This window comes from Vitis riparia, chromosome 16 (assembly GCF_004353265.1).
Source record: "Vitis riparia cultivar Riparia Gloire de Montpellier isolate 1030 chromosome 16, EGFV_Vit.rip_1.0, whole genome shotgun sequence".
Taxonomy (NCBI): Eukaryota; Viridiplantae; Streptophyta; class Magnoliopsida; order Vitales; family Vitaceae; genus Vitis; species Vitis riparia.
Genome location: NC_048446.1, coordinates 7,790,399 through 7,934,577, shown reverse-complemented (window position 1 = coordinate 7,934,577; position 144,179 = coordinate 7,790,399). Strand labels below are relative to the sequence as shown.

The 144,179-nt window shown below is 35.1% G+C and overlaps 2 protein-coding genes and 1 pseudogene across 2 annotated transcripts; all 3 read right to left on the bottom strand.

The window, feature by feature from the left end:
- Positions 1–10,045: 10,045 nt before the first annotated feature.
- LOC117933219 (rust resistance kinase Lr10-like) lies at positions 10,046–13,162 on the bottom strand. The gene is made up of 5 exons (XM_034854608.1): positions 12,418–13,162; positions 12,188–12,219; positions 12,020–12,053; positions 11,795–11,845; positions 10,046–11,187 (listed from the first exon to the last, which is right to left on the bottom strand). Exons 1-5 carry the CDS (start codon positions 13,160–13,162, stop codon positions 10,046–10,048), a joined length of 2,004 nt encoding a protein of 667 aa, XP_034710499.1.
- An 18,835-nt stretch (positions 13,163–31,997) lies between these two features.
- LOC117933218 (LEAF RUST 10 DISEASE-RESISTANCE LOCUS RECEPTOR-LIKE PROTEIN KINASE-like 2.4) lies at positions 31,998–64,776 on the bottom strand. Its single transcript, XM_034854607.1, has 6 exons — positions 64,632–64,776; positions 34,416–35,135; positions 34,170–34,217; positions 34,039–34,071; positions 33,742–33,792; positions 31,998–33,139 (listed from the first exon to the last, which is right to left on the bottom strand). Exons 1-6 carry the CDS (start codon positions 64,774–64,776, stop codon positions 31,998–32,000), a joined length of 2,139 nt encoding a protein of 712 aa, XP_034710498.1.
- A 5,822-nt stretch (positions 64,777–70,598) lies between these two features.
- On the bottom strand, positions 70,599–90,394 carry LOC117933217 (annotated as a pseudogene).
- Positions 90,395–144,179: the final 53,785 nt, after the last annotated feature.

Genomic DNA, 144,179 nt, shown 5'->3' with positions numbered 1-144,179 from the left:
AAAATGAAAAGTTGGGAATCTTAGGATAGAAAGGATCTAAGAGAACGAAATTAAGATTCATATAATATGTATTAATTCTCCAATTTTAATTATAACATTTTCAATTAAATATTATATGTTGCAATATGAAGATATCCCATAAAAAAATATGTTAGTTTCAAATACTTTACATTTTCCCTATTTTCTTTTTCTTTATAAGAGTTTCAATATCAAAAACATTCTCCCTTGTGCGTAGGCAAATATTATAATATTTTTGGCAAGAAAATAATTTTCCTCCAAACCAAACAACAACAAAAGAGAAAGATAATATACACCTTCCAACGACCTAAGTGACTACACCTTGTTCAATTGTTTCTCAAATAAAACAGACAGCTCAAATTACTTTTTGTCCATCCCTTGCACCATTCTCTTTAGCAACCCAGTCTATGATGTTGGTTCTTACCATAATCTTGACCGCTTGGACCTATCCTCTTGCCACAAGATTTACAACGTTACGCTCCCAGATGATATAGTTAATGGGGAAAATGATTTTTCCTTAACATGGTCAGAATTGATATGTGGAAACTGCGAAAGACAATGTAAGAAATGCAGACTGAAGAGCAATGTTGGCAAAGAACCTGAAACTGAATGTATTGATAAGCCAGAAAAAGGTATGGTAGGTCCCAGCACAGTTAATACAAGAATAAATAAATAGTTTCTCTTCGGGTAAGACAGTACCACAAGCTTTGAATAACAAATGACTTCTTGACCTCCCCTTAACAACTGATGGTTGCTTTAAATAAGCAAGGCCACGTACAAGCAAGCAAACCGAAATGAAAGGAAGCTAGAAACGAATAACTGGACACGTAAACAACACCTGCAAATACACGTAAAAACCAAACATAACTGCATGAAGAAAAGTGACGTAAAACTCGCAACCAATTGAGGACCCATTCATAACTGGAGACCCATTCACACGAAAAACTCTCAACTGCACGACCCAGTTCCTCCTTCATTATTCTTCATGTGCAAGACCCACAAGACCCACTGCCTACGTTGCATGCATGCTGCATGCAATGATCTCTTACGTACAAGCTCATCTCAAATACTTAGGATTCGGCTTATAGCTCCTTACAGAACGTCTTGGCCTATCAATACCTCCCCCATCAAGTGGATCCTTGTCCTCAAGGTCCAGATTTGGGAACATCTCTTGGAGCGTGTTTGTCGGTTCCCACGTTGCTTCCTCTGCTGGAAGATGCTTCCAGCGCACCAAGCCTTCTTCGACAAGCTGGGTTCCTTGCTTGATCCAGCGGTAGTCTAAAATAGCTTGAGGCTCCAAGAGAACCACTCCGTAGTCGGTGAAAGGTGGGATCTCGGCTGGCTGGGTCTCAGCAAGTCCCCCGTTGTCCTGGTATCGCTTAGGTAGTGACACGTGGAACACCGGGTGAACGCGTGCCTCTGCGGGGAGCTGTAATTTGTATGCGACCGGTCCGATCTTTTCTAAAATCTGGCAGGGTCCATAAAAACGGCTAGCTAGTTTCTGATGGACCCGTTTGAAGACCGTTTGCTGGCGGTATGGGTGTAACTTCAAAAGTACCTGTTCGCCGACCTCGAACGAAATGTCTCTTCTCTTCCTATCTGCCATCTGTTTCATTCTGTTCACCGATCGTTCTAAGTTGACCTTTAGTTACCGTAACAGTTCATTTCGATTTAGGAGTTGCTGATCCACTTCATGGACCGATGAAAGTCCGTCTTTGTACGACGGAATGGGGGGCGACAATCTTCCATACAGTGCCTGAAAATGGGTCATCCCTGTCGAAATATGGTAAGTCGTATTATACCAGTATTCCGCCCAAGGTAAATAGTCGTTCCATCTCTGTGGCCACTGATGAACAAAACTCCGAAGATATTGTTCGACGCAGCGATTGATGACTTCCGTCTGGCCATCCGTCTGCGGGTGGTATGCGAAGCTAAGCTGTAGTTTGGAGCCCGACATCGTGAAAAAATCCTTCCAAAAGTTACTGATGAAGATTGGGTCCCGATCACTAATAATTGATTTGGGCATGCCGTGAAGCTTGAAAACGCCTTCCACAAATTTTTCAGCTACAGTTTTTGCAGTAAAAGGATGACTTAAAGTAAGGAAATGAGCGAACTTACTAAGTTTGTCGACCACTACCATGATGGTGTCATTTCCTTGCGAAATCGGTAGGCCCTCAATAAAGTCTAAGGTGATGTCGTCCCATACTTGGCACGGGATTGGCAATGGTTGAAGAAGCCCAGCCGGAGCTAAAGTCTCGGCTTTTATTTTCTGGCAGACCGCACATCCCTTGACGTAGTCTTGCACTGATCTATGCATTCCAGGCTACTAGAACTGTTGCCCCAACTTCTTGAACGTACGTAGGACGATCGAATGACCCCCCACCTTGGTGTCATGCATTTCGTGTAACAGTTTGGCCCGTAAGGTGGCAATGTTTGGAACAATGACCCTTCCTTTGTATAGTAATAGCCCTTGGCGCCATGTATATGATCCTCCAGGTTGTTCCGTGGCCATACGGGCCTTCAACTGAATGTATTGGTCTTCATCTACAGCTTTTTTTATTTCCTCCCATAAGCTAACCTGCGGAAAGAAAATATTGTGGAGAATGGGACTGCCCTGTTTTCGAGAGAGAGCATCAGCTGCGGAGTTCTCACGGCCTAGTTTGTATTTAATCTCGTAATCATAGCCCAAAAGCTTAGCAACCCATTCTTGTTGCTCCGGAGTTGCTATTCGTTGCTCTAGAAGATATTTGAGGCTACGTTGATTAGTCTGAATATAGAATTTTTGGCCTAGAAGGTAAGGCCGCCAGGTGCGTATGGCTTCGACGATAGCCAGCATCTCTTTGGCGTACGTCGACCAAGATTTCTTGGTCACTCCGAGGGCTCGACTCATGTAGGCCACTGGTTTGCCTTGTTGAGACAGGACTGCTCCAATTCCTTCCCCAGATGCGTCTGTTTCAATAGTGAAAGCATCATTGAAGTTTGGCATGGCTAATATAGGAGTGGTCGTCATGGCCCGTTTGAGAGCAAGAAAGGTGGTTTCAGCTTCTCCGTGCCATCCGAATTGGCCTTTTTTGAGAAGATTGGTGAGAGGTCGAGCAATAATGCTGTAATCTTTGACGAACTTTCGGTAATACCCTGTTAAACCTAGAAACCCACGTAGTTCCGAAATGTTAGTAGGTCGAGGCCAAGCTACCATAGCAGCAATTTTATTTTCATTCACCTTCACGCCATTTTTAGTGATGATATGCCCCAAGTACTCCAATTCTTGCTGTCCAAATGCACACTTGCTAGCTTTAACAAAGAATCTGTGTTGCCTCAGTATCTCGAAGGTCTGCCTTACATGCACTAAATGTTGATCCCAATCCAGACTATAGACTAAAATATCATCAAAGAAAACTAATATGAATTTTCTAAGATGACGTCGAAAAATGGAGTTCATGATAGCTTGGAATGTGGAAGGTGCATTACATAAGCCGAATAGCATAACCAAGTATTCGTAATGTCCATTATGTGTTCGGAAAGCAGTTTTATGGATATCACTTGGTTTAACCTGTACCTGATGGTATCCCGCTCGTAGATCAAGCTTGGTAAAATAAGAAGCACCGTAGAGCTCATCCAACATATCATCCACGGTGGGAATCGGAAATCGATCTTTAATGGTTGCGGTGTTGAGTGCGCGATAATCTGTGCAAAAGCGCCAATTCCCGTCTTTCTTTTTTACCAATAATACAGGTGATGAGAAAGGGCTAGTGCTGGGTCGCACAAGCCCGGATTGCAACATATCTTGGACCTGCTTCTCGATCTCATTCTTTTGATAATGCGCATACCTGTAAGGCCGAACATTAATCAGTTCGGTGCCTTCCTTAAGGGCAATGCTATGGTCAACCTCCCGTGTTGGTGGTAAGCTCGAGGGCTCTGTGAACAAATCTGAGAATTCCTGCAATATCTCTCGCATGCTTGAATGAATATTTTGTTGTGGTTCCGTATGGGCAACTTGTAGGCATAGAGTAAATTGAGCATAGCTAGGACGAATTTCTTTAGTCAACTCTTCGATTGATGCCGCTTGGATATGTTGCCCGTCGATGCCTACCAATTTCTTGGTCTGGTTTTCCCACATGAATTCCATGGTTAACTCCCTCCAATCACACACCACAGAACCAAGTAGCTCAAGCCATTGAATTCCCAAAACTATATCCAACCTTGTGAGAGGTAAGGAATAAAGGGTTAAAGAAAAAATGGTGCCCTGCAAATTGATTTATACCTCTTCAAACCTCCCTTGGCATCTTAGATTTTCTCCATTAGCCACTCGGACCGTGAAACTTTCCGTAAGCACCACTGGTAAACGCAGTAGATTGGCCATACGCTCACTAATGAAGTTGTGAGTTGATCTGCTATCGATTAAAATGACGATGTCGTGGGCACCGATTCTAGCAGCGATCCGCATGGTTTTGGGCACAGTCCATCCCATTAGTGCATGTAGTGTAATTTCGGGTCCAGGAGATCCTTCATGATTCTGTCCAGTTGGCTGTTCTTTGGTGACCTCGTCACATAACAGGTCGTCGTTATCCTCGTAACCTTCCAACAGGAGTATCCGTGGTCCCAGACATTTGTGTCCTGCAGTAAAACGATCATTACAATTGAAACATAAGTTTTGGGCTCGTCTCCGCTGCATTTCTTCCCAAGAAAGTCACCGCACAGGAGCGGCAGGGGCTGGTGGTGTTGCTAGTTGAGTAGGGGGAAGAGTTAGAGGAGCTCGTGTTGGTGGTGCAAGCCTTCCAAACCTCCTTTGTCTAGCAAGTTGATCATCCTTCATTCTTGCTAAACTGATGGCTTTTTTTAATGTCTGGGGCTTAAACATCCGTATACCATCCGAGATGTCCGGCCTTAAGCCACCCATAAAAGTTCCTACAAGAGCTCTTTGCTTCCATCCCTGTACTCGATTGCCCAAGAGCTCGAATTCCCTTTGGTAATCACGCAAAGAACCCACCTGCCTTATCCGCGAAAGGGCTTCATCAAAATCTTCGCACTCCGAAGGCCCAAAACGAGCCCAGAGTTCATCTTCAAAATTCGTCCACTAGAGAACTCGTCCTTCTTCTTGGAACGTCCTGCGAATCCACTGCCACCATTGGTTGGCCTCTCCTTCCAAGTGATAAGAGGCTAAGGAGACTTTTTGGGCTTCGGGAGTATTTTGGAACTCAAAAAATTGGTTCACACGATTGAACCACTCTGTTGAATCATTTCTTGAAAATCGAGGAAATTCAAGCTTTGTTGTTTTGGAAGATACCACCAACCGTCCCCCACCATTGTCTTCTCGGTTGGTGATGCTGCCCAGGATGGGATTCTTCGAATTTGCTAGCAAGACATCGGAGAGGCGGTTGAGATTTTCTTCCACCTGACGAAGCCTATCGGCCATGCCGAGCTCCATCCTGTGTAGCCCATCTTCCAACTACTCAATACACTCTTTATTGGTTCCCATAAGCTAACCTGGCTCTAATACCAACGATAGGTCCCAGCACAGTTAATACAAGAATAAATAAATAGTTTCTCTTTGGGTGAGACAGTACCACAAGCTTTGAATAAAAAATGACTTCTTGACCTCCCCTTAACAACTGATGGCTGCTTTAAATAAGCAAGGTCACGTATAAGCAAGCAAACCGAAATGAAAGGAAGCTAGAAACGAATAACTGGACACGTAAACAACACTTGCAAATACACGTAAAAACCAAACATAACTGCATGAAGAAAAGTGACGTAAAACTCGCAACCAACTGAGGACCCATTCATAACTGGAGACCCATTCACACGAAAAACTCTCAACTGCACGACCCAGTTCCTCCTTCATTATTCTTCACGTGCAAGACCCACAAGACCCACTGCCTACGTTGCATGCATGCTGCATGCAATGATCTCTTAAGTACAAGCTCATCCCAAATACTTGGGATTCGACTTATAGCTCCTTACAGAATGCCTTGGCCTATCAAGGTACTATATGAATTCATTCCTCTATCATCAATCTGCTTTCTCTGTGTTATTTCCTTATCATACTACTTACTTTAGGGGGTTTCGTTTATTGTAGATAAATTATATGGGAATTGGATCTTGAAAATATCAAAGCAGAAGGAAAAATAATAACAGAAGAGGGAAGGAAAATATGATTATAAATAAAATATATATATATTTTTTTCTTTTCTTTGACTTTGCATTTTATGTTTGAAAAGGTGATCATTACTGAGGAAAACGTGAAGCAAGAATTTAAACTCTTATTTTTATTATTATTTTCCTAACTTAGGATTGAACCAGTGTGGCAGATCCATGGTATCACTGTGACACACATAGTAATGATGAGAGGGGCTTACCAAGCTTAACAATCTAATAATTGAATTATTTTCCTTACAGGTATATCAAAAAACAAACTGGTTACAGGTGACTTTCTACTCTCTCATACTTCCTTTTGATTAAGGATTAGGAAGAGAGAAAAGATTAGTATTTGACTCTTTCAGCATCTATTTAGAAAAACCTTTTCTTTCTTTTATTTATTTATTTATTTGTAGTCATCACACTCTAGCATGTGTATTGCTCAGACAAATTAGAAAGAGAGAATACAAAAAAGATAGAACAGTTTTTAGAAGATTACAAATCATTTCAAGGAAAAAGTGGGTCAAGGAGGTTATGGGACTGTGTATAAAGGAAAGGTTTTTAGTGATGTTCTTGTTGCAGTAAAGACCTTATACAATTCAAAAGAAAATGGAGAAGTGTTCATTAATGAAGTGGAAACAATGGCTAGGATCCATTATGTCAATGTGGTTCGCTTGGTTGGATTTTATGCCAATGGAGTTAATTGAGCTTTAATTTATGAGTTCTTACCAATGAGTCTTTGGAGAAGTATATATTTTCAAAATTTGTCAAGGATTGTTAACTTAGGTGGGAGAAGCTTCAAAATATTGCTTTAGACATAGCCAAAGGAATTGAGTATCTTCATCGAGGTTGTTATAAAAGAATTCTCCATTTTAATATCAAATCTCATAATATTTTGATTGATCAAAAGTTAAATCCAAAAATCTCTGATTTTGGTCTAGCCAAATTGTGTTCCAAGGAACAAAGTGCAGTTTCAATGACAACAACAAGAGGGACCATAGGCTATATTGCATCAAAAGTATTATCAAGGAACTTTGGAAATGTGTCAAGATATTTACAGTTTTGGAATGTTACTTCTGGAAATGGTAGGAGGAAGGAAGAATATTGATGTCACAATGGAGAAGACTAGCCAAGTATACTTCCTAGAATGGGTTTATAATTAGTTAGATAAGGGGGAAGAGGTGTGTATTCGAATTGAGGAAGAGGAAGACATTAAAATTGCAAAGAAGCTAACAATTGTGGGACTTTGGTGCATTCAATGGTATCCAATAGATCGCCCTTCCATAAAAGTAATGAGTCAAATGTTGGAAGGAGGAGACAACTTAACCATGCCACCCAACCCTTTTGCTTCCATAGATTCAATAAGAACAAACATCAAAAGGCGTAAAAGATCTCTTCAACAAAAGAGAAAGTTATTTCCTGATCATACTACTTACTTTAGGGGGGTTCGTTTGTTGTAGATAAATTATATAGGAATTGGATCTTGAAAATATCATAGCAGAAGGAAAAATATATATACTTTTTCTTTTCTTTGACTTTGCATTTTATGTTTGAAAAGGTGATCATTACTGAGGAAAACGTGAAGCCAGAATTCCCATTCTTAAACTCTTATTTTTATAATTATTTTCGTAACTTAGGATTGAACCAGTGTGGTAGATCCATGGAGATCACTATGACACACATAGTAGTGATGAGAGGGGCTTCCCATGCTTAACAATCAAATAATTATATTATTTTCCTTGTAGGTGTATCAAAAAACAAACTGGTTACAGGTGACTTTCTACTCACTCATACTTCCATTTTGATTAAGGATTAGGAAGAGAGAAAAGATTATTATTTGACTCTTTCTGCATTTATTTAGATTTTTTTTCCCCTGTGTTCACATGCAGCAGTAATCCTCAGTTTCTGTCTTCTGATGCTTGTAGTCATCACACTCTATTATGTGTATAGCTCAGGCAAATTAAAAAGAGTGAGTACAAAGAAGATAGAACAGTTTTTTAGAAGATTATAAAGCTCCCAAGCTCTCAAGATACTCCTATGTTGATATTAAGAAGATTACAAATCACTTCAAGGAAAAATTGGGTCAAGGCGGATATGGAAATTTGTATAAAGGAAAGCTTTCTAGTGACGTTCTTGCTGCAGTAAAGATCCTATGCAATTCAAAAGAAAATGGAGAAGAGTTCATTAATGAAGTGGCAACAGTGGGTAGGATCCATCATGTCAATGTGGTTCGCTTGATTAGGTTTTGTGCCGATGGAGTTAAACGAGCTTTAATTTATGAGTTCTTACCAAATGAGTCTTTGGAGAAGTATATATTTTCAAAATCTATCAAGGACTACTCACTTAGTTGGGAGAAGCGTCAAAATATTGCTTTAAGCATAGCTAAAGGAATTGTGTATCTTCGCCAAGGTTGTGATAAAAAGAATTCTCCATTTCAATATCAAACCTCATAATATTTTGCTTGATCGAAACTCTATTCCAAAAATCTATGATTCTGGTCTAGCCAAATTATGTTCCAAGAAAACAAAGTGCAGTTTCAATGACAACAGCAAGAGAGACCATGGGCTATATTGCATCAGAAGTATTGTCAAGGAACTTTGGAAATGTGTCCTATAAGTCAGATATTTATAGTTTTGGAATGTTGCTGCTGGAAATGGTAGGAGAAAGGAAGAATCTTGATGTCACAATAGAGAAGACTAGCCAAGCATACTTCCCATAATGGGTTTATAATCAGTTAGATAAGGGAGAAGAGGTGTGTATTCAAATTGAGGACGAGGAAGACACCTCAATTGCAAAGAAGTTAACAATTGTGGGACTTTGTTGCATTCAATGGCATCTAATAGATCGCCCTTTTATGACAGTTGTGATTCAAATGTTGGAAGGAGGGAGACAATTTAACCCTGCCATCCAACCGTTTTGCTTCTATAAATTCAACAAGAATAAACATCAGAAGGTGTAAAAGATCTCTTCAACAAGAGTTGGCAGTCATCTCAAAATTAATAGAGTGAAAGAAAAGTAATCTATCTTTTTTATTATTATGAGTGTGCAGCTTAGATATTGACCAATATTGTTTGTGCAAGAGATTTTTTCTAAACAAAAAATATAATAAATGGATAGGAGATTGTTATTCAAAGAGAGTAGGCTATAAAATTAATAAGTGGCTTTAAGAAAATTTATGGATTGGTTTGATCTCAAAGATACTTCATAGGAAAAATTATCATGATTTGTAGAGAAATAAATGACAATTGAAACTACTTCAAACTATATTGGTATGTTACTTTTTGTCAAGCCTTGCATGAGTTTTAAACTAAAACCTTCTATTTTTATTTTTACTCAATATAGCAGCCTTCCAACACGTACGTAATATTTTTTCTACCCCAGTACTAGATTTACCCATAATATTCCCCTATAAAAAGTAGTTTCTGCCTCCCCTGCATCTCACATGATTAAAGTAAGGAGCTGAAACTCTTTTTAAACTAGGTGTTGGATCATATAGTGAGACACCCCTTTGTTAGGGTACTTCATAATCATTTCATTAAAAAATAAAAATTAAATAAACAAACCCATTTAGAGATAGGAGTTACATCAATTTAGTACTGTGATTTTGATAATATAAGAATGCATGCCTATCAATCATCCTACATGTCAACTAAGAATAAAATGCTGAAAATTGGCCTATGAATAAATTGTGAGGGTTGCTGCTAACAGATGCATTACAAAATAAATTACTAAACCTCTCCAAGCTTTACAACTATACATATATAAGAATCTAAAAACAAAGGGAATGGGCTTACATTTTGTTTAGATAGCGCATTAATTTACATATAGAGGGAGAGAAAGGGAGGGAAAGAGAACGAGAGAGAGAACATTTGCAAGTAGATTCATTATTAAGTTACCTCCCATCTAAGCTAATTGTAATACTTGCATTATGTGAGGAAATTGGAACCCCAATTGGGTTGTTCTCCCGATCCAAAGCTGATATTTCATGAGAATATAAGGTAGGTTTAGGAGGTAGTTGCAATAGTTCAACATCACCTTCCAACATGTCGAGTGCTTTGCTCATAGAAGGATGGTCCATGGGCCTCATTTGCACACACCACAATGCAACTATAACCATCTTCCATATATATTTCTTTTCATCCTTTGTGACATCTCCCATTCCCATATCTTGTGTTTGTTCAATTCGATCATAAATCCATGATGGGAAGAATAATTCACTAAGATATTCCTCTTCATATCCACTAAAATGCCTTTGTTTTCCCACCATTTCCATCAACAACATTCCAAAGCTATAAACATCAGCCTTATAAGACACATGTACAATGTTTTTATAAAACAACTCTAGAGCAATGTATCCTAATGTTCCTCGGGCTGCAGTGAGAGATACAACACTTTCATTTGTTGAATACAATTTTGCAAGGCCAAAATCTGAAACTTTTGGTGTAAAGTCTTCATCCAAAAGAATATTGTGTGGTTTGATATCGAAATGTAGAATTTGCATGTCACACCCTTGATGTAAGTATTTAATCCCATGCCCTACTCCAAATGCAATTTTGTACAATCTGTCCCAACTTAAAGGAATGTTTTTTTCTCCTTTAAGGAAGATAAACTTATCAAGTGACCCATTTGGCATAAAGTCATATATAAGAGCCCATTTTGACCCTTCTACGCAAAATCCAACAAGTTGTACTATATTGACATGGTGAATCCTTCCAATTGTTGTGATTTCATTGATAAAATCTTGTCCATGAGCTTTTGACATGACCAATACTTTTACTGCTACAATGCGGCCACTCTGAAGTATTCCTTTGTACACAGAGCCAAAGCCTCCTTGGCCTAACTTATTCTTGAAATTATCGGTTACCTTCTTTAAATGTGAATATGAGTACCTGATGGGTTGGAGATTTTTGTGATTTTGAAGAAACTCTTCAATATCATCATCTAATGATAAATGTCTCCGTTGAAACTTGTAGATTAAATAGCCCAAAAGACAAGATGTCCCGAGTATGAAGCGTCCTCCGATGATTATCATGACTAATAGATCAACATGAAAAAAAAAAATGAATATTTTAGAGTTTATAATCGTAGGCATTTAGTTATCAAATCAAACAAATACATTTGTTTCAATGGGAGAGGAAATTAGATGCATTTGCTTGCAAAAAATTTCAATTTTTAGTATCTTGAATTCATTATATTCCATGGACTTGGATTAAATGAAATTCTTTCAAATTCAAAAAGATAATTCCATGGAAAAAGTAAAATTTTGAATCTCATAGAACTGAAATTTCAATTCAAATCCAACTTTGATAAACCGAACAAAGAGAAACCCTCTATTCAAGCAAAAGAATTTTGCAATCTGCAATCTTGGAAGCAAGAATTATTCAGATGATAAATAAAATACTGATCATGTTCATTCTACAACAAAGTAAGAATTGGAACTTGGAAGTATTACCAGTCTTTTCAAGAAACCAGGCACCTGATAAGAGAGAAAACATAAGCTAAATTAGAAATAAGGCAAATTAAAAAGGGATTGCTATTATTAGAGAAAAAGAAGAAACAACATTGAAAATAAGAAGAATGATGATGCAAAGTTCAATTTGTAAATCATGGAAGATAACGGAAGGAACTATCAAAGCCATACCAATTCCAACAGTCCCAGAATACCCAGAGCGTTCAATAGTATCTTTACGTCCTGAATGATTAAAACCAATAATTAGCAGTACTTTTAGCTATAGAGGATGGAAAGCATTATTACCAGAAAGGAAAAATAATTATGCAGTCTACATTTACAGACGAAGCCTAGTGTGAAACAACACTTCACTTACAGCAAAAAAGAAAGAAGATAATTGGAACTATTAAGGATTACCTTTGGGTTGTATAGGGACTTCTAATTGTATTAACTGTTAACAAGAGAAGATAAAAAATTCAAAATGGGAAAGATATAAGAAGAAAGAAATAAATGGAAGTTGTCAAAAGCTAAAAATGAAAGACGATAAAAGAAACTCCGAAAGGCCTTACTAAAAAACGCAATCACTGGCACCAGTACATTTTTCAACTTATTAAGCCCTGCATGATTAAATCAAGCAACTGAAATTAGTTATAGAAATTGAAGACCCTTAGCAAACATAAGATTGTGTTTAGTAATCCTAATTACTTATAATTGCAATGTATGGTTGGATTTCCAATTATTATTTTTTTCTTTTTTGTTTTAAAATTGATATTAGTGTTCATCAGCCATTTGATTTGAAAATTTTCAGCACTCACAGTTTCTTCCATCATGATCATGGCATTGTATAGTGTTGTTGCTGAAATTTGGCATACACCATCTGCCTTTCACTTTGCATTCATGGCAGCGGAAGCTCAAAAATGAAAGCTGGAGCCCCATAAGCAGTTTTTCTTGCAAATCTGAGCTTGAAAGATTGCTGGGCTCTGAAACAGCCTTCAAATTGCCAGTAACAACAGTCATGCCAATGGTGCACGAATACGGAAGATCTCTCACCTGCTTGGAGCCTCCAACTAGCGCATAAACATATGGTTGTGAGGAAGAGAAAGTAGCATTGGTGCGGTTGCAGGGAACAACAGGAATGTAGTTATGATCAAAGATTGGTCTTGCGCAGTTCATCAAAACTACAGTATCCAGTTCATCAGGATATTTATATCTATCTAGATGGCCTATTGTCAAGGAATAGAGAGGAAGGGAGAAACAGTTGCTCTTCTCTAGCCCAGCAACTACAACTCTGATGGTATAGTTATGGTAGTTGATCTCCGCAACATGGTATTTCCCATATAAGATTGTACAGTTGTTTTCACAAACCAATTCGTATGGAGGATCAGGATGACCACAGCCAAGCGGGTCACCTTTTAATCGAAATGGGTTGCTGATGTTTTGAATATCTCCACAAGAAGAGGGCCTGCAGGGCTGATTTTCACTAGCAGCGCAAAATGAAAGAAAACGGACATGGAGGAGTGTTATGAGGCCTACTCCCACAAGTTTTGCTTGTCTCAGCATCATAAATTCAGATGCAGAGAGAGAAGTTGCTTTGGTTTGGGGCATCCACAAGTTTCAGAAGACAAAATTAAACCCCAATGGGCTAAGCCAGCTTAGAGATCAACTTTCTTGCCATTTGACTTGTCTATGCATTGGTGTCACAATCAACGACCCAAAATCTTTGATTTTTTTTTTCCACTTCACATTTGGCCGGCCGGGTCACCATCAATGTAAAACCACAACAAAGCATATATATATATATATATTAGAAAACAAAAATGCTTTTAATTTCATAATAATAATAAAAATAACTAAATATAAAACTAATTATTTTCAATTAAAAAATTTCCCAAGTTAATTCATTAGGCTAACTCATGACCAAGTTAACGTTTGAATAGAACTAAACTTTATCCTGAACGAGAAAGGAATCTGATTGTAAGCCCAACTAGTTGGACTAAGGGGTCTATCATGATTTTTAAAAGTATTTCGAGTTTTTATCATGGTTTTAAAAATCAGACCGGATCGGCCGATCCGACCGTTGACCGGTCACGGTTTTGGTCCGACTGTCGACCGATCACAGTTCCGGTCCGGTCCGACCAATTAGACCGGAATGGTATTGAATCGGGGTCGGATTGCTTGAACCGGTGGTCCAACCGATAAACCGGACGAACCATCCGGTTCTATTCTAACCGGCCGGTTCGATTAAAATTAATTTTTCCTCCCATTGTTGTTGTCCTTCATCGGCAAAACCCCCATGCTGGAAAAGAAAAGCTTCCCTTTTTTTCCTATCAGAACCCACCCCTGAGCTGGAAACCCCATCCTTCCACGACCCGCTGGAACCCCCACCCCCACTCCCGCTGGAAAAGGTTCCATTTTTTGCCCGTTAGAACACCCTCACGTGACTCCTAGGAACCCTTGCCAACACCCCGCGCCCGAAATGCCAACCCCCCACCTCGTGCTGCTGCTGCTGGGGGAAACCCCCCCACCTTGTGCTGCTACTGCTGGGGGAAAAGCCCCACACCTCGTGCTTATTAATAAAAATAAAAACAAGAGTCAATAAAATATTTATTCTAAAAAAACAAAACTAAATTGAGAAATTGAAGCAAATGAACGATGAATGAATTAAGTTAATATATCTAAAAAGCAATGCAATGAACTTGAACACTCATTTATTGTAATGTTGATCTATTGATATAGAGTTCATGAGAGAAATTAATTGAAGCAAAAACAAATGCACTCAAATATGCCCTTAGTGGATTAACATGAATATCATTCAACTAGCAAACTTGCATGTTCCCAAAAAGCAATGTGAAAAGCACCAATTCCAAGAAATGTAATGATAATAGTTGTTTACTTTATAAGAAAGAAACACAGAGTTAATTATATCAATATTAAAAAATACAAATCTCAAAAGCTAATTAATGAAGCATAGGAGTTAGGGCAGCTTCTTATAGACTTTTAACAGTGAACTCTTCAAACATTATCAAATAAAAGAATAACATAAGACCTACAATGTATAATTCAAAAAAATACCAATTGGTTAAAATAAGATGAAAACCATCTTATTATCACTACGTTCACATTAATTTTTATTTTTAATGTCTTATATTTTTATTTTTTTAATTTACTTGATTAGTTTTTACTTTTATTCTAGTTCCTTTATTTTTTATTTTTCTCGAGTTCATAAGAAGAGATTGTTCAAAGTTTTTGAAAATATAAATTATTAGGTGAGATAAAAGGATAATCTTTTTTTCCTATATCAAAAATAGAAGACCACTTTGTCTAATCACTACATCTCATTGCACTAAACATTCATGAAGATATATAATTATAAAACATTGAAATTTGGATCTCTTGTTTTTTTTTTCTTAGAAATAAATATTTAAGTTGGATCTCTTGTCATTTATTATAAATAAATATTTTTCAAATATAAAAAAAAATAGAAACATGGTAAGGAGAGAAGGAGAACACAAATTTATGAACCTAACATAAAGAACAATGAAACTTTTAAAATTTTAAACTAGTATTGGTTGTGGTTAGTCAGCCATCTAGAGAACTTTTACCAATAAAATAATTTATATATTTAATATTTAAAGAGACCTGGAAAGACTTTAAATGAAGGCCCACTTAAAAAATAAAAATTAGAAATGATCTATCCTCTTTCTATTCTTTGTATTATGTATTTTTCATGAATAAAATATTCCTATTTTAAATCAAATAAAGAAAAAAGAAACAAAATATTTATGTTAGGAGCTCAAAATGTTTATTTCTACAAGCATCTGACTAACCTGGAGCTTTAGTGATGAAGTTCAATATTGGATTGATAAAATTGCCCAAATTATTTAATAACTAAGAATTTAGCTTTGATAAAATTGCCCAAATTGCCTAACTTAAAATTACTTCATCATCCAGTGAGGTAGTGTCTAGGCTCGTCAGTGTCATTTCCCGAATTCTTTGTGGAATCTGCTAGGAGTATAAATCCAAAACTCGAGTATTGAACAACATAGCAAACCTATCTCAGTTTTGAACAGGAATAGAACATATCCCCACTCTTATGATCTATCTTAGCTTCTATAAGCCATGGTCATTCCTCCATTAATCAATGGACCAAAAAATAGAACAGAAAGCATGAGAAGAAAACCCCCACTTTTCCATTTTTTCCAAAGTCAAAAATATCAAAATCCCACTTCACAAATCATAAGAAACAAGCATAAAGGAAGGATATATATATATATATATATATATACAGGAAAAATATGGAATAGAGACTCTTTTGTTTGTTTCTAAAATTGAAATAACAAAAAAGTAAGAACTAAAAAGAAAGAGGAGCCTAAATTGAATCTTAAGCATACTAATTTTAAGAAACAAAGAATAGCTAGTTTATATTATATCAGGATGTAATGGGAATCAAATTGGTATATGAAATTTTGCATTAGAAAAAGAACAAAATAAAATAAATTCAATGTTTGCATGTAGGTTAGCACTTACTTCCAGTTTAATCTTTTTTTCTTTTTTTTTTTTGCTTTGGTTAATGCATATAAACAATCTCGGGATCACCAAGTCTCCATCCAACCATGACCAAAGGAATTTTCTGGAATAAGAAAATAACAAAAAAAGGCAATCATCAAGATAATTAAGAAGAAAACCTTAGTGCCAATAAAATGGTATATATTTAGTAAAGAAATTGGCATAATTTTTTTCCTACAAGTCATGAGGTTCAGAAGATTGGTTAATAGTAATATGCTCGATTTTAAGAAATAGATATATATGATGATTCAAAATTGCAGAATTAGAATTTAGCTGCTTGTATTGGTATATGACATTTCTTAGGATAGGAATGGAGGTGGTACTTTACACCAGAAACTCATTTTACTTTGTGGCAAGTTTCCAACCTTCTTGGTAAAGCTCATTTGAATGAGCATACAAACTTTAGGATTGGGAAGAATTTGTACTCTACTCTTGATAGTCGAACTTCAAACATAGTATTTGGGGTTTTAAGGCCCAAACCCACATGCCACTCAAATTTGCCAAACCAAGTAGATCTCTAAGTGATTATAATAACTACATGTCTTATCTTTCAATCTGGGGTAGTCACTGGAATATTCCAAGCAATTACTCAAATGAAGAAAACAAAATTTTGAAAGATAATAAAATGCAAATACATTCAGTAATCCAGATAACCAAAAGAGACACTCAAATATGAAACTTTAAATATTTAATACCTTTCCAAATTCCTTGTCAAATGTTGCAACCATCTACAAAATTGAAGTTCTTTTCCCAATTCCCAACTTGTACACTTCACAACTTGCAGTAGGATATCTCATGAAATTAATATTGATAAGTTCTACTTCCCATTGACTTGAGTGATTTATGACAATGTTGTCCTTGGATTGCACCATAGTAGGTAATCTTTCTATTTTTTTTCCTTTTAATTTTTATGTTCTTATTTAAGTATCTTTTTCTATGCATAAAGCTGCTCCTCAACTCTTTCTACTCACTTCTTAACATTGAGGACAATCCTAATCTTTGGTGGGGGGTGGTGAAAGTTGAGCAACCCATTTATTTATTTATTTCTGTTTTCAAACTTTTTGAATCCTAGAATATGCCAAGAGAATGATTTAAGGGAAAATCAACTTTTCACCCTAGGATTCTATTGGTTAGTTGATAAACAATGTTGAATATAAAAAAGGGGAGTACTAGAGAAAATAGGGATCTTGATCTAGATTTTGGAGCTATCAATTTCTTATCTTTTTCATTCTTTCTTTTTGTTCCAACTTTACTTTCTAGTAGTGATTTTAGTCTTTCAGCATCATGACTTCAATTTTTTTCTATTGAAAATATTTATAATTCAAAATTTTCCTATATTTAAAATAGTAACACTAGTATCATTTGGAGATATTAGGAATGGCAATGGGGCGGGTTCAGGACGGGTCGCTCCCATCCCAACCCCACCCCGTTTATTCAAAACAATTCCCATCCCCGTCCCATTTAAAAAATTAAATAAGGCATGGCAGGGTGGGGTGGGTATGATAAATTCCCATACTTGTCCCACCCCGCCCCGTTTAACTTTTTTTTGAATTTTTTTTAAATTTTTAATTACATTAAAATAAAATATTTTATAAATAATTAAATTATTATATTTTTATAACTTATTCTATTAAAATATTTTTTTATTATCTATATATTAAAAATAGTAAAATAAAATTAAATTAAATTAAATTAAATTTTAAAATTAATTTTATATATAATTGAGGCGGGACGAGGCAATACCCGAATCCGTTCTGAACCCGCCTCGGGTTTTTTAAAAAAAAAATCCCAAACCCATCCTAAACCCGTTTATTAAAATTGAACCACGTCCATTAGGGGGGGGGGGGGGGGGGGGGCGGGTACCCGAAAAAACCCGCCCCATTGCCATCCCTAGGAGACATGATTAAAGTAATTATAAGGGAAAATATGAGTTAGGTCATTTAGTAGGATTAAGTACTTAGGATGAAAAAAGAAATAAGAGATCACATGGACATCTTACTCAACAAAGGACCAAGTAAATTTATTATTTTTTAAAATCAAATTACAGAAAAAAAAAAAAAAAACTATTTAGATGAAAAAAAAAACCTATTTATTGCATTCTCTTTGACTTTCCAAAAATAATCTACCCTATAATATGCCAATAACTCAACCAAATATGCTTGCTTTCTATCTTTTTGACCTGATAGCTATGAATTTAATAAAATAGTAATACATGTGTTCACAAACTAGCACAGAGGAATGAAAATGATAACTCTGTAGTTTTCTTCTCATATCTGTTTATAAATTTATTTTGTTTTTAAATAGTGAATAAAGGTTTCAAATTTTCAGATAATTTAATTTTTTATATGTTTCATTGCAAACCAAAAGTAATGGAATTTAAAATTGCTTACTCATGAAATTTTGATATCCTAATGGAATTGAACATGAATGACTCATGCCTCAATATCAATCTACAGGGTTACTCATTACCCAAATCATGACTTGGCATCTACTCTAATCTCTAAAAATAGTAATAATAATATTAAAAAGGAAACCCTAAAAATTCTTTCAAAATAGAATATAATGATAAAATCCCTTAAAAAAAAAATTAAACCATTACCAAATAAGTAGCATGCAATTTTCAACTCCAATACAATTCGTCATCAATCTAGTTTATTAAGAATTGAAATTAAAAGAAAAATGAAAGGCATAAACAAGAGAGAATTTAGATTAGCTCAAGCTCGCACCGATTAATTTATGAAGAATTGCAAAATTTCCCAACAACTTCCTTTATTACAGGCAAATCCACTACTCAAACAATTATACCAAATCTACAAACTCTAAACAAAATAAAAGAAAAAAAAAATCAAGTGCCTTGAGAGGGAAAGAATAACAAACCAGGAGAAATAGAAAAAAAAAAAAAAAAATCTTGTAGAAAACAAGATTGTTATCTTTAGTTTCAGCAAATCTGCAAACCTCAAACAAATAAAGAAAAAAAAAAAATCAAATGCCTTAAGAGAGCAAGATTTACAAACCAAGGGAAATAGAAAAAATTAAGATCTTATGGAAAACGAAATTGCTATCTTCAGTTTCAGCAAATCTACAAATTGCAAACAAATTATATAAAAAAAAAATCAAACGTCTTAAAGAGATAAAGATTAACGAACCAGAGGAAATAGAAAAAATCGAGATCTTACAGAAAACGAGATTGTTGATCTTCAGTTTCAATGTGAATCTAAATAGAAGAGAAAGCAAAAGGCACAGATCAGAAGAATAGGGCTAAAAAAAGAAGAAGAAAATATAGTGAAATAAAACACAAGGAATGGAAAAGAGGTGTAAAGTGTGAAATGACTAGAGTCAAATGATGTGTTAGAGAGTAGCATGACAGAGATCATTCATGGATTGTGATTACTACTCAAAAAGTGCTATTTGATAGCTTGTAATTAACTCTTTTAAACACTTTTGAGTAGTAGTTATCACCTTTTAACCCAATTAACATATTAAGGACCCTTGCAATCAATTCTAATCAAATTGTGTTAAGTTTTGGTGTTTTGATAGCTTTTTTTATCACCAAAGCAATTCGAGATTGAGGAGAGATTCTTTGGAATCCATGGCAAAAGATGTCCGGACAAGGCGTCCGGACACACCATTGGAGAGCGGCAGAACGTGGGCTGTAGTAAGGCTTGCTCACTGTAGTCAATGATCCGGACAACATATCCGGATAAGATATGCTATCATCAGGAGTGTGATGTTCACAAGTGTCGGATAGCATGGTGGTGCATGTCCTCTTGGGGAATTTGGATGAAGTTGCGCCGGATAGGAATGCGGCGCGTGTCCCCTGAGGGAATCTGGATGGAGTTGCGCCGGATAGCAATGCGCGCTCCGTGTCATCAGCCGGATGAGTCCCTACACCTTATACACGCAGATGGTCCCCCTTGCGACGTTTCATCTTCTCCGGATATCTCACATCCGGAATTTTATCCCGGTCAATATTCCACCTTCTCCGGATGTTTTACATCCGGCACCTGACGCCGGATGGGAGAGGAAGGCATTTCAACTTCCCCAGATAGACATGTCCAGATCATCTTATTGCGCTTACCCGGAGAGCATCCGCATCCGCAGCCGCAGCCGCCAATTCAGATTCTCCGGACAGCTTGGCTCGTTAGACACTTGCGATTCGTCGGATCCATTTCCGCCCGCAATCAAAAGCAAACTCTGATAACACTGACAACCAAGTCTCCATCATGCACAGCTGCAGTGTTCTCTTGAAGCTTCCCGATATTTTCGACCGACATTTTGAGATATGTTGGGATATTTTGCTTTAGATATTTGATGTCTAAATCCCCAAAGTCTCCTTGTAACCCACCTATCATAGGATTCCTTAGTCTTTAAGTAAGAACAGAGGGGTGAATAACCTCTTATATATAGTTTATAATTTCCTTTACGCAGGGGGGATGTACATTCTAGGGAGCTTGTTTTGAGAGACAACCTTTTGTATAAGTAATATATCTACAGAGCACTTGCTCTGCTTTTCATATATATTTTTTTGTTTCTTCATTCTTTTTATTTTCTAGCCAAACAAGCTCTGAGGAAGTTTCCTCAGAGAATGAGTGGCTAGACTTTTAGTTCCTTGGAGCTAAGGTTGCAGGGAAAGGTTCCAAGTGCAAGAATTTATAGCTTTGTGGTTTCAACCATTAATGAAGAGAAAGTATGATCCTTTAATGATTTCTATGTTTTTAGTTAACTTAAAACACCTTCAAGTCACTTGAGCCAACACTTGGTAAGGCAAGTGATCTCCATCCATTGAGATGCACTTGTTTATCTCTTGCGAGCTTTTGGGAAGTGACTTGAAGGTAGGATTTTCTAGAATTGCCAACACTTGGTAAGCTTTTGGACTCTAAGGAGACATCCATTAGTTATCTCTTGCGAGCTTGAGAAAGGAAGTCCAAAGTTAAAGATCATCTTGAATGGCAAATGCTAGGTGAGAGGTACGAGCCATTGCAAGTTGCATCAGTGAGAAGGAATTAGAGCTGAAATCCATTAAAGGGATGCATCTGTACAGCACTGGTTAGAGAATTGACTATATGTTAATTCTCTAATGCGAGGAAATGAATTAAATGAACGGAACTCTGTTTTTGCATGAGGAATCTCCCCTATGAACCCAAACCTCCAAGGAATGTTTTTCTTCATAAGTAATTTCCCTTACTTTATTTTTGGTTAGTTTAAAACCAAACCTTTTACACTCAAACATCTTTATGTTTTCTTAAGCTAACCTTGAAATGAAAAAGCACCAATTTAACTCTGAATTGGTATCAGTTGTGAGTTGAAAACCCTTCCCAGTGAACGACTCTAGAGCCACTATGCTATGCTAGCTAAGGCTATCCTAATGCATGGTGATATAGGTTATAAATTTTGTTGATCACTCCCTCAGTCAAGGAGCACCAGCTGGACATGAATCAGCTGAGACACCAATTGGGAACGAATCAGATTGCCATGAGTGTTGGTACTAGTGTGAAAAATATATTGTTGGTAGATCTTCAGTATCTCATCAATCTATATTGTCGGTAGATATTCAGTATCTCATCAATCTATTTGGTGGGTATGAAAAGGAGCTCGACCTATTTGGCGGTATAGATAAAATTTCATAAATGGGTATATACTATATATAGGGTGTTAGGAAATGACGCTTTACAAAGTGTCAAGGAAATGAAAACAAGAATTATTTAAGAACGCTTGTGGGAAGTGACAAGAATTTCTAAAGTAAGTGCCATAATATATCAGGTCTCTGCCAAGCGCCATTATGTGTTACAAATTATATTAAATATTGACTCTTTTTAAAAGTGCCAAGAAAGGGAACGTCATTATATACAATTTTTGTACTAGTAAATAAAATTATAACTTATATTTTTTATATAAAAAAAAACTATTTTAGTATATATTAAAGACATAAGGATATTAAAACATCTTCATAATTTTTTTTGGTTAAAAATTAATAATAATAATTTTTAATAATATTTTATTTAAAATGAATAGTGAATAAAGTTTAACTTTTTTATTATGCAAATGAGTAAGAGTTTTTTTATTTTATGTACACTTTTATTACTTAATTACAAACATAATATTTTACAATGTTTTGATTTAATATGCAATTAATTAGATCAGTTTTTTGAATTCAAAATTATTCTAAGTAATTAAAACCAAAAATAAAAATAAAAACGAAAAGTTGGAAATCTTAAGATAGAATGGATCTAAGAGAATGAAATTATGATTCATATAATATGTATTAATTCTCCAATTTTAATTATAACATTTTCAATTAAATATTATATGTTGCAATATGAATATATCCCATAAACAAATATGTTAGTTTCAAATACTTTACACTTTCCCTAATTTTTTTTATAAGAGTTTCAAAATCAAAAACATTCTCCATTGTGTGTAGGCAAATATTATTATATTTTTTTGTTGATGTCAGGTCAACAGGAAGTAATGCTTCTCCCTTTTGTCCTACAAAAGATGTCCGAACAGGTTGTCTAGATACACCATCTGAAGCTCAAGTCAGATGATTAAAGCCAATTTTAGAGGTGGCCCTTTTAGAAGCTAAGAAGGAGTCTCTCTCATGTGTGTGCGGTACCTTGGTTTTGAGCTGGAAGAGAACTTTATAGGGTCTGGAATAGTGTCACCTCTGTGTTAAAATGACTTCTTGACTTTCGTAGTCATGATGGTTCACCTGTCACCTCAGCTATCAAGCAGTATGGTGCAGCGTGTGGCAAGTCGCCTACGGAGACAGGGTGACATCCCATCGAGCGTGCTTCTGACGCAAGAAGAATGATTGCTCGTGGGAGTGGGTCAAGAAACCTACTCGGAATGCATTGCGTAGTTTTAGAGGAACTCCATGTAACTGGCCATTGGTATTTCTATTCCGAATTGGATATTTGGATCTGGTTATGTTCGTCCTAACAGAAATAGAAGGATGTCATGTGGGGCCAAGGTAGTTTGCCACGTGGTGACATGGGGAAGTCCCTACAATGCCCCTTTTTAACCTGATTGTTTTGTCCGGACAGAAAAGGCGGGTTAAAACATTTTTCAAACCTCTTCAATGACCGCATGACACGTGGCATCCGGGAGGGGCATTTATGGAGGGGTGTCATTATTGAAGTTTTGCTAGGCGGCATGTCACCTCGAGTGGTGCGTTTCTGGGCGCCATGTCGTTTGGGGTTCCTAGGGGTTTTGCCCCTATAAATAAGAAATTAATCCCTAGGAAGCACTCTTCTTTGTCGTTTCTCCCTTGAGTCTACTTTTTGTCTTCCATTTGCTCTGCACTTCCCATATCGAGGCAACGATTATTGCCCTCGTGTTGCAATACTTCTTTCCCAATGATTTTTCGATTGGTTTATCTCGGCACTCGTGGTTTGTCTTTGTAATTTGCTGAAAGTACTTGCCAGGTATGTTCTTCATTCTTCTCTGGTGCCCTCGATTTCCCATTTTTCCTTGGTTGTGATGTTGGTTTGTGATTGGGAACTGTTCTTATGCTTGAAAGTTCCAATCGACTAGAAAGTGGTTATTCCAAGGTCTATAGAAAAGGAGGCATAACTTTCCTGGGATAGTAGGTCTCGTCGGCGGTGCACCTAGCTAACCTCTGTTAGGGTTAGGTTTTTTTTTTTTGTGCTTTGAGGCTCTATTGAGTCTGCATGGCGTTTATCCTTCTTTTGTGTGTCTGGGTGTCATAGTGGGAAAATTCTTGATTAGGATTGGGGATTGACGAGCGGAGTTGCGTTCCTTGATTTGGGCAGTCCCTAAATCTAGCATGTTAGCCCGTTGGATGTCTTAGGGCACTGCCTTTTGGTAGTAGGGTCGGGTAGTTGCTTTCTAACTATCGGCATTATGTCATGCAGGTCCAACTCAGCCCATTGCTCCAAGATGCTTGCGAAAAAGGACACCGCCTCATCCAGTGCGGTTGGGCAAGACGAAAAGGGTAGTCGGACAGGTGTGATTTTTGGATGCCCTAGTTCCGGGAAGCCTACCGAGCCTCTTAATGAGTGGGAATTTCGTGAACGTTTCTTCATTCCTAATGGTGTCTCCGTTCAGTTGGTGGATGGAGATCCAACGTCCACCGAGAAGGCAGCTCATGGTGCCATCTTCTTTAGCAATGAGCAATTCAACGGGGGGCTCCATTTTCCTCTCTCGTCTCTCTTCAAGCAATTCTTGCATTACACCCAAATCCCTCCAACCTACATTCATCCTAACATTGTTCGGGTGCTAATGGGATGCAACATCTTGAACATGCTCTTCCATTTGGACCTCTCCCTGTTAGAGGTTCTCTTTGTCTATAGTATTAAGAAGGGCAAAAATGATATATTTAGCATGTTTGCCCATATCTCGTCCCTACAACTGGTGATGGGTCTTCCTTATTTGAATAGGGGGGTAGCCAAAGGACATGTACTGGTCCAAGGACCATGGGCTAGCTTAATAAAGCATTCGAAAAGGGATTTTCGCACTAAATTTTCACTGAAAATTCCTGGTAGGGATGGCTTTGAGTGCTCTTTCTCCTGGTTTTTTTTCTATTGAACCGATGCTAATTGAATGCTAACATTTTCTATTTTGGTTGGTGCAAGTAAGGATAGAAGAGGTCGTCTGGTGGAGTGGGTGGAGAAAGCTTCGTTCGTCCATTTGAACAAGTTGTTCAAAATCATTGCAAATAAAAGGAACCTTCAAACGTTTCTTACTGCTCGGAACTTGCTTGCGGTTATCTTGGAGCCCCAACCATATGTTATTCCCATCATTCCTAGACGACTCCCTAAGGTTGTGGTGATCAGGGAGCATTACGTCTTGAAGGATCTCCCATTCTACGAAATGGAGCGTGAAGTAGACACCAAAGCTCGCCAGGAACGCCTTGACTAGAGGGAGGAGAAGAGACAAGATAATGCTTGATTTCTTCAAATGCAGACTGACAATCTTTCGTCCATCCTGTCACGCTGGCACCCTTAAGCACTAGGAAGAAGGGCCTTAGTTTGTCTGTAAACCAGGCTATGAAGCACCCTAGTGCAACGAGTATGCCATTGAGGCGCTGTAGCTCTTTCTTACTACTAAGGGTGGATCTTTCCATGATAGCTTTGATTTGATCTGGGTTGACTTCTATCCCCCTTTAAGTGACCATAAACCCCAAGAACTTGCCTGCACTTACCCCAAAGATGCATTTAGACGAATTGAGCTTCATACCATACTTTCTCAATAAGTGAAAGACTTCTTCTAAGTGCTAGTCATGTTCGTCCCTGGTTTTTCTTTTAACCATGATGTCATCAATGTATACCTCCACCATGTGCCCGATTAGAGGCTTGAAGATTTTAGTCATCAACCTTTGGTAAATGGCTCTAGTGTTTTTGAGTCCAAACAGCATGACCTTGTGACAATAAAGTCTATATGGTGTTATGAAGACAATTTTTTTTTCATCTGTAGGGGACATGGGAATCTGATGGTACCCGAAAAAGGCATCTAGGAAAGAGAGCATTCCGTGCCCAACAGTGGAGTCCACTATTTGGTCTATCCATGGTAAGAGAAAGCTATCTTTGGGGCATGTGTCATTGAGGTTAGTGTAATCGACATAGACTCGCCATTTCCCCCATTTTTGGGGACTACCACCACGTTTGCCAACCGGTTTGGATACTCAACTTCCCTAATAAATCCGGCCACTAGTAACTTGTCTATATCGTCTTGAATGATTCTTTGCCTATCCGGGTGAAACCGTCGAACCTTCTAGCGAATAGGTCTTGATGATGGCAGGATGTTAAGTTGGTGGGAGGCAATCGACGAGTGAATCCCGGGCATGTCAGAGTGGGTCCATGCGAAAACATCTTTGTTTTGTTGAAGCATCCCTTTGAGGCATCGTGCCTTATTTGGTTCTAAAAGGGAACTGGACTAAGTAAAGTGACCATATTTCTTTGAGATCTAAATGGTTTGCAAGGGATCGACTATCGAGAGATCCTTAGTCGTTGGGTACTGTAATTGCTATTAACTGGGCAAGCTTGCTTGTTCAGGGGGAGGTTCATGATCACCATTGGGTTCGGCCTCCCATGCCACTTGGTAGCACTATCGGGTTACCAATTAGCTACCATAGAGATTGATCTGCCCGTCTTCAATGAGATAACTCACCATCTGATGATAAGTAGAAGGGATGGATTTCATGCCATGCAACCAGGCGCGCCCCAATATGGCATTGAATAGGGATAGGTTCGCTACCACTGAGAACTGCACGTTAAGGGTAACAGGGCCAGCTTGGACTAGTAACACGATGTCGCCCAAGGACATTGTAGAAGCCCCATTGAATCCTGACAATATCGTCCCAGGATTTTCCAGATTCAAGGGCATAAATCCCATTTGTTTGATCATAGATACCTGTAAGAGGTCTGGTGAGCTACCCAGATCGACCAAGATTTGCCTTACATCAAAGTCACTGATTCCCAACATTAGGATAAGGGCATCTCGGTGTGGTTGCAATATTCAGTTAGGATCTATTGGGGGAAAGGTGATTACCTCATCTATTGGGTGAGCGCTCCTGTTGGTCAATCTACGCCGGATGGAGCTAACCTGCTCCCGTACAGAGGCAGCTCAAAGCAGCCTTTGTCTCTTTCATTTGGAGTTGTATTCTTCATCGAGGGGTCCATCATGGATATAGTTGATCACGACCCTAAAAGCAACGGAAGCTGTGGGGGCCGTGGTAGCCGGACCCCGAGATGTCTCCCACTTTTAACTTTTGAGCGGACCTACTGTTTCAAGTGTCTAACTTTCATAAGTTTTTTCACGAAGTAGTGGAGACTCCTAAATTGCTCCATAGTATGCCCGTGTTTTTTATGGTAGGCACATTTTTTGTTGCGATCTCTCTTGGCTAGGTCCATTTTTAGGGGCTCTGGCCACCTAAAGTCGGATAGCTTGTGGATCATAGGGAGGAGTTTCTCATATGACACGTTGAGGGGGGTGAGATTGGACTGGTCCAGCTGACGCTGTTTGCCTTGCCCCCTGCTTGGTTGCCTTTGTTAGCTTGTGGTTTTGGGATTCGTAACCATGTTGTTCTTGGCCGATTGGCCAGTGACTAAGATCTGCTGTGTGGCTGCACAGACATCATCTTCAAGAATAGAATATTTGTTCACCCGTCTAAACAGATCATCCATAGTCATGGGGGGCTTTTTAGTAAGGGACTCGAAGAATGGTGTGCTCGGGCAGGTACTCTGCTTAAAGATTTGAAGGACATCATCCATGCTGTAGGATTCTACTTGGAGTACAGCTTGCTAGAATCATTTTACGAATTCTCTCAGCAATTCATTCTCTTGCATTTTTATGTTTTACAGGGTGTTGATATTTTGCTTATATCGCGTTGAGCACAAATACTGCCCCACGAAGGCCTCTGATAGATCCCAAAAATTATCGACAAAATTCATTGGGAGGCGGTGGAACCATAAAAGAGCTTCACCTTGGAGGTTGGCGGGAAATACTTTGCATAACAACGCATCATTCCCTATATCAAGGGTCATGAGTTGTCTGTAGTGCATGATATGATCAAACGGGTCACTGGATCCATCGTACATGGAGAATTTTGACACGATGAACCCTCTTGAGGGCTTGTAATTGATAATGCAAGAGCTGAAAGGTGTGGAGAGCATGTCATCCAACCGCCTGCTGATGGAGCTGGGGGGCCTCAATTTGCCACATCCCCTCCAATTTGTTGTAGTGGTGGGTGTGGAGGACAGTCCGGCATGATTGGTGTAGCTGAGGGGCCAGGATACGCCTCCTAGGCTGTAGTTGCACACGACTTCTCCATACTGGGTGTTTGTGGTCCTAACCTTACGCACATCACGTATAACTGGGACTTCCTGTCGTGTTGCCTCTTTGATGAGATACGAGTGGAGTCCGAGTTTTTATCCTGTGGTGCGTGATAGGCTGGCAAGGGTCTTTCATCAGGCTATACACCATGCATGTCAGAGAAGGGCTCTGTGTTTCTAGGGTATGTGGCCTCCTGGTTCTACCTGGAGTTCGTTCGTTGGCTCCTTAGTTGCCGATTGTGAGGAGGGCCTGATGAAGGCGCTTGAATCCTTAACACTTCATTCTCCTCCTTAAGCCTCCTTTTTTCTTGAAGCAAGGCTTGTACTTGTTGCTCGCTTTCTCGCTGGCGTCTTTCCATACTCTCACGCCAGTCGAAGTAACGTTCATCGCCTATGGTTGATGACCGACTCCTTGAGGGTGTGGACATCTTTGTTTTGTTCTTCCCACAATCGACGTTAATGTTGAAGCCAAGTCAATTGGAAGTAATGCTTCTCCTTTTTTTTCCTTCAAAAGATGTCTGAATAAGTTGTCTAGACACACCCTCCAAAGCTCAAGTTAGATGATTAAAGCCAATTCTAGAGGTTGCCCCCTTTTAGAAGCTAAGAAGGAGCCTCCCTCATGTGTGCGCGCACGCGCGTACCTTGGTTTCGAGCTGGAGGAGAGCTTTTATAGGGTTTGGAACAATGTCACCTCTGTGTTGAGATGACTTCTTGACTTTCGTAGTCATGATGACAACACAGTGGGTGATAGAGCAATCATCACCTTTAGGCGGCTGCTAGGGATCGCTAAAGGGGGCGACCTGATGGTTCACCTGTCACCTCAGCCAGTGGGTGGTATGGTGCAGCGTGTGGCAGGCCGCCTATGGATACAGGGTGACGTCCCATTAAGCGTGCTTCTAACACAAGCAGAATGATTGCTTAGGAGAGTGGGTCAGGAAACCTACTCGGAATGCATTGCGAAGTTTCAAAGGAACTCTGTGTAACAGGCCATTGGTACTTCTAATTGGGATTGGATATTCGGATCTGGTTCTGTTCGTCTGGACAGAAATAGAAGGATGCCACATGGAGCCAAGGTAGTCTGCCACGTGGTCACACGAGGAAGTCCTTACATTTTTGGTAAGAAAATAATTTTCCTCTAAGCCAAACAACACCAAAAGTGAAAGATAATAAGTAGTACCTCATATATTATTATGGAAGGCAATAGAAAATAACCCAGATTTTTGCCTTCAAAGATAGCTTCAAAACCTTACTTTGTCTGCTTCTCCCTTCCGGTTCAAACTTATACCTTCCAACAAGCTAAGTGACTATACCTTGTTCAATTGTTCCTCAAATAAAACAAACTACACCTTGTACCTCATATATATTTTTCTTTTATTTGACTTTTTGCATTTTATGTTTGAAAAGGTAATCATTACTGAGGAAAACGTGAAGCCAAAATTCCCATGCTTGAACTCTTATTTTTATTATTATTTTCTTAACTTAGGATTGAACCAATATGGTAGATCCATGGTGACCACTATGACACACATAGTAGTGATTAGAGGGGCTTACCAAGCTTAACAATCAAATAATTGTATTATTTTCCTTACAGGTGTCTTAAAAAACAAACTGGTTATAGGTATCTTTCTACTCACTCATACTTCCTTTTGATTAAGGATTAGGAAGAGTGACAAGATTAGTATTCGATTGACTCTTTTAACATCTATTTAGAAAAACCTTTTCTTTCTTTTATTTTATTTTTTTTTCTGATCACATGCAGCGGTAATCCGTAGTTTTCTGTCTTCTGATGCTTGTAGTCATCACATTATCATGTGTATAGCTCAAATAAATTAGAAAGAAAAGAATATAAAAAAGATAGAACAGGCTTTAGAAGACTATAAAGCTCTCAAGCCCTCAAGATACTCCTACGTTGATGTTAAGAAGATTACAAATCATTTAAAGGAAAAATAAGGTCAAGGAGGTTATGGAATTGGGTATAAAGGAAAACTTTCTAGTGATGTTCTTGTTGTAGTAAAGATCCTAAACAATTCAAAAGAAAATGGAGAAGAGTTCATTAATGAACTGGGAACAATGGGTAGGATCCATCATGTTAATGTGGTTCGCTTGGTTGGATTTTGTGCTGATGGAGTTAAACGAGCTTTAATTTATGAGTTCTTACCAAATGAATCTTTGGAGAAGTATATATTTTCAAAATTTGTGAAGGTTTGTTAACTTAGGTGGGAGAAGCTTCAAAATATTGCTTTAGGTATAGCCAAAGGAATTGAGTATATTCACCAAGGTTGTGATAAAAGAATTCTCCATTTGATATCAAACCTCATAATATTTTGCTTGATCAAAACTTCAATCTAAAAATCTTTGATTTTGGTCTAGCTAAATTGTGTTCCAGGGAACAAAGTGTTTCAATCATAACAACAAGAGGGACCATGGGCTATATTGCACCAAAAGTATTATCAAGGAACTTTGGAAATGTGTCCTCTAAGTCAAATATTTATAGATTTAGAATGTTGCTACTGGAAATGGTAGGAGGAAGGAAGAATATTGATGTCACAATGGAGAATAATAGCCAAATATACTTCCCAGAATGGGTTTATAATCAGTTAGATACGGGGGAAGAGGTGTGTATTCGAATTGAGGAAGATGAAGACATTAAAATTGTGAAGAAGCTAACAATTATGGGACTTTGGTGCATTCAATGGTATCTAATAGATCGCTCTTTTATAAAAGTTGAGTCAAATGTTGGAAGCAAGAGACAATTTAACCATGACACCCAACCCTTTTGCTTCCATAGATTCAACAAGAACAAACATCAGAAGGTGTAAAAGATCTCTTCAACAAGAGTTGGTAGTCATCTCAGAATTAATAGAGTGAAAACTAGTTTATCCTTTTTATTATTATGAGCGTGCAACCTAGATATGGACCATGTTGTACTCATTCATCAATGTTAGGTTATTATTGCTATTTAGATAATATTGTTTGTGAGAGAGATTTTTTAAAAAAAAATATATATATATAATAAATGGACCAGGAGAATTAATGAATGGCTTTAAAGGGAACTTATGGATTGTCTTGATATCAAAGATACTTCATAGGAAAAATTATCACAATTTGTAAAGAAATAAATGACAATTGGAGACTTAAATGGTGGATATGCAAGCATGATAACTTATATGTTATTCTATATCTCCATGAATCAAGGAACTTTTGCTTTCATTATATCATTTGGTCTACGTATCGAAATTGATAACATTGAGTATGTTACTTTTTGTCAAGCCTTGCATGAATTTCAAACTAAAACCGTATATTTTTATTTTTACTTGATTAGTCTTGTACACTTTTAAAAGTATTTGTTATTAACATAATATTTTTTCTAAGACAATTATGTCGGAAAGGAAAAGTGACATTTTTATTCTCTTTTCTTAACCTAAGCTTTTGCAATACACAAACATAAATCCTATCCTCTTGCTATTCCAGCACCACCATTCTCATTGACTAAGAGCAATATGGCAGCCTTCCAACACATAATATTTTTACTACCCCAGTGCCAGATTTACCCATAATATTCCCCTATAAAAAGTAGTTTCTGCCTTTCTTGCATCTCACATGGTTAAAAGATCTTAAACTCTTTTTAAACCCTTTGTCAGGGTATTTCATATTCATTTCATTCAAAAATAAAAATTCAATAAACAACCCCATTTCGAGGTAGAAGTTACATCAATTTAGCATTGTGATTTTCATCATATAAAAATGCATTCCTATCAATCATCCTACATATCAACTAAGAAGAAATGCTGAAAATTGGCCTATGAATTTTGAATTGTGAGGGTTGCTACTAATCGATGCATTACAAAATAAATTAGTCAAACCTCTCCAAGCTTTATAACTATATATACCTAAGAATTTAAAAACAAAGGGAATTGGCTTACATGTTGTTTGGATGGCACATTAATTTGCATATATATATATATATATATATATATAGAGAGAGAGAGAGAGAGAGAGAGAGAGAGAGAACATTTACAAGTAGATACATTGTTGAGTTATCTCCCATCTAAGCTAATTGTAATACTTGCATTATGTGAGGAAATTGGAACCCTCATTGGTTTGTTCTCCCGATCCAAAGCTGATATTTCATGAGAATATAAGGTAGGTTTAGGAGGTAGTTGCAATAGTTCAACATCACCTTCCAACATGTCGAGTGCTTTGCTCATAGAAGGACGGTCCATGGGCTTCATTTGCACACACCACAATGCAACTATGACCATCTTCCATATATATTTCTTTTCATCCTCTGTGACATCTCCCATTTCCATATCTTCTCCTTGTTCAATTCGGTCATAAATCCATGATGGGAAGAATAATTCACTTAGATCTTGCTCTTGATGTCTACTAAAATGTCTTTGTTTTCCCACCATTTCCATCAACAACATTCCAAAACTATAAACATCAGCCTTGTACGACACATGTCCAATGTTTTTATAAAACAACTCTGGAGCAATGTATCCTAATGTTCCTCGAGCTGCAGTGAGAGATACAACACTTTCATTTGTTGAATACAATTTTGCAAGGCCAAAATCCGAAACTTTTGGTGTAAAGTCTTCATCCAAAAGAATATTGTGTGGCTTAATATCAAAATGCAGAATTTGCATGTCACACCCTTGATGTAAGTATTCAATCCCATGCCCTACTCCAAGTGCAATTTTGTACAATCTGTCCCAACTTAAAGGAATGTGTTTTTCTCCTTTAAGGAAGATAAACTTATCAAGTGACCCATTTGGCATAAAGTCATATATAAGGGCCCATTTTGATCCTTGTACGCAAAATCCAACAAGTTGTACTATATTAACATGGTGAATCCTTCCAATCGTGGCGATTTCATTGATAAAATCTTGTCCATTGGCTTTTGACATGACCAATACTTTTACTGCTACAATGCGGCCACTCTGAAGTATTCCTTTGTACACAGAGCCAAAGCCTCCTTGGCCTAACTTATTCCTGAAATTGTTGGTTATTTTCTTTAAATGTGAATATGAGTACCTGATGGGTTGGAGATTCTTGTGATTTTGAAGAAACTCTTCAATATCATCATCTAATGATAAATGTCTCCGTCGAAACTTGTAGATTAAATAGCCAAAAAGACAAGATATCCCAAGTAGAAAGCGTCCTCCAATGATTGCTATGACTAATAGATCAACATGAAAAAATGAATATTTTAGAGTTTATAACCACAGGTATTTAGTTATCAAATCAAACAAATACATTTGTTTCAATGGGAGAGGAAACTAGACGCACTTGCTTGCACAAAATTTCAATTTTCAGTATTTTGAATTCATTATATTCCATGGACATGGATTAAATGAAATGATTTCAAATTCAAAAAGATAATTCCATGGAAAAAGTAAAAGTTTGAATTTCATAGAACTGAAATTTCAATTCAAATCCAATTTCGATCAACCGAACCAAGAGAAATCCTTTATTCAAGCAAAAGAATTTTGCAATCTGTAATCTTGAAAGCAAGAATTATTCCCAATGATAGACAAAAAACTGATCATGTTCATCCCACACCAAAGTAAGAATCGGAACTTTGAAGTCTTACCGGTCTTTTCAAGAAACCAGGCACCTAATAAGAGAGAACATAGACTAAATTAGAAATGAGGCACATAAAAGAGGGATTGTTATTATTAGAGAAAAAGTAAATACAACATTAGAAAATATGAAGCATGACGATGAAAGGTTCAATTTGTAAATCATGGAAAATGATGGAAGGAACTATCAAAGCCGTACCAATTGCAATGGTCCTAGAATACCCAGATTGGTAAAAAGCAACTTCACGTCCTGCATGATTAAAGCCAGTAATCAGCAGTACTATTAGCTATAGAAGATTGAAAGCCTTATTACCAGAAACGAAAAATAATTGTACAGTCTACATTTACATACAAAGCCAAGTGTTAAACAACACTTCATTTAAAACAAAAAAGAAAAAAGTTTGTCTTCCGAGAATATAATTGTTAAAATCATGGCAACAATTTCAAGATTTTTAAATAAAATGAGCTGTCAATAATTGGAACTATTAAGGATTACCTTGGGTTGTATAGGGACTTCTAAGTGTTTCAACTGTTAACAAGAGAAGATACAAAATTCAAAATGAGAAAGGCATATAGTTGGCAAAAGCTAAAAATGAAAGACGATAAAAGAAACTCCAAAGGCCTTACAAAAAAACCACCCCACTGACACCAGTACATCTTTCAACTTCTGAAGCCCTGCATGATTAAACCAAGCAACTAAAATTAGTAATAGAAATTAAAGACCCTTGCGAACATAAGATTGCATTTGGTTATCCTATTTACTTATAATTGCAATGTATAGTTGGATTTCCAATGATTTTTTTTTTTCTTTTTTGTTTTAAAATTGATATAAGTGTTCATCAGCCATTTGATTTGAAAATTTTCAGTACTTACAGTTTCTTCTAGTATTATCCAGGCATCGTATAGTGTTGTTGCTGAAATTTGTTTTGCACCAGCTGTCATTCGCTGGGCATTCAAGGCAGCGGGACCTCAAAAATGAAAGCTGGAGCCCCATAAGCAGCTTTTCTTGCAAATCTGAGCTTGAAAGATTGCAGGGCTCTGAAACAGCCATGAAACTGCGAGTAACAACAGTCGAGCCAATGGTGCACGAATATGGAAGATCTTTCACCTGCTTGTAGCCTCCAGCGAGCGCATAAGCATATGGTTGTGAGGAAGAGAAAGTAGCATCGGTGCGGTTGCAGGGAACAATAGGAATGTAGTATTGATCAAAGATTGGTCTTGCACAGTTCATCAAAAGTACAGTATCCAGTTCATCAAGATATTCATACTCATGTACATATAGATCATTCATTGTCAAGGAATAGAGAGGAAGGGAGAAACAGTTGCTCTTCTCTAGCCCAACAACTACAACTCTGATGGTATAGTTATCGTAGTTGATCTCCGCAACATGGTATTTCCCATATAAGATTGTACGGCTGTTTTCACAAGCCAATTCGTATGCAGGATCAGGATGACCACAGCCAAGCGGGTCACCTTTTAATCGAAATGGGTAGCTGATGTTTTGAATATCTCCGCAAGAAGAGGTCCTGCAGGGCTGGTTTTCACTAGCAGCGCAAAATGAAAGAAAACTAAAGTGGAGGAGTGTTATGAGGCCTACCCCCACAAGTTTTACTTCTCTCAGCATCATAAGTTCAGATGCAGAGAGAGACGCTTCTTTGGTTTGGGGTATCCCCAAGTTTCTGAAGATAAAATTACAACCCAAGGAGCAAAGCTGCTTAGAAATCAACTTTCTAGCCACTTGATTTGTCTATGCATTGGTGTCACAATCAACTACCCAAAATCTTCCCTTTTTTTTTTCCCCTTCATATTTGGCCGGCGGCTCATCATCAACGTAAAACCAAACTAAGTACATTGGAGTTATAAGGAAACCTTGTCTATCAAACCACAACTAAGTACATTGAAGTTATCAGAAAACCTTGTCTATCAAACCACAACTAAGTACATTGGAGTTATCAGGAAACCTTGTCTATCAAACCAAAACCAAGTACATTGGAGTTATCAGGAAACCCTGTCTGTATATATAATATATATATATACTTGGAAAACAAAAATGTTTTTAATTTCATAATAATAATTAAAATAACTAAATATAAAACTAATTATTTTCAATAAAAAAATTTCCTAATATCAATTTTTGAACTCAAGGTATGTGCAAAATGACGTGGTTTATAGTCAAAATGATTTTGTTTTGAAGTATTAAAACAAATGAAATCAATTAGTTAATCCGTCGGGCCAACCACTAGGTCGGCTAACTCATGACCAAGTCAACATTAGAATATAATTAAACTTTACTTTGAATAAGGATTGGAAGTCCAACCAATTGGATTTGGGGGTCTGGCCTAATTTTTAAAAGTATGTTGAGTTTTTATAGTCAAACTATATTATTTTGAAGTATTAAAAAAATGGAACTGGCCGATTAATTCATTGGACCAACCACCAAGTCAGCTAACTCATGATCAGTCAGCATTTGGATAGAACTAAACTATACTCTAAACAAGAAAGGAATTTGATTGGCGGGTCAACCGGTTGAACTAGGGTCTAGCACAATTTTTAAAAGTATGTCGAGTTTTTATAGTCACAATGATATTGCTTTGAATTCTTAAAAAAATGGACTCCACCAATTAATTCATTGTGCTAACCACAAGTCAGCTAACTCATGACCAAGTCACATTTGAATAGGACTAAACTTTATTCTGAACAAGAAAGGAATCTAATTAGCAATCCAGCTAGTTGGACTATTGGGTCTGGCCTGATTTTTAAAATTATGTCGACTTCCCATGGTTTGATTCTTTAATATATATATGTATATAAAAATAATAGAGGCCCTTAGATAGAAATCAAGAAATGCAATTCTTCATCTATAAAGAACTTGAAAAGGGTTTGATAGCACCACTTTTCCTCTTCTTAATAATGACGATGCACTATCCTTAAAGTAGATCCACCCTCCTTGAAGACAAGCTTGATGCACTAGGGAGCTAATGGTCTACTTCCAAGATTCAACAGACAATGGATCTCACCTTGGGTGCACTTTGCATATGAGAATTATACAGCCTGGGTTTTTAACAAATCCTCCAGATAGGTGCAGAAAATACAACAACCACAATGATAGTGAAGATGGATGCTGGATAGGATATGCAGCAGGTGCAGCAGCTACAGTAGTTAGTGCAGGCTTGGGGCTGTTGCAATGACGAATGCAGGGGTAATCAGTAGAGAACACAAAAAGGCTCTAGATGTAGAATAGAGAATAAGAGAACAGAGAAATGACTATGTTGAGAGCTGAGAGGGTGATCTTCTTTTATATGTGGGGTCCCAATAGGTTTCTCCCATAGAATCAGAACCACGGAGCCATTATCGTACAAAACCTGAGACTGGCCACTTCATTTCCCGGAAGAAACAACCCACTAGAAGACTCAGACAAATAAAAACTAACTTAAATGAGAAATAAAGAAATAATTTTTAAAAAAAAAAATTATTTTGAATTTTGTAAAAAGTAGCTGAACTCGTGAAGCCTACACCTCTCTACAAGCCTATTAAGCTAAGGAAAGTGGGTTAGTACATATACCTACTTAAGGTGTTGCTCTTTTTCCCATGTGGGATAAGCAAAAACACCAAAAGTGCACTCTCTTTTACTATACACTCTTCCTACAATCCCTCACAGAGTGTATAAGTGAAAAAAGGAAAGTATGGAGGGAAATAGAATCCAATGCATCAACACAAGTGCATTAATACTGATGCCCAAAGGCTATGAACTAGTTTTTAGATAAATAAGTATTGAACCACAAAAATATGGTGAAAAAAATTTCTATGAACCAATGTTTCTTGATGTAATTTAAGGGACCTTTTATCAACATTGGTTTCTCAACTACGAGTTATACAAATGGGTTGGCGCAAATAGGTCATGCGCCCTACTTGGATATTCATGAGAGTTCTAAAAAATCTGCCTAAGTTCTCACAATTAAGGAGCAGGCCCACCTCCACTCTCATATAAATGAATCCATGAAGTATGTTCTGCATTAAACATACCACCCATAAGGAATATGATATTCGTTAAGAGTAAACACTCAACCTAAATCAATGCAAAATACGCTCCATCTACACTATAGGATAGACTTCATACAAGTACTATAACTGATAAAGCCCCTCAAGCTAACAAGTGATTTGTTCTTACCCATATGAACCTACTTCATGGAATTTCCATTCTAACAGGTTAGGTTACTACCACTCTTGACTTCTATAATAGGCATAAGTCTCATCCCCCTCGATGTTTTTCTACTAGTTTCTTAGCTAGTGTTTGGTTAAAGGATCGACCAAATTCAACTCTAACCAAACAAATTCTAGGGATATAACAGGCATATATGCTGTTTTTCCCATTAAATATTTTACTCTTAGCCTTAGCAATCGAAGTTTGGCTATCACAATGCATGACACAGATAATGTTAGTCTTTGTCCATAAAAAGATATCTGCTAAGAGGTTTGTAAGGCACTCAGCCTTAGAACTTGCCTTTCTAAGGCAATAAACTCAGTCTCCATAGTAAATCGAGTAATGCAAGTTTGCTTGGCAGACTTCCAAGAAATTACACCTCCTCTAAGATAAAAATATACCCACTAGTGGATTTCATCCCATCTGAATCAAATATCCAATTTGTATCACTAAATCCTTCAAGGACACTTGAAATCCACTATAGTACAAACCATAGTTAATGATGCCTCTCAAATACTTAAGTACTCTACTAATAGCAATCCAATGGTCCTGATTAGGACTTTCGATGTACTGACTCAACCTACCTACTACATCAACAATGTCCAATATAGTTCATTAAGTACATTAGGCTCCCTATAACACAAGCATACTTAGTTTGGGCAACACTATGTTCTCTATTTTTCTTCAACTATGAGCTGGGATCATACGGAGTTGACACTGGTTTACAACCAAAGGGTTCAAACTTCCTTAAGATCTTTTCAACATAGTGCTCTTGAGAGAGTTTAAGCCCATTAGGCATTATAGTGATCTTGATTCCTAGAATCACTTCTACTTCTCCTATGTCTTATCTCACACACGACCTCTAGGTTAGTTCCAAAAATCAGCATGTCATCAACATAGTATCAATAAGAATTTTCAATGTGTGCTTTCTTGTTTATCCCTGCAACCCTTTACCTTTCTTCTTCTTAATTGTGGCTAATCCTGGTTTGAGATATCTTGCAAGGAAAAAGAAAAACCACCAAAAGAAAGGAAATAGAATCAAAATCAATAACATTTGAATTGCTAAATTTCTTCTCTAAGCACTCCATTAATCCAATGGTTCAATTATAGCTATTGGTTCACCTACAACTTGGTGGTCTTGCACATCGAACTCTTGTTCCAATGGGTCCATAAACATCTCTCTTTTTATGAGATTATGAAGAAGACAACAAGCAAGAATGAGTTTACATTGTATCTTCACTGGATAGAAACAAGCGCTCTTAAGTATAGCCCAACGTAGTCAAAACATCTCTCAATAACATTTCTTGTGACAAAATGTTTTATGTTGAAAAACTCCTCATGGGTTGTTGGCATGTGTTCCTCTCTCTATATGGGGCAAGAAATCTCTCTCCATTTGTATAGCTATCATCAATAAGATAGTAATAACCTAAAATGAATATTCCAAAATATATTTTAAAAAATAAATATATATTAAAAAAATTAATAATTTTATAAGAAACACATAGTTACCATGTGGCACTGTTAGTCCATTTCCCCTAGTAACTGCATCTTGAAGCACTTGGATCAAAGCTTGATCCCATCCAACCTAGTAATCTATAAATAAACTACATATCCTAAGAACAAATTCCTATGACATTTGTGCAATTTCATTCTTCCTTGTTCGATATTGGCTTGTCTCTATCAGGTACATTCACTTGAATGTATGTTCCATCTAAAACTCTTAGACAATTCTATACAAATAAAAGAATTAGTATTGCTATATTATGAATTAATTACATCTACATAAACTAAATTTATATTTTATATTCCTTAAACCATTTCTATCTCTCATATGTGGAGCTTTTAGAGACCGGTTCTTGAATTTTTAGTAATACTCCTTGTAGGGGAATAACCACATTCAATACTGCATTGAAATGCCTACTAATAGATTCTTGATCTAAACCTTAAGAATCAAAATTTTATTACTCGATTCTTTACATGATGTGCAAGAATATGTAAAAATAAGGCAACCATTTCTTCTACATCAACATATCTTCAATCCTTTAATTTACCAATAGTAGAAGGATAGAATATAACATGATGAAAATATATCTATCCATCCTAAGTTGCTTCATACATGCTATATCACTCCCATAAATTAATCGATTAAGATTTTCAACTCGCAAAAACACTTTATTTGCAGGTCTTTCCATTAGTGTCCATTTCTGATAACACTTCCTTGTAGTAGTACAAAGTTCAGTAAACATACTAAGTATATTCACTATGACATATTGAATCAGGGTAAGTTTTTTTCTCCTTTTCCATTTCAATAAGGTCCATAGCTATGCAAGAGTCTTAATCACAAGGTGAAAAAAAAAAAAAAAAAAAAACCATTTTATGTTTTTAATAATAATAATAATAAAATAATAAATTAAATATTGTCTATAATTTATTTGATAAATTATAAAGAAAAGGTGTTTTGCTACTATAGAAAAAACCATGATGCAAACAATTGTCGATCCATTTCATTAAGTTTTGTTTGAATTTAATAATCTTTATAGTTTATGACAATGACTAATCAACTTTAGAATGAAATTTTGTAATGGAGCTTAACACTTCCTTGAGAAGAGTGGTATACAGGAGAGGTTCCCATCCAAAATCAAAATAATAAATAAAAATATTAGAAAAATCAAAATCCTATTCTTGTGTCCCTTTCTTCGTAGTTTCATAAACCAAGGCAAAATCCTAGCCAGTTTGTATTGAAGATCAATAACACAAATGCAAATACAAATTGAAGGAAAGTTAAAAATGATGGACAAATTATCGTAATTCAACTAGAATTGGACCACAAGATAAATAGTGATTAAAATGGAAAATGAAAGTAAAATAATTGTATTTCTGAAGAGAAAATACAAGTAATAGTGAAGAAAAACTGAAAATCCAAGAAAGTACCAGCATTTACAAAAATGCAAAGAAAATTTGATGGAGAAATTTTTCAAAGCCTTGCAAAGTGCAAGCCTTTATGCTATGTTAGAAGGTAACAAAAATAAAACAAGGGTTCAACACTCTGTTATGATAGAAAGTGCTAAGAAAGTGAACTATTGGGGCTCAACCCCAAAATTCCACTCAATCAACAATGGTCAAAGTCATCATTAGACAATAAAATGTAGCCTGCAACTTTCTACCACAAAAGTAAATAAAAAATAAAGCAATACTCAAGTACCAACAATAAACTAAAAGGATCATGATATAGCAAACATTAAGCTAGGTTCTATGCTGAACGGAAGATATGCCCCGATGGGGCCAATCGACCTCCAAGGCCTCACAAGTTCCCCTTCCAGCTAGAATACCAACCTTATCATTATTGATAGAGATAATTCTGGTAATAGCAACAACAATATTTCCAGAAGATATTATTCTAATGCACCCAATAAAAGAGATTCCAAAGAAAATTATGGTAAAATAAGAATTCCTCAAATCAAGGCTTGATCATTGTATATATTCTTTGTAATTACTGTAGACTAGAATTTTCGATAGGAACATTTTTTAGTATTGCTATATACATCAAGTCAACACTCATGTATATTTAAACATAGTATCAATAAGAATTTTCAATGTGTGCTTTCTTGTTTATCCTTTCAACCCTCCGCCTTTCTTCTTCTTATGGTATCAGAGCCTTCTCGTAACACACCAAAAACCATGACTGGTTCGTCAGTTTCTTTTCCTATCAATTCAATAGCCTCTCTTCTCTTTGATTCTCAAAATCAAATCATCACCATTAATATTGCTTCTCAAACCCCCTTGAAACTTACATCCAACAACTATACTACTTGGAGAGCACAATTCAACTCGTTGGTTGTTGGTCTTAATCTCAAAGTTTATATTGATGGATCAACCCCTTGTCCATCAAAAACCATAACTGAGAATAATACTAAAATTCCTAACCCTGCTTACCTATTTTGGATTCGTCAAGACTAGCTCATTTTTAATGCAATTTTGGGTTTTGTTTCTGAATATATTTCTCCTTTCATTACACTGTTCATTACACTATTCATTACACTGTCTGAATCATCCCAAGCAGCCTGGAAAAAACTTGCCACTACATATGCCAAACCATCCCATACTCGGATCCATCATCTAAAGGAAAATCTTACTCATCTTTCACATGACACTCTCACTATTACTCGGTACATTCAATAATCAAAAGATTATGATGATGCTCTAGCACTTGTTGATGCCCCGATTGGTGAAACCTTTCTCATTATACACATTCTTGATGGTCTCAATAGTGAATTCAAGGAGATTGTTGTTGCTGTGAGAGCATGTGAGACCTTTATTACCTTTAAGGAACTTCATGACAAACTACTTGCTCATGCAGGTTATCTCAAAAGAGAAGGCTTGAAACAAAACAAAACAACATCACTACATATATAGCAACCAAATAGAATCCCAATAATTGAAGCAACTACAACCCCTATAAGTAAGGTAGATTTTACAACACTGGTGGTAATAGCAATACTAAATAAAGTCAGAATCCAAATAGAAACTTTAACCCAAAGCCTTATAAAGGGTATTGTCATCTATGTGATGAATAGGGTCATACAGCTAAGCATTGCCTGAGGTTTTGTGTCTTTCCATCGTCATTGTAGCCATAATTGCAATAATTTTTTCAACAGTTTTCATGACCTCCACTCAACTATCAACCATCTTTCTTTTCTTTCCAACTAAGAGCTCACTTTGTAGCATAATCAAATGGCTCTAATATAGGATGGTTGATGGATTCTGGTGCGTCTCATCGTGTCACTTCTGACTTGCAAAATATGTCTCTTCACTCAGAATATGATGGTAGTGACGACATAGTGATCGGTAATGGTACTAGTTTGCACATAACTCACACTGGTTTTACCACACTTTTTTCTCCCTATTCTAATTTCTCTCAACCTTTTACCCTTTCTAATGTCCTTTGTGTTCCATCAATGAAAAAGAATTTAGTATCTGTTTCTAAATTTTGTCAATCTAACCATATCTTAGTTGAGTTTCTACCTTTTTCTTTTGTGGTGAAAGATCTTCAAACGGGGCACCACTAGTGATAGGGCGTAATCGAGATGGAGTCTATGAATGACCATCACGTGTGACTTCATCGACAACTATCCTTGCGTTTTCCATCTTGAAACCTCTTTAAAGTAATGACACAATCGTCTTGGCCACCCCTTCATCAAAATTCTCCAACAAATTGTCTCATCTGATAAGTTACCTTTGTCTTCTTCCTTACGTGGTGAAGTTGCTTGTAATGCTTGCAAATGTAATAAGTTGCATAAAATTCCTTTTTATGTTTCTACTTTGACAAGTCATGTACCTCTTGAATTAATATGTTCAAATGTTTGGGGGTCATCTCCTATTCAATCATTTGATAGTTTTCGTTATTATGTTGTGTTCATTGACCATTTCACAAAATATTTGTGGTTGTTTCCAACTAAATTCAAATTAGATGTTCCCACTGTGTTCAAAAAGTTTAAATTAGTAGTTGAAAAATATTTTCAAAAACCAATCATTTCCTATGGTGGAGGTGAGTTTATTACTCTTAAAAAAAAAAAATTGAATCTCATGGTATAAGTCATTTTATCAGGCCTCCATATACACTTGAACATAATGGATTCTCTGAATGTCGTCATCACCACATTAGAGAAACTGGTCTCACACTCCTGACACAAGCCTCTCTCCTTTTTCAATTTTGGTCTTATGCCTTCATGACTATTGCATACCTTATCAACTGCATGCCCACTTTCACATTATCTTTTGACACTCCTTTTGCAAAATTGTTTGGTTGCTCCCCGAATTAGTCAAAGTTGAGGGTTTTTGAGTCCCTTTGTTATCCTTGGTTGAAGCCATACATTAAACATAAACTTGACCCAAGGTCGAAACCATGTGTTTTTCTTGGTTACTCAAAGAATCGAAGTGCCTATTGTTGCTTTGATCCTTCCACGAAACGTTTTTACATATCTCGACATGTTGATTTTCTTGAAAATATCTTTCCTTATTCTTTGTTTGACCAAAACTTGTCCAGATTAACACTGGACAATGTTCAGAATGGGTACCAACCAGTCAACCCCACACCTTTATTTTCCATTATGATTCTTAATCTCTCTCAACCCTTATCTTCTCAACCTCTCCTCATTGATTCTTCTTTTTCCCTTATTCACAAATCCCTTGGGTCATTCTCTCCATTGCCTATAGGCTCCCACATTCCCTCTTGCCCATCACTCTCTTTGTCATCTTTATCATTGTCAGATTCTACTCCTTCCCCTAGTGATGCTCTTGTTCATGAGAGCCCTTTTCCACTAAACCTCGCCCATCTCTCATTCATCAGAGTGTACCATAATAGATATGTTATTATCCTCCTACTCGTACTCACCCCATGGTTACATGTTCTTAAAATAATATTTTCAAACCTAAAACCCTTTTTATTTCTACCATTTCTGTACCCCATTCTCTTATCGAACCTACTTGTGTCTCAACATAACCTCATTGGTTGCAAGTGGGTTTTTCGAGTTAAGAAAAATCTTGATAGCTCAATTTCTAAATAAAATGCCCGTCTTATGGCCGAAGGCTTTCACCAACGACCTGGCCTTGACTACATCGACACTTTCAGTTCACTTATCAAGCCTACCATTGTTCGCCTTGTTCTTTGCCTTACACTTTCACAAAATTGGTCTATTTAGCAACTTGATGTGAATAATGCATTTCTTCATGGTTCTCTTTCAAAATATGTTTACATGAATCAACCACCTGGCTTTGTTCATCCAATTTTCCCTGATCATGTCTGCAAAATTATAGAAGGCTTTGTATGGACTCAAACAAGCTCCCCATGCAAGGTATAATGAGTTGAAATTTTTTTTCCTCTCTACTGGTTTCTCTAATGCTCGATCAGACACCTTCTTATTTATTTATGCTTATGATGGAATCATTGCTTATTTGCTTGTTTATGTGGATAATCTTATTCTCATTGATAATCACTACTTTTTTCTTACAAGTTTTGTCCAACAATTATCTACAAGGTTTCCCATTAAAGATCTTTGGGCACTTCATTACTTCTTAGGTGTTGAAGTTCTTACCACTACATATGGGTTGTTACTTACTCAAAGTAAGTACATTTAGGATGTTCTTTCTTGTACCAAAATGTCTGGTGCTAAGGAAGTTCACATTTCTCTTTCCACCAACTCCGTTTTATCTCTCCATGATAGTGCAAACCTTTCTGATGCTACTGAATATCGATAGGTTGTTGGTAGCTAATAGTACTTGTTTATTACACGTCCTAATATTTCTTTCACAATCAACAAACTCTCATAGTTCATGCATCAACCCACCACTGCCCACTGAGTTGCTATCAAACATCTTCTTTGTTACTTGAAATGTGCCATCTCACAGGGTCTCTTTTCACGCAAGAACTCCCCACTTCATCTCCATGCCTTCTTTGATGCTAATTGGGCTGTGAATAAAGATGATAGGACGTCAACCATTGCCTATATTGTCTTCTTTTACAACAATCCAATTTCATGGGCTTCTAAGAAGTAACACTTTGTGTCTCGTTCATCCATTGAAGTAGAGTACCAAGCAGTTGCTTTTATTGCTACTAAACTTTCATGGATTCGTTCTTTACTCATGGAACTCACTGTCTCTTTTCCACAACAACCCACTATATACTATGATAATGTGGGGACCACCTACTTATGTGTCAATCCTGTTTTCCATTCTCGTATGAAACATGTTTAGATCGATTTTCATTTTGTCCATGACCAAGTCAATAATGGCAATCTTAGTGTATCTCATGTCTCTTCCCAAGATCAACTTGTTGATGCCCTAACCAAGCCCCTATCACACCAACGGTTGCTCTTATTATGGTCCAGGATTGGTGTCCTCCCAGGATGCTCACTCTTGCAAGGGCATGATAGAGATAATTCTGGCAATAGCAACAACAACATTTCTAGAAGATATTATTTCAATGCACCCAATAAGGGAGATTCCAAAGAAAATTCTAATGCAATAAGAATTCCTCAAATCAAGGCTTGATCATTGTATATATTCTTTGTAATTACTATAGACTAGAATTTTCTATAGCAACATGTAGACCCTCAATTTTGTTCCTTTAGCACATGTTTTAAAGTCCATTACCAATACTTTACAATAATCTCTTGGTAGCCCATAGCTACTCACGCTACTTACCTTTCTTGAGCCACCTCGGAGACTTTAGTTGAGGGGTTTACCTGGTTCCACATTATGACCTTGGCTGCCCTTCAAGTTTAGATTTGGCTTTACTTAAGTGCACTTCAGGTTAGACTTAGTTAGGCCCACCTAGTCTCACCTTAGGCCCACTTAGGTACACCTAGCCCACTTAGGTCCACCTTGACCCACTTAGGTCCACCTTGACCAATTTAGGTCCACCTTGACCCACTTAGATTCACCTAAGCTCACTTAGGTCCACTTTAACCCACTTAGACTCACCTAAGCTCATTTAGGCACATCTAGGCCCACTTTGGTATGCTAGGTCCACTTAGGCATCCTAGCCCACCTATGTTACCTTTTAGATAACTTCTGTATGACTTGCATAGTTCGCATGATTTGTATTTCTTAACACTTGCATGAGCTTGATTTCTTATTCATTTATCTATTTATTTATTTAGTTATTTATTTATTATATTTGTTTAGCTATTTGTTTATTGTTATCTATTTATTTGTTTTTACAAGATTGCATGTGATCAATTATCTTATCTCTTTTCATGATTACTATTATTATTACTATTAAATGTTTTTACTAATATGTACGTTAATAAATTTTTTTAGTAAATTATTTTGTATTTTATTTGGTTATTTTCTTAAAGTGCTTTTAATATATTTTTTTGGTAAGTTAAGTTTTTTAATATATATATATATATATATATATATATATATATGTTATACCAATTTGATAAGTTATTATTATTATTATTACCTTTAAAAAGGTTTGTTAATATTTTTTTTATTTTTTTATTTTTGAATTATGATGTATATAAAATAGAAAAGCACTTTCCATAAAAGTTAAAATACCACTTTGCAATTAAAACATCACTTTCCATATATCCACGTACATAGCCCAAAAGGAAATAAAATATTCCATGAAAAGGATAGGTTGCCATATAAATGGAACAAAAAGGAATAGAAGCATGACGGTGGGGACTTTTTTCTTTAGAGGCAGACTTTTTCTTTGAGGGGGATCAACACACGCAAGAGTTTTTTTGGAGGGAGCGGTAGAGGACTTGAAGGACTAATTGGGCTGCCATTTCGACACATCAAGGGAGTATTTTTCCGATACAATACAGGTTAGTTTTTGGATTTTTGATACAGTGTTTCTTTTTAGTTTGGGTTTTATTTGATTGGTTTAATTAATTGTTTGTGATAAATTCTTTTAAATCTCGATTTTGAACAATCTTTTATTTTTCTTAGATTAAATGTCTCTCTTTTATGATTGCAATTCATTAGTTCTATGCTAGTTTATTTTAATCTGCACGAAAGTTTAAATAAAGTTTATATTTTTATTTAATTTTAGTTTATTTTTAATTTGAATGAGTTATTGATCTTAAATCTATTAGTTTAATTGGACTTGTAAGGTAAAGTTTATATGTTTAGTTTATTTTTAACTTGAATGAGTTATTGATCTTAAATCTATTAGTTTAATTGGATTTGTAAGGTAAAGTTTATATTTTTAATTCTGATTAGTTTAAATTCTAGTTTATTTTTAATTTGAATGAGTTATTGATCTTAAATCTATTAGTTTAATTGGACTTGTAAGGTAAAGTTTATATTTTTAGTTTATTTTTAATTTGAATGAGTTATTGATTTTAAATCTATTAGTTTAATTGGACTTGTAAGGTAAAGTTTATATTTTTAATTCCGATTAGTTTAATTCTAGTTTATTTTTAATTTGAATGAGTTATTGATCTTAAATCTATTAGTTTAATTGGACTTGTAAGGTAAAGTTTATATTTTTAGTTTAATTTTAGTTTATTTTTAATTTGAATGAGTTATTGATTTTAAATCTATTAGTTTAATTGGACTTGTAAGGTAAAGTTTATATTTTTAATTCCGATTAGTTTAAATTCTAGTTTATTTTTAATTTGAATGAGTTATTGATCTTAAATCTATTAGTTTAATTGAACTTGTAAGGTAAAGTTTATATTTTTAGTTTAATTTTAGTTTATTTTTAATTTGAATGAGTTATTGATTTTAAATCTATTAGTTTAATTGGACTTGTAAGGTAAAGTTTATATCTTTAATTCCAATTAGTTTAAATTCTAGTTTATTTTTAATTTGAATGAGTTATTGATCTTAAATCTATTAGTTTAATTGGACTTGTAAGGTAAAGTTTATATTTTTAGTTTAATTTTAGTTTATTTTTAATTTGAATGAGCTATTGATTTTAAATCTATTAGTTTAATTGGACTTGTAAGGTAAAGTTTATATCTTTAATTCTAATTAATTTAAATTCTAGTTTATTTTTAATTTGAATGAGTTATTGATCTTAAATCTATTAGTTTAATTGGACTTGTAAGGTAAAGTTTATATTTTTAATTCCGATTAGTTTAAATTCTAGTTTATTTTTAATTTGAATGAGTTATTGATCTTAAATCTATTAGTTTAATTGGACTTGTAAGGTAAAGTTTATATGTTTAGTTTATTTTTAATTTGAATGAGTTATTGATTTTAAATCTATTAGTTTAATTGGACTTGTAAGGTAAAGTTTATATTTTTAATTCTGATTAGTTTAATTCTAGTTTATTTTTAATTTGAATGAGTTATTGATTTTAAATCTATTAGTTGAATTGGACTTGTAAGGTAAAGTTTATATCTTTAATTCCAATGAGTTTAAATTCTAGTTTATTTTTAATTTGAATGAGTTATTGATCTTAAATCTATTAGTTTAATTGGACTTGTAAGGTAAAGTTTATATTTTTAGTTTATTTTTAATTTGAATGAGTTATTGATTTTAAATCTATTAGTTTAATTGGACTTGTAAGGTAAAGTTTATATCTTTAATTCCGATTAATTTAAATTCTAATTTATTTTTAATTTGAATGAGTTATGATCTTAAATCTATTAGTTTAATTGGACTTGTAAGGTAAAGTTTATATTTTTAATTCCGATTAGTTTAAATTCTAGTTTATTTTTAATTTGAATGAGTTATTGATCTTAAATCTATTACTTTAATTGGACTTGTAAGGTAAAGTTTATATCTTTAATTCCAATTAGTTTAAATTCTAGTTTATTTTTAATTTGAATGAGTTATTGATCTTAAATCTATTAGTTTAATTGGACTTGTAAGGTAAAGTTTATATTTTTAGTTTAATTTTAGTTTATTTTTAATCTGAATGAGTTATTGATTTTAAATCTATTAGTTTAATTGAACTTGTAAGGTAAAGTTTATATCTTTAATTCTGATTAATTTAAATTCTAGTTTATTTTTAATTTGAATGAGTTATTGATCTTAAATCTATTAGTTTAATTGGACTTGTAAGGTAAAGTTTATATTTTTAATTCTGATTAGTTTAAATTCTAGTTTATTTTTAATTTGAATGAATTATTGATCTTAAATCTATTAGTTTAATTGGACTTGTAAGGTAAAGTTTATATGTTTAGTTTATTTTTAATTTGAATGAGTTATTGATTTTAAATCTATTAGTTTAATTGGACTTGTAAGGGAAAGTTTATATTTTTAATTCCGATTAGTTTAATTCTAGTTTATTTTTAATTTGAATGAGTTATTGATTTTAAATCTATTAGTTTAATTGGACTTGTAAGGTAAAGTTTATATCTTTAATTCCAATTAGTTTAAATTCTAGTTTATTTTTAATTTGAATGAGTTATTGATCTTAAATCTATTAGTTTAATTGGACTTGTAAGGTAAAGTTTATATTTTTAGTTTAATTTTAGTTTATTTTTAATTTCAATGAGTTATTGATTTTAAATCTATTAGTTTAATTGTACTTGTAAGGTAAAGTTTATATCTTTAATTCCGATTAATTTAAATTCTAATTTATTTTTAATTTGAATGAGTTATTGATCTTAAATCTATTAGTTTAATTGGACTTGTAAGGTAAAGTTTATATTTTTAATTCCGATTAGTTTAAATTCTAGTTTATTTTTAATTTGAATGAGTTATTGATCTTAAATCTATTAGTTTAATTGGACTTGTAAGGTAAAGTTTATATTTTTAGTTTAATTTTAGTTTATTTTTAATTTGAATGAGTTATTGATTTTAAATCTATTAGTTTAATTGGACTTGTAAGGTAGAGTTTATATTTTTAATTCCGATTAGTTTAAATTCTAGTTTATTTTTAATTTGAATGAGTTATTGATTTTAAATCTATTAGTTTAATTGGACTTGTAAGGTAAAGTTTATATTTTTTATTCCGATTAGTTAATTTCTAGTTTATTTTTAATTTGAATGAGTTATTGATCTTAAATCTATTAGTTTAATTGGTCTTATAAGGTAAAGTTTATATTTTTAATTCCGATTAGTTTAAATTCTAGTTTATTTTTAATTTGAATGAGTTATTGATCTTAAATCTATTAGTTTAATTGGTCTTGTATGGTAAAGTTCATATTTTTAATTCCGATTAATTTAAATTCTAGTTTATTTTTAATTTGAACGTGTTATCGATCTTAATTCTTTAGTTTAATTGATCTTATGAGGAAAAGTTTACATTTTTAATTCCATTTAGTTTAATTCTAGTTATTCATGTGTTTCTGAAAATCTAAATCTTAGTTTTTGGATGATAATTTTGTTAGTTTGTTTGATTAGGAAGTTATAAATTTGTTGCCTTAGTGATTGTTGGTCAAATTTTTTTGAGGGCCACTCGAAAACCCATGAAGGTTGGCCTTTACCCTGACCATTTTAATTGACAAGATTTTCTAAATCCTTTATTTCGTGATCTTTGTTTCCTTTTGTTTTGATTGATATTTTGTTTTCTATTTTTGTTATTTTAAAAATTAATTTCTTTTATTTTAAAACAAAACTCTTTTTCTAAAAAAAAAAAAAAAAAACCCTTTTAAGAAATTTTTATTATTCATTTAAAGCCTCTAGAATCAAAATCTCTTTTCTATTTTAAAAATAGCATGCAACCACATCTTAATCGGTTTGCATCCTTCTCAATTTCAACAAAAATTTTGGTTTTAAACAAAACGCGAATCAAAGCTTGTGGTCCCAAATAAATGGGACAATTTTAGGCTAAATTCGTGTATATTAATTTGGGGAATTGGTGAAACCCCTACATAAGAAAATCTTTTTCAAAATTTATTTTTGCTACCATCTTGCTATTTATTGTAATTATATTTACATTTTTCTTTTTAGGAATTGTGTACAAGATATGTATGATAATTAATTATTCTGAATTCTGATAATTTTTGTTAATTAATTAGATAAGCATGCTAGGATTTATTATTTATTATTTATTATCTAACCCCCATGTCTTGAGGAAGCGCATTTAGAGTTATATATGCTATCCAGGTACGTTCCCAAAATTTCATGAATATGCATGTCATTGCCCTTGTTTGATGCCATACGTGATTGTCTCGATGCTTGTTTGATCATCCTTGATAAAATGCATGTCGTGTGTCATATTTCTGAATTAACCATTGATGTTTTATGATAGCGCTTAAGAAGTAATTCAGGTACGCATCCTAACTTTCCTTTATTATGATTGATCTCCTTATTTAGCATGCTACTTTTTGAAATCACCTAGCTTACTTAGGTATCTACAATTAATCAATTAATTGCCCCATTTCCCCAATTTAGTCAGTAAAGACCTCTTTAGGGCTTAGAGGGGTGCTACCTCCTAGAGGTACCTTCCCAATAAGTAACTTGATCCCTGGACCTAGACTTGGGTTTTTTTCAAAGACATGCTTTATTCCAAAAATTATGGAGTCACATTTTAGGGTTTTTTTTTCTTGTTTTATTTTCCCTTTAAAATAAAAATAAAATAAGTGGCGGCTCCAACTTTTCCAAAACTAAATAATTTTTCACAAATAAAAAGCGAGTCTTGCCGATCGAGTGGGGACGCACGTGAAAAATGCGGGTCCACACAACATTTTTATTATTGCCATATACATCAAGTCAACACTCATGTATATTTAAACATAGTATCAATAAGAATTTTCAATGTGTGCTTTCTTGTTTATCCCTGCAACCCTTCGTCTTTCTTCTTCTTAATTGTGGCTAATCCTGGTTTGAGATATCTTGCAAGGAAAAAGAAAAACCACAAAATGAAAGGAAATAGAATCAAAATCAACAATGTGATTGAAGTATTCACAAGTGATTGAAGTATTTAAATAATTGTCTAAAAATTGAACAACAATAAAAATAATTGATTTTAACTATTTCTTCATAGTAAGAAATAAAAAAGAAATGTATGCATTTATCGTGATAGCCTTATAAAAAATCTATTTTTATTTTTTTTATATAACTTAGTTTAATGATTATATTAGCATGATTTTGTTCTTATTTTTCTAAATAATACTTCAAGATTATTTTTTTAATAACTCATTTATCTTTATGTTTATAATTTTAATGGGTTTAAAAATACTTAAATATATCAAATTCTAAGATAAGTTGAATGACTTAAAAAATATTTAAATATTTAAAAGATCAAATTATAATATTTAAATCATTATGGGTATTTATTTCTAAATATTTAAGTCTATAATAAATATGCACCCCATTTCACCATCTACCAAGTAAGTGTAATGGTTGAAGTAGGAATCAAACTTCTTGATTTCATTACGAGAAATGAAGTAAACACATCATTAATTATGGGATTTATCTATCCAATTATCAATTATTATCCTCTCATTTAAATTTTTGATTTAACTACCCAACCTCATGAATTAGCTCTTAAAAAAAAAAAAAGAAAAAAAAAATCAAGGCAGCCATTATTTTAATAAACTTATCTATTTTATTATTTTTCTGTCCCTGCGAAAATCTTTTATGGATTACAACTTACAACCCAATGAATTTATTGGGCCGGGCTTGGGATGGTTGTAAGAAAATCCCTGCTTTAGAGACTTTGCTTTTGAACCTAATTTAACTCAAAGCCTTTTGATAGCAAGGAAGCTTATAAAAAGGGTTTCTTCATCAGTTTATTTTGGCAATAATAAGTGCGGTATTGTTGATGATAAAAAACAATCCCACAATGACCAGACTATTGTTGAAATGTCCATGACTAACAGCCTATTTGATTATATTTTTAAAAACTTGCTTTCAAAAACTACTTTTAAATTAAAAAATAAATAACAATTTTTTAATATTTTATAAAAATAAGGATATGTTAGGTTGGTGTTTATGAGAAATGTTTTCTATTCTTCAAAACAAAAAACACAAAAAGCAAGTTTGGCAAGTGGCTGTTGTCTTGATTCCCATTGTTCTCCGTGTTTTCAAATCTCCCTTTTCAAAAAACAACAAAAAGTTGTTTCCCTTGTTTTTCCTACTGTTCAGAGAACAAAGAAAAAACGACATTTCCTTCGACACGTCTGCAACCTCCAACATGTCTACTACGAGTCTCTCTACCAGCACGATACCAAGTTGCGATTCGCTCATTTTTTTTCTATCAAATCCCTCTCATGGACGCAAATCCCAGGTGCGATTCGCCACCCTAGCTTCGCTCTTGTCTAATTTATCATGAAATTTCTGTAGGGCTTTTAGTTTTCAAGCATGCTTCTTCTTGGTTACTCTGTTTGGTTTTTGAGAAAATCTGGATTTTTTTTCTTGGGGTTTATAAGATTTAGGGATTTTTTTTTCTCCATAAGGGCAGTGATTCGCAAGTTCTTGGTAGTTCTGGGTCTAAAAACAAAGTACCAGAAAAGGAGAAAAAACCAGAAAGAGGGAAAAAGTTTCTGATGTTCATTCTAGAAAATACTGAAAGGTTGTGATGGGTTCTTGTGGTTCTCATTACCTCTGTTATGATATTGGATCACAGATCAGTTTTCGACCCTACCCTTTAATTTCTGTATACTCACATTATATACAAGAACTGGTAAGTGCAATTAATGATTGAACTTAAAATTGCAGTACTGGTAATAATCACTTCTGGATGCATTTCAAAATTAACAAGTATGCAGAATGGAATTTCTACATTTTAAATTTTTTGCTTGGATAATGTGCTCTAAAGTTTCAAAATCTCATATATTGGTCATATCTTTATTAAACTAGAGTTTTTCAATTTTAAAATAAATATTTTTAAAATTTTCATGAGAAATAATTCATCATTAAAGGTTATTATCAAAAGGATTTAAGCAAACTTAGTAATTTGATGAAAATCTCATTAAAAAATAAATTAAAACTATCCAAATATGCTTTCCAACTTTCCTAAATATTAATTTTTAATTAAAGAATAATATTCCAAGGTTAAGACTCCAAATATGACGTCTAAAAATCTCCCTAAATATTAACTTTGATTAAGAAATAATATTTGTAAGAAATAAATAAAACTATCTAAATATGCATCTTTTAACCCTTATAAATAGAGATCGAACTTTTAAAAACATACACAAGATAGAAAAGAAGAGACATCCACACTTGAGAAGAGTTGAAGAAAGTTACCCTCGAGCATTGAAGGAGTTCTTCAAGCTTTGAAGATATGAAAATCAAGCCTTTAAGAATTGAATATTAAGTCTTCAAAGATTTAAAGATCAAGCTTTTGAAGGTTTGAAAATCAAGCTTTCAACAAGCCTTTCATGATTTGAAGACCAAGCCTTCGAAGATTTGAAGATCAAACCTTCCAAGATTCAAAGACCATACCTTCAAAGATCAAAAGACCAAGTTTAAAGCATCTTCAATACGAGATCAAACATTCACGCCCTTGGTGAACTGTTAGCTACACCAAAGTCCAAGCCCAAGTTAAAGACAAGCTAAAGTCCAAGGCCAAGTTAAGCTTAAGACAGGCCGAAGCCCAAGCCCAAAGGTCCAAGCCAAAACTTAAGACAAACTAGAGTTCAAGTCCAAGACAAGTTAAAGTTGAAGCCCAAGCTCAAGACGCGGTAGGGTCCAAACCAAACCAAGGCTCGACTAAAGCTTAAAAAGAATCAAAGAACATATTAGAGACTATTTCTAACTTCATAAATAAAGTAAGTTTACAATTTTATCAACAATTTTCTTATTAGAAAATTTTGTGTACATGATTACTACTCAAAAAGTGCTATTTCATAGCTTGTAATTAACTCTTTTAAACACTTTTGAGTAGTAGTTATTACCTTTTAACCCAATTGGCATGTTAAGGACCCTTGCAATCAATTCTAATCAAATTGTGTTAAGTTTTGGTGTTTTGATAGCTTTTTTATCACCAACGCAATCCAAGGTGGAGGAGAGTTCTTTGGAATCCATGGCAAAGCAATAGAAAGCTCAGAAACATGAAGAACCGAAGCTTTGAAGTCCTTTGCCATAAGCAAATCCGGAATGCAAGGAGTAAAAGATGTTCGGACACACCATCGGAGGGCAGCGGAACGTGGGCTGTATAGTCAATGATCCGGACAACATATCCGGATAGGATATGCTATCATCCGGGGTGTGATGTTCGCGAGTGTCGTGTGCTTCCTCCCTAAGGGAGTCCGGATAGGGGAGCGCCGTCATTCCACCCTTATCCGGAATTCTGTCCGCCGTCATTCCACCCTTATTCGGAATTCTGAGTGCCGTCATTCCACCCTTATCCGGAATTCTGTCCGCTGTCATTCCACCCTTATCCGGATATTTCACATTCGACACCTGACGCCGGATGGGAGAGGAGGCGTTTCAACTTCCCCGGTCAAACATATCCTGATCCTCTGATAGCGCTTACTCGGAGAGCATCCGCAGCCGCCAATTCAGATCCCTCGGACTACTTGGCTCGTCAGACACTCGCGATTCGCCGAATCCATTTCGCAGCCATCATGCACAGCTGTAGTGTTCTCCTGAAGCTTCCCGATATTTTCGACCGACATTTTGGGTATTTTGCTTTAGATATTTGATGTCTAAATCCCCAAAGTCTCCTTGTAACCCACCTATCATAGGATTCCTTAGTCTTTAAGTAAAAACAAAGGGTGAATAACCTCTTATATATAGTTTGTAATTTCCTTTACACAGGGATATCATGTAGAATCTGGGAAGCTTGTTCTCAGACGCATCATTTGTACAATTCTGCAAGAAATATATTTTACAGAGCACTTGCTCTGTTTTTCATATATATTGTTGTTTTCTCATTCTTTTTCTTACTAGCCAAACAAGCTCTGAGGAAGTTTCCTCAGAGAATGAGTGGCTAGACTTTTAGTTCCTTGGAGCTAAGGTTGCTGGGAAAGGTTCCAAGTGCAAGAATTTATAGCTTTGTGGTTTCAGCCATTAATGAAGAGAAAGTGTGATCCTTTAATGATTTCTATGTTTTTAGTTAACTTAAAACACCTTCAATTCACTTGAGCCAACACTTGGTAAGGCAAGTGATCTCCGTCCATAGAAATGCACTAGTTTACCTCTTGAGAGCTTTTGGGAAGTGACTTGAAGGTAGGATTTTCTAGAATTGCCAACACTTGGTAAGCTTTTGGACTCCAAGGAGACATCCATTAGTTATCTCTTGCGAGCTTGAGAAGGGAAGTCCAAAGTTAAAGATCACCTTGAATGGCAAATGCTAGGTGAGAGGCACGAGCCATTGCAAGTTGCATCAGTGAGAGGGAATTATAGCTGAAATCCATTTAAAGGGTACATCTGTACAGCACCGGTTAGAGAATTGACTATATGTTAATTCTCTAATGCGAGGAAATGAACCAAATGACCGGAGCTCTGTTTTTGCATAAGGAATCTCCCCTGTGAACCCAAACCTCCAAGGAATGTTTTCTTCATAAGTAATTTTCATTACTTTCTTTTTAGATTAGCTTAAAACAAAACCAAAGTTTGTGTTTATTTTTTAAGCTAACCTTGAAATGAAAAAGCACCAATTTAACTCTAAATTGGTATCATTTGCGAGTTGAAAACCCTTCCCAGTGAACGATCCTAGAGCCACTATGCTATATTAGCTAAAGCTATCCTAATGCATGGTGATATAGGTTATAAATTTTATTGATTACTCTCTCAATCAAAGAGCACCAGCTGGACATGAATCAGCTGAGACACCAATTGGGAATGAATCAAATGGCGCCGTTGCCGTGGAAGGTGCCAACTTCATAGTGATACTATTTTAGTTTACTTGTGGTTTTCATCACAAGTTTGGTGAGTTTTCTGTCATTATACTAACCCTTTTAGTTGTTTCTTTTACTTGTTTATATTCTAGCATAGTTTTTAATTTAGTTTTAGTTAAGCGAACTCTTTTTGGTAGTTTTGTTTTTTTTGTTTTCCTTTGTTTTTGTTTTTTTTAGTTATAGTTGATACTAGTTGTGTATGCCAAAGTGGATACGAGATAGTGGAGGAAGACTTGTTAAACTTGAAATACCTCATAACAAGGAATTGGAATTGAGCTTGAACATCATGGAAATTACACCTGAGGATCAGCATAGTCAACATGGTAATCAGGACAATCCCAATGAATTCAGATCAATGAGAGACCACATGTATCCACCTCGTATGAGTGCACCATCATGTATAGTGCCCCCTACAGAGCAGCTAGTGATCAGACCCCATATTGTGCCACTTCTGCCAACTTTCCATGGAATGGAAAGTGAGAATCCTTATGCCCATATCAAGGAATTTGAAGATGTTTGTAATACATTCCGAGAAGGAGGAGCTTCTATCGATCTGATGAGGCTTAAACTATTTCCTTTTACTTTAAAGGATAAGGCCAAGATTTGGCTTAATTCTTTAAGGCCAAGGAGTATCCGTTCTTGGACTGATTTACAAGCTGAATTCCTCAAGAAGTTCTTTCCTACTCACAGAACAAATAGCTTGAAAAGGCAAATTTCAAACTTCTTAGCTAAAGAGAATGAGAAATTCTATGAGTGTTGGGAAAGATACATGGAAGCCATTAATGCTTGTCCTCACCATGGCTTTGATACATGGCTGTTGGTGAGTTATTTCTATGATGGGATGTCTTCCTCAATGAAGCAACTCCTCGAAACAATGTGTGGAAGGGATTTCATGAGTAAGAATCCTGAGGAAGCTATGGATTTCTTGAGTTATGTAGATGAAGTCTCAAGGGGATGGGATGAACCGCACAGAGGAGAAGTGGGAAAGATCAAGTCTCAACCAAATGCTCTTCATGCTAAGGTTGGGATGTACACCTTGAATGAAGATGTTGATACGAAAGCAAAATTTGCAGCTATGACAAGAAGAGTGGAGGAGCTAGAACTGAAAAATATGCATGAAGTGCAAGCTGTTGCTGAAACACCAGTGCAAGTAAAGCCATGTTCTATTTTTCAATCTTATGAACACTTGGTGGAGGAGTGCCCTACAATTCCAGTTGCTAGAGAAATGTTTGGAGAACAAGCAAATGTCATTGGACAATTCAAGCCCAATAGCAATGCTTCGTATGACAATACTTACAACTCAAGTTGGAGGAATCATCCAAATTTTTCATGGAAGCCAAGAGCACCTCAGTACCAACAACCGGATCAACCATCTCAACCATCCCAACAAGCTTCAAGTCTTGAACAAGTAATAGTGAATCTCAACAAGGTTGTGGGAGATTTTGTTGGAGACCAAAAATCCATCAACTCTCAACTCAGTCAAAGAATTGACAGTGTAGAGAATACTTTGAATAAAAGGATGGATGGGATGCAAAATGACTTATCTTAGAAGATAGATAATCTCCAATACTCAATCTCAAGGCTCACTAATTTGAACACAGTGCAAGAGAAGGGTAGATTTCCTTCTCAACCTCACCAAAACCCCAAGGGTATCCACGAAGTGGAAACTCATGAGGGAGAATCTTCATAGGTGAGAGATGTTAAAGCCTTGATCACTCTAAGGAGTGGTAAAAAGGTTAAGTCACCAACACCCAAGCTAGATGTTGAAGAGAAGGAAGAAGAAGAGACAAAGAAGAGGGAGAAAATGAAAGAAAAGAAGAAAGATATCAGTGAAGGGAAGGAGGACCGTGATTCAACAGTGAATGCAAATCCGGATAAAGAGCTTATTAAGGAAGAATTGATGAAGAAACGCACATCTCCACCTTTTCCTCAAGCTTTGCATGGGAAAAAGGGGATAAAAAATGCATCAGAAATCCTTGAAGTATTGAGGCAAGTGAAGGTCAACATTCCGTTGCTGGACATGATTAAGCAAGTTCCAACATATGCAAAGTTCCTAAAGGACCTGTGTACTATCAAAAGAGGGTTGAATGTGAATAAGAAAGCCTTCTTGACTGAGCAAGTGAGTGTCATCATACAATGCAAATCTCCTTTGAAGTACAAAGATCCGAGATGTCATACCATTTCAGTTATGATTGGAGGAAAGGTAGTGGAAAAAACTTTGTTAGATTTGGGAGCAAGTGTGAATTTGTTGCCATATTCTGTTTATAAGCAATTGGGACTTGGTGAATTAAAGCCAACATCAATCACTCTATCTTTAGCTGATAGGTCAGTGAAAATTCCAAGGGGGATAATTGAGGATGTTTTAGTTCAAGTTGATAATTTCTACTATCCAGTAGATTTTGTTGTTCTTGATACTGATCCTTTAGTTAAGGAAGCTGATTATGTTCCTATCATCCGTGGAAGGCCATTTCTTGCTACTTCAAAAGCAATCATAAATTGTAGGAATGGACTTATGCAACTCACTTTTGGCAACATGACACTTGAGCTTAATATCTTTCATATGTCAAAGAAGCTAATTACTCCGGAAGAAGAAGAAGGTCCAAAAGAGGTATGCATTATTGACACTCTAGTGGAGGAGCATTGTGATCAGAATATGCAAGACGAGTTGAATGAAAGTCTTGAGGATCTTGAAGAAGGGTTGTCTGAACCCGCTGATGTCCTTGCTACTCTACAAGGTTGGAGGAGGAAAGAAGAGATCCTGCCTTTATTCAATAAAGAGGAGGGACAAGATGATGTATTGGAAGAATTCCCGAAGCTCAATTTGAAACCTCTGCTCAAGGAGTTAAAATATACATACCTAGAAGAAAATAACCAATGTCCTGTTGTTATATCTTCATCTCTTACCGGTCATCAGGAGATTTCTCTACTAGAAGTTCTTAAGAGGTGCAAGAAGCAATAGGATGGCAAATATCTGACTTGAAAGGAATCAGTCCTTTGGTTTGTACACATCACATATATATGGAGGAAAAAGCTAAACCAATTCATCAACCTTAAAGAAGATTGAATTCTTATTTACAAGCAGTGGTGCGAACTGAGGTACTGAAGCTACTCCAAGCGGGTATTATTTATCCCATATCTAACAGCCCTTAGGTGAGTCCTACTCAAGTGGTACCAAAGAAGTCAGGGATTACTGTGGTTCAGAATGAAAAAGGAGAAGAAATTGCTACACGCCTCACTTCAGGTCGGAGGGTGTGTATTGACTACAGGAAATTGAATGTTGTGACTAGGAAAGATCATTTTCCACTCCCGTTTATTGATCAGGTGCTGGAGAGAGTTTCTGGTCATCCTTTCTATTGTTTTTTGGATGGGTACTCAGGGTATTTCCAAATTGAAATTGATGTTGAAGATCAGGAGAAGACCACTTTCACATGTCCGTTTGGAACATACGCCTACAGAAGAATGCCTTTTGGTTTATGCAATACACCTGCAACATTCCAAAGATGTATGCTTAGCATCTTTAGTGATATGGTGGAGCGAATTATGGAAGTCTTCATGGATGATATCACCATATATGGAGGTACATTTGAAGAATGTTTAGTAAATTTGGAAGCGGTTCTTAAAAGATGCATTGAAAAAGACTTGGTGCTCAATTGGGAGAAATGTCATTTTATGGTACGTCAAGGAATTGTCCTTGGCCATATCATCTCCGAGAAAGGCATTGAAGTTGATAAAGCAAAGGTGGAACTTATTGCCAAATTGCCATCCCCAACCACTGTAAAAGGAGTAAGGCAATTTCTTGGCCATGCAGGGTTCTACAGGAGATTTATACAAGACTTCTCTAAGCTCTCAAGGCCTCTCTGTGAACTTTTAGCTAAGGATGCTAAGTTTGTCTGGGATGAGAGATGTCAAAAGAGTTTTGATCAGTTGAAGCAATTCTTGACAACCGCTCCAATAGTAAGGGCTCCTAACTGGGAATTACTTTTTGAAGTAATGTGTGATGCCAGTGACTTTGCTATAGGAGCTGTACTTGGCCAAAGAGAAGATGGGAAGCCCTATGTGATCTACTATGCAAGCAAAACATTGAACGAGGCTCAAATAAACTACACAACTACAGAGAAAGAATTGTTAGCTGTGGTGTTTGCTTTAGACAAGTTTCGTGCTTATTTGGTAGGGTCTTTCATCATTGTTTTCACTGACCATTCGGCCTTGAAGTATTTATTGACAAAGCAAGATGCAAAAGCAAGGTTGATTAGATGGATTCTTTTGTTACAAGAGTTTGATCTCCAAATCAGAGACAAGAAAGAGGTGGAGATGTGGTAGCTGACCACCTTTCAAGGTTGGCTATAGCACACAATTCCCATGTATTACCTATTAATGATGACTTTCCTGAGGAATCACTTATGTTGCTGGAGAAAGCTCCTTGGTATGCTCATATTGCTAACTATTTGGTTACTGGTGAAGTTCCAAGTGAGTGGAAAGCGCAAGACAGGAAGCACTTCTTTGCAAAGATTCATGCTTATTATTGGGAAGAGCCCTTCCTTTTCAAGTATTGTGCAGATCAGATCATAAGGAAGTGTGTCCCTGAAGAAAAGCAACAAGGGATCCTTAGCCATTGCCATGAGAATGCCTGTGGAGGCCACTTTGCCTCTCAGAAAACAGCTATGAAGGTCTTGCAATCAGGGTTTACTTGGCCATCGTTTTTCAAAGATTCCCACATCATGTGTAGGAGTTGTGATAGATGCCAAAGACTCGAGAAGCTTACAAAAAGAAACCAAATGCCCATGAACCCCATCTTTATAGTTGATCTTTTTGATGTATGGGGTATTGACTTCATGGGACCTTTCCCAATGTCTTTTGGTAACTCTTATATATTGGTGGGGTGGACTATGTTTCCAAATGGGTGGAGGCAATCCCTTGTAAACATAATGATCACAAGGTGGTTCTCAAATTTCTTAAGGAGAACATCTTCTCAAGATTTGGGGTGCCCAAGGCCATAATCAGTGATGGAGGTACTCATTTTTGCAACAAACCTTTTGAAACCCTACTAGCCAAGTATGGAGTGAAGCATAAGGTAGCTACACCTTATCATCCTCAAACTTCCGGGCAAGTGGAGCTAGCAAACAGGGAAATAAAAAGCATACTGATGAAAGTGGTGATTACAAGCAGAAAAGATTGGTCTATTAAGCTACATGATTCATTATGGGCATATAGAACAACTTATAAGACTATTCTTGGCATGTCTCCCTATCGTCTCGTCTATGGCAAAGCATGTCACCTCCCTGTGGAAGTTGAATATAAGGCTTGGTGGGCAATTAAGAGGTTGAACATGGACTTGATCAAAGCTGGGGCAAAGAGGTGCTTAGACCTTAATGAGATGGAGGAATTAAGAAATGATGCTTACATCAATTCCAAAGTTGCAAAACAAAGGATGAAGAAGTGACATGATCAACTAATCTCCAACAGAGAATTGTGGAAAGGACAAAGAGTCCTACTTTATGACTCAAGGCTCCATATCTTTCCAGGGAAGCTCAAGTCAAGGTGGATAGGTCCTTTCATTATTCATCAAGTACATCTCAATGGAGTGGTGGAATTACTAAATTCCAATGGCATAGACACCTTCAGAGTCAATGGTCATCGCCTCAAGCCATTCATTGAGCCGTTCAAGCCAGAAAAGGAGGAAATCAACCTCCTTGAGCCACAAAAATCTTGATCAGAGAAGGGTCAGATGGACTTGGTTTCACCAAAGTCCATAATTTTGTTAAATATGTTAATTTTTAAGTTTTGTAAATTATTTGATTGTAATTTTGGTCTTAAATTATGTTATTTGTAACTAACTTAAATCAGGAGCAGATTCTTACCACTCAGGCCCAACACACTACCATCCTGAGGCAGATCCAGCATCATCAAGGCATTACATCAGCTCCTGAGCATGCCATTCCCAGCTCATCAGAGCCATCACAGGCCCCTCCTTTTGTTGATCAGCCTATGCCTCATCAGGAGCCTTCTACAGGAGAGGCAGCTGAGCCATCATTTCCACAGCATCACTCCACATTACTCAGGAGGTAGCACTTCCTCCCTATTTTTCAATCATTTTTGTCACATTGAGGACAATGTTCAGCTTGGTTGGGGGGAGAGTTGAGAAAGGAAGTTTTTTGTTACTTATGCTAAGGTATTTTGCTAATTTAGTTGTTTTTTGCTTAATTTTAAAATTTTCATTTTACTCTCCATGGCTATTAAGGAAAAATTTTCAAAATGAAAAGGGAGAAATTGAATTTTTGTCTTTTCACTTGACTTAGAGTTTGTATTATGCTTACTAAAGTTGATGAATTGTTGAAGCTTCTATTGAATTCAACCTTAATTCTTCCACTTTAAGCTATTCACACACTGTGCACACTAGGTTCCGATTAAAAGATGAAAAACTATTTCTCTCTTGACTTAGGAAAATTTTAGACTTGGTACCTTTGACCTCATTTAATAGTGTTGGGACACCTTATAGAAGACCAATGAACCCTTGAAAAAGAAAGAAAGAAAAATGTTTGCTTGTCTTGAAACCCGAGCAAGGTCTGAGGGGTATATGGTGAAAATCTTTAAAACCTGGTGCCCTAAGCCTTATTGGTTGGGAGTCACCGACCTCAATGCTCGTTACAAGGGTGAATAGGTGGAGTTTAACATACTGTAGGTGCTTAGGTATTAAAAATTCATTCTCAAAAGTCCGGGGTAAAATCCGAGGAGTTAATGGTTGAAAGATCCTTAAAGCTTGATGCCCTAAACCTTAATTGGTTGGGAGTCATCGATGGACCCTAGTTACATGGACAATTTAGAAAAGAATACCTTAAGCCTTGTACTCCTACAATGAAAAGAGAAGTGTGAAAGAAAAGAGGTGCGTTCTTAGCCTATTGGAGGTTGATCATTTTGCTAAGCTTTGAAAAAGAACTAGGTTGGGGGGAGAGATTAGTTCAACATACTATATTCGGAAACTAATAAATAACACTTAGATTTTTGTGGAAGAGTAAGGTTTGGCCCTTTGGGTGTGGAAACTCTTTTAAAAGCTTAAATTTGCATAATGCCTTCTCTTTAAGAATTGTGATTAGACAAGTTATTTGATAACTCTTGTTGAAGTTTCAGTTTTATTTCTTTAATGTTCCATGTGAGAGTTAGATCATCATGCCACTTGAAAATTGTTTTTTTTTTTATTAGCATGATGTTGTAAAATTTAGTACTTTTTATTTTTATTTTTCTCTCCTTCATTGCTAAGGGACTAGCAATATGTCGGTTGGGGGGAGTGATTACTACTCAAAAAGTGCTATTTCATAGCTTGTAATTAACTCTTTTAAACACTTTTGAGTAGTAGTTATCACCTTTTAACCCAATTGGCATGTTAAGGACTCTTGCAATCAATTCTAATCAAATTGTGTTAAGTTTTGGTGTTTTGATAGCTTTTTTATCACCAAAGCAATCCGAGGTTGAGGAGAGTTCTTTGGAATCCATGGCAAAGCAATAGAAAGCTCATAAATATGAAGAACCGAAGCTTTGAAGTCCTTTGCCATAAGCAAATCAGGAATGCAAGGAGTAAAAGATGTCCGGACACACCATCGGAGGGCAGTGGAACGTGGGCTGTATAATCAATGATCCGGACAACATATCCGGATAGGATATGCTATCATCCGGGGTGTGATGTTCGCGAGTACCGTGTGCTTCCTCCCTGAGGGAGTCCGGATAGGGGAGCACCGTCATTCCACCCTTATCCGGAATTCTGTCCGCCGTCATTCCACCCTTATCTGGAATTCTGAGTGCCGTCATTCCACTCTTATCTGGAATTCTGTCCGCCGTCATTCCACCCTTATCCGGATATTTCACATCCGACACCTGACGCCGGATGGGAGAGGAGGCGTTTCAACTTCCCCGGTCAGACATGTCCTGATCCTCTGATAGCGCTTACTCGGAGAGCATCCGCAGCCGCCAATTCAGATCTCTCGGACCGCTTGGCTTGTCAGACACTCGCGATTCGCCGGATCCATTTCACAGCCATCATGCACAGCTGTAGTGTTCTCTTGAAGCTTCCCGATATTTTCGACCGACATTTTGGGATATTTTGCTTTAGATATTTGATGTCTAAATCCCCAAAGTCTCCTTGTAACCCACTTATCATAGGATTACTTAGTCTTTAAGTAAAAACAATGGGTGAATAACCTTTTATATATAGTTTGTAATTTCCTTTACACAGGGATATCATGTAGAATCTAGGAAGCTTGTTCTCAAACGCATCCTTTGTACAATTCTGCAAGAAATATATTTTACAGAGCACTTGTTCTGTTTTTCATATATATTATTGTTTTCTCATTCTTTTTCTTACTAGCCAAACAAGCTCTGAGGAAGTTTCCTCAGAGAATGAGTGGTTAGACTTTTAGTTCCTTGGAGCTAAGGTTGTTGGGAAAGGTTCCAAGTGCAAGAATTTATAGCTTTGTGGTTTTAGCCATTAATGAAGAGAAAGTGTGATCCTTTAATGATTTCTATGTTTTTAGTTAACTTAAAACACCTTCAATTCACTTGAGCCAACACTTGGTAAGGCAAGTGATCTCCGTCCATGGAGATGCACTAGTTTGCCTCTTGAGAGCTTTTGGGAAGTGACTTGAAGGTAGGATTTTCTAGAATTGCCAACACTTGGTAAGCTTTTGGACTCCAAGGAGACATCCATTAGTTATCTCTTGCGAGCTTGAGAAGGGAAGTCCAAAGTTAAAGATCACCTTGAATGGCAAATGCTAGGTGAGAGGCACGAGCCATTGCAAGTTGCATCAGTGAGAGGGAATTATAGCTGAAATCCATTTAAAGGATACATCTATACAGCACCGGTTAGAGAATTGATTATATGTTAATTCTCTAATGCGAGGAAATGAACCAAATGACCGTAGCTCTGTTTTTGCATAAGGAACCTCCCCTGTGAACCCAAACCTCCAAGGAATGTTTTTCTTCATAAGTAATTTCCATTACTTTCTTTTTAGATTAGCTTAAAACAAAACCAAAGTTTGTGTTTATTTTTTAAGCTAACCTTGAAATGAAAAAGCACCAATTTAACTCTAAATTGGTATTAGTTGCGAGTTGAAAACCCTTCCCAGTGAACGATCCTAGAGCCACTATGCTATATTAGCTAAAGCTATCCTAATGCATGGTGATATAGGTTATAAATTTTGTTGATTACTCTCTCAATCAAAGAGCACCAGCTGGACATGAATGAGCTGAGACACCAATTGGGAATGAATCAGTACACCCGGCAAATACTACTCTAATGGTGTAGTTATGGTAATTGATCTCCTCAACATGGTATTTGCCTTAAAAGATTGCATGGTTGTTCCACAAAGCAATTCATACGCCGGATCAGGATTACCAAAGCTGGGCTGACCACCTTTTAATTGAAAAGGTTGGTGATGTTTTGAATATCTCCTCGAGAAGAGAGCCTGCAGGGCTGTTTTTCACTAGCATCACAAAATGAAAGAAAATAGGCATGGAGGAGTGTTATGGGGATTGCTCCCACAAGTTTTACTTCTCTCACCATCATAAGTTCAGATTCAGAAAGAGAAGCTGCATGCTTTGGTTTTAGGCATCCCCAAGTTTCAAAAGAAGATAAAATTACATCCCAATGGGCTAAGCTAGCTTAGAGTTCAACTTTCTTTGACTATGCATTGGTGTCACAATCAACTACCCAAAATCTTTGATTTTTTTTTCCCTCATCATATTTGGTTGGCCGGGTCATCATCAATGTACAACCACAACTAAGTACATTGGAGTTGTCAGCAAACCTTGTCTATGTAGCAAATATCAAGGAAGTTTACCGTATGCTTCTCATTGTAGGAGTCAAACTGTCTAAAGTAAAACAAGTGGCATAGGATCATATCTCCTTTTCCCTTTCTAGTTCATTTTGGAATTGAATATATAGGTGTTCTTTCCTTCAAAAATACAAAAAAATTGAATCAATAAGAAAGGCTAGAGGAACAGACCAAAAGCTATGGGGATGAGCAATTGCTTAAAAATGGTCATCTCTTTGTTTCTGTTCTTATTTATGAGATGGTTTGTAGAGATTGGAGCGAGCCAAGATGAGTGCAAGGTATCAAGATGCAGCAACCATGGCCCAGTTATCAGGTTCCCCTTCCGGCTAAAAGATCATCCATATAATTGTGGCTATCCTGGGTTTGAGATGTCTTGTATAGAAAAAAAGAAAACCATCCTAGAGCTACCATATTCCGTAAGCCTTTTAGTGAAGAAGATAAATTACAACTCTCAGGAGATTATCGTCCATGACCCAGATTTTTGCTTTCAAAGATAGCTTCAAAACCTTACTTTGTCTACCTTTCCCTTCCAGTTCAAACTTGCAAGTTCCAACTACCAAGTTGACTACACCTTCTTCAATTGTTCCTAAAAAAAAACACTCAAATTATTATTTTTTCCATCCCTTGCACGTTCTCCTCAGTAACCCAGTCTATGCTGTTGATTCTGACAATATTCTTGAACTCTTGGACCTATCCTCCTGCCACAAGATTTATGACGTTACTCTCCCAGAAGATATAGTTAATGGGGAAAATTATTTTTCTTTAACATGGTTAGAATTGATATGTGGAAACGGCGAAAGAGAAGGTAAGAAATGCAGACTGAAGAGCAATGTTAGCAAATAACCTGAAACTGAATGTATTGATAAGCCAGCAAAAGGTACTATATGGATTCATTCCTCTCTAATCAATTTGCTTCCTCTGTGCCATTCTAAATCCTGATCATACTACTTATTTTAGGGAGTTCGTTTGTTGTAGATAAATTCAATATGAATTGGATCTTGAAAATATCGAAGTAGAAGAAAAAACAATAGCAGAAGAGGGAAGGAAAATAACAATAAATAAGATATATTTTTTTCTTTTCTTTGACTTTGCATTTTATTTTTATTATTATTTTCTTAACTTAGGATTGGACCAGTGTGGTAGATCCATGGTGATCACTATGACACTAGACATTCATAGGCCAATTCTTACATGCATTATTTTCTTCTACAGACATGCATTCTTATAGAAGTAACAAACTAATAGAGAGCTTGATCAAAAAGTTCAACACATCTTCTCTATCTTACAAAGATTACGATATTTATAAGTCTTCTTCTTAATAAGACTTTTATGAATTTTTTTATTGTAAGTTTTGCCTTTTTTGTGATCTTTGGTACGTATATTCGACCAAAAACCATTGCATAATTCTTGCTTTCAAGATTGCAGATTGCAAAATTCTTTTGCTTGAATAAAAGATTTCTTTTTCTTCGGTTGATCAAAATTGGATTAATTTGAATTGAAATTTCAGTTCTATGAAATTCAAAATTTTAGTTTTCCATGGAATTATCTTTTGAATTTGAAAGAATTTCATTTAATCTAAGTCCATGGAATATAATGAATTCAAAATACTGAAAATTAAAATTTTGTGCAAGAAAATGAATTTGATTTCCTCTCCCATTGAAACAAATGTATTTGATTTGATTTGATTATTAAATGCTTGTGATTATAAACTCTAAAATATTCATTTTTTCATGTTGATCTATTAGTCATAACAATCATTGGAGGACGCTTTGTACTCAGGATATCTTGTCTTTTTTGCTATTTAGTCTACAAGTTTCGATGGAAACATTTATCATTAGATGATGATATTGAGGAGTTTCTTCAAAATCACAAAAATCTCCAACCCATCAAGTCACTCAATAAGTTTATCTTCCTTAAAGGAAAAAAAAAAACATTCCTTTAAGTTGGGACATATTGTACAAAATTGCACTTGGAGTAGGGCGGCATGGGATTGAATACTTACATCAAGGGTGTGACACACAAATTCTACATTTTGATATCAAGCCACACAATATTCTTTTGAATGAAGACTTTACTCCAAAAGTTTCGGATTTTGGCCTTGCAAAATCGTATTTGAACAAATAAAAGTGTTGTATCTCTCACTGTAGCCCAAGGAACATTAAGGTACATTGCTCCAAAGTTGTTTTATAAAAACGTTGGATATGTGTCATATAAGCCTGATGTTTATAGCTTTGGAATGTTATTGATAGATATGATAGATAAATAAAGGCATTTTAGTAGACATGAAGAGGAATATCTAAGTGAATTATTCTTCCCATCATAGATTTGTGATCGAATTGAACAAAGAGAATATATGGAAATGGGAGATGTCACAAAGGATGAAAAGAAATATATATGGAAGATGGTCATAGTTGCATTGTAGTGTGTGCAAATGAAGCCCATGGACTGTCCTTTTATGAGCAAAGCTCTCGACATGTTGGAAGATGATGTTGAACCATTGCAACTACCCCCTAAACCTAGCTTCTATTCTCTTGAAATATCAGCTTTGGATCAGGAGAACAAACCAATGGGGGTTCTAATTTCCTCACATAATGCAAGTATTACAATTAGCTTAGATGGGAGGTTACTCAACAATCTATCTACTTGCAAATGCTCTCTCTCTCTCTCTCTCTCTTTCTTTATATATATATATGTAAATTAATGCGCTATCTAAACATGTAAGCCAATTCCCTTTATTTTTATATTCTTAGGTATATATAGTTGTAAAGCTAGAGAGGTTTGAGTAATTTATTTTGTAATTCAACTGTTAGCAGTAACCCTCACAATTCAAAATTCATAGGCCAATTTTTAGCATTTTTTCTTAGTTGACATGTAGGATGATTCATAAGCAAGCATTCTTATACGATGAAAATCACAATGTTAAATTGATGTAATTTCTACCTCTAAATGAGGTTGTTTACTTAATTTTTATTTTTTAATGAAATGAATATGAGATACCCTGACAAAGGGTTGTCTCATTATATGATCCAACACCTAGCTATTTTAAAAAGAGTTTCAGCTCCTTACTTTAATTAATCACGTGAGATGCAGGGGAGGCAAAAACTACTTTTATAGGGGAATATTATGAATAAATCTGGTACTAGATAGTAAATCTTGCACTGAGGTAGTAAAAATATTTTGCATTGGAAGGCTGCCATATTGCTCTTAGTCAATGAGAATGGTGGTGCTTGAATGGCAACATACGCAAAGAGAGGATAGGATTTATGTTTGTGTATTGCAGAAGCTTAGGTTAAGAAAAGAGAAAAAAATGTCACTTTTCCCTTCTGACATTATTGTCTTAGAAAAAATATTATGTTAATAATAAACACTTCTAAAAATGTGCAAGACTAATCAAGTAAAAATAAAAATAGACGGTTTTAGTTTGAAACTCATGCAAGACTTGACAAAAAGTAACATTCCCGAATGTTACCAATTTCGGTACATAGACCAAATGATACAATGCAAGTAAAAGTTCCTTGATTCATGGAGAAATAGAACAACATATAAGTTATCATGCTTGCATATCCACCATTTAAGTCTCCAACCGTCATTTATTTCTTTACAAATCATGATAATTTTTCCTATGAAGTACCTTTGTTATAAAGCCAATCCATAAGTTCTCTTAAAGCCACTTATTAATTCTCCTGTCCATTTATCATATTTTTGTTTAGGAAAAAATCTCTCTAACAAACAATATTATCTAAATAGCAACAATAACCTTACATGGATGAATGAGTACAACATGGTCAATATCTAGGTTGCATGCTCATAGTAATAAAAAGGATAAATTAGTTTTCACTCTATTAATTCTGAGATGATTGCCAACTCTTGTTGAAGAGATTTTTTACGCCTTCTAATGTTTGCTCTTGTTGGATCTATGGAAGCAAAAGGGTTGGGTGGCATGGTTAACTTGTCTCCTCCTTCCAACATTTGAATCACAACTTTTATGGAAGAGCGATCTATTGGACACCATTGAATGCACCAAAGTCCCACAATTGTTAGCTTCTTTGCAATTTTAATGTCTCCATCTTCCTCAATTCAAATACACACCTCTTCCCCCTTATCTAACTGGTTATAAACCCATTCGGGAAGTATACTTGGTTAGCCTTCTCCATTGTGACATCAATATTCTTCCTTCCTCCTACCATTTCCAGTAGCAACATTCCAAAACTATAAATATCTGACTTATAGGACACATTTCCAAAGTTCCTTGATAATACTTCTGGTGCAATATAGCTCATGGTCACTCTTGTTGTTGTCATTGAAACTGCACTTTGTCCCTTGGAACACAATTTGGCTAGACCAAAATCAGAGATTTTTGGATTGAAGTTTTGATCAAGCAAAATATTATGAGGTTTGATATCAAAATGGGGAATTCTTTTGTCACAACCTTGGTGAAGATACTCAATTCCTTTGGCTATGCCTAAAGCAAGTCTCCCACCTAAGTGAACAATCCTTGACAGATTTTGAAAATATATACTTCTCCAAAGACTCATTTGGTAAGAACTCATAAATTAAAGGTCGTTTAACTCCATCAGCACAAAATCCAACCAAGCGAACCACATTGACAAGATGGATCCTACCCATTGTTCCCACTTCATTAATGAACTCTTCTCCGTTTTCTTTTGAATTGTTTAGGATCTTTATTGCAACAAGAACATCACTAGAAAGCCTTCCTTTATACACAGTTCCATAACCGCCTTGACCCAATTTTTCCTTGAAATGATTTGTAATCTTCTTAACATCAGCGTAGGAGTATCTTGAGGGCTTGAGAGCTTTATAGTCTTTTAAAAACTGTTCTATCTTTTTTGTATTCTCTCTTTCTAATTTGTCTGAGCTATACACATGATAGAGTGTGATGACAAGAAGCACCAGAAGACAGAAACTGAGGATTACCGCTGCATGTGATCAGAAAAGAAAAAAAAGGGTTTTCTAAATAAATGCAAAAAGAATTAAATAGTAATCTTTTCTCTCTTACTAATCCTTAATCAAAAGGAGGTATGAGTGAGTAGAAAGTCACCTGTAACCAGTTTGTTTTTTGATACACGTGTAATAAAAATAATACAATTATTAGATTGTTAAGGTTGGGAAGCCCCTCTCATCACTACTATGTGTGTCATAGTGATCACCATGGATCTACCACACTGGTCCAATCCTAAGTTAAGAAAATAATAATAAAAATAAAATGCAAAGTCAAAGAAAAGAAAAAAATATATCTTATTTATTGTTATTTTCTTTCCCTCTTCTGCCATTGTTTTTTCTTCTACTTCAATATTTTCAAGATCCAATTCATATTTAATTTATCTACAACAAACGAACCCCCTAAAATAAGTAGTATGATCAGGATTTAGAATGGCACAGAGGAAGCAGATTGATTAGAGAGGAATGAATCCATATAGTACCTTTTGTTGGCGTACCAATACATTCAGTTTCAGGTTCTTTGCTAACATTGCTCTTCAGTCTGCATTTCTTACCTTCTCTTTCGCCGTTTCCACATATCAATTCTGACCATGTTAAAGAAAAATAATTTTCCCCATTAACTATATCTTCTGGGAGAGTAACGTCGTAAATCTTATGGCAGGAGGATAGGTCCAAGAGTTCAAGAATATTGTCAGAATCAACAGCATAGACTGGGTTGCTGAGGAGAACGGTGCAAGGGATGGAAAAAAAATAATTTGAGTGTTTTTTTTTAGGAACAAATGAAGGTGTAGTCAACTTGGTAATTGGAACTTGCAAGTTTGAACTGGAAGGGAGAGGCAGACAAAGTAAGGTTTTGAAGCTGTCTTTGAAGGCAAAAATCTGGGTCATAAACGATAATCTCCTAAGAGTTGTAATTTATCTTCTTCACTGAAAGGCTTATGGAATATGGTAGCTCTAGGATGGTCTGCTTCTTTTCTATACAAGATATCTCAAACCCGGGATAGCCACAATTATATGGCTGGTCTTTTAGCCGGAAGGGGAACCTAATAACTGGGCCATGGTTGCTGCATCTTGATACCTTGCACTCATCTTCAAAATCATTTGATCAACCCCATTTAGAGATAGGAGTTACATCAATTTAGTACAATAATTTTGATCATATAAGAATGCATGTCTATCAATAATCCTACATGCCAACTAAGAAAATAATGCTGAAAATTGGCCTATGAATTTTGAATTGTGAGGGTTGTTGCTAACAAATGCATTACAAAATAAATTACTAAACCTCTCCAAGCTTTACAATGATAAATAAATAAGAATCTAAAAACAAAGGGAATTGGCTTACATTTTGTTTAGATAACACATTAATTCACATATAGAGAGAGAGAGAGAAAGGGAGGGAAGGAGAAAGAGAGAAAGAACATTTGCAAGTAGATTCATTATTAAGTTACCTCTCATCTAAGCTAATTGTAATACTTGCATTACGTCAGGAAATTTAAACCCCCATTGGGTTGTTCTCCCGATCCAAAGCTGATATTTCATGAGAATATAAGGTAGGTTTAGGAGGTAGTTGCAATAGTTCAACATCACCTTCCAACATGTTGAGTGCTTTGCTCATAGAAGGACGGTCCATGGGCCTCATTTGCATACACTACAATGCAACTATAACCATCTTCCATATATATTTCTTTTCATCCTCTGTGACAGCTCCCATTCCCCTATCTTCTCTTTGTTCAATTCGATCATAAATCCATGATGGGAAGAATAATTCACTAAGATATTTCTCTTCATATCTACTAAAATGTCTTTGTTTTCCCACCATTTCCATCAACAACATTCCAAAGCTATAAACATCAACCTTATAAGACTCATGTCCAATGTTTTTATAAAACAACTCTGGAGCAATGTATCCTAATGTTCCTCGGGCTATAGTGAGAGATACAACCCTTTCATTTGTTGGATACAATTTTGCAAGGCCAAAATCCAAAACTTTTGGTGTAAAGTCTTCATCTAAAAGAATATTCTTGGTTTGATATCGAAATGTAGAATTTGTATGTCACGCCCTTGATGTAAGTATTTAATCGCATGCCCTACTCCAAGTGCAATTTTGTACAATCTGTCCCAACTTAAACGAATTTTTTTTCTCCTTTAAGGAAGATAAACTTGTCAAGTGACCCATTTGGCATAAAATCATATATAAGGGCCCATTTTGACCCTTCTATGAAAAATCCAACAAGTAATAGTGAAGAAAAACTGAAAATCCATGAAAGTACCAGCATTTACAAAAATGCAAAGAAAATTTGATGGAGAAATTTTTCAAATTCTGCAAAGTGCTAGCCTTTATGCTGTGTCAGAAGGTAACAAAAAATAAAACAAGGGTTCAACACTTTGTTATGACAAAAAGTGCTAAGAATGTGAACTATTGGGGCTCAACCCCAAAATTCCACTTAATCAATAATGGTCAAAGTCATCATTAGACAATAAAATGTTACCTGCAACTTTCTACCACTAAAGTAAATAAAAAAATAAAGCAATACTCAAGTACCAACAATAAAGTAAAAGGATCATGATATAGCAAACATTAAGCTGGGTTCTGTGCTGAACGGAAGATATGCCCCGATGGGGCCAACTGACCTCCAAGGCCCCACAAGTTCCCCTTCCAGCTAAAAGACCAACCTTATCATTATTGATATAGATAATTTTGGTAATAGCAACAACAACATTTCCAGAAGATATTATTCTGATGCACCCAATAAAAGAGATTCCAAAGAAAATTCTGGTAAAATAAGAATTCATCAAATCAAGGCTTGATCATTGTAGATATTCTTTGTAATTACTGTAGACTAGAATTTTCTATAGGAACATTTTTTAGTATTGCTATATACATCAAGTCAACGCTCATGTATATTTAAACATAGTATCAATAAGAATTTTCAATGTGTGCTTTCTCGTTTATCCTTGCAGCCCTCTGCCTTTCTTCTTCTTATGGTATTAGAGCCTTCCTGTAACACACCAAAAACCATGACTGGTTCATTAGTTTCTTTTCCTATCAATCAATAGATTCTCTTCTCTTTGATTCTCAAAATCAAATCATCACCATTAATGTTGCTTCTCAAACCCCCTTGAAACTTACATCCAACAACTATACTACTTGGAAAGCACAATTCAACTCATTGGTTGTTGGTCTTAATCTCAAAATTTATATTGATGGATCAACCCCTTGTCCATCAAAAACCATAATTGAGAATAATACTGAAATTCCTAACCTTGCTTACTTATTTTGGATTCTTCAAGACCAGCTCATTTTTAATGCAATTTTGGGTTCTGTTTTTGAAGATATTTCTCCTTTCATTATTACACTGTCTGAATCATCCCAAGCAACCTGGAAAAAACTTGCCACTACATATGCCAAACCATCCCATAGTTGGATCCATCATCTAAAGGAAAATCTTACTCATCTTTCACATGACACTCTCACTATTACTCGGTACATGCAGCAATCAAAAGATTATGATGATGCTCTAGCACTTGTTGATGCCCCGATTGGTGAAACCTTCCTCATTTTACACATTCTTGATGGTCTCAATAGTGAATTCAAGAAGATTGTTGTTGCCGTGAGAGCATGTGAGACCTCTATTACCTTGAAGGAACTTCATGAAAAACTACTTGCTCATACAGGTTATCTCAAAAGAGAAGGCTTGGAACAAAACAAAACAACATCACTACAAATATAACAACCAAACAGAATCCCAATAATTGAAGCAACTACAACCCTTATAAGTAAGGTAGATTTTACAACATTGGTGGTAATAGCAGTACTAAATAAAGTCAGAGTCCAAATAGAAACTTTAACCCAAAGCCTTATAAAGGGTATTGTCATCTATGTGATGAATAGGGTTATATGGCCAAGCATTGCCTGAGGTTTTGTGTCTTTCTATCGTCATTGTAGCCACAATTGCAATAATTTTTTTAACGGTTTTCATGACCTCCACTCAACTATCAACCACCTTCCTTTTCTTCCCAACTAAGAGCTCTTCAAATTGAAAGAGGTAGTTTTTTCATTCTTCCTTTCATTCGTTCATGTACAGAGTATATATAGAGGGTAATCACCATTCTAAGAATGGGAAAGAATGATACAAGGAAAGAATGATATAAGGAAAAAACAACTAATATCCTAATATCTCAACATTCCTAATATCTAAACATTCCTAATATCTCAACACTTCCCCTCAAGTTGGTGCATAGATGTCACACATGCCTAACTTGTCTAAAAATTTTGAGAACACTCGACTTGAGACTGTAGCTTTGGTGAGGATATCAGCCAATTGATCTCCTAATCGAATCTTAGGCAATTCCACAATCTTATCATCCAACTTCTCCTTAATGAAGAATCTGTCCACCTCGACATGCTTTGTACGATCATGTTGTACTAGATTATGAACAATATCACATGCGACTTTATTGTCACAAAACAATCGGATTGGTTGCCTAGATAGGTAACTTAAATCCTGTAAGAGGAGTCTTAGCTATAAGGCCTCACAAAGTCCTAGAGCCATACCCCTAAATTCCGCTTCTGCACTTGAACAAGCAACGACATTCTGCTTCTTACTTTTCCATGTCACAAGATTACCACCTACAAAGGTAAAGGAACCAGATGTAGATCGCCTATCATCCACTGCACCGACCCAATCAACCTCAGTATATACTTCTATACTCTAATAATCAACATTTTTAGTGAACAAAATTCCCTTCCTAAGAGCATTCTTCAAATACCTTAAAATACGTATGACTACCTTCATATGTTGCTCTCCAGGATTATGCATGTATTGACTCACTACTCTCAATGCATAAGCAAGATCTTATCTTGTATGAGCTAAGTACATTAATCTCCCCACAAGTCTCTGGTATTTTCCCTTATCGGTTGATACTTGATTAGGCTCAACACAATTTTAGACCTTCTTCTATTGGTGTATCAACAGGTTGACATCCCGACATTCCAGTCTTCTGTAAAATATCTAAGGCATACTTTATTTGAGAAAGAAAAATTCCTTCACTTGATCGAGAAACTTCAATCCCAAGAAAGTATTTCAAAGGACCTAGATCTTTCATTTCGAATTCTCTAGATAGATAATTCTGCAGAGTTTTTCTTTCTTCAAGATCATTTCCTGTAACTACCATGTCATCTACATATACGATGAGTGTCGTAATCTTACCATGTTGCTTTTTCAAGAACAAATTGTGATCTGAATTACTTTGACGATAGCCAAAAGCTCTCATTTTCAATCCATACAATGACTTTTTCAATTTGCACACCTTCTAACATTGCTTTTCTGATGCCATGCATCTTGGTGGAAGATCCATATATACTTCTTCAGATAACTCGCCATGCAGAAAGACATTTTTTACATTGAACTATTGTAATGGCCAATCCAAGTTTGCAACTAAAGACAGTAATACTCGAACTGTGTTGATCTTAGCTACAGGTGCAGATGTCTCTGTGTAGTCAATTCCATAAGTTTGAGTGTACCCTTTTGCTACCAGTCTTGCTTTAAATAGTTCAATACTACCATCTGTCTTGTATTTCACAGTATAGATTTAATGACACCCAACTGGCTTCTTTCCTAGTGGACATTCTACGAGTTCCCATGTTTCATTCTTCTGCAATGATTTCATCTCTTCATTCATGGCTGCTTTCCACCTTGGATCAGTTAAGGCTTCTTGCACACTATTAGGAATAGTTGTAGTAGATAATTGATTTACAAATGACTTATTTGATTCAGACAAATGATGGTTAGACACATAGTTGCTCATATGATATTTGACTTTGGTAGACAATTCAGGTTCATATGTGGGCTTAGGAATACCTCTATTATGATGGTGTGGTAACTGTTTCATGAATGGATCAGGTTCCAAATTAAGAACACCCTCAACAGACGACGATTGGTTTGGTATTTCAGTGAAGACATCTTTGGACCCAAATTGTTCAGATGGTGGTGATGGTTCAATTGTACTGTCTCTTCCTTCTTCTATCACTTCTTTAGTTTTTGGGTGGTCATTACTACTTGGTTTCAAAGTTGTACCACTCATATCCAACTCACCTGCTTCCTAGTTCAATAGTTCAGATTGTCCATATTCATCGTCCACAGAGATATGATAATCATAATCGGGAGTCTGAATTTCCTTCTAGTACTCCCCCTGAAGTTCAGACTCAAATGAAAAATACATCGAATCTTCATGAAACACCACATCCATTGTAATAAACATTCATCGAGTTGGAGGATGGTGACATCAATATCCCTTTTTGTGTCATGCATATCCAACAAACACACATCGCAATACATAGGAAGTTAACTTGGTGCGTTGGTGTTTGTGTAGATACACAAATGCCACGCACCCAAAAACATGAGGAGGTAGATTTGGGACGGTTGGGGCAACTATGACATTAGTAAGAGCTTGGAGAGGTGTTTGAAAGTCAATTGAGCTGGAAGGTACCCGATTGATCAAGTATACGACAGATGTGATTGCTTCTCCCCAATAAGATATCGGTATTTTTACTGCTATCAAGGAAGCACGAACAACCTCTAACAAGTGCTGATTTTTCCGTTCAGCGACTCCATTTTGTTGGGGTGTATTGGAACAAGTAGTATGATGAATGATTCCATGTCCTTCCAAATACTTTTGAAGATCAGAACTCTGATATTCTCCACCATTATCGCTACGCATAACTCGAACCTTTGCATTGTACTGAGTTTCAATCATTTTATGAAATTTTTTAAACAACAAGTTCACTTCATCTTTGGTATTCATCAAGCATAACCAAGTCATTATGGTACAATCATCAATAAAAGTAACAAACCAACGTGAGCCACTCAAAGTTGGGACTTTGTATGGGCCCCAAACATCATAATGTATAACCATAAAAGGAAGCGGACTTTTATTCAAAATTAATGGAAACGAAGCACGATGGCTTTTAGCCAATTCACAAATATCACAACGGAAACCAGAAATATCACTCTTTGCTGGGAAGATGTGTTGAACTTTTTGATCAAGCTCTCATTACTAATATTGATGAAAAAAATATGGTTAGAGATTTTCATTGTTAGAAGATATGAAATAGCGTTCGATAGTGTTGAGGAAAAGAGTAACAACTAAGAAACATGATTTAAGAGGATTTAGGAATTAAAACGATGTATATCTAATATTTCTATTTATTAGTAAATTCTATATGTTATATAATTCTTAGTTTTTAGAGGATTAATTGTGTTTATCGTTTCTTGTGTATATAAGTTATCCTCTAATTGGATAGGTTAATAGAGTCATCAACAATTGAGAATAAAAGAGAAATAGGAACTAAAGAGCAGTTTTTTCATAGTTTAATGTATAGCCTGAATAAATAAATTGATTAAGAATACTAATATATCTTGGATTAATAACAAATATTATTTGCCAATTTCCTACAAATTTTATTAATAACAAATAAATTTAAGAACACTAAAGAAATCTTTTGGTAAAAATTAAAATTCACAAATAAAAAAAATACAAAATTAGAAAATTAAAAAAATGATAATGAAATAGTGTAAAATTATTAAGGCTATAACAAATTAATAAAATATTCTAAATATATATTCAAATGCTAACTAAACTTAAGTAGGAAATGAATAGGATTGTTTATCCATGAATTCCAAACTTTCTTTAAACTAAATTTGCCCATTTTTATTTATGTTGAGTAATAGAGCATCTAACACAATCATTCCGATATACACAATAATAGACTTATTCAATTGGCAAGTAATTTACTTTAGTGAAAATGAAGCATATAGAAATAAAAATTTATAATTCCCTAATTAATTGCATTTCCTAAATGCATGCTATTTTCTAAGCAATGCAATGGAGACTTTGAGATTGAGTACTATTCAAGTTTTAAGTCACATATGTAAACCCATAGGTATTGAATTGCCTTGTTAATTATAGGAAAAACACCTTGCAATTTTCTCATAATTAGGATAGCAAAACCAGTAAAAGAAAAGAAAATGGGAAAAAGCCCACAAAATATTTTCCATTAAAGAATAGAAACAAAGCCCAAACAATAATTAATGAAACAAAAGAAGTTAATAAAAACATAGCACAGAATCACAAAAGAGAAAAAAAAAATGTATATTTCAAAACTGAGAAATGGAGTAGCCATTTAGCACTCAAAATAATTCTACTCAGTTCAATTTTTCATCCAACTAGAAATTGAATACCCATCTAAACATTCAAAATTACTCTATATGCTTAGTACAATATTTCATTCAAAGTAAGTGCCAAATATAAGTCTAAAGTTTAAGGAAACATTTTAAGGATTTTTTAAAAGCAATTTTATTTATTTAAATAAATAAATTATAGAATATTAATTGTCTTAGAAAATAGAAACTCTTATTACAAAATCTCACATGATGTTCTAAAATGTTTCTAGTAAAATCTTCAACTTTAATAATTGCCTTCTAACCTGAATTTGGACAATGGATAAATTCAAACAAAGAATGACTCACTCAGTGATTAAAATCCCTCAATTATAAGTGTAGCAATTTTGTTTGAAACTTATTATATTCTTTAGAATATGTAGCTATTTCACAATGACACATTGAAAATAATTCGTTTTGTTGTGTTCAATTTATCATGAAGTAATATAAATTAAAGACTAGTATCCTAATTACTTAGAAAAATATGTATAACATTGAATCATAGGCATGGTCTAAAAAAAATGAATGAAAGGGTATACCTATATTAGAATAAGAATCTCTAAATCCTATAGTTGTAAGCTTTAATTTCTTTGCCTAAGATAATATTTTTTTTTTATCACAAACTAAATAACTTAAAATAGAAGGAATTAAATTTTTTTTAGAAAAATAAGAAAAAATAAATAAATAAGGGGAAATGCATGCGTATAAGAAGAAATAAAGTTATAATACGAAGACAAGGTATGAAGACATGGCAAGAATAAAGATAGATAGCTTGCAAGTGATTTATGTGGGGAAGGCAAAGAAATAAGTACAAGTGGTTTGATCATAGAAAGATGTTGCCAGAACATGCTACCTACCCAAGGTTACTGATCATCCTACAGAGAGAGAATCAAACATGAGAAGAAAACCTTGTAGAAGATGGATAATCTATTGTTAACAGTCCTGATTATTACCATTTCCTTTAAGAAGTTCTCAAATCAAATCCTAACACCTTCCTCATCAATGACTAACGTCACAGTTTCTACAGCCTATGCCAAATTTTGAACATCCTACAATTTCAATAGCAGTATAATCCACCCCCACTCTAGCTCCCATTATGATTTTAGCACCTCAATGCTCCAAGCATTTGAAAATATCTCCATTATTTTAGTTTCAGCCCTTCCATTTATGTGGTTCCAAACACTTAGACATCATGTTGAAAATTGAAATCTCCAATTAAATATTAAAATAAAAAAATAACATTAATATTAAAGTAAAATGAAGAATGAATTCTAAAATCTATTCTCAATTGGTCATATTTTCTCTAATTAATTTAAAAATCACAAGATGATTTAATTTCTCTAAGAAAGTATTCTAAAACAAGGAGTTGAGAAATTTAAAACACTATTTTCCTTAACCAAATAATATTTTCTCAAAATAATCAAATTTGCATTCTTAAAATCAAATGACATAGACAAATCACCCTATTCTTGAAAGTGCCATCATAATTCACATTCTACAACCCAAGTTAACAAGACCATATGATGTCATCTCAGAGGCATATGAGGTGGCCACACTTTTATCCCTAATTCATGATTTAATATAAAAGGACTAGCTAGCTCCTTATTCCCTAATTCTCTAGTGGCCCCAGGAAATCCATTGCCCAAGATTAACAAAATTCCTCTTCTAACCGAGCAGCATAATAATATCTTGAAGAGGGAATGATCCAACTTCCCCATAATTGGTTCATCAAACCACACAACATCAAACCTTAAAACTATAATTAAATCCTAAAGAAGAGGCAGGTTTGAATGACCTGATCCAATCAATGGTGATTTGTAGCTGTAATGAATCAATCGTAGGCACTGCAATGACATGAACCAGTCTATGATGCTTTTGCAGATAAGAGAGGTCTTAAGGGAGACTTCATGAATAGATGAGTAGGAATGGCAACAAATATGAGAGATCCTAAGAAGGGAAGCTTCATGAATAGATGAACACTATTCACAAGAACATGAATAATACTGTCATTTCTTCTGTTTTGATTCCTTATCTAATGAGTCTTTACTCTAATTGCTTCTCTCACTGATGATAGTCTTGTTCACAAAACCTCTACTTGTAGGGTTCTCTCATTTGCATATTCTCCCTCTCCAATAGCCAACAGAAGGATTTTATAACTTGAAAAAGAATTAACAGCATTTTATAACTTGAAAAAGAATTAACAGCGGCAAAATTGAATTAGAACAGTTACATGGAATGAACTTCAGCATCAAAATATACAAGCAAACTAAAGAAATACCTTCTCCAAGATTATCAAGACAAAAAACAGAAGAACAAACATTTTGGGTTTGAAGCAACACTCAGACAATGCTCTACTTCGATTCAACATATCATAATTCCAGTAATCGATATAACTTCTCCAGTTCAGAATGTCAACTTATACCACTCTTGCAATCAAGAATCAAGAGGGATGGACCAGTGCTGAAACACAACCAAAAAAGGTCAATATTCTAGAACAACCCCAATTGTGCTTTATACATAGAACACACCATGCTATTGTCGTATGGATGATGAAATTCTACAAATCCATGCCACCCTTCAAACTCATATTGCCTTCCCACTAACCAAAGCATTAGAACCTCGATTCATCGCAGAATATAGAAAGAGAAAAAATAAATGTGGGGAATTTAGAATAACATGCTGGCTCATAGAACAAGTAAAACAGTTTCAGTACTGCAGTAGGGAAACCAATATACAGGGATTCAGATTAGAAAGTCATAGTAAACCTAATAGTTGGAGTGCATGAAAAGGAACTAAAAAACAGACAACATAATGCCCTCATCATTCTTTCCACAAATTCCTTCCCTCATAGCTTTCCCAACCTTAGATCTTCACAATGTCTCCGCACAGCTAATAATGGTGCATGCAGAAGCAATGCAATCTACTACTAATAATAGTGTTTTCCTAAAGGTCAAATACCAGCATGGTCTCACTAATTTGTCTTATTTTTTCTTCATTCAGTCCAAACTATTTATTATAGGATACAAGTGATTCAAGCCCCTTATTCTTATGTTTCTTCACCACCATAGAAAAAATACCAACTATTTTTTTTTTTTTTTGATAAAGAGAATAAAAGAAATTTCAACAACACCACACGTATTCTAATAAACATTCATATCAGTTAAAGGCCTTTTGGAAAAATTCAAAATTGATTATTGCAATGTTTAACATGAAAAATGTAAAGACAGAATGGTTGTAGATCTCCAAATTGTGATAGTTTCTCAAAAAACTGAAACTTAAATAGGGCTCCAACCTATCTCTTAATCCCAAATCTCGTATATCTAAAGAAATCCATCCATAAGAGACTAGATAAAGAACAAGTAACAGAAAATTAGAAAGAATTCCATTATGTTTCCTGTTTTATACATTTTTGAGGTGTTGGGAATCAACATTGAAATGGTAATTTACCTTGAGATTTTTGTCACATTCTAGAACACCTAGCTTATGCTTTCCTCTTTAAGAAAGCATTGCAATTGTGTGTGTTTTTTTTTCTTGACACCTAATTCAAAGAACAGCTGTTTCAGTTTTTATATAAATAACTAATTCCTAATTTCTAGATAGTTTCATTAGTAATGGTTGAATGGCATTCTTTTATAACAGAGCAAAGGTTAATGCTGGAAAATCTTATGCTTAGAACAGATAAACACAAGAAAGAGAATCATATTTTGAATGACATTAATAAGTGAAACTATTCAGATAGTTAATTGATGGTTAAATATTTCTAGCAAGCATAAAGTAGCAATACCACAAAGGGAAGCCTTCAACTAGATGAATAACTCTCAAGGAGGCTCTGTTCCAGATACTATGCACAAAATAGCAACCAAAATTAGCTTTAAAGAAATAAAGAGAGAAAAACAGCGGTTCAATGGGAAAAACAACATGTGAATTTACCAATAGAAAAGGCTCTATCGTATACCATACAAGACTTGCCAAACATCCCTTTTACTTATTGACATAGAAGATAAATCAGCAATAGAACTGCCACACCCCCAACTAAGTTGGAAACTTGGGAATTCAAGTCAAGAATCATGAAACAAGTAGGAATTGCCACTATAGTGATGACAGAAATTTGATGCATTTTCAAATCCTACAAGGATCTTATAAATGCAGAGGATTATTCATCCATAAAAATATGAAAATTTGCAGTTTTTTTTCCACAAAAATGCAAAAACTCATTCCAAACAGCCAACCCTTCAAGTCACAAATTCACAATCCACAGAGTCCCAATTTCTGAAATCTTTCCAATTAAAAATTTTCACTTTTGCTAAAAAAAATTTGCTTTTGCTAAAACTTTTTACCTTTCACAATAAGATTTCTAATTTCCATGCCTATGTTACCTCCAGTGTAATGGGAAATATATTACATACTATGTAAGAAAGAACATGGCGCTTTTTTAGTGCCAAGGATGCCTATTGAAATATGTATACAATGATGCTTAAAATAACCGCCAACGTCTTTAAACTTTTACAGTTCAATGACGCTTATAGAGGCATCGTAGTAAACAAGCGCCAACATTTTAGTATATCTAACTAAATAATGACGCTTTTTCAAAAGCGCCAAGGATAAGAGCGTCCTTGTTTTGTTTTTTTGTAGTAGTGAAGATTTACAACGTTACGCTCCCAGATGATATAGTTAATGGGGAAAATGATTTTTCCTTAACATGGTCAGAATTGATATGTGAAAACTGCAAAAGACAAGGTAAGAAATGCAGACTGAAGAGCAATGTTGGCAAAGAACCTGAAACTGAATGTATTGATAAGCAAGAAAAAGGTACTATATGAATTCATTCCTCTATCATCAATCTGCTTCCTCTGTGTTATTTCCTGATCATACTACTTACTTTAGGGGGTTTCGTTTGTTGTAGATAAATTATATAGGAATTAGATCTTGAAAATATCAAAGCAGAAGGAAAAATATATATACTTTTTCTTTTCTTTGACTTTGCATTTTATGTTTGAAAAGGTGATCATTACTGAGGAAAACGTGAAGCAAGAATTTAAACTCTTATTTTTATTATTATTTTCCTAACTTAGGATTGAACCAGTGTGGCAGATCCATGGTATCACTATGACACACATAGTAGTGATGAGAGGCGCTTACCAAGCTTAACAATCTAATAATTGTATTATTTTCCTTACAGGTGTATCAAAAAACAAACTGGTTACAGGTGACTTTCTACTCACTCATACTTCCTTTTGATTAGGGATTAGGAAGAGTGAAAAGATTAGTATTTGACTATTTCAGCATCTATTTAGAAATACCTTTTCTTTCTTTTATTTTTATTTTATTTTTCTAATCACATGCAGCGGTAATCCTCAGTTTCTGTCTTCTGATGCGTGTAGTCATCACACTATCATGTGTATAGCTCAAACAAATTAGAAAGAGAGAATATAAAAAAGATAGAACAGGCTTTAGAAGACTATAAAGCTCTCAAGCCCTCGAGATACTCCTACGCTGATGTTCAGAAGATTACAAATCATTTCAAGGAAAAATAAGGTCAAGGAGGTTATGGAACTGTGTATAAAGGAAAGCTTTCTAGTGATGTTCTTGTTGCAGTAAAGATCCTAAACAATTGAAAAGAAAATGGAGAAGAGTTCATTAATGAAGTGGGAATAATGGGTAGGATTCATCATGTCAATGTGGTTCGCTTGGTTGGATTTTGTGCTGATGGAGTTAAACGAGCTTTAATTTATGAGTTCTTACCAAATGAGTCTTTGGAGAAGTATATATTTTCAAAATTTGTCAAGGGTTGTTAACTTAGGTGGGAGAAGCTTCAAAATATTGCTTTAGGCATAGCCAAAGGAATTGAGTATCTTCACCAAGGTTATGATAAAATAATTCTCCATTTTGATATCAAACCTCATAATATTTTGCTTGACCAAAACTTCAATCCAAAAATTTATGATTTTGGTCTAGCCAAATTATGTTCCAAGGAACAAAGTGCAATTTCAATGATAATAGCAAGATGGACCATGGGCTATATTGCACCAAAAGTATTATCAAGGAACTTTGGAAATGTGTCCTATAAGTAAGATATTTATAGATTTGGAATGTTGCTACTGAAAATGGTAGGAGGAAGGAAGAATATTGATGTCACAATGGAGAAGACTAGCCAAGTTTACTTCCCAAAATGGGTTTATAATCAGTCAGATATGGGGGAAGAGGTGTGTGTTCGAATTGAGGAAGAGGAAGACATTAAAATTGCAAAGAAGCTAACAATTTATAGGACTTTGGTGCATTCAATGGTATCCAATAGATCGCTCTTTTATAAAAGTTGAGTCAAATGTTGGAAGCAAGAGACAATTTAACCATGCCACCCAACCCTTTTGCTTCCATAGATTCAACAAGAACAAACATCAGAAGGTGTAAAAGATCTCTTCAACAAGAGTTGGCAGTCATCTCAGAATTAATAGAGTGAAAACTAATTTATCCTTTTTATTATTATGAGCGTGCAACCTAGATATGGACCATGTTGTACTCATTCATCAATATAAGGTTATTGTTACTATTTAGATAATATTGTTTGTGAGAGAGATTTAAAAAAAAAACAAAAATATAATAAATGGACAGGAGAATTAATAAGTGGCTTTAAGGGGAACTTATGGATTGTCTTGATATCGAAGATACTTCATAGGAAAAATTATCACAATTTGTAAAGAAATAAATGACAATTGGAGACTTGAATGGTGGATATGCAAGCATGATAACTTACATGTTATTCTATATCTCCATGAATCAAGGAACTTTTGCTTGCATTGTATCATTTGGTACTCTACGTATTGAAATTGATAACATTTGAGTATGTTACTTTTTGTCAAGCCTTGCATGAATTTCAAACTAAAACCGTATATTTTTATTTTTACTTGATTAGTATTGCACACTTTTAAAAGTATTTGTTATTAACATAATATTTTTCTAAGAGAATTATGTCGGAAAGGAAAAGTGACATTTTTTTTCTCTTTTCTTAACCTAAGCTTTTGCAATACACAAACATAAATCCTATCCTCTCTTTGCTTCCATTGCTATTCCAGCACCACCATTCTCATTGGCTAAGAGCAATATGGCAGCCTTCCAACACGTAATATTTTTACTACCCCAGTACCAGATTTACCCATAATATTCCCCTATAAAAAGTAGTTTCTGCCTCCCCTGCATCTCACATGGTGAAATGAGCTGAAACTCTTTTTAAACTAGGTGTTGGATCTTATAATGAGACAACCCTTTGTCAGGGTATTTCATATTCATATTCATTTCATTCAAAAATAATAATTAAATAAACAACCCCATTTAGAGGCATAAGTTACATCAATTTAGCATTGTGATTTTCATCATATAAAAATGCATTCCTATCAATCATCCTACATGTCAACTAAGAAGAAATGTTGAAAATTGGCCTATGAATTTTGAATTGTGAGGGTTTCCACTAATGGATGCATTACAAAATAAATTACTCAAACCTCTCCAAGCTTTATAACTATATTTACCTAAGAATTTAAAAACAAAGGGAATTGGCTTACATGTTGTTTAGATGGAACATTAATTTGCATATATATATATATATATATATATATAGAGAGAGAGAGAGAGAGAGAGAGAGAGAGCATTTGCAAGTCGATACATTGTTGAGTTCTCTCCTATCTAAGCTTATTGTAATACTTGCATTATGTGAGGAAATTGGAACCCCCATTGGTTTGTTCTCCCTATCCAAAGCTTATATTTCATGAGAATATAAGGTAGGTTTAGGAGGTAGTTGCAATAGTTCAACATCACCTTCCAACATGTCGAGTGCTTTGCTCATAGAAGGACGGTCCATGGGCTTCATTTGCACACACCACAATGCAACTATGACCGTCTTCCATATATATTTCTTTTCATCCTCTGTGACATCTCCCATTTCCATATCTTCTCCTTGTTCAATTCAGTCATAAATCCATGACGGGAAGAATAATTCACTTAGATCTTTCTCTTGATGTCTACTAAAATGCCTTTGTTTTCCCACCATTTCCATCAACAAGATTCCAAAACTATAAACATCAGCCTTATACGACACATGTCCAACGTTTTTATAAAACAACTCTGGAGCAATGTATCCTAATGTTCCTCGAGCTGCAGTGAGAGATACAACACTTCCATTTGTTGAATACAATTTTGCAAGGCCAAAATCCAAAACTTTTGGTGTAAAGTCTTCATCCAAAAGAATATTGTGTGGCTTGATATCAAAATGCAGAATTTGCATGTCACACCCTTGATGTAAGTATTCAATCCCATGCCCTACTCCAAGTGCAATTTTGTATAATCTGTCCCAACTTAAAGGAATGTGTTTTTCTCCTTTAAAGAAGATAAACTTATCAAGTGACCCATTTGGCATAAAGTCATATATAAGGGCCCATTTTGATCCTTTTACGCAAAATCCAACAAGTTGTACTATATTAACATGGTGAATCCTTCCAATCGTGGCGATTTCATTGATAAAATCTTGTCCATTGGCTTTTGACATGACCAATACTTTTACTGCTACAATGCGGCCACTCTGAAGTTTTCCTTTGTACATAGAGCCAAAGCCTCCTTGGCATAACTTATTCCTGAAATTGTTGGTTATTTTCTTTAGATGTGAATATGAGTACCTGATGGGCTGGAGATTCTTGTGATTTTGAAGAAACTCTTCAATATCATCATCTAATGATAAATGTCTCCGTCGAAACTTGTAGATTAAATAGCCAAAAAGACAAGATATCCCAAGTAGAAAGCGTCCTCCAATGATTGCTATGACTAATAGATCAATATGAAAAAATGAATATTTTAGAGTTTATAATCACAGACATTTAGTTATCAAATCAAACAAATACATTTGTTTCAATGGGAGAGGAAATTAGATGCACTTGCTTGCACAAAATTTCAACTTTCAGTATTTTAATTCATTATATTCCATGGACTTGGATTAAATGAAATGCTTTCAAATTCAAAAAGATAATTCCATGGAAAAAGTAAAATTTTGAATTTCATATAACTGAAATTTCAATTCAAGTCTAGTTTCGATCAACCAAACCAAGATAAATCCTTTATTCAAGCAAAAGAATTTTGCAATCTACAATCTTGAAAGCAAGAATTATTCCCGATGATAGACAAAAAAACTGATCATGTTCATGCCACACCAAAGTAAGAATCGGAACTTTGAAGTCTTACCGGTCTTTTCAAGAAACCAGACACCTAATAAGAGAGAACATGGACTAAATTAGAAATGAGGCCCATAAAAGAGGGATTGTTATAATTAGAGAAAAAGTAGATACAACATTAGAAAATATGAAGCATAATGATGAAAAGTTCAATTTGCAAATCATGGAAGATGATGGAAGGAACTATCAAAGTCGTACCAATTGCAATGGTCATCCCAGAAAACCCATATTGGTCAAAAGCATCTTCATGTCCTGCATGATTAAAGCCAGTAATCAGTAGTACTATTAGCTATAGAAGATCGAAAGCCTTATTACCAGAAATGAAAAATAATTGTACAATCTACATTTACATACAAAGCCAAGTATAAAACAACACTTTATTGAAAACAAAAAAAGAAAAAAGTTTGTCTTCCAAGAATATAATTGTTAAAATCAAGCCAACAATTTCAAGATTTTTAAATAAAATGAACTCTCAATAATTGGAACTATTAAGGATTGCCTTGGGTTGTATACGGACCTAAAAGTGTATTGACTGTTAACAAGAGGAGACAAAATTCAAAATGAGAAAGGCATAAGAAGAAAGATATAGTTGGCAAAAGCTAAAAATGAAAGACGATAAAAGAAACTCCAAAAGCCTTACAAAAAAACAACCCCACTGACACCAGTACATCTTTCAACTTCTAAAGCCCTGCATGATTAAACCAAGCAACTAAAATTAGTAATAGAAATTGAAGTTGCGAACATAAGATTGCATTTGGTTATCCCATTTACTTATAATTGCAATGTATAGTTGGATTTCCAATGATTTTTTTTCTTTTTTGTTTTAAAATTGATATAAGTGTTCATCAGCCATTTGATTTGAAAATTTTCAACACTTACAGTTTCTTCTATCATCATCCAGGCATTGTATAGTGTTGTTGTTGAAATTTTGTATGCACCAATTGTCTTTCGCTTTGCATTCATGGCAGCGGGAGCTCAAAAATGAAATATGGAGCCCCATAAGTAGCTTTTCTTGCAAATATGAGCTTGAAAGATTGCTGGGCTCTGAAACAGCCATGAAACTGACAGTAACAACAGTGAAGCCAATGGTGCACGAATATGGAAGATCTCTCACCAGCTTGTAGCCTGCAGCTAGCGCATAAGCATATGGTTGTGGGGAAGAGAAAGTAGCATCGGTGCAGTTGCAGGGAATAATAGGAATGTAGTATTGATCAAAGATTGGTCTTGCACAGTTCATCAAAACTACAGTATCCCGTTGAACAGCATATTCATATCCATATTGTTGGAGTGTTGCATCTCATATTGAAAGCATGGAATTAAAAAGGAAAGAAGAAAGACTTAAAATAGAAAGCAAGTTAGATGAGAAGAGTTAGTTAGAAGAGTTGTTATTTCAGTTTATTCTTTACTCTGTTATTGTGTCATTGATGTATTATAAATAAGACTCAAGTCTGACGTATTTTTTCAATTTTTCAGTTTTCTGCAATCCATTTTCTTTTGTGTGCTCTGTTTCTTGGTGTTTTTCATCAGTTTCAGATTCTTCTGATTCTCAACATGGTATCAGAGCCAAACCCTAAAGCATCCGCAACCTAAATCGATCAGTTTCTTCTCAACTTCTGCCTTGCAAAATTCTGCTCTGGAATTCTCGCATTGGTTGTCTTCCAGCTTCTTGCATTTTCTTGAATAGATTCTTGAAAATGAGTTTTGGTGATTCTTCTCTTGTCAATCCCTCTCCTGTGCATCCTTCTTCATCTAATTCTTTTAATCAGCCTCCTATCAATCCTTCAGATGACTCATCGAGTCTATATTACCTACATCCAAGCGACAATCCTGGTGCTTTGTTAGTATCAGAAATCTTCAATGGAGAAAACTATGTTACATGGAGTCGTTCGATAGTCATTGCATTGACAGTAAAAAACAAGGTACAATTTATAGATGGTTTAATTGTTTCTCCCTCTACTGATCAGCTTGTTAAACACATAGCATGGTTAAGGGCAAATAATTTGGTTCTTTCTTGGTTGATGAATTCTATTTCAAAAGAAATATGAAATAGCTTACTGTTTGTGGTATTTGTTGTTGATCTGTGGAATGAGCTTAAAGTCAGATATCTCAGGAGTAATGGACCAAGGGTTTTCCAACTTGAGAAATCTTTGAGTTGCATCAGTTAAGGTGCTTTGTCTGTTACTGAATATTTCAGTACCTTTAAGACCCTTTGGGACGAGTACATTAGCTATAGGCCATTTCCAACATGCACTTGTGGCAAAATGGCAACATGCACTTGCGAACTTTTCAACTTTCTACAAATCAGACAGTAATCTGATTATGTACTCAAATTCTTGGTGGGGCTAAATGATTCTTATGCCTCTATCAGAAGCCAATTGCTACTAATGGTTCCATTACCAAACATGTCCAAGGTTTTCTCTCTACTGCTTTAAGAAGAAAGTTAGAGGCAACTCACAAATTCTGCTACATATAATGAGACTCATGCTTTGATGGCAAAGCAATCCAATCAGCAGAATTACCAGCCACAATATTTCAAGGACAAACCAAAGAAATTTGCCCTACACTGTACTCATTGTGGCTATAATGGTCACACAGTGGACAAATGTTTTCAACTTCATGGTTATCCTCCTAGCTGGAATGGACCAAAGGGAAAAAGAAATATGGCTTCTGCTCATGCTGCCATTACTACTCCAGAGGTCCCCAATCAAAATAGCAATGAGCAACAAAAGTTTTGTTTCACTCCAGAGGAATTTCATAAACTAATTGCACTTGCAAATTCAGTTCAACCCAATTCTTCCAATCAGAATAATGTCCAACCAGCTATTAACCTTGTCACCACCTCTCACTTTTCTAGTAAAGTTCAACCTACACTTAAACCAATTTTTTCTTGTAATTCTGTTATTTCTAAGCCAAATTCCACTTCATATTGGCTTCTAGATATGGGTGTAATAGACCATATGGTTTGTTCACCACTTTTATACCATTCTACACCTAAAACAATTAATGCATCCATCAATCTTCCTAATGGTACTACAGTTCCAGCCACACACATTGGTACCGTATGTCTCTCAGATTCCTTATTTTTACATAATGTCTTGTGTGTTCCTCATTTTTCATTCAACCTATTATCCGTTTCCAAACTCACTAAACAATCTAATCTTTCTCTTACCTTTACTGCTTCTCATTGCCTTTTACAAGACCAGTCAATGGAGAAGATGATTGGGATTGCTCTTGAAAAAGAAGGACTTTACCATCTGATTCCAGCTTCATCACAAGCTAAAACCTGCAATTCATTTCAGTTTAATTCTGCTCCTCTTGCTTTGTCCTCTATTCACAAACACTTAGATATATGGCATTGTAGATTAGGACATGTATCTAGTTCAAGATTCCATTCCCTCAAACAGATTGACTCTGCTATCACTCTTGATCATACAAATGTTTGTGACATATGTCCTTTAGCAAAGTAAAGAAGGCTTCATTTTTCTGTATCACAGAGTAATTCTAATAAAAGTTTGATTTGATCCATTGTGATATATGGGGTCCTTTTGGCACTACTTCTTATTCTGGTTTTCGATATTTTTTTAACTATAGTCGATGACTTCACAAGGTGTACTTGGGTATACATGATTAAAGCTAAATCAGAAGTGCCATCTTTAATCAAAACTTTCTGTAAAATGGTAGCAAACCAATTTTCTTCTTCTGTCAAAGCTATAAGGTCTGATAATGGACCAGAATTCTTACTCATAAAATGCTATCATAAATATGGTATTTTGCATCAAAGAAGTTGTGTCGAACTCCTCAACAAAATGGTGTTGTGGAGAGAAAACATCAACATCTATTAAGCACTACTAGAGCCTTAATGTTTCAAGCAAATCTACCATTATTTTTTTGGAGTGACTGTGTGCTTACTGCTGCCCACATAATCAATAGAATTCCCACTCCTCTACTTCAAAATAAAACCCCTTTTGAAATGCTTTTTAACAAAACACCTAACCTTTCTCATTTAAGAGTTTTTGGTTGCCTTTGTTTTGCATCCACTTTAACTAGTCACAGACAAAAATTTGATTCACGAGCCACAAAGTGCATCTTCCTAGGATATCCTTATGATATTAAGGGTTATAAACTCATGGATCTAAACACCAATAAGATCCTTGTTTCTCGGAATGTCATATTCCATGAAACAATTTTTCCTTTCCAAGTGTTGCCCTAACATCCTGAAACTCATTCCTTTATGTTTCCTCTTTCACAATCCTTTTTAGATTCACCTTCTACCACCTTCTTCTTCAATTCCTATCACAATGTGGGATCTGCATCACCACCTAATAATTCTCCTTCTTTCTCTAAACCTCCTGCCCTTCTTGAATCCGACTCACCTACATTTCCTTCTCCATCCCATCTGGATTCAACTTCTGATTCAACTGACCTTGAAGTCCTACAACTTAGAAAATCAACCAGAATTAAACAAAAACCTTCATATCTATAGGACTATTATTGTGGTAATGTCTTTTCTTCTCAAAATGCAACTCAGGCATCCACTTCAATTGATTGTTCTCCCACTAAAGGTAATTTCTATTCTCTTCACCCTTTTCTTTCTACTAGTAGACTGTCTACATCCCATAAAGCTTTTCTCACCTCTATCATAAACTCTCCAAAACCCAAATCATACACCCAAGCTTCTCGCCTCCCTGAATGGAAAGCTGCCATGCAACATGAACTTACTACTTTGGAGTTAAATAAAACTTAGGAGCTTGTTACTCTTCCTAAAAATAAAAGGACTATTGGTTGTAAATGGGTATTCAAAGTGAAATATAAAGCTAATGGAACCATAGAAAGACATAAAGCTAGATTGGTGGCAAAAGGGTATACTTAGCAAGAAGGCCTAGATTTCTTTGATACTTTCTCTCCTGTGGCTAAGATTACATCCATTTGCTTACTGCTTCCTGTGGCTGCCATCAAACAGTGGCATCTTCATCAACTAGATGTCAATAATGCATTTTTGCATGGTGATTTACATGAAGAGGTATACATGGAATTGCCTCCTGGGTTGGTTGTCTAAGGTGAACAGAAAGTTTGTCGTCTTTTAAAGAGCCTCTATGGCTTGAAGCAAGCTTCCAGGCAATGGTATGCCAAACTATCCCAGGCCCTTCTTTCCTATGGATTTGTTCAAGGTAATTCTGACTGTTCTCTGTTCATTAAGAAATCTGAAAGTTCTTTTATGGCCTTATTAGTCTATGTGGATGATGTGCTATTGGCAAGTGATAGCATTCTGGAAATTGAAAGGTTGAAGACTTTTTAGATGCCAAATTCACTATTAAAGACTTAGGCCCACTGAAATACTTTCTTGGCTTGGAAATTGCAAGGTCTAAGACTAGTATCTCCTTATGCCAACGAAAGTATATACTTGACATACTTGAACACACTGGTTTAATTGGATCCAAACCTGCTGCCTTCCCTATGGAATCTACCCTCAAGTTATTAGCAAATGATACCAATTTCTATGAAGATCCATCAGGTTACCGAAGACTCATTGGCAGATTACTTTACTTAACTCTCACTAGGCCTGACTTAGCCTATTCTGTACAAGTACTTAGCCAATTTTTAGCAAAACCTGCTATCAGTCACCATCAAGCAGCCATTCAAGTACTAAGGTATCTGAAGGCCACACCAGGGCAAGGTCTCTTTTTTCCTTCTTCCTCAGATTTTCAATTAAAGGGTTTTTCCGATAGTGATTAGGCAGGCTGTGTCGATACTAGAAGGAGTGTCACTGGTTTTGCAATTTTTCTTGGCAACTCATTGATTTCATGGAAATCAAAGAAACAAGTTACAGTTAGTCGATCCTCTACAGAGGCAGAGTACCGAGCCCTTGCAACTACCACCTGTGCAATTCAATGGCTTTTGTATGCCTTACAAGACCTAGATATCAAACATTCACAGTCAGCTTTGCTATATACTGACAGTAAATCAGCAATGTCCATCGCCACAAATCCAGTTCAGCATGAGAGAACAAAGCATATCTAGATTGATTGCCATCTTATTCGCGAAAAATTGCAACAACATGTTATTAAGCTCTTCCATATTCCATCGCGATTACATCTCGCAGATATCTTTACAAAGCCTCTCTGTTCTCTACCTTTTCATCATAATCTTCGCAAGATGAACATCATTAGCATCCATGTTCATCTTGAGGGAGGGTGTTGGAGTGTTGCATCTCATATTGAAAGCATGGAATTAAAAAGGAAAGAAAAAAGACTTCAAATAGAAAGCAAGTTAGATGAGAAGAGTTAGTTAGAAGAGTTGTTATTTCAGTTTATTCTTTACTCTGTTATTGTGTCATTGATGTATTATAAATAAGACTCAAGTCTGATGTATTTTTTCAATTTTTCGATTTTCTGCAATCCATTTTCTTTTGTGTGCTCTGTTTCTTGGTGTTTTTCATCAGTTTCAGATTCTTCTAATTCTCAACACATATAGATCATCTATTGTAAAGGAATAGAGAGGAATAGAGAAATAGTTGTTCTTCTCTAGCCCAGCAACTACTACTCTGATGGTATAGTTATGGTAATGGATCTCCTCGACATAGTATTTCCCATATAAGATGGTGCGATTGTTTTCACAAACCAATTCGTATGCAATATCAGGATGACCAAAGCCAAGCGGATATCCTTTTAATCGAAATGGGATGCTGATGTTTTGAATATCTCTGCAAGAAGAGGGCCTGCAGGATTGGTTTTCACTAGCAGTGCAAAATGAAAGAAAACTAAAGTGGAGGCATGTTATGAGGCCTACCCCCATAAGTTTTCCTTCTCTCAGCATCATAAGTTCAGATGCAGAGAGAGACGCTTCTTTGGTTTGGGGCATCCCCAAGTTTCTGAAGATAAAATTACAACCCAAGAAGCAAAGCTGCTTAGAAATCAACTTTCTAGCTACTGGATTTGTCTATGCATTGGTGTCACAATCAACTACCCAAAATCTTCCTTTTTTTCTTTTCTCTTCATATGCCATAGCCTTAACTCTCTCTGGCTGAATTTTGATGCAAAAGATTAGAATGCTCCTATGACTCACCGGCAGAGACAGGATGCAGAGAAAATAGATCTCAGGTAAAAGCAAATTTGTTGGATTCAGGTGAGTGCCCCAACTGTAGTCATGATTTAGAGAATATTTCTAAGTGTTCCCTTACCCAACAGCTTAAAGGTTTGGGTTGATGATATCAGAGCTTAAGGTTCAATCCTCTAGTCTCTTTATTTCCTATTTTTCTCTTAATACTATCTCAAATTTTAAAATAGAGAGGAAGTACAGTTTCTAGTAATGGAATGTCTACAACCTTAGAAATGGTTAGTCTTAGGCCAAGCCCACAAAGAATCATTGAAAAATCTACCAAGCAAAACTGATCAGTAAATGAGGAAATGAGAAATTGCAAGATTGAAATGATTAAATGAGAATCAAATAGGGGATATTAGATTACCAGGCACTTGATATGTTTTGCTTTGAATTTAATAATCTTTATAATTGATGACAATGACTAATCAGCTTTAGAATGAAATTTTGTAATGAAGCTTAACACTTCCTTGAGAAGAGTTGTATAAGGAGAGGTTCCCATCCAAAGTCAAAATAATAAATAAAATATTAGAAAATTCAAAAACCTATTCTTGTATCCCTTTCTTCGTAGTTTCAGAAACCAAGGCAAAAATACTAGCCAATTTCTATTGAAGACCAATAACACGAATGCAAATATAAATTGAAGGAAAGTTAAAAATGATGAACAAATTATCGTAATTCAACTAGAATTAGACCACAAGATAAACAGTGATTAAAATGGAAAATGAAAGAAAAATAGTTGTATTTCTGAAGAGAAAATACAAGTAATAATGAAGGAAAACTGAAAATCCAAGAAAGTACCAACATTTACAAAAATGCAAAGAAAATTTGATGGAGAAAATTTTCAAAGCTCTGCAAACTGCTAGCCTATATGCTGTGTCAGAAGGTAACAAAAAATAAAACAACGGTTCAACACTTTGTTTATGATAGAAGGTGCTGAGAAAGTGAACTATTGGGGCTTAACCCCAAAATTCCACATAATCAACAATGGTCAAAGTCATCATCATTAGACAATAAAATGTTGCCTGAAACTTTCTACCACTAAAGTTAATAAAAAAATAAAGCAATACTCAAGTAGCAACAATAAATTAAAAGGATCATGATATAGCAAACATCAAGTTAGGTTCTATGCTGGACAGAAGATACGCCCTGTTAGGGCCAACCAGCCTCCAAGGCCCCACAAGTTCCCTTTCTAGTTAAATGACCAGCCATATCATTATTAATAGAGATAATTCTGGTAACAGCAACAACAACATTTCCAAAAGATATAATTCTAATGCACCCAATAAGGGAGATTCCAAAAAAAATTCCGGTAAAATAAGAATTCGTCAAATCAAGGCTTGATCATTGTATATATTCTTTATAATTACTGTAGACTAGAAGTTTCTATAGCAACATTTTTTATTATTGCTATATAGATCAAGTCAACACTCATGTATATTTAAACATAGTATCAATAAGAATTTTCAATGTGTGTCTTCTCGTTTATCCCTACAACCCTCTGCCTTTCTCCTTCTTATGGTATCAGAACCTTCCTATAGTACACCAAAAACCATGACTGGTTCATCAGTTTCTTCTCCTATCAATTCAATAGCTTCTCTCCTATTTGATTCTTAAAATCAAATCATCACCATTAATGTTGCTTCTCAAACCCCCCTGAAACTTACATCCAACAACTATACTACTTGGAGAGCATAATTCAACTCATTGCTTGTTGGTCTTAATCTCAAAGGTTATATTGATGGATCGACCCTTTGTCCATAAAAAACCATAACTGAAAATAATACTGAAATTCCCAACCCTGCTTACTTATTTTGGATTCATCAAGACCAGGTCATTTTTAATGCAATTTTGGGTTCTGCTTCTGAAGATATTTCTCCTTTCATTACATTGTCTGCATCATCCCAAGCAGCCTGGAAGAAACTTGCCACTACATATGCCAAACCATCCCATACCCGAATCCATCATCTAAAGGAAAATCTTACTCATCTTTCACATGACACTCTCACTATTACTTAGTACATGCAGCAATCAAAAGGTTATGATGATGCTCTAGTACTTGTTGATGTCCCGATTGGTGAAACCTTCCTCATTATACACATTCTTGATGGTCTCAATAGTGAATTCAAGGAGATTGTTGTTGTTGTGAGAGCATGTGAGACCCCTATTACCTTTAAGGAACTTCATGAAAAACTACTTGCTTATGAAGGTTATCTCAAAAGGAAAGGCTTGAAAGAAAACAACAACATCACTGCAAATGTGGCAACCAAACAAAATCCCAATAATCAAAACAACTACAACACTTATAAGCAAGGCAAATTTTACAACACTGGTGGCAATAGCAGTACTAAATAAAGTCATAATCCAAATAGAAACTCTAACCCAAAGCCTTATAAAAGGTATTGTCAGCTATGTGATGAATAAGGCCATATGGCTAAGCGTTGCTTGAGGTTTCGTGTCTCTCCATTGTCATTGCAGCCACAATTGTAATAATTTTTTCAATAGTTTTCACAACCTCCACTCAACTATCAACGACCTTTCTTTTCATCCCAACTAAGAGCTCACTTTGTAGAACAATCAAATGGCTCTAATACAGGCTGATTGATGGATTTTGGTGCGTCTCATCATGTCATTTTTGACTTGCAAAATCTGTCTCTTCACTCAGAATATGATGGTAGTGACAACATAGTGATCAATAATGGTACTGGTTTGCACATAACTCACACTGGTTTTACCACACTTTCCTCCCCCTCTTCTCATTTCTCTCAACCTTTTACCCTTCCTAATGTCCTTTGTGTTCCATCAATGAAAAAGAATTTAGTATCTCTTTCTAAATTTTGTTAATCTAATCATATCTTAGTTGATTTTCTACCTTTTTCTTTTGTGGTGAAGGATCTACAAACGGGGGCACCACTAGTGACAGGGCATAATCGAGATGGAGTCTATGAATGGCCATCACGTGTGACTTCATCGACACCTATCCTTGCATTTTCCATCTCAAAACCTCTTTATAGCAATGGCAAAATCGTCTTAGCATCCCTCCGTCAAAATTCTCCAACGAATTATCTTCTCTAATAAGTTGCCTTTCTCTTCTTCCTTATGTGGTGAAGTTGCTTGTAATGCTTGCAAATGTAATAAGTTGCATAAACTTCCTTTTTATGTTTCTACTTTGACAAGTCATGCACCTCTTGAATAAATATATTTAGATGTTTGGGGGTCATCTCCTGTTCAATCATTTGATGGTTTTCGCTATTATGTTGTGTTCATTGACGATTTCACAAAATATTTGTGGTTGTTTCCAATTAAATTCAAATCAGATGTTCCTATTATGTTCAAAAAGTTTAAATTGGTAGTTGAAAAATATTTCCAAAAACCAATCATTTCCTTTTATTCTGATGGTGAGGGTGAGTTTATTACTATTAAAAAAAAAAATTGAATCTCATGGTATAAGTCATTTTATCATGCCTCCATATACACCTGAACACAATGGATTCTCTGAATGTCGTCATCACCACATTAGAGAAACTAGTCTCACACTCTTGACACAAGCCTTTGTCCTTCTTCAATTTTGGTCTTATGCCTTCATGACTGTTGCATACCTTATCAATCGTATGCCCACTTCCACATTATCTTTTCACACTCTTTTTGCAAAATTGTTTGGTCGCTCCTCGAATCAGTCAAAGATGAGGGTTTTGGGTGCTTTTGTTATCCTTGGTTGAAGCCATACATTAAGCATAAACTTGAATCAAGGTCGAAACCATGTGTTTTTCTTGGTTACTCAAAGAATCAAGTGTCTACTATTGCTTTGATCCTTCCACAAAACATTTTTACATATCTCGGCATGTTGATTTTCTTGAAAATATATTTCCTTATTCTTTGCTTGACCAAAATTTGTCCAGATTAACATCGGATAATGTTCAGAATTGGTACCACCCAATCAACCCCACACCTTTATTTTCCGTTATGCCTCTTAATCTCTCTCAACCCTTATCTTCTCAACCTATCCCCATTGATTCATCATTTTCCCTTATTCGCAAATCCCCTATGTCATTCTCTCCATTGCCTATAGGTTCCAAAGTTCCTTCTCGCCCATCTCTCTCTTTATCATTTTTATCATCGTCGGATTCTACCCCTTCCCCTAGTAATGCTCCTATTCATGAAAAGCCCCTTTCCACTGTACCTCACCCACCTCTCCTTCATCAGAGTGTTCCATAACAGGTATGTTATTCTTCTCCTACTCGTGCCCACCCCATGGTTACACGTTCTCAAAATAATATTTTAAAACCTAAAACCCTTTTTATTTCTACCATTTCTTCACCCCATTCTCTTATCGAACCTACTTGTGTCTCACATGCACTGAATATTTCTTGAGTGGAGACAAACAATGTTTGAGGAGTTCGATGCTCTTATCCAGAATCAAACTTAGCAACTTGTTCCTTCTAATTCTCAACAGAATCTCATTGATTGCAAGTGGATTTTCCGAGTTAAGAAAAATCCTGATGGCTTAATTTCTAAATACAATGCTCGTCTTGTGGCCAAAGGCTTTCACCAATGACCTGACCTTGACTACACCAACACTTTTAGTTTAGTTATCAAGCCTACCATTATTCACCTTGTTCTTTGCCTTGCACTTTCACAAAATTGGTCTATTCAACAACTTGATCTGAATAATGCATTTCTTCATGGTTCTCTTTTAGAAGATGTCTACATGACTCAACCACCTAGTTTGTTCATCCAAATTTCCTTGATCATGTCTTCAAATTATAGAAGGTTTTGTATGGACTCAAACAAGCTCTTTATGCATGATATAATGAGTTGAAAAATTTTGTCCTCTCTACTGGTTTCTCTAATGCTCAATCAGAAACCTTCTTATTTATTTATTCTTATGAAGGCATCATTGCTTATTTGATTGTTTATGTAGATGATCTTATTCTCATTGGTAATCACTACTTTTTTCTTACAAGTTTTATCCAATGGTTATCTATAAGGTTTCCCATTAAAGATTTTAAGGGACTTCATTACTTCTTAGGTGTTGAAGTTCTTACCACTACACATGGGTTGTTACTCACTCAATGCAAGTACATTTAGGATGTTCTTGCTCGTACCAAAATGTATGATGCTAAGGAAGTTCACACTCCTCGTTTTACCAGCTATGTTTTATCTCTTCATGATAGTGCAAACCTTTCTGATGCTACTAAATATCGACAGGTTCTTGGCAGCTTATAGTGCTTGTTTATTACACGTCCTGATATTTCTTTCGCAGTCAACAAACTCTCACAGTCCATGCATCAACCCACCATTGCCCACTAGGTTGCTGTCAAATATCTTCTTTGTTACTTGAAATGTACCATCTCGCATGGTCTCTTTTTATGCAAGAACTCCCTACTCATCTCCATGCCTTCTCTGATGCTGACTAGGCTGGAAATAAAGATGATAGGATGTCAACCATTGCCTACATTGTCTTCTTTGACCACAATCTAATTTCATGGGCTTCTAAGAAGTAATGCTCTGTTGCTCATTAATCCACTGAAGTAGAGTACCGAGCTGTTGCTTCTACTACTACTAAACTTTCATGGATTCGCTCTTTACTCATGAAACTCATTGTCTCTCTTCCACAACAACCCACTATATACTGTGATAATGTGGGGATCACCTACTTATGTGTCAATCTTGTTTTCCATTCTCTTATGAAACATGTTGAGATTGATATTCATTGTCTGTGACCAAGTCAGTAATGGTAATCTTAGTGTATCTCATGTGTCCGTCCAAGATCAGCTTGTCGATGCCCTAACCAAGCCCTTATCACACCAAAGGTTACTCTTATTACGGTCCAAGATTGGTGTCCTCCTAGGACGCTCACTCTTACGAAGGCATGATAGAGATAATTCTAGTAACAACAACAACAATATTTCTAGAAGATATTATTCCAATGCACCGAATAAGGGAGATTCCAAAGAAAATTCTAGTGCAATAAGAATTCCTTAAATCAAGGCTTGATCATTGTATATATTCTATGTAATTGCCAATGTTTTAAAAACCGGACTGGACCAACCGGTTGAATCGTCGATCGGTGAACTTTCTAGTTCGGTCCAGCTCAATGAACCATTTTATGGTCAAACCGATGTTGAACCGTTCAAACCACCGGTTGAACTACCAAACCGAACAAACCGTCAAACTGGACAAACCGTCTGGTTCTTTACAAACCGGCCAAGCTTTATTTTTTTTTCTATTCTACAAATAATTGTTTACTATTAAGAGGCCCATTATCCATTGAGCCCATTCCACCCCCAATACTTTTAAAACTTAACTAATTATAAGCCCATGTTTGGTTCAAGCCACTAGGCCCAATCCAATAAAAAAACAGCTTATAAATCTTTCCCTTGGGCCATGTCTCCAAGCCCAATTTGCTGGCTTGTTTAGCTTGCCAAGCATGTTGCAAGGTATTTATAGAGCACTTGAAGCACATGGAATTCATGTGCTTCTGATGTGGGACTGGGAATAGGACTAACATTGCCTCTTTGAGGGTTGGACGCATGAGGGCTGGACTTTTGAACCATTGAGCATTGCAATTTTGTTAATATATATATATATATATATATATATCATAAGACTTAAGATTAATGTTTTTATTTCAAATTTTTATCATATAAAAGCTTTAAAGAAATGTAAATATTTAAATTCCTGTTTATTTTTATAATAATAATAATATAATAATAATTATAAAAAATAATATAAATTAATTAATAGAATAATTTTAAAACAATAAAATACAAAGACAAAAAGATAAAATTAAATATTATAAAAATTTTCAACTTAAATATATCTTCATTCTTAAATATTACATATTTCTATTTAATAAAATTTAAAATATTAAACTTTATCATTTAATTTAATATACCAAATATAAAAATCAAACATGATTAAAATTTATAATTTTATATATTTTAATTTTTATAATTATTTTTAATTTTATATAATATATAAATTATATATTTATTACATCACCAGATCAATCGCAATTCGACCGCCAGTCTTACCAGTGAACCATGAACCGGTAATTTTTCTTGTTCGATGACCAGTCCGATTCTGAAAACATTGGTAATTACGATAGACTAGAATTTTCTATAGCAACATTTTTGTTATTGCCATGTACATCAAGTCAACACTCATGTATATTTAAACATAGTATCAATAAGAATTTTCAATGTGTGCTTTCTCATTTATCTCTGCAACCCTCTGCCTTTATTCTTCTTAATTGTGGCTATTCCCGGTTTGAGATATCTTGCAAGAAAAAGGAAAAATCACAAAATGAAAGGAAATAGAATCAAAATCAACAATGTGATTGAAGTATTCAAAAGTGATTGAAGTATTTAAATAATTGTCTAGAAATTGAATAACAATAAAAATGATTGATTTTAACTATTTCTTCATACTAAGAAATAAGAAATAAATGTATGCATTTATGGTGATAGCATTATAAAAATTATATTTTTATTGTTTTTTATATAACTTAATTTAATGATTATATTAAGATGACTATGTTTTTATTTTTTAAAATAATACTTGAAGATTATTTTTTTAATAACTCATTTATCTTTATGTTTATAATTTTAATGGGTTTAAAAACACTTAAATATATCAAATTCTTAGATAATTTGAATGACTTAAAAAATATTTAAATATTTAAAAGATCAAATAATTATATTGAAATCATTATAGGTATTTATTTCTAAATATTTAAATCTATAATAAATATGCACCCCATTTCGCCATCTACCAAGTAAGTGTAATGGTTGAAGTAGGAATCAAACTTATTGATTTCATTACGAGAAATGGAGTAAACACGTCATTAACTATCGTTGTTATCTATCCAATTATCAATTATTATCCCCTCATTTAAATTTTTTTGTTTAACTACCCAACTTCATGAATTAGCTCTTAAAAAAAATAAAAATAAAAATAGATAAATAAATAAATAAATAATCAAGGGCAGCCATTATTTTAATAAACTTATCTATTTTATTAGTTTTTTTGTCTCTGAGAAAATTTATTATGGGTTACAACTTACAACCCAATGAATTTATTGGGCTAGGCTTGGGATGGTTGTAAGAAAATCCTTGCTTTAGAGACTTTGCTTTTCAGGCTGGGCTAAATATGAATATGGGTTGTAAAGAATGTGTACCTAATTTAAATCAAAACCTTTTGATTGTGAGGAAGCTTATACAAAAAGGTTTCTTCATCAGTTTGTTTTGGCAATAATAAGTGCAGTATTGTTGATGAAAAAAACAACCTCACAATGACCAGACTATTGTTGAAATGTCCATGACTAACAACTAGTTTGATAATATTTTCTAAAACTTGTTTTCAAAAACTACTTTTAAGTTAAAAAATAAAAAACAGTTTTTTAATATTTTATAAAAATAAGGGACCTGTTTGGTTGGTGTTTCTGAGAACTATTTTCTATTTAAAAACAAAAACATAAAAAGCACGTTTGGGAACTATTTGTTTTCTTAATTCCCGTTCTCCCTGTTTTCAAATCTCCCTTTTCAAATAACAACAAAAAGTTGTTTCCCTTGTTTTTCCTACTATTTAGAGAACAAAGAAAAAACGACATCTCTCCATGTTTTTCCTATGATATTTCTTCTAACTTGTCTACAACCTCCAACACGTCTACAACGAGTCTCTCTACCAACACGATACCAAGGTGCGATTCGCTCATTTTTTCTATCAAATCCCTCTTATCAACGCAAATCCCAGGTGCAATTAGCCACCCTCTCTTCGCTCTTGTCTAATTTATCAAGAAACTTTTGTAGGGCTTTTAGTTTTCAAGCATGCTTCTTCTTGGTTACTCTGTTTGGTTGTTGAGAAAATCTAGATTTTTTTCTTGGGGTTTATAAGATTTAGGGATTTTTTTTTTCTCTGTAAGGGCAGTGATTCGCAAGTTCTTGGTAGTTCTGGGTCTAAAAACAAAGTACCAGAAATTGAGAAAAAACTAGAAAAAGGGAAAAAGTTTTTGATGTCCAGAAATGTAAACCCTCCATTTTGTCCTCTTACCACATGTGACACTAGGTGTCTTCCTATACTTCTTAATTCATGGTCATCCCTTGGGCTTTCGAGCTAAGATTAGGTCTCATTCGGATCTTTTTTAGGATAGGTCCCACTTGAATGCTTCTATAGGTCTAATTCACTTAAGTTAGTTTTTGAGTTTGATTTCTAGGTTTTGAGTATAAGTGAGCTTTGGCTTTATTTTGGATCTTCGATTGTAGGAAATGAGTTTTCACTATTTGGATGTACAAGATAAATTTTCAATCTTCTAGTTCTATCCCATTTGGTCGTAAATATTTGTGTTTGTTTCATTTACTTTCTTTTTATTTCATTATTATTATTAATCTTCTAGTTCTATCCCATTTGGTTGTAAATATTTGTGCTTCTTTCATTTACTTTCTTTTTATTTCATTATTATTATTTTCGCATGAGATTTGCACTTTGATTTATTTTGCATGTGCATGATTAATGATCGATTTTAAATATATGTGTGATTGATTTGCACTTTGATTTATTTTGCATGTGCTTGATTAATGATCGATTTTAAATATATGTGTGATTGATATACTAATTTTTTTTTTTATCGCATAATTTTGATGTTTAGTGTTTTTTAGTTTGCCTTATTCTTACTTTCATCCTTATTTTATTTTGCATGGGATTTGACTAAAATATATTAGAGATTGAGTACTGGCATGCACTTTCCAAAAAAAGGTCCTTGGCAAGCACGTGGTCATTCTCAGAAGATTTTGTTAAAACATGCAAGAAGTACAATGCAAATAAAAGTTTAGAAGAAGCACAGTTTTAACAAGTGAATATGTTGCTTTTCCAAAAAAGGTCCTTGGCAAGCACGTGGTCATTCTCAGAAGTTTTTGTCAAAACATGCAAGAAGTATAGTGCAAATAAAAGTTTAGAAGAAGCGACAGCTTTAACAAGTGAAGATGTTGCTATAATTCGAGCCTCAACTGCCCATGCATTAGTATCTAGTCACACTAAGTGCAATAAAGGTTTAAGTGTTTAATCACGTGACATCCATGCAACTCCCATTAGTGTTGGGATATTGCCTAACGAATTTAAGTGGGTCAAAGTGAGACTTGGATTCACTGTTTGAGCAAAACCTCAATTAGGCCTTACCAATAGTCTAAGTTTCTCAAGGTCCCACCTTTGAATGGCCATGCATGGCCATTTGGGTGCGTGTAATCCTCTCTATGTGCATGCAATCAACACCATAATTGATGTTTTATTGGAAATTAGGATACAAGTGAATACCGTGTTATGGACACCCATGCAACAAGTAAAAGGAATGGGCTAGGGCACATGGGCATCAGGAGGTGTGATATGTCATAATTTGAAAGAGTTGAGTTAGGAGTTTCAAAGAGTTTTTGCATGGGAAAAGAGGGGGAGTTTGAAAAAACCATAGGAGGGGCTATTTTTAGGAGAAAAGTTTATGATATAAAGGGCATGGGAAAAGTAAAAAAGAGTGGAGGCGATCTTGGGGAATTTTGGAGAAAGGTTGAGAGGTTTTGATAGTGAGAAAAAAATGAAAGAACGAAAGAAAAAGAGAGTAACAAGATAAGGGAAGCAGGGTAGGAGATGGCCATCTTTGTCCAAGTACGATTATAACATGTTTCATATTTTCCCATTTTACACTATTCTACCCCGTCCTTGCCCAGTTTGGGTTCATTTTGATGTTTGATTGTGAACATTAGATACTGTATATGTTTGTAGGTTACTAAATGTTGAGGCCACATGTGAGTACAATTATGCAATTGTTCAGTCCAGAAGCATCTTAGAATGTGTTTTTGAGTGCCTTGACACAGGGAGATGTGAATAATTCCAAAAAGCTACACCTCAAGTTTCTTTCTACCTGCCCCCTAAGTGTATGCAGTCTTTGCATTGCATGGTTATCTTCGATGAATCCTATGCAGCTATCTACACACACTCAAACCTTTACCAAATCACCTCTGTAGGGCTTGACATGATCTAGACTTGCCTAGTGTTGACAGTGATAGTTCGCAAGTATACATTTTTGCATAAGATTGGCTTTGTCCTTTAGAAGGACGTTCTAATTCTAGTATTTAGGAGACTTGTAGCTTTGATTTGGCTGTTACGAATCATTTTAGGGATAATGAGAAGCAAAATGATTCTTGTAGAATGAAGAAAATAGAGTTGGTCTTCATCCTTGCCCCAATCCTAGACCACTTTGTGACAATTGTGGAAATTACTAAGCTCCTAGTTGATCGAGTTGACTGTTTTTCAGTCACTTTGCTCATCATGCAGCCATTTGCTTGAGACTTCTTCTCACTTGTAGACTGTGTGTAATCTCTTTCTGCTTCCATGTCTGGACGCATTTGTATAGTCCACTTCACTCTAATCGTTTTTTTTTTAAAAAGAAAAATTAGTATCCTATTCTAACCCTTCATCATCATCATCATCACTTGCCCACTTGTTTTGTACCTATATGAAAAACTAGAAACCACTTGTGGGAGATGTATTGAAGCAAATTCCCTCAGACCTAGTTCATTCAACTTACGGTGTTTGTAGTTGATACACTTTGCTGGTCCGCGATTGATGTGGGAAATGAATTTAGTGTTCCTTCATGTATCTTCTTCCCTTTTGGCGTAGCCTTTTCTTGGCTTCATGCTCCGTTTTCAAACCCCCTATGACCATTCAGGCTATGGTTATTACTGAGTTGGGGAGATTGGATGCTGACTTGTTGGTACGAAGTTTCGCCAACTTAGTTCCTGCTCAAGTATTGCTTTTTATGACATTCGGCAAAGCTTTGCACATAATCCATCATTGGGTTGCTTGACTATGAAGGCATGGGAGTCATAAGCCCATAAGAAATAGGCGCTGATGGTAGTAAATAATGATGTTCCCTTGAACTAGGACCTTATCAATAATTCTTCTTCTCTAATCACATGCGTGGAACCATGGAAGTTCACTCCCAACTCAAACTTATTGTTAATTTCTCTGTAGAATACCCTTCCAATTGCAGATTTTGCTCACATGGCATCCTTATCTGTTTAAATCAATATAAATTTTCTTAATGAAAAACCAGGGTAGTAAGCTTTTATTTGAAGATCGTCCACTTGTAGTCCAATTGGATCAGAACTTAATAGTGGCTCTTGCTGAATCTGCCACTCATTTGATGGCCACAAGGACCCTATCCTATGTTTAGTCTACATAGTTGAGATTGATAAGAGTGACATTCATGGGTTTGTCTTATCACATTGAATGAGCAATTCTTGGGTAGAAAACTTGGATGGTTAATCCAAGGCAATTGATGTGTCTAGATGAGAGACTTATTGTTGTACTTCTCATGGAAAAGTCAGAAATTCTTGGATATTGGTAGAAGCGACCTCTTACAATAAAAAAAACTATACATTTGATGGATAGATGTTGTCCATCTCTGCTGGTTCAGAGTTCAATTATGGTTTGTTTTCTCAAAATGCAAGACCACAATATCATTTTTCTTCTTCTTAATAGTATTGATTAATATTGTTATGTAAAGCTAGTGAGAAGTTTTTGCCTTTTTCCCCTACAAATGCATGAACTTACTGAGAATCCTTCACATGATCATTAGATGATTTTATTTATATGACTTGTTCAAAAATGCCAAATTAATTTCAATATGGATCCATTTCCAATTCAAAGCTTTATTTTTTTAAGAAAAATGTTAATAAGATAAAATTTAATATTCTAATTTTCGAAATTGCTCTAATCCCTTGAATATTTATGTGCACTACTCTTCAAATAAAAGGATTGAAGGATGAGTGGAATTTTTTACTAATCGCATGTAGTTTACTGCTTCTCAAGATAGGGTCATCATCAGCATATAACCACCACAACTAAGTACATTGGAGTCATAAGGAAACCTTGTCCCTATATAGTAAACATGAGGGAAGCTCACTACATTCTTTTACTGATCACATGTAGCTTGCAACTTCTCAAGATTGAAGTCAAGTTGTCTAAAGTGAAGCTAAGGGCATAGGATCATATCTCTTTTTCCACTTCCAGGTGTTTGGTATGTGGGAATAGGGAATGGGAATGAATATTTTGTTTCCATTCCTATTTCTTGTTCAATGGGAATGAATTTGATGATTCCATTTCTAGTGTTTTGATGAACTTAGGAATCCAATGTTAGAATGATTATGTTTATATTCCAATGTTTGGTAACAATAGGAATGGGAATGAAAAGAAATAAATTAATAATAATACCCTTACACATAGTTTAAAATAATTTTTTTATTTTCATTTTAAAATAATAAATTTTGAGGGCTTTTTTTTTTTTTTTACTAAATAATGAGACTAAAAAAAATAATACATACTGAATTAAAAAAAAAAAATTAAACATAAAAAATCATACAACCCTAATTTAAAAATATTCAATTATTCTTTTATTAAAAAAATTGAATAATTTGTATGCCAAAGAAGCAATAAAATTATATTTTACCAAAAAAAAAGAGAAAATATGTATTTATTGTAATATTTAAACTCTCCAAGTTAGCAAATACTTTTCCTATTTCCAAAAGAGGAAATAAAAAACTCAAACTTCATTCTAATTTTCAATAAGTATCATATCCAATAAAATCCACAACCCTAAAATATGCAAATATTCATTTATCCTTTTATCAACATTTTGAATAATTTATCCTGCAAAAAAAAGCTATAAAATTATATTTTCCCAAAAGAAAAAAAAAAGATAAGGATATTTAAATTCTCAAAGCTAGCAAATACTTGTTTCCTATTTGCAAAAGAGGAAATAAAATAACACAAACTTCATTCTATCATTCTAGTTCTTAATTGAAGTACCCTATCTAATAAAATTCACAACTAGTATATCCATTCAAATTAATCCAACAAAACAATAAAAAGTTCATAGGATTGATGAGACAAAATATCTAACCTAAAATTTCTATCAATCCAACCTAAAGGCAGTAAACTAACAAGGATGCAACATGGAGATTTAGTGAGTTTGAAGAAGTTGTTTCACCAATTCAACCTTGAGATCTTCATCCAAATTGAACAAAAGTTTGACTTTCATCAAGTCATTCATGATGATTTGACTTAATCTCAATAAGTCCAACCTACTAAGATTGGGAACCATCCACTCTATCTTTATTTTCCATTTGTTGGTTGAAGTTAGCAACAAGACTCTCTAGTGCATTCCATATCCTTGTCATTACATCAATTAAAGTCGTATCATCATTCTTTGCTCTTTTCATATGAAATTGTGATGAACATTCCATTCTATTTGGAGTAGATGCAATTGTATAAGTACAAGAGGCATCGACTTCTAAGTCATCAACTCCAATGTCATTGTTTCCTTCATTTTTATCTAACTCATCCAAAATATCAACAACTAACATGATTCCTTTTCCATTAGCATGATCTTTACCAAAAACAAGACTTGGATCATCAAAGTGTGGAAATGGTTGTAGCCTCTCAAACCATTAGCAACTTTATGCCCTTATAAAATTTACAAAAGATAATTAAAAGACTGAAAGAAATAACAATAACGATATTTAAATTTTTATTAGCATAAAACAACCATCAACAATTGAAAATCCAAAAAAATTTGTTCTTCCTTAATCTAAAAACTGCAAAATAAATAAATAAATAAATAAAAATTACAACATGCCTTATTATTGAAAATTTGCTTAATGGATATGAAAAAGCATAACCGACCTATTTTAGGTTCCCTTTTAGCAATCTAATACAATAGAACAATCCAAGCAAGGGAGAAACTTAGCAACATCAACAATTGAATGGAACTTTGAAACAAAAAAAAAAAAAAAAAAAACAACTAATGAAACTATTACCTTATAATCCGTTAAAAGTAGTTGCAATTAATATTTCTCTTAAGAAAAATTAGTGAACAATAGTAACAAGCACCATTCATAGAACTGGTATAAATATAAGTGATATTAAAGCATAGAAAATACATGATATATTGAAAGCAAAAGAATATACCAATGCATCATGTTGTGGAATAAAAAATCACAAAAAAAGAATAAGAAAAATACAAGATAGGAAGAATTATAAATATATTTACCTTGACCCAACCTTTGAATATATCTTGATCACATAAAATCATTTTTTTTCATTGTCCAATGAAAACCCGCTACCATGGGTTTGCATATCCATTATGACATTGAATTGTCTTTTTAAAGTCTTCACACACAATTCAATATATGGACTTGCTTTGAGTCCACTATTTGGAAGCCTTTCCTCTAGCAACTTCCCCATTTGTAAAGATGTTCTTGGTTTAAACCCATTATCACACTTTATCTTCCTTAAAACCCATATTTCAACAAGGGACTCAACTAATCTCTCATCTTCACTAGGAGTCCACACTCATTTGTTTCTTCCATGCCCTTTATTGGACTACTTAATGTAGAATCCATACTATGTAATTCAAAAATATCAAATTATAAAACTAAATTTTAAGAACAAATATAATATAAAGGCAATTATAATAAATGCAATCTAACTATATCTCAAATTTAACAATAAAAAGACATTATCAAATACAATTCAAACTAGTTCATCATATAATAATCCATACAAACCATTCACAATTTATAAATGATAAGTCTAAAACTTCTAAAAGAATTTTATTTTTTTTGTTTTGTTGTAAAATAAACAACATAATACAATATCCTCCATTCATTAAACATCTGAATTGTTAAATTTCTTCTCCAAGCACTCCATTGATCCAATGGTTCAATTATAGCTATTGGTTCCCCTACAACTTGGTGGTCTTGCATATCTAGTTCTTGTTCCAATGGGTCCATAGGCATCTCTCTTTTTATAAGATTATGAAGAAGAAAACAAGTAAGAATGATTTTACATAGTGTCTTTACTAGAAAGAAAAAAGGGCTCCTAAGTATAACCCAACGTAGTTTGAGCAAACCAGAACATCTCTTAATAACATTCCTTGTTGTAGAATGCTTCATGTTGAAAAACTCTTCATAGGTTGTTGGCATGTGTCCTTCTCTCCAATCATTGAGATGATATCTTTGCCCTCTATGTGGGGTAAGAAATCTCTCTCCATTTGTATAGCCAACGTTAACAACATGGTAATAACCTAAACTGAATATTCTAAAACATATTTCAAAAAATAATGATTAAATCAAGTTGCCTCTCGACAAATATGTAACCTTTTGTCGGACCCTACCCGATAAGGTAAACCTTGGGGAAAAGAGCCAACACTTCATCACACTGTCATGCAGTGAGAACTCCCCATAGGCTCAACATTCCTCTTAAATAGGGTAAAGACTTATAATACCATTAGTTCTGATACTATTCACACCCAGGACATAAAAACAACTCATAACTCAAAAGATAAATTTTGTCTCTGAATCAAAGGATAATTTCTATCTAATATAGAATAAAAATAATAAAATTAAACACAGAAATTGAACACAATAACACAAAAATTAAATTTGAAATAGACTTTGTATTAAAAACTATACCTTGATTATAAAGTTGAAACTTGATTACAAATAGGCTTGTTGACAATAGAAGGATTTGAGTACAAAGGAAAGGTTTTTGAAAGGAAATGGATTACAAATGCTAAGAGAAAATTTTTGGAGAATACTCTTGATAGCTTTAATTCTCGCTTGCTCACCTATCTACCTTGTGATGAACTTGATGTCTCTATTTATAGACTAACTTGATGGACTTGAAGCTTGTTGAAATCCACGAGATTGAAACTTGTTGAAATCTTCATCTTGAAGTTTATTTTGAAAAGTTTTGAAAAGACTTGATCTTTTGTCTTCTTCTACCAATCTTATCACCTTCCTATTATTCACGTCATTTCTATCATTCACATCATATCTTACAACATGACACGTTTTTTTTTTTTTTTTTTATCCTTTGGATATATACAAAAGTTTACAAAAATATTTATCTAGATTGATCCATAAGTCCACCATATAGGATGAGTTCTGGGTCTACATATGAATCATCTGATAAGGCTATGTCTTCAGTTTATTCATTGTCTTGATTGTCACCAAACTCCTAGAGAGTTTGAATAAAACCTTGAGGATATTATTCTAAATCTATAGCAGCTACTAATGAAGCTTGGCATTTGCTTTTCAGAGTTAGGAATAATGCTTGAGTTGGCCCTTAAAAAGAGTTTGTTGAATATTCTGAATTCGGTGATCCTAGCCTTGAAATTATTTGCAATGTCTTTTTTTGGCACACGAACTCTTGATTGAATTTATCCCACCATGTTGAATTCTTTGGAGAGAGAAAGTGGAAAAGGAAAAGATTGTTCTTGTTTCTTGATAATATTCTAGGTAAGAATCCATGAAATTCTTAATTTGGAATAAAATGTCATGAGTCTTAGTTGAGCAATAGGCTGAGTTGAAGTCTTACTCTTGTAGAAGTTGATTTTTTCTTGAATCTCAAGAGGAAATATTGATTCTAGTAGAACGAATAAAGTCCACCATTTTTTAAACCAAGTAGGAAATTTGACATTGCAACCTCTAAAAAACTGAATAAACCATAAGTGTTGATAGTTGTGCAAATAAAACATATTGTACCAAGCATCCATATAGTCTATGTAGTTATAGCTCATGGGATGGAAAGATTGACTAAATGCTTTATAAGTGAAGGGTTTTTTATTCCAATCGAAAATAGTCATGACTCTTAGAATTTGACATTTGGAGAATGCAATTCTCTAAGGATTGTTTTTATCAATGTTATGATTAATCTCGACTGAATCAGTATCAACCAAGATAAACTCATAGAATTGACGAGTTTTCAAATAGTCATTTGAATTGAAGTTGACTCCTTGAGGAAATATATAAGGAAGAATTCTAAGAATTTCTTCAAAATTAAACTTAGGATCAATGAAAGCAATTTTTAATGTTTTGGGTTTTCTGACATATTGACTGTTTTGAAAAGAAAATGAGAAAAGAAGTGTTGAAATAGTACTTGGACTAGATTGACTCTGAATAAGAAGACTTTTAGAAGTTGATTTTGAAGCTTGGATAAAACTTTTTGAAGGTTGAAGAGGAGGAAAGTTTGGACTTAGGACTTGAAAGGAATTTGATGTTTGTAATGGAAATGACGGATTGATATTTTGGATATTTGAGGTCATAGCATATGAAGCTTTTGTTTTCTTGGATGAAGAACAAAGTTGGGGCCTAATGGGAATACCTATTAGGTGGAGAATCTTTACCCTGCAAAAACTCTTGGGTAAGGAAGTTAGGAAGGGAATTCAACTCTCCTTTGATAAATTCAATTTGAAAATCAAAGTTTGAAAGTAAAGCTTGCCATTTTGCAAAAATTTGTTTTGAAACCAGATTTTAACATCCTTTTGTAAAATATCTTTTGCAACTTTGCAATCTATTTTTAAAAGAAATTTTTTATTTATCAAATCACTTTGAAATTTTGAAATACATAAAATATTGATAAAACTTCTTTTTTGATAATTGAATAGTTTATCTGAGTGCTCAACCAGATCCCTCAATGATATCTAACTATATGTACTTGATTATTGTATTCTTGCTTTAATATGCCTCCATAACTTATATTATATGGTTTTGATTCTACAATGAGTAAAGCATTGGGATGAGGGATGTTAATGCATGGTAAATGTTTGACTCTTAGTTTAATTTCTATGACTAACTTAGTATGAGACTCGGTCCATGCATGTGCATTTTTCCCAAGTCTTCTATATAAAAGTTCACAAATGATTCTCAAATCTTTGAAATAATCATAAACAAAATTTAAAAAACCTAAAAATATTTGCAATTGTTTTTTGTCATTTATTTCATCAGGAAATTTGTCAACAAATTCTATTGATCTTTGAATAGGTTTTGTCTTTCCTTGATAAATCTCATGTCCTAAAAATCTTATTTTTGTTTGAAAATTTTTCATTTTTGGTGCAAAACATGTCATTCCATTTGCTTTGATTACTTTGAAAAACTTTTTAAAATGCACAAAATGTATTACTAATAAATCCGAAAATACTAAAACATCATCAATGTATACAATAATAAATTGAAAATGGGGATTGAAAATATCATTCATAATGTTTTGAAATTTGGAAGTGGCATTTTTTATACCAAAAGTGACTATAAAAGCAATTTTGTATCCATCTTGTTCCTTAATTTGTACTTGTCAAAATCTTTATTTCATATCAAATTTTGAATAAATGACTACATTATGGATTCTTTTGAGTAAATCTTGTTTATTAGGTATAGGATATCTTATCCATTGTAAGTAATACTTTTTTTATAGGCTTATAATTAATGACTAATCTAAGTGTACCTCTTTCTAGCTCAACAACATTTTGAACATAAAAAGTGGCATAACTCTAAGGAGATTTTGAGGGTCTAATTAATTTTTTCTTTAATAATGAATCAATTTCTTGTTTACAGGATTCTAAAAGTTTTTCATTCATTTGTATAGGTCTAGCTTTAGTGGGTATTTTGGACTTATCAAAATTTTGAATATATGGCAGACTTACCTCATGTTTCTTTCTTGACCAAGAAACATTTGAAAAATCAAAACAAATTTCTTTTTGGAAAAAATCTTGAATTTTTTTTTTTTTTGAAAGATCTTGAATTTCTTTTATTCTCTTTTGAACTTCATTTGTTAAAAGTTATTATTCTTTTTTGTTATATTGAACTTCTTTTGATAAAAAAAATTATGTGAGTTTGTTTTCTTTGAATTAAATTTATCTTTTTATTTATTGAATCACTTGGGACTTTACGTATCTCCTTTTTAGTTAATGGATATATAAAAGGGAAAAATATAGTGTTTCCTCATATTATAGTTTTGACACATTCATCACTTACTTGAAATGGGTAAAGTAATGTAATAAAAGGGATTCCTAAAATTAGAGTTTCAGTCATATTTTGTACAAGCATAAATTGAGTTCTAAAACAATAATTATTTTGACGTCTAATTTACCTTTATTTGCAATGAAAAGTTTTTGTCCTATTTTTTCATAATATTGAGTAAGGATTAATCTTTCTTATATATAATTCATATCAGCTCCTAAATCTACTAGTGCTACCATTTATACTTCAAAGTCTTCAATTTTTTCACACTTTTCAACATTTCGAATCATTTGGTTTATTGATGTTGACATTTCTCCTACTTCTCTTATCTCTTTAGGTATTACTCCATTTACTTCACCTATCATATCTTTTTTACTTTTGTCACCACTTGTTTCACCTTCAATTATTTCTTTTGATGTTTTTTCTACCTTCCCTATTTTTTATGTTGAATCTAAGTCAACGTTTTTTTATTTTTCTCCTTATACTACTAGAAGAAATTATTTTAGACAACTTCCTTTTCAATTTATAAATGCTTTATGAAAACAATATGAAAAATATATGCAACAAATTAGGATGACAAATCTCTTTTTCCACTGGTTTTTAAAATTTAGGAAACATCTTAAAATAATTGCAACATTAACTTCAAAAGAAGAAATAGAAAATTCTCCATATAATAAAAAAAATGTCAGATCAACAAAGTTTAAATCAAGAAGAGTCAAGTGAAACAAAATTTAATAAAATTTGTTTTTCTACCCCGAGAGAGGTGGAGGAAACATAAAAAATATGGAAGGTAGAAAAACATCAAAAGAAATAATTGAAGGTCAAACAAGTGGTGACAAAGTCAAAAAGATATGATAGGTGAAGTAAATGGAGTCATACTTAAAGAAATAAGAGAAGTAGGAGAAACTCAACATCAATAAACCAAATGATTCAAAACGTTGAAAGGAGTGAAAAAGTTGAAGACTTTGAAGTAAAAATGGTATTAGAGCCACATTCTGCTTATGAAGTAAGTGATATTACGATTTGGAATAGTTTGTAATCACCTATTTAGTCCTAAGTTAGTTCAAATTGGATTTTCTATGAACTGCTTGGTCAGCCTAGATAACATTGTTTAAGGGCAAAAGGAGTGTAAGTCCCGTGTTAATCCGCATGTGATGGTCCCTATTCAGAAAATTATTTGAATTGATTAAGGATAAAATTGTGATTATTTTGTGTGATAATGAGTAGTATTATGAAGAGATTAAGAAGAGCTAGTTCATCTAGATATCTTAGGATAGACAGTTTTGTATCATACAATTCTGGATATAATTTAGATAGTGCATACACTTTAGCAAATTCTTCATATGGGTCAAATAGATTTACAAAACTAAACAATAACTCATCCATGATAGATAGATTTACAAGTACTAAAGATTCATTAGTTGCATCATATAGTCAGCATATAAAATTCTAGAGTCATCATCTCATCACATAAAGTTTAATAATTTAAAATTGGATGAAGAAATGATTCACATTGAAAATCAATTGAAAATTTTGTCAGATTCATTAAATTATGTTCCAAAAATTCCTATTTTTGTCTAATAAAGCATAAAAGTAAACACATAAATTGAACACAAGAACACATAAATTGATTCTAAAATAATACTTTGTATTGAAATTATACCTTGATTTACAACTGGTTGTCTTGATGCAGAGCAACAAAGATAATTTCTTTTCTTTGTTAGAAATCTTTTTGAAGGTCTTCAAAAAGAGTAAATGCTTTTACTCTTTTTCTTCACGTTTTTTTCTTGAAAATTACATGTTGAAGACAAACATCACTATTTAAATAGTAATATTACTATTTAAACACTATTCAACACTATTTGATTTTTTTTTTTTTTTTATACATTTTCCATCTTTACATTCTTATACTTCTTTCATCATTTTTTTTAATTAGACAAATATAAGGAGACAAAAGTACATAGATACTTTAAGATACAATTGTACAAAAAGATTCTTGAAATGTTTTAGCTTAGAGCTTGCAAAATAAGTTTTTCAAATTCTCTTCAAGCTTGCTTTTCTTGAACTTATTCCTTTTTGTACTTATCCACGGGATAAGAAAAATGAGTCTGGAATAGAAGAGGGACTTTTGGAAAGACATTTGCAAAAATGATTTATTTAATATTGCCTTCTATAATGAGTTTATAGTTAGAAGAACTATAAATCTTGGAATCTAGATCTTTTACAATCATTCTTGACCTCCAATGATGAATTTGTTTTTTGAGGCAGAATTTGTTATAGGGCTAAGAAGCCTCTATACCAAATAATTGATGTTTTCTTGAACGAGCTTTGAGAAGGATGATATGTTGAGCAAGGTAAATTCCTCCATCAAAGGACCACTCTAGAGGCTTACTCTTAATGATGAGTTCAATGGATTTGAATCCCAAAATGAAGGAATTTAAAATACAAACTGCTAATTTTCTTCCAAATCCATATGTTTGCTCAAGATTGGAGAAAACTAGTTGATGAAGTACCTTGTATCCATAAGGAGAGTAGGGGTTACTTCTATTGACTCATTATTGAATTTTATGACTATTGATCTATAGTTATCTAAGTCAATATTGGCCTTGCAAATACTGTAAATGAAAGCACATTTATAGTCTTGCATTTCCAGTGGAATTTCCTTACACAAAGGATTGAGCTTTAGACACTCATTATTGATATTGTCATAATGAGATTGCCAAATAAAACTCATTACTTAAATAGTAACTCCAAAAGTACTACAGTCAATAAGGAATTGCATTATATGTTCTTGCTTTGCTTCTCTTGTAGCTTAGGCTTTTACACTAATTATATGCCTAAGGTCTTGAGGGAGATTTAAAATCTTTTGTTGATAAAAGGAAAATCTTGATTTTTGAAATTCTTGATCAATTTTTGAAAGTTTTGGGAATTTATTTTGAAATTCATTTAGAATTTTTTTTTGAAATTACAGTTTTTGACTCTACTTTAGATATTTTTCTTTATTTCCTACAATTAAAATTGTCAAGATCTATATCCAATGGAGTGCAATGTATATCAGAACTTGAAGGGTTAGAAAAGTTGTCTAAATTATTATTTTTATGTTTAAAAAATAATAATGCATTTAAAGTTACCAACTTTTGAATATCACTCCGTGCATTCTAGAGGTTGTCTAAATGCATTTATGTGATTTGTCTAAGTTTTTTATATCTTTATGAATCCGAAATGATAGATTACTTTTAGGAAATACTGGAAGAGTAAATTTCCCAAAATTAATCCATTTTTCCTCCATCTATAAAGAAAAATTAAACATTAGTACAATCTTAGACACATAAATAAGATATCTAATTAATTTATCTTTAATAAACCAAAATTGAAAATATATTGAATTTATGAGTGGTTGGTGATTATGAATAAAAATATTTAATTATTGTCCTTTTTCCAATAATGAAAATCAATAAATCAATATTAATAATTTATTAATATAAAATTTTCTTTCCAATAATGACTTTCATAATCAAGTCTAGCCATGACTTTGACTAAGAACGTCTTTATACCACTTGAAATCTTGAAGTTTTGGACATCTAAAATTATTGAGAAATTTAGAGGTTCTTTCTTGAAAATATATTGGATTTCCTATAAAATGTTTTGTTATTGCAAATATTAAAGTATTGATAGCATTTTCTTCATAAGTTTGAATTGATGTTCCTTCTTCTTTAATTATTGTCTTTTTTGCATTTAATATATATTCTCTATTAGTTTGACTCAAATAATGATCTCAACATCCTTTAAGTAAACCAGTGAACCCTATTACTAAGGCACTACAACATGAAAATCATAATTATCAATTTTGATTCTATAAGCATTAGCAGCCATCATTATTTCATGAAGTAAATTAATTATTTGATGTTCACTTATTCCATCTATATTCCATTCATAAAAACTACTACCATCATAACTTGTAGCTAATTGATAATTTCTTTCTTCTAATTAGACATCAGGAAAAAAGGCTTTGAATAATAATTTTTTCTGTTTACAAAATTATTAGATATTGCATTAATAGTTGAAAGGAGTGTAACTACTGAATCTAGAGACATTTTGAATTGTTCTTCTATTTATTGAAGAAAATGATTTGTATAATTTAATTATTCATTTCTGAAAAATGTCTTTCCAGAATTCCCTCTCCTATTCCAAGCTCAATTTTCTTATCTTATAGATAAGTACAAAAAGGAATATGTTCAAAAAAAGCAAGCTCGAAGCGAATTTGAAAAACTTCTCTTGGAAGCTCTGATTAAAAGATTAAAAGATTTCAAGAATCTTTTTGTACAATTGTATCTTAAAGTATTTATGTACTTTTGTCTCCCTGTATTTATATAATAATCTTTAAAAAAAATTTGATGAAAGAAGTATAAGAATGTAAAAGATGGAAGAATGTAATTAAAAAAATAAATAAATAAAAGTGTTGAATAGTGTTTAAATAGTAATAATACTATTCAAGTCGTGATGTTTGTCTTCAATATGTAATTTTCAAGAAAAGAACGTGAAGAAAGAGAGTAAAAGCAGATACTCCTTCTAAAAACCTTCAAAAATATTTTTGACAAAGAAAAGAAATTATCTTCATTGCTCTACATCAAGACAACCATTTGTCTCCTCTAATAAGTTTCAGATTTCAATCTACTTCAATTCCATAGATTCCAACAAGTTTCAAGTCCGTCAAATTTCTTTATGAATAGAGAGACATGAAGTTCATTTCAAGACAGAGGTGAGTAAGTGAGAATTAGAGTTATCAAGAGTGTTCTCAAAAAAATTTCTCTTAGCTTTTGTAATCTCTCTCCTTTCAAAACATTTTCCTTTGTAATCAAATCTCTTTGTTCAACAAGCTTGTATCAACAACTCTCTTGTAATCAAGGTATAATTTCAATACAAAGTTTTATTTCAGATTCAATTTTTGTGTTTATTTTTATGCTTTATTAGACATAAATTATCTTTTGATTCATAGACAGAATTAATTTTTTGATTTATGGACTATTTTATTTCAAAATCAATTTTTGTGTTCTTGTATTCAATTTCTATGTTTATTTTATGTTTTATTATACATAAATTATCTTTTGATTCATAGACAAGAACACGGAAATTGATTCTGAAATAAAACAACTCATGAATCAAAAGATTAATTCTGTTTATGAATCAAAAGATAATTTTTGTCTAATAAAACAAAAAAAAATAAACATAAAAATTGAACACAAGAATACATAAATTGATTCTGAAATAAAACTTTGTATTGAAATTATACCTTGACTTTCAAGAGAGTTGTTGATACAAGCTTATTGACAGTAAATGGATTTTATTACAAATGAAAGGTTTTTTCAAAGGAGATGGATAACAAAAGCTAAGAGAAAATTTTGGAGAACACTCTTGATAGCTCTAATTCTCGCTTGCTTGCCTCTGCCTTGAAATGAACTTCATGTCTCTATTTATAAAGATATTTAACGGACTTGAAACTTGTTGGAATCCACGAAATTGAAATCTGAAACTTATTAGAGGAGACAGCTGGTTGTCTTGATGCAAAGCAACGAAGATAATTTCTTTTCTTTGTCAGAAATCTTTCTGTAAGGTCTTTAGAAGGAGTAAATGCTTTTACTCTCTTTCTTCACATTCTTTTCTTGAAAATTACATGTTGAAGACAAACATCACTATTTGAATAGTAATATTACTATTTAAACACTATTTGAATAGCAATGTTGCTATTTATACACTATTTAACACTATTTGAATTTTTTTATTTTTTTATTTTTACTTTCTTCTGTCTTTTATATTCTTATAGTATGAAGTGTAGAACACTTCAAGTCTCAAGAACACTCCATTTACAAGTCTTTCCATTAATGTTTGCTTCTGATAATGCTTCATTGTAGCAATACAAAGTACAATAAACATATTAAGTAAGTTCACTATGACATAGAGAATCAAGGTAAGTTGGTTTTACCTTTCCATCTCAATAAGATACATAGTTATGTAAAAGTCTTAATCACAAAGGTGAAAAAAAATTAAACATTGTTTGCAATTTATCTAACAAATTATAGAGAAAAGATGTTTTGCTACTATAGAAAAAGCTATGATGCAAACCATTGTTAATCCATTTCATGAAGTTTTGCTTTGAATTTGATAATCCTTATAGTGGATGACAATGACAAATCAGTTTTTAAAATAAAATTTCCTAATGGAACTTAACACTTCCTTGAGAAGACTGGTATACAGGAGAGGTTCCCATCCAAAATCAAAATAATAAATAACAATATTGGAAAATTCAAAAATCTTTTCTTCTCTCCCTTTCTTTAATATTTCAAAAACCAAGACAAAAATCCTAGCCAATTTGTATTGTAGATCAACAACACAAGTTCAAACACAATTTGAAGGAAAGTTAAAAATGATAACAAATTATCATAATTCAACTAGAATTAGACCATAAGATAAATAGTGATTAAATGGAAAATGAATACAAAACAGTTGTATTTTCTAAGAAAATACAAGTAATAATGAAAGAAAATTGAAAATCCAAGAAAGTACCAACATTTACAAAAAGGCAAAGAAAATTTGAAGGAGAAAATTTTCAAATCTCTGCAACTTATACTGTGTCAAAGTAACAAAAAAAGAAAACAAGGGTTCAACACTCTGTTTGTGATGGAAAGTGCTAAGAAAGTGAGCTATAAGGGCTCAACCATAAAATTCTACTTGATCAACAATGGTCAAACTCATCATTAGACAATAAAATGTTGTCTACAAACTTTCTACCACTAAAGTTAATGAAAAAGTAAAGCAATACTCAAGTACTAACAAGAAAGTAAAAGGATCATGATATGGCAAACATCAAGGCATGCTTGAGCTAGAATAATTAGGATTTTTTTTACTAAGTATAAGTTATTAGTACATTGAGAAAAAGGGAAACCCATGAAAAGGAATGCTGACTACATAGAACCAGAAGCCTCAAACTTTAAAGAAAGAAGAGGTTTGATTCAATAAACTATAATCCTCGAAATTAAAAATCTAAGGTCAGTAGGGTGACTTAGAAATTAGAAGAACTAATACTAAATGTTAAATTTCTATATTACTAATTATTTTCAATGGAAGAAAAAACTTCACTTGCATTGAAAACCTAACTTATCATGTTCCAACTAAGTAATTAAAGGATCATATGCCCATCGTACCATAATAAGGTGGATATAAGATTTTTTTTTTTTATTCGTCTTGTTCCATCTGGTATAGTGGTATGCATTCCCATGGACATTAATTTTCCAAAAAAATTTCTTTCTAAAAGAATTTAAGTACTCCGCATGATATTATTTCTTTGTCATTAGAAAAGAAAAAAAAACTCATCTTCACTAACAAAATGTTGATAAATGCAAAACTATTGGTTGATATTTCATATCTACAAAAATATATGAAATCTCTTATAAAAAGAAATTTTCTCAATGACTAAAGTTTATAAAATAATAATAATAATAATAATAATAATAATAATAATAATAAAAATAAAAATTTGTTTTCAGAGATTAATTGGGGAATGGAACTTAATTGAGAAACTATTAACAAAAAAAATAATTTAGTTTTTTAGCTTAGGATATATAGACTCCATAAATCTTTCGTCTACTTCAAAGGAAAGATTTTCTATGAATGGATTAATGGATGAATAAATGCAGAAACTAGTAACAATAAACATTTTACAATTCAGTGCTAGCAATATTGTTGTTCTAGTTTGTTTTAAGAAAATGAAATAAGAAGAAAACAAATATTATTATACTAGTTTGCTTTAAGAATTGGAAAATAAGGAGAAAACAAACTTTTAGATATGTAAGTATATTAGAAGACATGATGAGAGTTTGTATATGTAAGTATATTAGAAGACATGATGATATTTTAATTATAAATTCTAACAAGGGATGAAAACTTCATGATAATGAATAATTGTTTTTTTTTTAAATAATATATATAGTTAGGAACAAGAAAATGAAAATATATTTACTTCCTTGGTTACATTATTGTTCCATAGATATTGTAAATTGGGAGAAAGTATCACTTATTTCTGCACCACTCACTTATATTTCCTTGTGCATACTGGACTGTCTCTTAGAAACCCATAAAAATGCTAGGTGAAGAGAAAATAAGAAGTGGCTAAGGATCACAAAAAGCAAGGGATCCACATTGAAAAGAAAACAATATCATTCTCAATAATTCAAAACCAATGAATCTAGTAATACCAACGCCAGATCCCCCATTTGTAACCTCCACAGCTAGGCTCTTAATGAACAAGAAAACCTATCAAGTGCATCCAAAACTACTCGAAAGAAAAGCAAGACATGATTGAACCAAACACCCGCTAAGTCCATAAAATAAAATAAAAAAACACCTCAAAATTCCAAACACAAATCAATAAAAAACATTCCATTCATAGGGAAGAAATTTTTTTCTAAACTTTATGTTGTGGAAAGTTTAACTTATTCGAAAACTGAAATTAGATTGGTAAAGGTTTGAGAAAATCACCTGGTGCTCTAGAAGGAGCCAATGAACAAGTCTCTAGGTGATTTTCTAGAGCACCAGGTGATTTTCTCAAACCTTTTATATAGATAGGAATGAAATAAAAAATGATTCCAATATAAATCAAATTCCACTTATACGTAGGATTTCAATTCATTACAAGTAGGTAGTATTCAAATTCATTCATCCCATTAGATAATATAAAATGACCTAAAATTACTATTTTACTCTTAGATTTCATGCATCAAGCTTTGTAGAGAAGATAGAGGAACTAGAGGCTTGATGAATGAAATCTAAGGGTAAAATAGTAATTTTAGGTCATTTTATATTATCTAATGAGATGAATGAATTAGAATATTACCTACTTGTAATGAATTGAAATCGTGCATATAAGTGGAATTTAATTTATATTGGAATAATTTTTTATTTCATTCCTATCTTCATAAAAGTTATCCAAAACATGGGGAATGGGAAGAAAATGAATGAGATGTTCATTCCCACTCCCCATTCTCGCGTACCAAACATCCCCGAACTAGTTTTTGTATTGAATAGGAGGTATTTCCTTGATGCATTGTAGAGATTGGGGCGAGCCATGATGAGTGGAGGGTGTCAAGATGCACCCACCATGGTCCAGTAATCAGGTTCCCCTTCCAGCTAAAAGACCAACCATATCACTATGGCTATCCTTGGTTTGAGATTTCTTACATAGAAAAGAAAAACCACAAAATGAAAGGAAATAGAACCAGAATTAGTAATGTGATTGAAGTATTTAGATAATTGTCTAGAAATAGAATAAAAATGAAAATAATTGATTTGAACTATTTGGTAATAGTAAGAAACTAAAAAAAAAAAAAATGTGATAGCCTTATAAAAAAATCTATTTTTATTTTTTTATATAATTAACTTGAGTTTAATGTTTATATTAATATGAGTTGTTTTTATTTTTCTAAATAATAATTCAAGATTATTCTTTAATAATTTATTTATCTTTCTTATAACTCATTTATCTTTATTTTTATAATTTTAATGAGTTTCAAATCAAGTAAAACTTTATATTGAATTTATTAATAAGTTTAATAATTTTAAAAAATAATTGAAAACTTACAAAATATATATAATGACTATGGAAAATAATAGACATAATTAATGCTTTAAATTCTTTAATAAATTTTTAAATTTTTAAGACTAATTTGAAATTTTAAAAACTGATTAATTAATTATAGATTAAATAAAATAATTTAAAATGTTCATAATTGAGTAATACATGTATGCATATGATGAAAAAAAAATTTCTCATTTATACCTTAAAAAATTAAATTTTATTTTTTTATATTAATTTAAAATAGAATAGTATTACCAATTATTAATTTTGAATTATTTACTTTTAACAAAATAAATCTATTAATTTAATATATATATATATATATATATATATATATATATATATATATATATTTTAAAAATCAATTTATCTAAAGAAGTTTTTAATTTTTAAAATTTTGAAGAGTATTTTTAAAAATAACTTGCACTAGGAATCAAAATACCTCATAGTTGGAGAGAATTGAAATCCCAATTATAAGTGGGATTTCATTTCCATTGAAATTTCTTTTAATTCTATTCCTTTCATCATTTAAGCTATATAAACATGGGAATGAATGAGAAAAGAAATGAAATATCCATTCCCACTTCTCATTCTCGTGTATCAAACACGCCCTAAGTGTCATGGTTGAAGTAGGAATCAAACTCATCGATTTCATTTCTACAAATGGAGTAAACACATCATTAACTAGTGGAGTTATCTATCCAATTATCAATTATTATACCATATTTTTTTAATTTATTTATTTCTCATTTTAATTTTTTTTAACCACTTAACCTCATGAATTAACTCTTAAAAAATAAAAAATAAATAAATAAATAAAAACAAGGACAACCATTATTTTCTTTAAGTTACCTATTTTGTTATTTTTCTATCCCACCAAAATTCCATTATGGGTTACAACTTACAACTTACAACCCAATGAACTTATTGGGTTGGGGTTGGGACATTTGTAAGAAACAAGGTTTATAATATCCGGACATATCACCGATATATTATTGATATATCCAATATCTATGGATCCCGATATAAAATTTGGAAAGATGTATCCATCAATCGATATTTCAGATAAAATATTTCATCGATTTTTGTATTTTTTTTCGCATTTCAACCAATATTTCATCGATAATAAATTAATTCTAATTATTTTATTTTTACATTTGATTTAATTTATTACCAAAAATATAAAAACATAATTTTTTTAATAGGTTTTTTATCTATATATTTATTAAATATAAAAAATATAAATATTAAAAAAATTATACATATATTATTATTTATTTGATATCAATGAATACCTTTAAATTAAAATGGATCATAATTTTAATATTAAATATATTTTAAAATTAGACATGTTATCATAATATTATTGTAAAATAATATATAATATAATTTAATCATAAATGTACACTTATAAAATTTATATTTTTCTTGATGTAGAGGATATTATTATCAATTATGAAAAATTATATATATATCAACTTTTAAAAAAAAAGAAAATAACTTTAAAATGTCTATTTTAAATTTTTATATAATTTTCTAGAGTTTTTCTTAATATTTTCATAATTTTTATCAATTTTTATATCATTGATATTTTATGTTAAAATATTCATCAATATATCTTCGATATAGTTAATATATCCGTAAAATCGAAGTACCGATATATCGGTAATTACGGATATATCCATGATTACTAATATTTTTATCCTTGGTGAGAAAGTCTCTGCTTTAGAGACTGCCTTTCGCGTTGGGCTAAATACGAATATGGGCTGAAGAAGACTCACCGGAAGTGAAATAATTTAATGAACTCAAAAATAAAAATAAAAATATTGTATGAATGTTGTAATGAAAAAAGCGGAGATCATCCTAGAGCTGCCTCTTTCAGTAAAACTCTGGTGAAGAAAATAAATTAAAAATCTCAAGGGAGATTAACGTCATTGACCCAGATTTTCGCCTTCAATTTCAGCCTCAAAACCATAATTTATCTACCACCCCCTTCTAGTTGGAGCTTAAATCTTAAAACTTCCTAGATGACTTCGCCTTCTTCGGTTCTTCTCCAGTAAAACAAAGTACCCATATTTTTTGGTCCATCCCTTACGGCTCCAATCGTTCTTAAGGGGATTGTTGGTATCAAAATAAGAGTACATTCGGTAGTGATTTTAGGAAGTGTTGGATAATTTCAAAAAGGAAAGTGGTGAAGGGCACTTGTTTTATTCCTACATGGATGCTGATGTTATATGTCTTTGATCTCCATTATCACCAAAACATATGCAGGATATATTTATCAATTCATTTAGAACATGTATTTATTCACATGGAACATACCCGAATTCATTTCTGAATTTTGGTTGAAGATGTATAGATCTTCTAAGGCCGAGGAGGGTAGCCACCGTCACTGGATTCTCTCTAGTAATGGGAAGCGGGAGAGATTAGGGTTCTGTTCTATTCAAAAATGTGATATTACAAAATGAACAGACCCTTGACCTTTTATACCCTCCTGCCTTAGGGACCATACCCATTGGGCTATTGGGCCTCACGAGTCTGGCCCATTATCTAAGGCTCGTGATGGCGTTTGGGCTCTACACATAGGTGGCCCATACTCTTGAACGAATAGAAAACAAATTGAAGAGGTGAATAGCTTAGTCATGAATTATTGTGAGATATGTGAGTTCGTATCTTAACAATCTCCCACTTAGACCATATATATTACAAAACAATGTTCATGATAGTACTTTATTGAGCTCATCTTGCTATTCTATTTTAATATCCTTAAACAATCTAGTCTACTAATTATGTTAACATAGGATTAAAGCGGCCTTCGTTAATCATAATTTAACTAGACCCATCAATGATCACCACATTAACAAAAATTAGCAACATAGATCAAGTATGGATGTGTAACATGGAAATTACATAGAATGTGATCTTTAATATATCTATTTCCAATTGGTTCTACTTTATGACTAAAAATAGTCAAATTCCACTTTCAACATTAGATGCTAAACGACTTTTGAAAGTCATCATTTTAATTCAGAGTATTCAAACACAATGATCTTTTAAAAAACAAAGTCTGTACATATAACATAACATAATATCACATCAAGAAAACAAACACAAAATCTAAATACAAACTCCCACTATACTAGCACATCATCAATGCGTACAACACCCATATGTGTGATATGCTCATGATATACTTTGGGTGGCAAACCCTTAGTGAGTGGATCCGCAATCATGGAGTTTGTGCTTATGTGTTCAATCGATACTTGAAGACTCTGAACTCTTTCTTCCACAACCAAGAACTTGATGTCAATGTGTTTGGACTTTGACGAACTTCAGTTGTTCTTAGAATACAATTCTGCGGCTTTATTATCACAATTGATTCTCAATGGTTTCTCAATCCCATCAACAATTCGCAACCGAGTGATAAAATTTCGCAGCCATATCCCATGGTTTGATGCCTCGTAGCAAGCTATGAATTCTGCCTCCATGGTGGAAGAAGCAATAAGTGTTTGTTTAACACTTTTCCATGAAACTGCTCCTCCAACCAACATGAAGATGTAGCCTAAAGTGGATCTCCTACTGTCAAGACATCCCGCGAAATCGGAGTCCGAATATCCCACGATTTCTAAATGACTGGATCTACGGTATGTGAGCATATAATCTTTAGTTCTTTGTAAATATCGCATAACCCGTTTTGCCTTTTTCCAATGATCCATACCTAGGTTACTCAAATATCTACCTAACATTCCAACAATGTACGCAATATCCGGACGCGTACAAACTTGTGCATACATAAGACTTCCTATTGCCGAGGCATAGGGAAACCTCTCCATATCCTTTTTCTCAAGTTCATTTTTCAGACATTGGTGCAAACTAAATTTATCACCTTTTGCTACAGGTGTGTCTCCTGGTGCACAATTGTTCATGCCAAATATACTCAACACTTTATCAATGTAGGCCTTTTGTGAAAACCCAAGTATACCTCTTGGACGATCCCTATAGATTTGTATACCCAGCACAAAAGATGCATCACCAAGATCATTCATATCAAATCTACTAGATAGAAATCGCTTGGTTTCATGCAAAAGTCCCACATCACTACTTGCAAGTAGAATATCATCAACATATAGCACCAAGATAATGAATTTGCTCCCACTGAACTTGAGGTATATGCATTGATCAACGGTGTTCTCCTTAAAACCAAATGAAGTAATCACCTGATGAAACTTTCGGTACCATTGTCGGGATGCTTGCTTTAAACCATATATGGACCTTTTTAATCTGCATACAAGTTGCTTTGAATCATTAGACTCAAAGTTCTCCAGTTGCACCATGTATATTGTTTCATCAATGTTACCATTAAGAAACGTAGTTTTAACGTCCATTTGATGCAGCTCTAAATCATAATGAGCTACAAGTGCCATGATGATTCTAAAGGAGTCCTTTGACGAAACCGATGAAAAGGTCTCCTTATAATCAATGCCTTCCTTTTGAGTGAAACCTTTTGCGACTAGGCGCGCCTTATACCTAACAATATTGCCTTTTGAATCCCGTTTGGTCTTAAAAATCCATTTACAACCAATCGGTTTTACACCTTCAGGCAACTCTACTAGGTCCCAAACACCATTGTCTTTCATTGATTTCATCTCTTCCTTCATGGCTTCTATCCACTTTTCAGAGTTAGAACTTTGTTTGACTTGACTAACTGAAATTGGATCGTCTTCCAGACCCATGTCAAACTCATGTTCTTAGAGATATACAACATAATCATCTTATATTGTACTTCTCCTTTCTCTAGTGGATCTCCTCAGTGGCACTTGTACTTGAGGTTCTTGAGGTTGTTGAGTTACCTCTTCATGAACTTGAATCGGTTCCATAACTTGAGCAGGAGGAATTTCAGGTGTGTCTTGAATTTATGTTATCGACTGTACATTCTGAATAGTGTCATCAAACATAATATGACCATGTCTAGTCGTAGGAATACTAACAGATTCCTCTTCAAAGACTACCTTTCTTAATGATTCTCTCCCACTTAACTCAACATCCTCAATGAACTTAGCATTACCCGTTTCAAAGAAGGATCTAGATGAGGGGTCATAAAATTTGAAACCTCTCGACCTTTCAGAATACCCTACAAAGTAGCAGCTCACTGTTCTGGAGTCCAATTTCTTTTCATTTGGCTTGTAAGGCCTAGCTTCAACTGGACAACCCCAAACATACAAGTGCTTAATACTAGGTTTCTTGCTAGTCCATAACTCATATGGGGTTTTGGCTACTGCTTTGCTTGGTACTCTATTCAAAATGTAAACTGCAGTTTTGATAGCTTCGCCCCAAAGTGATTCTGGTAAGATGGAATGACTAATCATACTTCTTACCATATCCTTAAGAGTACGGTTTCGCCTCTCTACTACACCATTTTGGCTTGGAGTCCCTGGCATGGTGTACTGAGGAACGATACCACACTCCAAATATTTGGCGAATGGCCCTTAATGTTGTTCACCTGATCCGTCATATCTACCATAGTATTCACCTCCACGGTCTGAGGTTCCATTCGATTACCCCCTTCATCCATACACTTTTCAGTTGGCTAACTATTTTACCAGAGGATCAGAGCATGCACCCCGCACAGAGGGAGTTGACCGTGTTCCTGAGGCAGTTGAGATTCAAGGCATTCAGCAGGCCCTAGGACAGATGTGTTTGAGTTCTAAGACCACCGAGCCACCCGAGGCCATGATAGTTGCATCCCCATCACCGGATCGAGCCAGTGTGTTTTCCATGTGCTTTCCTAAGGAGATCCCTGACTACAACTTGCCTATGGATTTGGGATATGGTTCCAATGGTGTGATTCTGCCTAATACTTATATGGACGAGATGGACATGATCGGCATTGGTCGTATCCTTGACACAGCCCCGCGTGGGCCCCATTCTACTTTTGACATGTTTGGAGTTTCTATGATTGATTCTGATGATGTGACACTTTATGACGTTTGCACTGACGCGATGAACATGATCGGCACTGGCCGTATTCTGGATGCTTCCTCACCTGGGTCCCGATCTGCTTTTGATGTGTTTGGGATTTCTATGCTTGAGTTTGATGGTGATGGACTTGTTGCGACTAATATTATTCATGATACTGTTTCTGTTAAGGGAGCGTCCGACTCTATGGACCCACCTTTTTCTTTTAACACTATGTCCGGGTTTGTCACCCGCTTTGATGACATTTCTGATGGTAATAATGACATGAGTATTTTCAAGTATTTGCCTATGTCACAGCATTTTCCTTTGATTGCACCACTAGCACCCACAGCACATATATGTGATGCTAATGATGTGGGAGACACAGATGACCCATTGAGTGGTCAGTCAGAGTGTGATTCTGATTCAGATACGGAAGATAAGAAAGTTACACCCATTTTTGGTAGCATTGAGTTGATAGATTTTGGGGCACTTGACCAGCCTAGGAAGCTTAGGATTGGCTCTTCCCTATCTCCTGATGAGAGGAGTAGATTGATTGACCTGCTCAGGTCATAATTGGATCTATTTACATGGTCGTATGAGGACATGCCAGGCCTTGACTCCACTATAGTTCAGCATCACCTACCCATTTTGCCACATGTTAGGCCAGTTAAGCAGAAATTGAGGAGACTACGCCCTCGATGGAGTTTGCAAGTGAAAAAGGAGATTCAGAAGCAACTCGTTGTTGGCTTCTTGTCAGTGGTTGAGTATACTAAGTGGCTGGCTAATGTCGTCCCTGTTCCCAAAAAGGATAACAAATTTAGAGTTTGAGTTGTCTTCCGAGATCTAAACAAGGTCAGTCCTAAGGATGATTTTCCCTTCCCGCACATCGATATGCTAGTTGACAGCACTGCAAGGCATTCGATGTTGTCCTTCATGGATGGATTTTCTATAATCAGATTCTAAGGGCTTCAAATGATATGGAGAAGACTTCTTTCATCACTGAGTAGGGTACTTACTGCTACCGAGTTATGCTATTTGGGTTGAAGAATGTGGGAGTCACTTATCAGAGAGCTGCTACTACTTTATTCCACGACATGATGCACAGAGACATCAAGGTATATGTTGATGACATGATAGTGAAGTCCCGAGATAGGGCAGATCACTTAGCAGCACTATAGATATTCTTTGAGAGGATCCGACAGTTCAGGCTAAGATTGAATCCCAAGAAGTGTACCTTTGGGGTGACTTCTAGGAAATTGCTAGGGCACATCGTCAGTAAGCGTGGTATAGAGGTTGATCCCGAAAATATCAAAGCCATACTTGACATGCCTGCTCTGAGGACTGAGAGAGAGATTAGAGGCTTTCTTAGCAAACTACAGTATATCAGTCGTTTCATTGCTAGATTGACAGACATATGCGAGCCTATCTTCCGTTTCTTGAGGAAAAACCAGCCTATAGTTTGGAATGATGATTGCCAGCGCACGTTCGAGAAGATTAAGGAGTGTCTCATTTCTTCTCCAGTGTTAGTGCCTCCCACACAGGGGCGGCCTCTGCTTCTGTACTTGTCCGTTTCAAACATGGCTTTAGGATGCATGTTAGCTCAGCTCGATGATTCAGGGAAGGAGCAAGCCATTTATTATCTGAGTAAGAGGATGCTGGAGTATGAGTGCAGATACATTATGATTGAGCACCTCTATTTAGCACTAGTTTGGGCCACCAAGAGGTTGAGGCACTACGTGATAGAGTATTCCATATTATTGGTCTCGGAATTGGATCCATTGAGATATTTGTTTGATAGGCCTATCTTAACTGGTAGGCTCATGAGATGGTTGGTGCTATTGACAGAGTTTGATATTCAGTATGTTATACAGAAGTCAGTAAAAAAGATCATTGTTGTAGATCATTTGGCTTTTTTGCCCGTATCTGACGACAAACCGATTGATGATGATTTCCCTGATGAGCAGCTTGTCTCAGTGACTAGTATTGCAAGATGGCGGTTATACTTTGTTGGTGTCGCCAATCAGTCGGGGTTTGGTATCGGTATCCTATTGATATCACCTCAGGGTGATCATATTCCCAGATCAGTCCAGTTGGCATTCTCTAATCATCATCAACTGATGAATTATATTGTTGAGTATGAGGTGTGCATCACAGGTCTGGAGACTGTGCTAAACCTTGAAGTCAGACAGTTGGAGATCCATGGGGATTCCAACTTGGTTATTCAGCAAACTCAGGGCATTTGGAGGACTTGGGATAAGAAGTTGAAGCCCTATCATGCTTATTTCGATTTTTTGGTTGATAGGTTTGAGGAGTTGAGATATATACATCTGCCTAGGGCAGAAAATCAGTTTGCTGATGCGTTAGCCACCTTGGCTTCTGTGATTGAGATTCCTGCGGAAGTGACTATGCAAACATTGCTGATTGAGACTAGGTCCGCACCAACTTACTGTTGTTTGATTGGGGATATTGAGGACCAAGATGAGCTGCCCTGGTATCATGACATTTATCAGTTCCTGTTATGTGGCGCTTACCCTGAGTCAGCCTCAACCAAGGATAGGAGAGCTTTGAGGCAGCTAGCCACTAGATTCGTGATTTATGGAGAGTCCTTGTACAGACGATCGCCCGAGGGCTTATTATTGTTATGTTTAGACCGTGCCTCTGCAGATCGAGTAATGAGAGAGGTTCATGCAAGAGTTTGTGGCCCACACATGGGAGGACATATGCTGGCCCGAAAGATTATGAGGACAGGTTATTTATGCTTGACCATGGAGGCAGATTGTTGCCAGTTCGTTCAGAAGTGCCCAGAGTGCCAGATGCACAGTGATCTCATTCACGTGCCACCTTCAGAGTTGCATGCACTCACATCCCCTTGGCCATTTTCAGTGTGGGGTATTGATGTTATTGGAAAGATCTCGCCCAAGTCTTCCAGCGAGCATGAGTACATCTTAGTTGCCGTTGATTATTTCACCAAGTGGGTGGAAGCTGCTTCTTATGCTAGATTGACAGCGACCAGGGTAGCCAAATTCATCAAGTCACATATTATCTATCGATATGGGGTCCCCCATAAGCTGATTTTCGACAGAGGGGTGCATTTCAAGGGCGAAGTGGATACATTGATTTAGGAGTATGGCATTCAGCATCACAAATCGTCTACGTACAGGCCGTAGACTAATGGGGCAGTTGAGGCCGCAAATAAAAATATCAAGAGGATTTTAAGAAAGATGGTTGAGACTTCTCGGGATTGGTCAAAGAAGCTCTCTTTTGCATTATGGGCTTACCGTACATCTTTTCATACTTCTACTAGGACTACCCCGTATTATTTGCTGTATGATATGGAGGCAATGCTGCTTGTTGAGATTGAGATGGGATCCTTGAGAGTAGCATTAGAGCAGTAAATATTTGAGACTAAGTGGGCTCAGTCCCGTTATGACTAGCTTAGCCTTCTAGATAAGAGGAGATTAAGGGCAGCAAATCATGTTCAGGCTTATCAGAGGAAGATGACCCGTGCATTCAGAGAGAGGGTTAAGCCTAGGAAATTTCAGAAGGGTGACTTAGTCCTGAAAGTCCTTAGGGGATTGATTAGTGACCCTAGAGGCAAGTTTAGACCGACTTGGAGCGGGCCTTATGTTATTTGAGATTTGACCCGAAAGGGAGCCACCTAGCTGACAGACCTAGATGGAAATTAGTTTACGGAGCCAATCAATGTGGATCAACTGAAGAAGTTTTATGCGTGAGATCATGATCAGAAGATGGGTGGCCATCATTTTTTAGTAGCCATTTTCCTTATTGCATACCCACACATTGATATATCCTATTGCTAGCCTGTTGAGTCTCATGCGGTTTGTTATGGCCTATTCATTCACTTAGCCTTGCATACCTTTTCTCACCTAGGTTGGGGTCCTGCCCTTGTGCGCTTTGCATTTATTGATTGGATCTATGAGTATCATGAGCTTTGTGTCATTGTTCATATGTTCTTTCTTTGGTCATTCATGGTTTCTTCTTTCATCCATTGTGCATTTTCATTTCGTCTGCCTTTGAGTTCTGCTTCTATCATCTCAACTCTATTCGCTTCTATTTTTTCTTATGTGATGATGACACGCTCTTGTCCCGGAACAACAGGTCAAGCCTGTCACACCCTTCATTCCACCTGTAGGCTTTGATCCAGGATTCTTAGGTTGAAGGGGGGCCATTTGGGATGAGAGGTTTGAGGTTCTTTTGGTTGGACTATGTTAGTGTGGCATTCAGCTAGCTTTGGTTGTTCGGCGCAAAAAAAAAAGAAAAAAAAAAGTGCTTGTTTGGTATTTGTTGTTATACTTGGGATCATTAGAGGTCATTGGGGTTTGAGAGATTTATTATTCCTCTGAGAGTTGGATGAGAGCATTATATGATCCTTCTCCATGGATCTGGGTGACACATTAGGAGTGAGGTTTGGGTTTCTTTAGCACTCGATCCCCTAGATCATTGTTTACATCACTTTCCCCATCTTACAGTGACTTGCTTCGATCTGGTGTTCTTGGGATGAGTTGTTCATCATTATCGTACATTGCTGTATTTCTATCCCAGCTTGTTTCTTCATTTTCTACTACATCCATTCATTATTTATCTTATCCCTTTTCGTCTTCTTCTATCCTCATCGAACGTTGTCTCGCCTTATGAACGACGAGTTCTTTGGTGCACATCACCTATCATTTGACGTTGTTCATTTGGATGTAGGTTGAGCCACCTTGCTCACATGATTCTGTGATATTTGGCATTGCGTACAGGGGTTTGGCATTTAGTTATTGGGTATTTGGGCCTTTGTTTCCCATCATTTCATTCACCTTTCACCCCTGGCCTACATTATGGTCCGAGTCGTAAGACCACCCTGAGGCCATGAGATCTCGTGTTTGCTTTGACGCGGTTCATTCGGACGGGCCCCATCTACTGATTGAGTATGGGATGTCGACATGTCTCCATTGTTTCGAGAAATATCGAGGGTCACATATTGCCTTTCTATTCAATTTGTTTGCCTCAAGTCCATGATCAAAGGCAGATGATACAGAGAGTTGGGACCATTGAGGGCATCTTTGCTTGATGCTTTGACATGTTCATACTGGGGCATTACCTCCATCCTTGCATGCTGGCTTCGACTCTTACACATGTACACAGGCAGTCCATTTCGCCTAGAGATGTTTTGGATATCAGAGTTTGAGTAAGCCCCACATTCAACTTGGTTTCTTCATACAACAGAGTGCTTCTGGGAGTTGACCTGCAATCAAATTCATGGTATTCATTGACCCAGCAGGGGTGTGCACACTGGGGCATACCCCATTCATGTCATGTTCACTAGCTCAGACGATTGGATCTTCAGTGATGTATTTCAGAGTTTTCATTGAGATATTTGAGTTTCAGATGTACACACTGGGGCATACCCCCTATCAATTTTTTTGTGGATATTGGATGTTATGGATTAGAGTGGAGGGTTTTTCCTCATGAATGGATGTTTGTGATATTTCAAGCTTTTTGACTTTGACTCTATGTGCAGTTGTGGTTTTCTAACATGGTTTTGATGCCTTAGATTGGGGCATAACCCTTTCTTTGCGTCTTTGGTCACGTTTAAGAGTTGTCATACAGAGGCATAACCCTCATCTTTCTATCTTGTTGGTGGGGTTATTCATTTCTTGTTTGTCGGTGTTTTCTGATGTCACACTCGGACATACCCCCTTTCTTTCGTCATGATTGACGGGTTTGACTTTTTGCTTATTTGAGTCATTTATTGACATTTTCTAGACGCCACACTGGGGCATACCCCCCTTTTTCCATAGTGCCATTACTTTTCGTTTCCTTCATTTCACCGGCTCTCCGGCATCATGCCCAATCCCCTAGTCATTCGGCGGCTCTCCGGCATCGTGCCCAGATCCCCTAGTCATTTCGATGGCTCTCCGGCATCGTGCTCGAATCCCCTAGTCATTTCAAAAACTCTCCGGCATCATGCCCGAATCCCCTAGTCATTCGACAGTTTTCCCGCATCGTGCCCGGATCCCTGGTCATTTTGGCGGCTCTCTGGCATCGTGCTCAAATCCTCTAGTCATTTCGGCGACTCTCTAGCATCGTGTCTGGATCCCCTAGTCATTTCGACGGCTCTCTAACATCGTGCTCGAATCCCCTAGTCATTTCAACAGCTCTCCGGCATCGTGCCCAAATCCCCTAGTCATTTGGCGGCTCTCCGACATTGTGCCCAGATCCCCTAGTCATTTCGGCGGCTTTCCGGCATCTTGCCAAGATCCCCTAATCATTTCGGCTGCTTTCCGGCATCTTGCCCAGATCCTCTAGTCATTTCGACGGCTCTCCGGCATTGTGCCTGGATCCCGTAGTCATTTCAACGGCTCTCCAGCATCGTGCTCGAATCCCCTAGTCATTCGACGGCTCTCCGACATCGTGCCTGGATCCCCTAGTCATTTCGGTGGCTCTCCGGCATCTTGCATGGATCCCCTAGTCTTTCAGTGGCTCTCCAACATCGTGCCCGGATCCCCTAGTCATTTCAACGGTTCTCCCCCATCATGCCCGGATCCCCTAGTCATTTCAACTGCTCTCCCGCATCATGCTCGAATCCCCTAGTCATTTCGAGGGCTCTCCGGCATCGTGTTCGAATCCCCTAGTCATTCAGCGACTCTCCGGCATCGTGACCGGATCCCCTAGTCATTTCAGTGGCTCTCCGGCATCTTGACTGGATCCCCTAGTCTTTCGACGACTCTTCGGCATCGTGCTTGAATCCCCTAGTCATTCAGTTGCTCTTTGGCATCATGCTCAGATCCCTTAGTCATTTCGGCAGCTCTCCGACATCGTGCTCGGATCCCCTAGTCATTTCGGGGGCTCTCCGACATCGTGCCCGGATCCCTTAATCATTTCGGCGGCTCTCTGACATCGTGCCCGGATCCATTAGTCATTCAGCGGCTCTCCGAAATCGTGCCCAGATCCCCTAGTCATTTATACGGCTCTCCGGCATCGTGCCTGAATCCCCTAGTCATTTCGGCTGCTCTCCGGCATCGTGCCCAGATCCCCTAGTCATTTCGGCGACTCTCCGGCATCATGCCCGAATCCCCTAATCATTCGGCGGCTCTCCCGCATCGTGCCCGGATCCTTTGGTCATTTCGGCGGCTCTCCGGCATCATGCTCGAATCCCCTAATCATTTCGACGACTCTCCGGCATTGTCCCCAGATCCCATAGTCATTTCAATGGCTCTGTGGCATCTTGCTTGGATCCCCTATTCTTTCGGCGGCTCTCCGACATCGTGCCCGGATCCCCTAGTCATTTCGGCGGTTCTCCCCCATCGTGTCCAGATCCCCTAGTCATTTCAACTGCTCTCCCGCATCATGCCCGGATCCCCTAGTCATTTCAGGGGCTCTCCGGCATCATGTCCGGATCCCCTAGTCATTTCAATGGCTCTCCGGCATCTTGCCTGGATCCCCTAGTCTTTCGGCGGCTCTCCGACATCGTGCCCGGATCTCCTAGTCATTTCAAGGGCTCTCCGGCATCGTGCCCGAATCCCCTAGTCATTTCGGCGACTCTTCGACATCGTGCCTTGAGCCATTAGTCATTCGGCAGCTCTCCGGAATCGTGCTTGGATCCCCTAGTCATTTCGACGGCTCTCCAGCATCGTGCCCGAATCCCCTAGTTATTTGGGCGACTCTCCCACATCGTGCCCGGATCCCCTAATCATTTCGACAACTCTCTGGTTTCATGCTCGGATCCCCTAGTCATTTCGACGGCTCTCCGGCATCGTGCCCAGATCCCCTAGTCATTCGACGGCTCTTCAGCATTGTGCCCAGATCCTCTAGTCATTTCGATGACTCTCCGGCATCTTGCCTGGATCCCCTAGTCATTCGACGACTCTCCAACATCGTGCCTGCATCTCCTAGTCTTTCGGCGGCTCTCTAGCATCGTGCCCGGATCCCCAAGTCATTTCGGCGACTCTCCCACATCGTGCCCAAATCCCCTAGTCATTTTGGGGGCTCTCCGGCATCGTGCCCGGATCCCCTGGTCATTATGGCGGCTCTCTGGCATCTTGCCCAGATCCTCTAATCATTCGACGGCTCTCCAACATCATGCCCGGATCCCCTAGTCATTTCGAGGGCTCTCCAACATCGTGCTCGGATCCCCTAGTCATTTCGGTGGCTCTCCGGCATCGTGCCCGAATCCCCTAGTCATTTCGACGGCTTTCCGGCATCCTGCCTGGATCCCCTAGTCATTCGGCGGCTCTCTAACATCATTCCCGGATCCCCTAATCATTTTGGCGTTCTTCAGCATCATGCCCAGATCCCCTAGTCATTCGACGGCTCTCCGGAATTGTGCCCGAATCCCCTTATCATTTCAATGGCTTTCTGACATCGTGTCCGGATCCCCTAGTCATTCAACGGCTCTCCGGCATTGTGCCCGGATCCCCTAGTCATTTCGACGGCTCTTCGACATCTTGCCCGGATCCCCTAGTCATTTCGGCGGCTCTCCGGCATAGTGCCCGGATCCACTAGTCGTTCAGTGGCTCTCCGGCATCGTGCCCGAATCCCTTACTCATTCCGACGGCTCTTCGACATCGTGCCTGAATCCCCTATTTTTCGGCATCATGTCCGATTTTCTTTTATCTTTCCCGGCAAATCGCCCTGATTTCATTTGTTTTCTCCGGCATCGTGCCCAGATCCCCTAGTCATTCTGACGGCTCTTCGGCATCGTGCTCAAATTCCTTATTTTCTGGCATCATGTCTGGTTTCCTTTTATCTTTCCCGGCATCGCGCTCGAATTTTCTTTGTTTTCTCTAGCATCGTGCCCGGATCCCTTAGTGATTCCAACGGCTCTTCGGCATCGTGCCCGAATCCCCTATTTTCCAGCATAGTGTCCAATTTCCTTTTATCTTTCCCGGCATCACGCCCGGATTTCCTTTGTTTTCTCCTGCATTGCACCTAGATCTTATATATCTCCAGGAAATGCGTCCGGTTTTCTCCTATCTTTCCCGGTATCGTGCCCGGATTTCCTTTGTTTTCTCCGGCATCGCGCTTGGATCTTATATCTCTCCCGGAAACGCGTCCGGTTTTCTCCTATCTTTTCTGGCACCGTGTCCAAATTCCTTTAGCTTTCTCTAGCCGTGTGCCTAGGTCCTTTAGTCCTTCAGTCAGCATGGCTCATTCCCTTAGCCTCTTTATGGTTGTATAGGGACAAAATTGTTGGTCATTTGAATTCTTCACTATAGTTCATTTCACTCATTCATTGCTTGCACTTTGCATTCGTGACTCACTCGTTCATTCACTCTACTGAAGAGGGGCATATTTGTAGACCCTCAATTTTGTCCTTTGACACTTGCATTTTATCCTATGGGTGTCACATGCACCCATGTTTTCATATGACCCTGCCATGGCCCCCTTTTGGCATTGATCGGTTTCTGAGCCTTGCGTAGGTTCATTTTTGGTCCAATGTAGTGTGGGTGTGTAGTTCATTTTGGAGCTCCGTCATGGCCAATTTCCCTAGTTGTTCACATCATGCTATAGGGAAGAAAGTGAGGCCCCCAAAAAATTTCAGTTCAGTTAGAATTCATAGGAGCAGGTTTGAATTTGGAGCACTAAGGATTGTTTTGATCATATCTCCCTCATCCAAACTCGAAATTCGTGCACCATATTTTTTTTATGGACTCCTTATTCTTCAAGGAACATTTTGTAAAAATTTCAAATTTTTTCTCAACCGGCTCAACTGGTTCCCAAAGTTTCAGTTTAGGTAGAATTCATTGAAGCAGGTCTAAATTCGGAGCACTTGGGTTTGTTTTGATCATATCTCCCTCATCCGAACTAGGAATAGCACACCGTTTTTTTTTTTTTTTTTGGACTCCTTATTCTTCAAGGAACATTCTGTCAAAATTTCAAATTTTTTCTCAACCGGCTCGGCCGATTCCCAAAGTTTCAATTTAGGCAGAACTCATTGAAGCATGTCCGAATTCAGAGCACTTGGGCTTGTTTTGATCATATTTCCCTCATCCGACCTCGGAATTGCACACCATTTTTTTAATGGACTCCTCATTCTTCAAGGAATATTCTTTCAAATTTTCAAAATTTTTCTCAATTGGCTTGACCAGTCGTTATCCGGTTCAATAGGTTCATCGAGTCAGCTTGTATAGAGCACTGATTTTGGTGATTTTGGAGCCTAATTCCTACATGGCTTGGGCCCATGGGCTCCAGATCAGTTTTGGGCTGTATTTTGGATCCATTTTGGGCCTTATTTCGGATTTCTTATAGCCCACCATGAATCCATATGGATCCTTGGTGGGGAAGCAAGTTGAAAGCATAAGATAGTCAGCTTACATGGAAAATGGGGAGGGGAGTTAATGGGGAAGCTGATTCCAAGACTAACTAGAGCTCTTTCCAGAGCTTGAAGGAGAGAAAAATAAAAAGGCTTTGATGGTTGGAGGTCTGGGACTATAAAAGAGGGAAAAAAATCAAATTTGAGGGGACTTCTTCTTTTTTTTTGAGAAGGGGGACACCGTGGAATCGTGGGGGAGGAATTTTATAAGAGTTTTTTGGAGGGTTTCTTTTTGTGACTGGTCTAAGGAAGTGGAGTGAAGAGGTTCTCAGACTTTTGGGGGTCTTGGATACGTTTGGAGAAGCTTTGCAAGCTAAAGGAGCACCTCTCAAAGGTTGGTTCTTCAGGTACGTTTCTAGTTCCTCACAGAACTCTTGCTTGCATTCGGTTCCTCTTTCTGATCGTTCCAGAATGCTTAATGATTTATTGATTGGTGTGGACGAAAAGAGCCACAAATTGTTATGTTGGAATTGGTTCTTTGTGTGTTTGCCATGATCTTCATTCAGTTGATGTCATTGATCCCGTTTAATTTTGTTCATGTTAAAAATCTATTTTGGATCATTCTCCCATTTTATAAACGGGTTGCCTTGTTTTGACCGGTTCTCCCTCATCCGGGCTCAGAATTGAGCGCCATTGTTTTTTTTGGATTCTTTATTCTTTGGGAAATCTACTATTAAAATTTCAGAATTTTTCTCAACTGGTTTAATTGGTTGGGAACCAATTCAACAGGTCCTGTATGTCCAGCCCTGTTTTATAAACGTGTTGCCTTGTTTTGATCGGTTCTCCCTCATCCGAGCTCAGAATTGAGCACCGTTACTTTTTTGGATTCTTTGTTCTTTGGAGAATCCACTATTAAAATTTCAAAATTTTTCTCAATCGTTTGAACTAGTTGGGTATCGGTTCAACAGGTCCTGCATGTCCAACCTTGTTTTATAAACACATTGCCTTGTTTTGACCGGTTCTCCCTCATTCAAGATTGGAATTGAGCGTCGTTGCTTTTTTTGGATTCTTTATTCTTTTGGAAACCTACTGTTAAAATTTCAGAACTTTTCTCAACCGGTTGGGAACCGGTTCAACAAGTCTTGCATGTTTAGCCCTGTTTTATAAACACTTTGCATTGTTTCGACCGGTTCTCCCTCATCCAGGTTCGGAATTGAGAGCCATTTGTTTTTTTGGATTCCTTATTCTCTGAATAATATTTTGGTAAAGTTTCAGATTTTTTCTCAACTGGTTGAGCCAGTTGGGAACCAGTTCAACCGGTTCTGCTAGGTAGCTCCAGTTTCAGCGTGTTTTGACCCCCATTTTTGTTGTGGCTTGGGCCCGTAGGCTCCAAGGCACTTGTAGGACACCTTTAGGGTCTAAATCCAGATTTGGTTTGAATTAATGTAGGCCCACCTATAAGTTGAGGGTATTATTGGCTAGGAAGGTCGGGAGCTTATTGTGAATGTTTGGCTTGGGCACATTTTGATGTTTGATTAAAAATGCTTGTGTCTATTGGTTTGCCCCTGTTTACACTGCTTGGCTGGGGACCCAATGTACGTACTTGACTTGTTGGGAATTGGATTCATTTGCATGCGTGGGGCTTGGATATGTTTGCTCATTGTGTGTTTATATTGCTTGACTAACCTCTTATGTAGCGCTTGGCTAGGGACTTCAGGTACGCACCTTTTAGCTTTGATTTGTGGAGACTAAGTGAACGCTAGATACTGAGCAGGTTCGTGTCATCTATGTCATTTGTTTAGCCTAATTGATTGTTTGATCTTTGACCCATATGCTCCCAAATACCCAGTTCATCAGTAGAGACAGAGTTCCGGGCCTAGAGGGGTGCTACCTCGCATGAGGTACTTTCCCGATAGGTAACCTGATTCCCGGACCCAGAATCTAGTTTTCGCAGTCCTTTTTTTCCTGATTGGAGTCATGCTGGGGTTTTTGTTCTTACTTAAATTTTTCCCATTTAAAAATAAAAATAAAAAGTAAGTGGCGACTCCAAACAAAACCGTTCCTCATTGGGACAAACTTTTCAAAACTCAAAAATCAGTTTTCCCTTTTACTTTTTTTTTTTTTAAAAATAGCGAGTTGCGCCAGTCGGTGGATTGGGTAAGGGTCCACATTTATGCTTTAACTTTTTCCAAGACTAAAATAAAGGTTTAATATTGCAAGCATATGTCCTAACTTT

Bases quoted from the DNA above. Each gene is read 5' to 3' on its own strand.
- LOC117933218 (XM_034854607.1), bottom strand. From the start codon at position 64,776: ATGACGGCGGACAGAATTCCAGATAAGAGTGGAATGACGGCACTCAGA. The intron at 34,072-34,169 runs GTAAGGCCTTTG...TCTTGTTAACAG, and splicing joins GTCAGTGGGGTGGTTTTTTT to TTGAAACACTTAGAAGTCCC. The intron at 33,793-34,038 runs GTAATCCTTAAT...TTAATCATGCAG, and splicing joins AAGTCCCTATACAACCCAAG to GACGTGAAGTTGCTTTTTAC.
- LOC117933219 (XM_034854608.1), bottom strand. From the start codon at position 13,162: ATGCTGAGACAAGCAAAACTTGTGGGAGTAGGCCTCATAACACTCCTC. The intron at 11,846-12,019 runs GTAATCCTTAAT...TTAATCATTCAG, and splicing joins AGTCCCTATACAACCCAAAG to GACGTAAAGATACTATTGAA. The intron at 11,188-11,794 runs GTATGGCTTTGA...TTGATCTATTAG, and splicing joins TTCTGGGACTGTTGGAATTG to TCATGATAATCATCGGAGGA.